General features: G+C 44.0%; 2 protein-coding genes and 3 pseudogenes across 2 annotated transcripts; 1 reads left to right on the top strand and 4 right to left on the bottom strand.

The window, feature by feature from the left end:
- Positions 1-34248: 34248 nt before the first annotated feature.
- ITGA1 (integrin subunit alpha 1) lies at positions 34249-125685 on the bottom strand. Its single transcript, XM_066613849.1, has 30 exons — positions 125424-125685; positions 98170-98290; positions 97771-97883; positions 94507-94595; positions 92379-92493; positions 83897-84024; positions 81386-81534; positions 80531-80681; positions 77946-78111; positions 70425-70498; positions 68571-68715; positions 67440-67582; positions 66285-66428; positions 64983-65240; positions 63949-64079; positions 62704-62864; positions 62306-62442; positions 60284-60394; positions 58579-58664; positions 57835-57970; positions 56881-56961; positions 51657-51733; positions 48859-48948; positions 48193-48295; positions 44715-44828; positions 43728-43832; positions 41997-42101; positions 40864-40956; positions 39438-39554; positions 34249-35726 (listed from the first exon to the last, which is right to left on the bottom strand). Exons 1-30 carry the CDS (start codon positions 125488-125490, stop codon positions 35682-35684), a joined length of 3555 nt encoding a protein of 1184 aa, XP_066469946.1. The 5' UTR covers positions 125491-125685; the 3' UTR covers positions 34249-35681.
- LOC136643461 (5S ribosomal RNA) lies at positions 42237-42356 on the top strand (annotated as a pseudogene).
- LOC136643487 (5S ribosomal RNA) lies at positions 71050-71167 on the bottom strand (annotated as a pseudogene).
- Positions 91565-91681, bottom strand: LOC136642947 (5S ribosomal RNA; annotated as a pseudogene).
- On the bottom strand, positions 114611-118651 carry PELO (pelota mRNA surveillance and ribosome rescue factor). Its single transcript, XM_066613851.1, has 2 exons — positions 117499-118651; positions 114611-115411 (listed from the first exon to the last, which is right to left on the bottom strand). Exons 1-2 carry the CDS (start codon positions 118222-118224, stop codon positions 114980-114982), a joined length of 1158 nt encoding a protein of 385 aa, XP_066469948.1. The 5' UTR covers positions 118225-118651; the 3' UTR covers positions 114611-114979.
- Positions 125686-144179: the final 18494 nt, after the last annotated feature.

Genomic DNA, 144179 nt, shown 5'->3' with positions numbered 1-144179 from the left:
GCAAAGTTCCAGCAACTTTGAGCGTGCTGAACAATCACGGAAGCATCTGAGAGATAAGAAGTATCCAAAACTAAGGAAAAATAGGCAAATACACAGGGAACTTGTGGCTACATCCAGTTATGGAAAAGGCTTCAGGAGTCAACCTCGAGGCAAAATCCGGAGCCGGAGTCCCTGAGGCAGTTCATGGCTGAACACAGTCACATTCTGGCAACTCCTGCGACGCCGCTGGAACCAACCGTATTGGCCTCTGCCTTTCCATTGGACCATTTCAGCGATGTGGAGAGGGGGATTTGCTGCATGGGTAACAGCCTATCCTCCATACCTACTTTACCCAGGCTTCGTGCACTGGAGAGGACACTCTGTTCCAGAGCCACCATTCAGAGCGTGACACCACAGTCTTCCGAGACTGAAGGATGCCAACAATTCACTATGAATACTACAGAGGAAATACTTGAACACAAGGACATCCACTTTTCCCTTTATCAGAGGAACTCTACAGTTTCAAGCATTTTATATGTTCATCCAGTAAGAGTCTGTTTTCTTTCTGAACAGATAGGAGAAACTGAATGCTAGGAAATACAACTGTACTTCTTTAGCTTATCTGTAAGCTGTAACATAGCAGTTTCAGTTTTAATAACACGGCATGCATCATCTCAAAAGCAACCTAATAGTTCCTGTTCTGCCTGCATGTCACAGACATATCAACTATCCCTACTTTATACAGATTAGCAGCCCAATCCAATGCTACTCTAGTGCCGGCACATTTGCAGTACCCAGTGAGTAAGAAGTAACACCGCAATTAAACCCCTGGTGGAGACAAGGTAAGTGCCAAGTCGTGTGTGAGCATGGGGTGGGTGGCAGGAGGGCATGGGGGAAGTATTTCCTGGGCACTGGGAGAGCTTGGGGAGGGCAGAATGGGATGGTGGGACAGGCCCAGGAGGTAACTTTCACCAAATCCTCCTGGGTTCAAAAGCCCAATATGGGGCTTCTCAGTCTGTGTCAGCTAAACAGCTGGCACAACTTCAGGAAGTCCCCTGGAGCAGGCTGGGGCATTACTCGAACGTCACTCTGAGGAAACTCAGAGGAAACTGAGGAAACTTTACTGAGTGTGTGGTTGGTCTGTGGAACTCCTTGCCACAGGATGTGGTGATGGCATCTGGCCTGGATGCCTTTAAAAGGGGATTGGACAAGTTTCAGGAGGAAAAAAACATTATGGGTTACAAGCCATGATGTGCATGTGCAACCTCCTGATTTTAGAAATGGGCTATGTCAGAATGCCAGATGCAAGGGAGGGCACCAGAATGAGGTCTCTTGTTATCTGGTGTGCTCCCTGGGGCATTTGGTGAGCCGCTGTGAGATACAGGAAGCTGGACTAGATGGGCCTATGGCCTGATCCAGTGGGGCTGTTCTTATGAAACCTCCAGCCTGCTCAAATCCAGCATGGGATACAGAAGCTGCTGTTTGGTGTGGTACTTCTGTACAGGATAGTATTATTATTATTAACTTTATTTATATCCCACCTTTCTCCCCACAGGGACCCAAGGTGGCTTACAATAATGGTTAAAAACATTAATTAAAAACATAATTTAAAAACAAGATAAAACATATTTGCAGAACAAGTCTTAAAAACAGCAGTCAGATAAAGGTGTATTGGGCCCTGTGGCACCGACTGGACGTACTTGGTGCTAACTGCCATACAGTGGTCAATGCCAGTTGTAAAAGGTGCTCTGATAGTGCACTAGTTGGGAGAGGGAAATGGATTAGGCTCTCAGTGTGGTATCTGACACAATGTAGCCATTCATTGCACATACTGCTAGAGTTCCTATATTGATTGATTGATTGATTGATGATGATGATGATGATGATGATGATATTTTCACACAGTCAGGTAGGTGTTATTGACTGGTTTGTTTTATCCAGATATCAGTTGTTGTTTTTGTTGTTATACTGTATTTATATACTACCTTTCTCACAGACTCTAGGCAGTTCACATAGGTAAGCTATCATCAAACTAATTTTTACAAATGGAGTTTTTACAATCACAGTATTTTTCAATGAGAAATTCAGTTATGTAGATGTATCCCTGCACAGTGTGGTTTTATCCATTTCCCCCCTTTTTTAATATACACATATGCAGATATGCACAGTAACAATCTACAGCCTTGTTAATAGATGAGTAAATCCAGCTTGCATTAAATCATAAACATATCCCTGGCTGCCACCACAACTTGTGCTGAGATAGCTAGGAGGTCTTTCAGGACAGGGAAGCATTTTTAAGATTCATGATGAAAACAGGTGAGATAGTAAGTCTGAAGAAAAAGGCATTCTTTTCCAGCAGCCAATCTCTCTGCTTCACTCTATCTGGGCGTAGAATATAGCCATTGTCTATGTTACTGACAGCAAAGAAAACAGAACATGTACATTTATTTTGGATCATTCTTGGGCCTCAGAGAAAAATATATTAATAAAGCTAAACATATCTTAAAGCAATTCTTGAAAGAACAGAAGTAATTGTAGTACTGTAAATACACTTAACAAAAATACTTCCTATATTATTAGTGACTAGGCTAGTACTATGCAGGAGAGAGTACAAGCAAATATAATATTCTAGATCAGTGGTTCTCAAACATGTAGCACCAGGACCTACTTTTTAGATTGAGAATCTGTCAGGACCCCCCAGAAGTGATGTCATGACTGGAAGTAACATCATTAAGCAGGAAAATTTTTAACAATCCTACCCACACTTACCCAGGAGTAAGTCGCATTTACTATCATTGTTAAAAGCATATACATAGTAGCCTGTCGAGTATAGATCTGTAACATTTCCCCAAATGCAGTCAGGTACCTTGGTAGCATCGCGTAATATATTAAAAATAAAATATTGATATGAATTGGGACCCACCTGAAATTGGCTCATAGTGGGTCCCAACCCACAGTTTGAGAAACACTGTAGATATTTTCAAATATATTCTCTTGTCACAAGCCACAACCACCTACACATCTTTTACTGATATTTCAAACACAAGGGCTTGATGGCTCTAAAGTTCTTGAAAAGTATTTCAGGAAAAATATTTCAGGAATTGAGAGGCACTGAAAGTCAGGAACTGATTCCTGACTCGCTGTAGCACAAGGACAGCTGGTCAGAGAAAGATTGTTTCTTTAAAAGTGCAATCCTAATTACTGTAGGTTACACAGTACATACATGTAACATCCACAGTTTATATGTTGATAAATTCAAGCTACATTCAATGGCCAAGAAAGATGTCACCACCAAAAAAGGGGGGAGGAGGAATTTTATACACCCAGTAATGTTTCCTGCACATGAAGCATTCCAATCTGTTTTGGGAAACGGAGATATTTTAATCAGGCAACAGACTGTTTACAAATAAGGGGCTCCTGGACTGTACACTGCACAGATTATTCCAAAGCAAATCAAGGCTCTGGTGTTTGTGACGGGTTTGACTGAAGATGCAAATTCTTCATTACTGCCTGAGCTACCAACCATGACATTCAAGTGCTTACTCACTCTTGCTTGCTACTGAACTAATGCAGTCCTTCCCCCAGTTTTCTGGGATTTCTCTCATTTCTTGCTACAGAACCACAGTGGGGACAAAATACTAAGGCCACCCTACTCCTGTCATAGCTTCAGCTAGTATCACTGCCCCCCCCCGTGTGTTTACTAAAGTAAAACTAAAATCAGAAGCCTTGTTTATATGTTTATTATTATGTCAAGTTTGACCCTTTACAAAGCCAACTGGAAATAAGAACCAGTGAACATGGACAGAGAGACAACCAGGAAGCATCTCTTTTTAAAAACTGTCCCCATTTTGATTCAGTTTATGATTTTTATAAACAATTTGATTAAGTGAACCTGAATGTAGCGACAATGTTGTATTCTGATCTATAGTATGTACATAACAATACTAGAAATCTGAAATGAACTGATCTCTATACATTATTTTAAACTCTGAAAATCCACTGAACATACAGAAAGTGTCCTCTGCAAACCAGAAAATGGAATATTTTGTTTTCTCTTTTAAATAGACAAATTTGGATCTTTTTCTTTCTCTCTTTTTCTTTTGAATTAAATTACAGTTCTTCGGGGGGAAAAATTATTCAAATATCTATACCCAAAAAAGAAATAAATGACTACATTTGCTTCCAACATATTTTTAGCCTACCAAAAAATAAAGCTTCCTTGTTTTGTATTGATGTATTTTGCATTTCTTTTTATAGAATGACAGTCACTACAAGTTCCTACACTTCAAGAACTAGAAGGCTGGAAGATTTTAACATTAGTATGACTTTAAGTCAGACTGCCAACCAGCCAGCATGTTTAAAAGTAAAGCTGGGGGTGGTTGCATTATACGTTAACATGACATCACTGTGAAGAAGTCTAATATGATACTATGTTGTGATCGATCAAGACAGAACATTACTTAGTTCCAACCATACAAACAGCACTGTAATGTACTGTTTATTTATCTGAATTTACAGCCCAACTTTTTCTTGGTACTTGAGTCAAGTGCAAAACCTTTTGGAAACCAAAGTACAGATTTTATGTTCCAGGGAAAGTTTCAATGTTAAATTAAAATCCTAATGAACATATATACCTGTACCAGTTTATGAATCCTAGCCATAAAAAATAAAATAATGAAAAAAATATTTTTTCCAGACTTGCAGAAAATTTCAGATTCACACGAGCACACATGTCTGTCAAATACAGGGGTATACTAAATAGTTGTACACACACACACAGCAGCGCACAAAGAAAGCTACTTGCAGATTATTTGCACATGCTGGTAATTCAGAAAGAGCATGGGAAACATAGTCAAATTTTAACTGTTCTGGTTTTATTTCTTTGTGAAGCTATGCCCTGCTTGTGAACCCCCCTAAGGTTTCTGGCTGGCTCTGCTGGCAGTCAGAACACTGTGCTTAGAAACAAATTATTGGTCTGATCCAGCAGGTGCTTTCAGTGTTAAATTATTAGAAAATAAAGTACAGTATTAAATTTAAGGACCAGTTCTAACCAGGGGAAACACCAGTGTACCGCCATGCATGTCAGCTCACAGGTAGCCCTGCTGGAGCAGAACCCTTTCCACCAGCAGGATAGACTCCAGAGTAGCAACTAGAAAGCCATGCAATCAGGCAATGTTAGCACTGCACTGATTGACTGCGTCCCCCAACCTGCTTCTGTTAGCGTTTGCCCTGCACAACACTAAGCAAGTTGGAGGGCTGCAATCAACACAATGCTTATAGGACAGCACAGGAGACAAAGACAGAAGGGCTGCAAACAGAGAGAGATTAGTCAATTGCGCAATGGCGGGAATTTGTGAACCATTTCTTGTTAGCACCACCTTGATTGCAGCCCTCCAACCTGCTTCCTGCTAGCATCACACAGGGCAAACACTAACAGGAAGGGGGTTGGAAGGCCGCAAACAACGCAACGCTGACAGGAAGCGGACATCAAAGGAGTCAGAGATATTAGAGACAGCAACAGAAAGGCTACAAATGGAGACAGATAAGTCATTTGTGTGATGGGAAATTTGTAAAATGCGGATAAGTGAAACTGTGATTACAGGACCCACATATATGGGGGGATGCCCAAGGGATGTCTTCGTATTCGTGAGGGTTTCATTCCCAGAACTCATATGGATGACAAAAATCGCATTAAAGCAAATTCATTTAAAAAACAATGTCCTTTAGCTCAGTGATTTAAAAATAGCCTTGCTGACCTTTGTAATGCATCAAGCAGACAATCAGAGCCCAATCCTAAGCTCTGCACACTGGCTCACTGTGGGGCTAGCCCAACGCTGGCCGGCGCTGGGCTAGAGCTGGGTGATTGCCGAAGCTCCACCGCTCAGTGGTCACATGGACCACGGAGCAGCGGAGAGGTATATAGAGGTTTAGGGGAAGGCATTCTGGGGCAGGGGAAGGCAGAGAAGTCAAGCTGGCACGGAGGCTGGATGCAGCCTCTGCGCTCCAGCACACCTCCGTGCCCTGGTGCGGCTTGCTCCCGAGGAGGCGCAAACATGCTTTACACAAGGTTAGAATTGTACCCTTAATTAATTTGCTTGGTAATACAAAGCCAGCTTTAAAATCAAGTGCAACTTTATTTTCTTCACTCTCTCTGTATAACAAACTAAATTATTTGAGGATTAAACACGGATCTGTTAAGTGTTTTGCATATATGAGCTCTTAAACAGTTTGTGAAAATGTCCTCAAACAAAACATGCTAGTCCAAAGCTGCATGAACAACCTCAACTGGAACGCAGACTGTGTCCTGTCTGCATTTCAACATGGTTACCATGGAAATGGTGACAAGCCTACACAGAGCCTAACAAAGGAAACTTTCAAATGACTAAGTGAAAATGACAGCAGTGAATTTTGTGTGTTCAAAACTTTTTGTAGTCCTCATGGGTTGGTCTAGCCTTTGGAAAAAATATATAAATAAACCAGCCATATAATGTATCTATTGTCACCGGAGCAAATTATATTATATTAAATTCAGCTGTTTTGAAATCCTTTGCTAATCTAGCCAGATTTAGATGTCTGCTATTAAAATTGTGATTAAATAAGCTGAGTTTTAGAAGTTTAAAGATAATTGTCTCCATGCTAAGGAAGTGTATCTTCTATACTTTTTTTGTAAAATATATTGCATGCTCATGGTCTGGGTCCTCTGATGTTCCTTTGCTCATTTTGCTATGTTCACTTAGTCTCACTAAAGGTGATCACTGGCCATAAGGTAAGAGGCAGGAAAGAATGCTCCAGGAACTCTGGACTGGCTATAAGGTATTGGGTTGTGTTTCTTATAGCATTTACAGATGGGTCCTCTCTATCTGCCGATTTGGGACAAGTGGATTTGACCCACCACAGGTCCTGGATGACTCAGTGACTCTCCTGGACGCAACTGCGTCTTTCATGGGCCTCAGAAAGACCCCTGGCGGTGTTTAAAGGACATGAAAACCTGAAGAGTCCATTAAAGAAGAGTCCTTTTTGAGGCCCACAGAAGCTGTGCACAGAACCCCTAGCGGACCGGAATCCATGGATTTAATTAGCCACAGGTTTCAGTCTCTGCAAGGTGTCCAGGAAAACACACCAAGGTCTTACCTGTATTTATTTATAGAAACTTCTATGTATCCTTTTGCCCTCATAAGAGCCATCGGGCAGTATACCAAGCCTTCTGAGTTCATGGCTTTTTTTAACATCTTTTTTATATCTTTTAGTATTTTTACAGGCCTGATTCCTCTATGATTTGCTGCGTTTTGCTCTTTTTATCTGACTTTTTATCTGACTACTGTTTTTATGGGTATCTGTTAATGTGTTTTAATATGTTTTTATTTGCGGTTAAATTATGTTTTTAATCTAAAAGCAGATTAAAAACATAATTTAACCGCAAATAAAAACATATTAAATTAAATTAAATTAAAATGTTGTAAGCCGCCCTGGGTCCCTTCGGGGAGAAGGGCAGGATATAAATAAAGTTTATTATTATTATTATTATTATTATTATTATTATTATTATTATTATTATTATTATATCACTAAAAAAACAACCTAAAAATACTATAATAAACTAAAATGTCATCATAAAAAGATAACCAATATGAACACAATACATTATAAAAATAATATACCACCACAGGCAAAGGCCCATCAGATAAAAGCAACAATAGAAGATATTAGAACAAACAAGCTCATTGAAATAAATACATTTTGACCTTCTTTTAAAAAATTCCAAGGAGAGTGCCATAGTTTGGGTGTCACTACTGAAGAAGTCCTGCCCCTTTCATGCCTCACTGAGAAGGGAGACCCAAAGCAAGGCCTCAGATGTGCCTTGAAGCATGAGGACAAATGAGAGGAGATTGTTCTTTGGGTATCCACGTCCTAGTTACAGACATAAGTTTCAGATCTGATGACTGACACTAGATATTGGGCAAGGAACTCAGACATAAACTGATAACAGAAAGGAACACCTGGATACTTCAGAAACATCAGAGGTAATATGGCTGCTGCTGTAGCCATACCTCCACTGCTCCAATGGTTGCTGTTAAGGTTTTTCAAGTAGTGCAGTAATACATTTTCAGCTATGGAAACAGAATTCTGCCACTTATAGGTCCTTGCCTGTTTTTTCCCATTGTCCTCTTGAGGAATGGTTATTCTATTTAGGATAAAGCAGTTGCCTATTGTGTAACCAAAATTATGATGTCTTTCCCCCATTCCTTTGCTCCACAATGGATACAAAAAATACACAATTGATCAAAATTATGAAAGATTTCTATTAGGTATTATTGGTAGGATGCTTAGTTAATATGTCCTAATGTTTAGAGTTATCAGATAACATTTTAAACTCCAAGCAGCTAGAAATGGAAAGTAGGATACTGAGTGATCCACTGAAAGTGGTTAGGACTGGTTGATGTATCTGCATCTGATTATCCTCAGAGTCAGGGCAGTAATAACCAACTTGATTACTATGTTGAAACTCAGACAAGTGGATCTCTGATCTGACCTACTTGGGGCCAAGCACACTTGCCAATAACTGAGTGTTTTTGCTTCTCATTCATTCTTTTAAAAACAACTTCTTGGGTGCTAATTGACGGGTACATAATGGCCCTAAAACACAGAGAGGGATAGGAGGGGATTTAGCACTCAGTTCCCACCATAGTTACAGTTGCCATTGTGTGTTGTGTCTCCATACTACTTATAATTTTAAATGAGTCTACTGACTTTCATCAAAGCTTTTTGTTTCCTATAAACAGCACAGTGGCAAGAGCGAAATGTTTAAACACCCGTAACCTGCTGAAGTTTCAGGTGATTTCACATGCCTGTGATATTTGCTCTTAAAATAAAAAAAAAGGACCTAACAAAGGCTTTTATCAGCACACATAATTTGTGCCTTAGGTTATAACAATTATGTTAGCTATGCTACGTAGTCACAGTACACAGGGTGAAAGTTGTGAATCTCAAGCTACTGTTACATAAAGTGCAGTATGTTACAAGAATTCTTAATCTAGTTATATCAATTTTGTTGTTGTTCAGTTCTTCTGTCTTGAAGGTTAGCATGAGTTGACAGATATTTGTCCCCTTCACCTGGGTAAGGTAAGACGCTCCGCAATGGGGCTACTCGACTCTGCACCAGCTAATTAGCCAGTGAAGAGTTACAACACTGTGTTGGGCTGGAAGGCTTGAAGCGGGGCTATGGATCTGGTGGAGCAAAGCTCCCCCAGTCCCGCCCCACTCCCCTGCCTTCTGCCCACCCCGGAACGCCTCCCCCCATGCCCCCACATACCTCTCTGCCATCTGGTGTTCACCTGGAGCTCTGGGCAGCATTTGCCCATCCTCCGCCTGGCACTGGCTCAGCGCAGGCCACGCTGAGCCAGTGGGTGGTAAGTATTGCAGGTGTGCCTTAAGGCACGTTTGCAACACTGCGTGCCAGAACCGAGCCGGCACAAACCAGTCTGGATCAGGCCCTTAGTCAGTAGATAGAGAAGCTGAAGAAACATTCACTTCAGCAGTTATTGAAACTAATTGCTTTAGTGCTCCTCACAAATCTCATATGGAAATAATTACGGATTGCACTCTGAATAATTTAGTGCAGAAACACTTATATACAAGCATTCTCTTTTCTTATGGCTCTCTATTAGGGCAGTCTTATGATATAACTAAATTTTACCTACTGTTTTGACACCACTGGTATCCAGTCCCTCTAGTTCAAGTGCCTTTACAGCCTGAATTGGTGCTTTTGTTTAAGACCCAATCACTTTCACCAAGAGAAAAATGGACAGATTACTTAAAACTGCTGAGTTAATATTTCATAGGCTGATGCTTCATCATTTCAAGAACAACAACATTTACAGTGCTGTTTGCATGCCACAATTCTCCCAAAAGGTTAATGTCTTTGAATCTGATTTCATTCCCTCCAGCACTACATTCCACAATGTTTCTCATAGTTACCGAGAGAACAAGTTGGAACTTCTCACAGGTAAATGCTTTTGTTTTCCATCCAACTCTACAGTAAATGCAATGAAATACACAGACGTTTGCAATCTGAAAATGTTGGAGGAAAATGTTGTGACAAATGTCACAGCCAGCTGTTCCCATACATATATAGGTAAGGGCTGCTAGCCAATTCAAAAACACGAAGCAGTTCAGATTTCCACACCTTGGCTCAAGGATAAAGGTGAAGTATAAGGCAGGAGTGCAAGTTTAGTGGCATTAGAAGTATTTAAGTTATATAATGGTAAAGTGGAAAAAAATATGCTGCTTTCTGAAACACAGGATTATATCATTATGGCTGCACTGACAGTCCCCCATGTTCGAGATCTAGAGTTCAAAGTTGAGAAAAAAGTGGTTTCCTTAAGGACATTTAATGAGTTCATGGCTAAGGTTAAACCAGTCATAATGTTTCCATAGCTTAACAACTGGAAACAGACTATGTGACCTCCTTCTATGCAGGGGCAGATCCAAGGGGGCCCATGGGTATGTGCCCCCCAAACTGTCTGCCAGCAGAGAAGGGCGCTCACCAGGCAGGGGAGCAAAATCAGGTACCAGGGAAATGCCCAATGGGTGGACACAGGGGAGATTGGCTGGAATGGGAGTTCAGGTCTACCCAGTCGGTTGATCTGGGCTCCAAGTCCAGGCAGGTCTATCCACCCAGCAAACCTTGGCCACAGAGGTCATAAGCTAAATCAGGAGTCCAGGTCTAGCCCGCAGGTAGATTTGGGCTCCAAGTTCAGACAGAAGAGCAGGTCTACCCGCCCAGCAAACCTCAGCCATGGAGACTATTAAGTTCAACCCAGAGTCCAGGTCTACGTGCCTAGATAACCTGGGCTCTGGAGTTGGTAGTTCTCATGGCCCTACCCAAACATAAACACTGGATTTGCCCCTGCATCTATGTGACTGTGGTTGAAATCTGATGCACACTTTCCTGAGAGTAAGTCCTATTGAACACAATAGGACTCACTTCTGAGTAGACATGCATAGGATTGTGCCCTTATTTTTCACATTTTTATGCTGCCTTTCTTCCAAGAGCCACCTGAGCTCAGGTGGTATACATAGTTCCTTTTTTCCTTTTTTCCTTACAATAACCCTATGAGGTAGGTTAGGCTGCCAGGTCACCCAGGAAACTTCATGGCTTATTTGAACCTGCATCTTCTAGGTCTAAGTCCAACTCCAGAACCATCCTTCTTCCATCTCTTCCCTCTGGAGTGCAAATTCCTATCCTGTTTCCCCAAAAATAAGACGAACCCCGAAAATAAGACGTAGTGTGCTTTTTGAGGATTGCTGAAATATGACCTAGCCAGAAAATAAGACCTAGTTGTGATCAGGGCCAGGACGGGTGGTGGGGTGGGGGTGGAAGGGGTCCTCAGGCAGGACAGGTGGACAACATGACCAGGAACGCCACCTAGAAAGCACCTGCTGGGCAGAGGACGCTGAGGAGGAGCTGAGGTGGGAAGCAGCATGTGAGGCAACCCTGAGGCTCTGAGGCTCTCCACACTTTCCAGGGAGTAAGTCCCATTAACTATAAAGGGACTGACTTCTGAAAAAAATAAGACCTACCCTGAAAATAAGACCTAGTGTGTTTTTTTGAGCCAAAAAACATATAAGACAGTGTCTTATTTTCAGGGAAACACGGTATCATTGGCCTGTTATTAAGCACTGTCAACAGTGATAATAGCCGTTTAAATTTAATCAGGATTCCCACTTATGCAAGCATTTATATGAGCCATCACGTACTTGGTAAAGGTTTCACTTTAGACATGTACTGGGGTGCACACCTACTTGGCAACAAGTTCCACTGAACAGTGGGACATATTCTGAACAAACATGCATGCACTGCATGTGTCCTTAAGAAAACCACTACCAATTCTCATTCAGCTTCACCCACTAAATTTGCAATATGGCCTGTTAATGGATAATAATACTGGTCTATCTTGCACAGTTCCTGCAAGAGTTCCTGAGATAAAATACTTTCAACTTTTGAAATTTGTTACATAGAAGTTAGATGGTATCATGACCATTTTAAGTACATTTTGTGTTTATAAGAACTCATTTACATATTTGTCTTTATATTAGTCACAACACAGTAATAAAAAAATTCTTGCATTTCTTCAAACGAGAGAGACCAATGAACCAAGGTTACAAGATTTTTCAGTCCCATTCAAAGGAAAGTAAGCATTTTATCCCACTGCCAGGAATAGGGGCTTAAAGAGATGCTTTAAAAGGGTTGGTCCATCCATGAGACTGTCTGAAGCTGCTGCTTCAGGCAGCAAATTGTGTGGCACTTACCACCATCTGTCCATTCACCTACATGACTCAGAGCCCAATCCTATGCATGCCTACTCAGAAGTAAGTCTCATTATAGTCAATGGGGGTTACTCCTAAGTAAGCGTAAACAGGATTGAAATCTCAATCTCTTCCCATTTCCTGGATTGGGAGTGGGGACAGAGCAGTGGAGGAGAGGAGAGTGATCACCAACATGGATCTCCTCTCCTTCACACATCCTCTTCTGTTCCATTCCCATCTTTCTTTTCCAATCCAATGAGTGGAAGGAGCAAAGTCTGGAGCATCACCTGGGAAGCAGAGGCAGTGGTTGGCATGCTGCCTCAGGCACAGGGACATCTTGGGCTAGCCCTAGTTATGCTCCTATGAAGCATGTGCAAGGTTACCCTGCAATAACATATTGGAACTACTTCTGAGTAAACATGCATAGAACTGGATAGCACCTTTGGCTAATCCAGCAGTTCCAACCTACATGATTCCTTGGAGTTTGGTCTTCTAGAACAGGGGTCTCCAAACTTTTTGGCCAGAGGGCCGCATCAAATGTCTGGCACGGTTTTGAGGGTCAAAAAAAAGTTTAAATATAAAATTGATATAAATAAATTAGAAATGGAACTTAGATATGTGAATAAATGAATGAATGGGCTCATTCATTCAACCTCTCTGGCCCTTAGAACACCCTCCAGATGCAACCAGAGCATAGTTCCAGTCATGTTCAGCAAAATGGGCCAGGGGTTTTCAGGGGACAAGAGGCTGGCCGTGGGCTGGATAGAGGCTTGTCGTGGGCCGCATCTGGCCCTCGGGCAGAGGTTTGGAGACCCCTGTTATAGAACAACAAGAAGTCTTGGCACCTTGAAGATGAACACGCTTATTAGAGTAGCAGGAGCCCCATCCAGTGCCTGTCTCCTCAGAAGTAAGCCTTGTTATAGTCAATGGAGCTTACTCCCAGGGAAGTGTGGATAAGATTGCAGCCTCAGAGCCCCATCCTATGTCTGTCTACTCAGAACCAAGTCCCATTATAGTCAATGGAGCTTACTCCCAGGGAACAGTGGATAGGACTGTAGCCTCAGAGCCCCATCCTATGTATATCTACTCAGAAGCAAGTCCCATTATAGTCAATGGAGCTTACTCCCAAGAAAGTGTGGCTAGAATTGCAGCCTCAGAGCCCCATCCTATGCCTGTCTACTCAGAAGCAAGTCCCATCCCTACAGGGATTTAAATAGCCTGTATTATTATTATAATTACAGTCAATGAAGCTTACTCCCAGTGAATTGTGGATAGGATTGCAGCCTCAGAGCTCCATCCTATGCCTGTCTACTCAGAAGCAAGTCTCATTATAGTCAGGGAAGTGTGGATAGGATTGCAGCCTTGGAGTCCCATCCTATGCCTGTCTACTCAGAAGTCAGTGCCATGATAGTCAATGGGGCTTACTCCCAGGAGAGTGTGGATAGGATGGCAGCCTCAGAGCCCATCCTATGCCTGTCTACTCAGAAGCCAGCGCCATGAGAGTCAATGGGGCTTCTTCCCAGGGCAGTGAGGACAGGACTGCAGCCTCAGAGCCCAGCCTGTGCCCGTCTCCTCAGAAGCCAGTCCCCTGAGAGTCAGTGGGGCTTCCTCCCAGCCCCAGGAAAGTGTGGCTAGGACTGCAGCCAGAGTCTGCTGCTCTGTCCGCCGGGGCACCGCACCCCGCGACGACGCTCAGGAGCTTTCCGGGGACGAAGAAGCGCCCCCGAGAAAGGGAGGCCAGCGCTTCAGCCCCTTACCTGGAGTGAGGAGCAGCAGAGCGCAGCAGAGCAGGCTTCCTCGCCCTCGCGCGCCCATGGCTCCGGCAGGAGGGTCCCAGCCAGCCAGCAGCGGCGCTCCAGGGGTCTGGCGACGAGCGCGCAAGGTGCAGCGCAGAGCGAAGGGGCTGCCACCGCGCGCTCCGGCTGCCCAGGCACGAGTGAGCGCTCAGGGAGGCTGGGCAGGCGTGCTCGCCTTCAGGAGCTCCACCCACGCGCGGAGACCTGAGGTCCGGCGGGAAGAGGCGGCAAAGAGGAGAGGCGGCGAGCTGCTGCTGCCCGCGCACCTCTCTCGCCCCCTGGCGAGCACACCTGGGCACGAGGGAGGGACACGCGTGGGCATCGTGTACTGAGAAGCCTGCCTGACGCCGGTAGGCGAGGGGGCCTGGCAAAACTGAGTACCTTGCACCCCCTCTGGCTACGCCACTGCTGTGTGCCACTTAGGGTGCCATTTTCTACCAGTACCTTTTTCAACCAGTGTGCCACAGCACATTGTACCCTGGTGCACAAGTACCATGCCACGAGTACTTAGGACAACATGGTACCACGAGTACCTTTTTCAACCAGTGTGCCACAGCACATTTTACCCTGGTGCACAAGTATCATGCCATGAGTACTTAGGGCAACATGGTACCATGAGTGCCATTTTCAACCAGTGTGCCACAGCACATTTTACCCTGGTTCACAAGTACCATGCCATGAGTACTTAGGACAACATGGTACCATGAGTGCTATTTTCAACCAGTGTGCGACGGCACATTGGTGTGCCACAAATGGTCCACAGGTGTGCCACAGGAAATTGGGAGAGGGTCATTTATTAGTAGGGCCATTGGGGGATGTGAGTCCCCACTGGCAGCACAGCATGCCTTGTCAGTTGTCAGAAAACTAATGGTGTGCCTTGAGCATTTTCAGGCCTTGTTAGTGTGCTGTGGGGTGAAAAAGGTTGAAAATCACTAACTTAGGGTAACCAGATGCCAAGGAGCGGAGATCTTCTGTGCCTGAGAACTGCGGTCGTGTCAGAACAAGGGTATCTGGGAACCAGGCTTGCCTAGATTCAAATTTAGCCTTAACCGCGAGCCACCTTAAAGTACTTTTCTCACAGCCGGCCCCATCTGCAATATTGGGACAAGAAACCAGGGCTGCTTTCAGGGATGCTATAAGACTCCCTTGAGAGAATGGACGTGAAATCCATGGAACAGTTAAAAGCAACGTTGTCGTTTCAAAATGCACAGAAGGAATTTTTTTTCCACTGATGCAGCTATTCTCATTCCTATATAATAAACTCATCTGCCAATATACAACTATTCATTTATGTTGGCTTTTTTTGGGTAAATTATTTGTACACTGTCCTTCAGTCAATGATTCGTAGGGCAGAGTAAACACGATCATAATAAACAACAGAACACGCAGCAATTACAAGTCAAAGTGTTAAAATCTAAAAATGTGTCAGATGTCTACCCAAAGGATATTAGATGTGTATAGTCCTGAAAAAATAAAAAGTTCTTTCTGGGCGGGGGTGGGGGGGAGGGCAGACTAGTGAGTTCATTGCGGAGATGAGCTTCAAACTGAGATAGTTCTGATTCAGAGCTCAGTCTCTTAACCAGTGTGTTGCAGTGTTCCTGAAAAAGGCAGAAATATGAACGACAGCTACAGTGACCATAGGAAGTGTACCATGAAGCACTCATGCTGTCCATCCCTGTGGACTGTGAACATGTCAGCAGCCTGATATTAGTGTCAGGAGGATATGGGCTGATTCAAATTATACTTTACAGTTACAGTATATACCAAACTTCAGTACTTCCCAAACGTTTTAGCACTGGGACCCACTTTTAAAAATGTCAGTTTATTGTGACCCACTCTAGAGTGTAAATTATGTAAATTTATTCAAAATTTGAAATGTGAATTAATTTTTTTCCAGCCCCCAACACAGTGTCAGAGAGATGATGTGGCCCTCCTGCCAAAAGGTTTGAGCACCTCTGCACTAGACCAAAAATAATCTAGACAAATTTTGTATTGGCAACCTTCAGTCTCGAAAGACTATGGTATCGCGCTCTGAAAGGTGGTTCTGGCACAGCGTCTAGTGTGGCTGAAAAGGCCAATCCGGGAGTGACAATCCCTTCCACACCGGGAGCAAGTGCAGTCTGTCCCTGGTCTGTCTCCCTGGCTATGGGCCTTCCTTCTTTGCCTCTTAGCCTCAGACTGTTGGCAAAGTGTCTCTTCAAACTGGGAAAGGCCATGCTGCACAGCCTGCCTCCAAGCGGGCCGCTCAGAGGCCAGGGTTTTCCACTTGTTGAGGTCCATCCCTAAGGCCTTCAGATCCCTCTTGCAGATGTCCTTGTATCGCAGCTGTGGTCTACCTGTAGGGCGCTTTCCTTGCACGAGTTCTCCATAGAGGAGATCCTTTGGGATCCGGCCATCATCCATTCTCACGACATGACCAAGCCAACGCAGGCGTCTCTGTTTCAGCAGTGAATACATGCTAGGGATTCCAGCACGTTCCAGGACTGTGTTGTTTGGAACTTTGTCCTGCCAGGTGATGCCGAGGATGCGTCGGAGGCAGCGCATGTGGAAAGCGCTCAGTTTCCTCTCCTGTTGTGAGCGAAGAGTCCATGACTCGCTGCAGTACAGAAGTGTACTCAGGACGCAAGCTCTGTAGACCTGGATCTTGGTATGTTCCGTCAGCTTCTTGTTGGACCAGACTCTCTTTGTGAGTCTGGAAAACGTGGTAGCTGCTTTACCGATGCGCTTGTTTAGCTCGGTATCGAGAGAATGTGTGTCGGAGATCGTTGAGCCAAGGTACACAAAGTCATGGACAACCTCCAGTTCATGCTCAGAGATTGTAATGCAGGGAGGTGAGTCCACATCCTGAACCCTGACCTGTGTTTTCTTCAGGCTGATTGTCAGACCAAAATCTTGGCAGGCCTTGCTAAGACGATCCATGAGCTGCTGGAGATCTTTGGCAGAGTGGGTAGTGACAGCTGCATCGTCGGCAAAGAGGAAGTCACGCAGACATTTCAGCTGGACTTTGGATTTTGCTCTCAGTCTGGAGAGGTTGAAGAGCTTTCCGTCTGATCTGGTCCGGAGATAGATGCCTTCTGTTGCAGTTCCAAAGGCCTGCTTCAGCAGGACAGCGAAGAAAATCCCAAACAAGGTTGGTGCAAGAACACAGCCCTGCTTCACTCCGCTTCGGATGTCTAAAGGGTCTGATGTGGAGCCATCGAAGACAACAGTGCCCTTCATGTCCTTGTGGAAAGATCTGATGATGCTGAGGAGCCTGGGTGGACATCCAATCTTGGGGAGAATCTTGAAGAGGCCGTCTCTGCTGACCAGGTCGAAAGCCTTTGTGAGATCTATGAAGGCTATAAAGAGTGGCTGTCGTTGTTCCCTGCATTTCTCCTGCAGTTGTCTAAGGGAGAATACCATATCAGTGGTGGACCTGTTGGCTCGGAATCCACACTGCGATTCTGGATAGACGCTCTCTGCAAGTACCTGGAGCCTCTTTAGTACAACTCGGGCAAACAGCTTTCCTACAACGCTAAGGAGAGAGATGCCGCGGTAGTTGTTGCAGTCACCCCTGTCACCTTTGTTCTTGTACAGCGTGATGATGTTTGCATCCCTCATGTCTTGAGGTACTCCACCTTCTCTCCAGCAGAGACAGAGGATTTCATGCAGCTCAGTGACTATGATCTCTTTGCAGCATTTTAGGACTTCAGCAGGGATGCTGTCTTTTCCAGGTGCCTTGCCAAAGGCAAGGGAGTCCAGGGCCACATGAAGTTCTTCTAGGGTTGGTTCACTGTCAAGCTCTTCCAGCACAGGCAGGCACTCAATGTTGTTCAGTGCTTCTTCGGTGACTACATTTTCTCTGGAATATAGCTCAGAGTAGTGCTGCACCCAGCGTTCCATCTGCTGCGCCCGATCCTGGATGACCTCGCCTGTGGCAGACTTCAGAGGGGCAATTTTCTTCTGTGTTGGACCTAGGGCCTGCTTGATACCATCATACATCCCCTTGATGTTGCCCGTGTCAGCTGCTATCTGTATCTCGGAACAGAGCTGGAGCCAGTAGTCGTTAGCACATCTCCTGGCAGTCTGTTGGACTTTGCTGCGAGCAGTTCGGAGGACCTGCAGGTTGCGCTCACTGGGACAGGCCTTGTATGCTGCTTGAGCTCTCCTCTTTTCCTCAATGACTGGTGTCAACTCCTCAGAGTGGGCTTCAAACCAGTCTGCCGCCTTGTTGGTCTTCTTGCCGAATATGGACAAGGCGGTGTTGTAAACGGTATTCTTGAAATGTTCCCATCTGTTGGATGCGTTTGCGTCGGCCGGGCCTGGAAGAGATTCCTCAAGCGCTTGTGCAAATTCCTGGGGGCTGGGGGCTAAGAATAGGCCCTCAGTTTGGCTGTACTTGTCGTAAGAGGCGACTAAACAGCCACCGGGTAGATGGGACTCGTCAGCCTAGGAAGGCAGCTCATCTAAGAGAAGGAAACTCTGACCTCAAACCTCCACTGCCTTGTGGCTACATCCAGTTCTGGAAAAGGCTTCAGGAGTCAACCTCGAGGCAAAATCAGGAGCCGGAGTCCCTTAGGCAGTTCATGGCTGAACACAGTCACGTTCTGGCAACTCCTGCGACGCCGCTGGAACCAACCGTATTGGCTTCTGCCTTTCCATTGGACCATTCCAGCGACGTGGAGAGGGGGGATTTGCTGCATGGGTAACAGCCTATCCTCCATACCTTCTTTACCCAGGCTTCGCGCACTGGAGAGGACACTCCAACTTCGCCATACGGCGTCGGCACAACACGGGAAGCAGCAGTTTACCGGTTATAAGTCTTTGCTCGATTGGCGTAGAGCATGACGCCAGGGGCTGCTTCCGACGGTGGGAGAGATCATTGCATCTCATTGGGCAGCTACCGCCCGCCTTAAGCTGGGCAGTCCCCAGCCAGTAAGGTGTTGCCTCGCCACGGTCCGTTAACCTCATGGGGTGCGTGGGGTTTAGGGTGAAAACCGATAAGCGGATCGACAACTCTGCACCATGCAACAGAAAACAGAAAACTACTGCCCTAAAGCTGGGCACCTGGAACGTTAGGACAATGACACCTGGCTTCTCTGATGACCTGCAAGAAATAGACGACGCACGCAAAACAGCTGTCATCGACATGGAGCTGAGCAGACTGCAGATGGACATCGTCGCCCTTCAAGAGACTAGGCTGCCAGATTCCGGATCTGTCAAGGAGAGAAATTTCTCATTTTTCTGGCAGGGAAAACCACCAAACGAAACCAGGGAACATGGCGTTGGCTTTGCGGTCAGAAATACCCTGCTGAAATCCATCATCCCACCTACTGTGGGAAGTGAAAGAATTTTGTCCCTGCAGCTCCAGTCATCAGCAGGACCTATCACTCTCATCAGTGCTTATGCACCGACTCTGTCGTCTCCAGCAGAAGCCAAAGACAAATTCTATGATGACCTGGCCACCACTGTCAAGAAAATCCCTGTAAAAGAGCCATTGTTCATCCTCGGCGATTTCAATGCTAGAGTTGGTGCTGATAACAGTTCATGGCCCACTTGCTTAGGTCAGTTTGGCACTGGGAGGATGAACGAAAATGGCCAACGCCTGCTAGAGTTTTGCTGTCATCACGGTCTCTGTGTCAGCAACACATTCTTCAACACAAAGCCCCAACATAGAGTCTCTTGGAGACATCCAAGATCAAAGCACTGGCACCAGCTCGACCTGATCCTCACCAGACGCTCCAGCCTTCCCAGCATCAAGATCACACGCAGTTATCATGGTGCTGCCTGCGACACTGACCACTCCCTGGTGTGCAGCAGAGTGAAACTGCAAACAAAGCGACTGTATCACACGAAAAAGGAAGGAAGACCTCGCATTGATACCAGCAAGACCCGGGATCAGAGAAAAGTGGAGGAATTTGCACAAGCGCTTGAGGAATCTAGACAAATAATTCTTAATTAATAATTGGGGTCCTATACTCCCTGAGGCTGCTAGAGACCTGACATATATAGTATGTGTTTGTTGACGTTTGCTAGACTATCCCTAGAAATAGAGTTCAAGGACTGATCCCCCAAACCTTTACAGTCATTCCAGGGTACCCAGAAGACTGAACTAGAGACCAAGACGTGCAGTTAGCGACTTCCAGGCCAGAACAAAAGGCTGAAACTGGGTTCACACATGATCTATAGCACACTAGAGAAAAATGGGGAAATATGACATTTTAATTTGGGAGTATGAAGATACCCCCATACCACAGGATAGCAAAGTTTTGTTTTTTTAATGTTTCAAAAAATTTTCACGACCCACCAAAAATTGGCTCATGACCCACTGGTGGGTCCCAACCCACAGTTTGGGAAACACTGTCCTCAACTGTACTGCTTCAATGTGCAAATGTTTATAATGTTTCCTCACCAGTAGAGAAACTACCAAGCAGGGACAGTGCCTGGGATTCATCATCAATCTAGAAAAGAGCTTGCTTCAACCCAAGCTTCCAGATTCTGGCTATGCTGGTAGATTCCTGCATGATGGTTATTCCATTGCAGATCTCTTAGGCTCTTCCTCCTATGTTTTCAAGATCTCATCAAGAAGAAGGTTGATGTCCCAAACATTGTACTAAACTCTTTCAGGGGCACCTAAAGGAGGAGCACCTAGGATCCTGAATGTCAACATAAAGGTTGGAGAAATTAGTTGTTCAGGCATCTGGAGCTAAGCCAGGTCATCCAGAAGCATCAACGGGCTGGAGTTCTGGGTTCTGAGTAGATATTTAAAGATTGGGCTGTCAGTTGCATTGGTACTCAAGTTTCATTAAATATACTTGATGAGCTATAGGAGGGGTGTCCAAAGTTTTTGGCAGGAGGGCCACATCATCTCTCTGACACTGTGTCAGGGCCAGGGGAAAAAAAGAATTAATTTACATTTAAAATTTGAATACATTTACATAAGTTTACGTAAAGGAATATATTAAAGATGAACTTATATGAATGAATGAAGGTCTTGTAATAGCTCAAGGCCTATAAAAGGCCTTGCACAAAGCAAGGCTGGCCTTTCCTTTGCTGCCACTACTGCATCACAGACATGAAACAGCAAGCAGTGGAGGGAGCCTTCATCCCACAGCTCATGCAAGAGGTCAAACAGTTGCCCTCACACTGAGAGCAGTTGCGAAGGGGCCAGTGTGGGCTCCAACAAATCTCCAGAGGGCCAGAGGCTCATTGGAGACTGGTGGCTCCCCAAGGGCCACATTGAGAGGCCTCAACGGCTGCAAGTGGCCCCAGGACCGGGGTTTGGGCACCCCTGAGCTATAGGAATAAGCAAATCTAACTTCGGATATTAGGAACAGGTTTTTCCAAGGCAGGAGTAAATTCAATAAACTCCATTAAGTTAAATATTTGATGTGTAATGATGTGTAAGGACTTGCCTTCTATTTATGACTACTATGTATCTGTATGTGTTTCCTGCAGTCACTCACAATCACAATGTCTAGCTTTATCAGCCACTCCCAAGTAGTCACTTATTAATGCTTGTTTACAGTCATTCAACCGGCACTTATGGTTTGAAAACAAAGCAAAACAATCACATAATGTCCCTCTAGATCAGGGGTGCTCAAACTTTCAACTTTAGGGATGCTGGACCTTTAACAAGTGTATAGAAGAGAGAATTTCAGCATGTACAGCTTGTCATCTGTGGGATGACAAGTTGCACCTGCTGCAATTCTCTCTTCTATACACTTGTTAAAGGTCCAGCATCCCTAAAGTTGAAAGTTTGAGCAACCCTGCTCTAGATGAACAACAGCTAAGAATTTTAAATGGTCAAATTCAGAGATCTAGCAAAAATTGAACAAAAATCTAGCACTTCTGAGTGCTCTAGTACAGTGGTTCTCAAACTTTGCACCAGGACCCATTCTGGATTCTGAACTTCTTTTAGGACCCACCAGAAGTTATGTCATTAACCTGAAAGTGATGTCATGGCCGGAAATGATGTCATCAAGCAGGTAATTTTTTAACCCCACATACAACAAAATCAAATTAAAACTTTACAATAAGCATATTGTAAAAGATTTATTTAAAACAGAAGATTTAAAGATTTATTTAAAACAAAGAAGAACCCTCCTAACTCTCCCAAGCAGTTGCTGATCTATTTTAAAAAAATTCCCCAAACATCCCAAAGGCTGCAATCCTATCCATACTTACCCTGGAGTAAGCCCCGTTGACTATCATTGTTAGAAGCATAAACATATAGTAGTTGTTAAAAATACAGATCTGTAACATTTCCCCAAATGCAGTCACATATCATGGTAGAACCAACCCTAATATATTAAAAATAAAATACTCATTGAAATGAATGGGGACCCACCTGAAATTGGGTCGCAACCCACCTATTGGATCCCGACCCACAGTTTGAGAAACACTGCTCTAGTTGCTTAGTAAAGGGATTTGCATATACAGGTGGATTATCCTTATCAGGGCATCTAAAATCCACACTATGCTGAAACTCAGACATTTCTGTCCAAGGCTTTTTAAAAAACTCTCCGTAGTATGAACACTAGAAGGTGCTGTGCTAATTCCAATATGCAGTGCAGGTATAGGCTGTACCTATACAGACACCTGTATGGGTAACAGTGAAAAGAGCAAAAGGAAACATTTCTGGTTATATTTATGCAATCACCACAGATACCCGCCAACAAGTCGGCCCCACAGATAAGACGAGGGCAGGTTTGAGCCAAAAATCATGGAATTTTCTATGACCCTTGGATAAATCGGGGGTTAAACTTAGGGGAGTGTCTGAATATAGTTTTGTCTGATTTTACCCAAGGCCAGATCCTGAAAAATAACCTACCACTAATTGTTACCTAAGAACTGTAGTCTCTAATTTATTAAAAACATAGTAAAAGATCTTAAGATACATTTTTATTCTTTTTAAATTCTGGTCTTCACCACCGTTTTGTAAACACTATCAGAGTAAGTGCACTGTAAACAACATACCAGTAGAACAGTGGTTCCCAACCTGGTATTCACGTACTCCCAGGGACACTCAACAGGACCTTTAGAAGTACTTGAAAAAGAATGGAACAATGGCAAAAAAGGCAGGTTGTGCTCCAGAATGCCTTGAAAGGACCAGCAAGGCAGGAAGGGAGGTAGCTAGTTGGCTGTGAAAGCCCCACCAATAGTTAGTTTTTGGTCATCAATTCATGTATGAACCAGTGATTGAAAACCAGTACAGTAAAAAAGCTGAAACATAATATGGAAAGTGATCAGTCACCCAGAATTTCTCAGCACACTTCTGGTGCAAAACAGTGCAAAGGCAGAGTCTTCTGTTCTTCAAACAGATAAAAAGAGAAAACACTGTGATAAATACATGAAGTCTGGGCTTTCATATAGAGGGGATGAGGGCTTGTATTATTAATCACAAACATTTTGCTAATATGAAGGGTACAATTTATGGAAATGGGCTGCCAAGGGATATGCAAATGAAAAAGGTTGGGAACCACTGCAGGAGATCCATGAATCAAATCCACCTTTAAGGTGTCTGGTGTGTTAAGCCAGAATCTCTACGTACAACATACAACCCATAACACATAACTGGGAGTGTGCAATTCAATTCACAGCAGAGAGATGCAGCTGCATATATTTGCAACCTTTTTACTCAGAAGTAGACCCACTGCTTTCCATGGGTGTTATTCTTAAGTAATGGTGCACTGAATTGTAGCCTGGAACTTTGCTTCAAATGGAAAGGAGGATCCCATCCTGGTGTTGAAAAAAACAGATCTCTGCTAAATGCAAAACAGAACTAGGCTGCAAAAAGCATTTGCAAAATGGAACAGAGGAGAATAAAACGTTAACTTTGGCTAGAATTTCCCTGGAAAGTTACTACAGAAACAAATCACCTTTAGCAAAGAACCAAAACCAAATGACCTTTAGCTTTAGCAAGAACCAAAACTTTTCAGAGTTGAAAGGCTCTGCCCTCTGATTGATCCGGAGATAAGGAGAAATGATAATTGGAGCTGGATTACTTGGCAAAAATGTTACCTATAGTGGAGTGTATTCCAAAATCCAGATGAATCTGAAATCCAGGCACCTTTCCATCCCAAACAGCCTGTATAAGGAGTACTCAACCTGTATACAATGAGGCGAATGGCAACAGAATTTAAAGGAAAACATAAAGTACACATACAGTTCACTTGTTGTTTGCTTTTTAAACTCTCTAAAATGCAACAAGTGACAATTATCCGGTTGCTAACAAATGAACTTCAGGTTAAAAGCAAGCACAGCATGCCCCTAAACTTGTCTGGGAGAAAAGAAATGCTCTCAAGTAATCTAAAAATAACAGTGTGTAAATTTCATAATCATTTCCTCCTTTCCACAAACTGGTGATAGCATTCTGATAAAAGTAGCCTACGGATATGAGTTGGCCTATTTTTCTTTATTTCTTTCATAAATACAGTATGCAATAGCTTCTCCCACAGAGACAGCCTGGGGCAAGCCTCTTCTTGACTTTTCAGTCATGACAAAGCCCTAAGTCACAGTTGTACCAGCTGCCCCCAGACCCCATTGCAGAGGGAGGGAAGCTAACCATGGTCTCAGTTCTCTCCAACTTTCCAGCTCTGAGGCAGCCATGCCAACAGGGTGTGTGCTGCACCCTGCAGGAGAAAGGGCAGTTACACCATGAACACATCATATACACTATGTCATACTTGCTTCAAGAGATAGTGGCTGAGAAAAATATCAACTGTTACATCTTTGTGAGATTCTAGGAAATCTGGGGGCAATAAACACCTATTTAGCAGATATTTGCCACATATCTGTTTCACATCATAGGCTTTTTGCCAGAAATTTCTAACTGACCTTACATTTCAACAGTCAAAGAACTAGATCCAATGGGTACAAACTGTAAGAGAAGAGATTCTGATTGAAAAAATTCCTGATAAGGGTGGCTCAGCGGTGGAACAGATTGACAAGGGAGGTGGTGGACTCTCCCTCACTGGAGATCTTCAAGTAGTGGCTTGAGAAGCACATGCTGGAGAGGCTCTAGGACAGTGGTTCTCAAACTGGCGGGTCGTGACCCACCAGTTAGTGTAAAGATTCCCCCGTCCCTTTAAGGGGAAGGGGAAGGGGAGAGGTAGGGAAGCCATCCCCAGGATTGCGTCTGGGGGGGCGGGGCTTGTCACTTTCAGAAGGTAGGGCTACAGCAGGTGCAGGGAGCCCTGCACAGCGCTTCCTGAGGCTTGGAACGTTCGGAGAAAGCAGGCGCAAAGCACTTCCATTTTGCAAGAGGCGCTTCGCACCCGCTTTCAGGGAAAGTTCCAAGCTTCGGGAGCATTGTGCTGGGCTGCACAGGGCTCCCTGCAGCCTGCTGCAGCCCTGCCTTCTAAAAGGAAGTGACAAGCACCCCTCCTCGCCCCCCCCCCCTTAGCAGCTCGATCCTGGGGATCGCGTTGCTGCCCTAGCCCCTCCCCCACAAAGACTTACTGAGGGAGTAAAGCTCCCTCAAAGTTTGAGTACCACTGCTCTAGGAGGATTTCCTGCTATAGGCGGGGGTTGGACTAGATGACCTTTTTAGGTCCCTTACAATTCTATGATTCTGTGAAAGATGATTGTGTGATGAGACCATGAGGCTAGCAGTGGCTTTTAAGAGCCAGCCTTAGCTTGGAGAACCCACAACTTCAGTCAGTTCGTGTAGCCCAAACCTCTGCAGCCCACCTATGCTGTCCTGTTAAAATAATATAATGAATATAATAATGATTACACACACACAGAAAGAGAGAGAGAGAGAGAGAGAGAGAATACTATATAAAGAAATATACAAAAATGTTTAACAAAACATTTGGAACTTCAGCTCTCCTAATAATAAACGTTTTATCTGGTTGAATATTGAGCAATTTAGAAATAAATACACAGTTTTCCACCCTGAGTATAAAAACAAATCTCTGGGTTGCATCTTTCTTTCAAACAGTGTGTTCTAGAAAGAGAACGCAAAGATAGGTGAGACTGGTTTTCAGTAAATCCCATGGAGTCTGATGGGTAATTGGGATGTAAGGTAATTGGGTTGCTATCTGGGAACAGTTGAATGGGAGTCTAAAACATTTCTCCTGCCTTAAACATTGTGATTACTTAGGTCAGGGTCAGCAGTCAAATTCTTCTCTCCCTCCCTCTCCCAAACTGTGTACATGACGGTAGCTCACTTACAGCCCAATCCTATCCACACTTTCCTGGGAGTAAACCACTTTGACTCTAATGGGACTTATTTCTGAGTAGACATGCCTAGGATTGGGCTGTTAGCGTACTTCACCTCCTTGCATTAATTGATATGAAGTAAAGTATAAAAGGCTCCGATTGGCAAGACATTTGAAGGTTGCGCATGTTGGAGCATGTACAGCATGCCAGAAACTGGCTTCTACAGTGTTGCTGAGTGCATCTCTTTCCTTTTCCAGTATAAGCAAATCCTTGTCAAGCAACCCCATGGGATAAAGTCAAATATTGCACTAAGGGGTCACAACCAGTAGTGTAGCTAGATGCGGTGCAAAGCACTAAGTTTTGAAGGTGCCTGAACACACTGTGCAAGAGGCCCCTTCCCTTTGGAGTCATTCAGGGTGTTGGGAGCTAAACAGTCACCCCAGAATGGCTCCAAAGGAGAGGGGGAAGGGCCGCTTGCATGACATGTTCAGTTGCCTGCAAAACGTAGTGCTTTGCACTCCCTCTAGCTACAACACTGGACACAATTGCAGTGTGGAAAAGAGCTGTTGCATGCACATACAGACCTTGACAATATGGAAAGCACAGCATTGTTCCTGGCAATATGCAAGTTCTTCCTGTACTTCCCCTCTCTCCACCATAATAATTATGGCATTTTAAGAATGGTAAATGTTCAAGGTTACTCACTGGTTTTCAACAAATGTTGTTCCACGTCTTATAGATAAACACAAAACAATGTATTGATTCCAAACCAATTTAGAGATCTTCACCAAATCATTAACTTTAGTTCAATTGCAGTGACAGAAACTTGTAGTATGCAATAGCAACAGTTAAGTCCTATCAAAACACTTTTAGTTAGGAATTTTTAGTACACACTGAACCGATTGCCGTGTACTATAGGTCTTATCAAATGTTTTGCTTCAGTTTAGACAAGGAATTTCTGTCTTAAAAATTACATGAACTATCTCAGCACGCAAAGCCAAAATAATTTGTGGCATATCTTTAATATTTTGAAAAGCAGTTCTTTACACACAGCACACACACCCCCCCCCTTTAAAAAAAGACCATACTTCAGCTTGACATTGAAAGGTCTTGATCCGTTGATTTTAGTGTTTATTAAAAAGCACATGACAATGCAAAGGAAATTATTATCATTCAGAAAGTGGGCTACACCAATTAAAAAAATGAAAAAATGAAATGGAATGAAAAAAAGAATGGAAGCCTATAAACAATGTTCTTACCAAAAAAAAAAAAAAAATACTCTACAGCCTGATGCTAACCATGGCTACGCAGCCCTTTTCATCAGCGGAACATAGTTTTGATTTCTGAAATAGCACTGTATGCGCCACTGGCAGCCATTTTGGAGTTACTACCACAAACTGTGGCAGAGCTGAGGTCTGCTGTTGCAGCCGGTTACTTCTACCACTGAAGGTAAGCTGATGCTGGGGGTGGGGATAAGTGTAACAGGGCAGGGCATGGGTGGATCTAGGGAGCACTGGCATGTGCTAGTATCCTAACCCTTCCCTCTCCCTTACCTCCCTCTCCCTTTACCTCCAGTGCTCCTTATCATTGGGGCACTGGAAGTAAAGGAACAAATGTTCCCTGCCCCTCAAGGTGACCTCTGGACTGTCCCCCCACTGGATACAGCATGCACTCCATTGGCATGGCTGTACTGGTTTGGGGGAAGGGAGAATTCAGTTAAGACTGGGCTGCTGATTATAATGTATTATCACATTGTCATATGAAATAAATATCCTTGCACTTTTTGTAGATTTCCATTATATTCTTCCTATGTGTGTTAAGAGCCTGCTTTTTCCAGAGTTCAGGTATCTCTTTTTGCAGACATTGAAGTTACTTGTATTTTTTTTTTTTTTCTGGAATTAAAACAAATGTTCCTACCCTCTCATTATCAGGCTTATCCATCACAGAAAACATGGTGAATTGTACATCCTGACGAAGCATGATGTTACTACTAAGATACAGTGATACAAGAGGTCTCCTTATCTGAGACAGCCATCACCAGTTGTGCTCAATTATCAAATTGTTCATCCTGGAAAGTAACAAGTGTCACAATTTTTGCCTTCTGAGGAATGTTTGTTGCTAATAGCCTGGAAGAAGTCAATGAGTCATTCTGATGAGGGCCAGGAAACAAGTTCATGCATAAAAAAGTCCTGCAACAAATAACCCTTAATCTGGAGAGTTACAGACTGCATGTAGCAACAGTGATTTGCTATTTTTAGAGTAACATTTCTATATTGTGCATTTATTTATTTATTTCCAACTTTTTTATACTGCCTTTCCTCCTAGGAGCTCAGGGTGATGTACATAGTTCTCTCCTTTTGTCCTCACAAAAAACAGTGGGGTCGGACAAACTGAGAGGTAGAGATTAACTCAAGGTTGCCCAGGAAGCTCTGTGGTTGAGCAGGGATTTTAATCTGAATTTTCCAGGTCTAACACCAGCACTAACTATCTTGGATTTCTAACCCAAATCTTGACAAACCCCTGAAACACTACAGCATTTATTATATTGCTGCATATTCAGACATTTTTATCCAATGCAGTTTTTCCATCATGGGGAAATCTCTGTTACAAAGATTTTGTTGCCAGGAAAAGTCATTTTGTCTCCCAGACTCTTTTGTTGTGATTGTAAATGCTGATGAATAGTACCCTTGTATCATGAACAGCCTCAGTACAGAACTTGTGAATGCCATCACTAAAACAAATGCTTGATAAAAAGAGGCATGGTGTCTTGTTTTGCTCACAGGCTACTCTCCATAATGATGTGCTCCATGCAGAGTAAAAAACTAATATACAAAAACATCACACTGTTTTAAAGTCCAGTTCATGCTGTCTCTGTGCCTTTGGCATGCAGGTTGTAAATTTAACAGGATGTTAAATTTTTTTTTCCCCGGAAGATTCTTGGAATTCCTAACCTTATCCGTCTTTCTTCCATATTAATAGAGCTAGGTCTTCATCTTCCCTCCACCTATGCCTGGTTGTTAACATTTACATTTTGGCTCAAAATTCACTTAACTCCATCCCCTGATTCTCTTATTTTGGTTCTATTAAAAGATTCCTATGTTTCCTCCTGGTTTCGATCAGTGGAAGCAAAACTATCTTCCATTAACCTTTCCATCGAGGCATTAGCAGATTTAAGCTTACAACAAGCCTACAGTATTATTAGGGAGAACCTTTTTTTGACAGAATTCAATTTCCTCAAAAGCACCCTTAATCCCATTTGTTCTCCTCTTTTCTTTGGCCTATCTCCTCAATATGCTTTGACCTCAAATTATTTTTTCACTCTCACTAATCCACAGTTGAAAAGAGCCTTTTTGTTAGCCCGTTTTAACATATTCCCTTCCGCAGTACATTTTGGTCGTTTTTTGCGTATCCCTCGAGACAAACGTCTTTGTTTATTTTGTAAGGAAGTTCCAGACACCCTGTCTCATATATTATTTTTTGTCCTTATCATTCTTCTCTATGGCAATTATATTTAGCCACCTGGTTTTCCCATTATCCTCCTTCATGTGAATCTACTCTCTCAAAGTTTATGGAAGATGCTATTGGATCCCTGACATTTGCTGTTGCCAGATACTTGGCTTTTGTTCTATCAAAAACTCCTGCCTTTAGACAAGTTAATTTGTCTTTGTAAAATGTGTGATCTGTTTTATTTTTCTTACTTACTTTGGGTATTTCCAGAACGCCTTACAGTTGATCCCAAGCCGTGATTCCTTAGTCATAGTATTGGTTGGCTGAATAGTTTACTCTTTGTGGATAGATTTCTCCTTGATGTGTGTCGCTTGTGCTGCATGCTTTTTGGTCTCATTGTTTTGTAGAATGTGTTACAGATGTATTTATGCCATTAAAGGTTTACTACTACTACTACTACTACTACTACTACTACTACTACTACTACTACTACTAACAGGATGTGGACGTGATTCCTGAGTTTATGTCCTCCTCTACCATGGGCAGCAGAACATCTAGTAACTACAGTGTATGCATACGTAAGTGCAGTAGGTCTCATGTGTAGATTCAGAGCAGAGAAGATGTGGATGGATCATGCAAGTACAGCCTACTTGTGTAAGTGTTTAAAGATGTGGGATGCTGTTTGTATTTAGTATGCAGAATTAGCAAAATTATTAAGAGACTGAGCAGAGGGCAAGGAAATCCCTACGTCATTCAAATCTCATCTCTATCATGAACTAGCAGTGCAACCCTATGCTTGTTTACTCAGAAGTAAACAAACAAGTTTACTCAGAAAGGATCCCATGAGGCTTACTGCCAGGTAAATGTGCATAGGATTGCAGCCACCTCCTATATACTCTCTCATAGACTCATCTCGTTGAGCCAAGGTACACAAAGTCATGGACAACCTCCAGTTCATGCTCAGAGATTGTAATGCAGGGAGGTGAGTCCACATCCTGAACCATGACCTGTGTTTTCTTCAGGCTGATTGTCAGTCCAAAATCTTGGCAGGCCTTGCTAAAACGATCCACGATCTCCGACACTCATTCTCTCGATGCCGAGCTAAACAGGCGCATCGGTAAAGCAGCTACCACGTTTTCCAGACTCACAAAGAGAGTCTGGTCCAACAAGAAGCTGACGGAACATACCAAGATCCAGGTCTACAGAGCTTGCGTCCTGAGTACACTTCTGTACTGCAGCGAGTCATGGACTCTTCGCCCACAACAGGAGAGGAAACTGAGCGCTTTCCACATGCACTGCCTCCGACGCATCCTCGGCATCACCTGGCAGGACAAAGTTCCAAACAACACAGTCCTGGAACGTGCTGGAATCCCTAGCATGTATTCGCTGCTGAAACAGAGATGCCTGCGTTGGCTTGGTCATGTCGTGAGAATGGATGATGGCCGGATCCCAAAGGATCTCCTCTATGGAGAACTCGTGCAAGGAAAGCGCCCTACAGGTAGACCACAGCTGCGATACAAGGACATCTGCAAGAGGGATCTGAAGGCCTTAGGGATGGACCTCAACAAGTGGGAAACCCTGGCCTCTGAGCGGCCCGCTTGGAGGCAGGCTGTGCAGCATGGCCTTTCCCAGTTTGAAGAGACACTTTGCCAACAGTCTGAGGCTAAGAGGCAAAGAAGGAAGGCCCATAGCCAGGGAGACAGACCAGGGACAGACTGCACTTGCTCCTGGTGTGGAAGGGATTGTCACTCCCGGATTGGCCTTTTCAGCCACACTAGACGCTGTGCCAGAACCACCTTTCAGAGCGCGATACCATAGTCTTTCGAGACTGAAGGTTGCCAATACACTAGACTCATCTCTCATAGATGCCCCCCCCCATATGAGGACAACGTTGTCTTCCTTACAGGGTTATTGTGTAGATTATTTAATTTTTAAAAAACATTTATTCCCCTTTTCTCTAGGCTGCTCAGAGTAGTATATACGAGTCTCCTATTTCTTTTAAACCTCACAACAATCCGATGAAATGGGTTAGGTTCAGCGACAGTAATGGGCCAAAGTCACCCAGTGACAGCTTCAAGGTTCAGTGAGATTAGTACAAGTCCTTTTCTGACACACTGATCAGAAAAAGGTGGGTTGGGACCTACCAGTGGGTTGTGAAACTGACAAGCTGATCGCTGACAAGGAAAATGTATTGAGCCCTATGGAAACCGAAACACAGTGGAATATGCGTGTTTATTTGTGAGTAGGTGAATGTGCCTTGGTCCACTTTGAGGGGCAGGTTGAGGAGAACACAAAGCCACCAGAACAGTCCCTATCAAATAAGTGTGGAGCTCATCAAACATTGTAGAGGGCAGCCTCCCCCCCCCCCCCGCCGCCAACCATAGTAAAAGGGAGAAAAACAGAGACTTGAATGACTAGTAAAATGAATTTATCTTAAAAACTTCATAGAGCTAGGTGGGATTCAACAGAGTGCTGTTTTAAAAAGTAGGTCATGATGCTAAAAAGTTTGGGAACCATAAGAACAGCCCCACTAGATCAGGCCAAAGGCCCATCTAGACCAGCTTCGTGTATATCACAGTGGCCCACCAGATGCCTCAGGGAGCACACAAGACAACAAGAGACTTGCATCCTGGTGTCCTCCCTTGCATCTGGCATTCTGAGATAAAAACCTCTATACCAGTAAAAACCGCTATACATACCAGATCTCAATTATTGCTGGGGTTACTGAGAGTATTTTGAACATTCAAAGTGCTAGAATACTAGTGATACTAGTATATAAATACTGTTAATACATGTTGAGGAGGATGAATGAGATCAAGGTTTTCTCCCACATCCCTCTAGGCATCCAACCTACACATTAGGTCACAGTGTGAACCACAAAAGGATTTCTTAAGAACTGCCCTCAGACAGAATCTTAACTCTTCAGAGATCTCAAGCTGTGAGTCATTATTCCTCATAGAGTTAGAATTATGGGACTGTCCATGGTTTCTGCGAACGTCTGTTTACTAAACAAAGGGCTGCGTTAACACCCGTAGACAGGATTGTGCAAGTATATTAGTAACACACTCACACATAAGTATAGAGTGCCTACAGATACAAATATGGCTTGAGGGTGGTTTTCCCTCCTGGTTTTGAATGGGAAGCACAATGTACAGTTTGCCTGTTTGAATGTAGAGATATACAGAAACTGTGGTTTCCGTGATTAACAGAACGAGGTCTGATTGACACATGCAGGTGAATGAGGCGGCAGAAACACCAAAGTGGCTTGATGGACTGCCCCACAGCAGATGTGGGATGCTGTTTAGTAATGTTTCCCTACATTATAAAATCCCTACAACTGAAGCACTCTCTCTCTCTCTCTCTCTCTCTCTCTTCTCCCATGGTCTGTCCTCAACTCACCCCTGGCCCAGTCCGATCCTTGCCCCAGTCCTCCCCTGAACAGCAGGGAGGCATGTGCAGGGTCTCCAGCCATTTGTGCTGGCAATCCCAAAGTGCACAGCAGAGGTGCTCAATTAGCAGTGCCCCAGAGGCATTTACAAAGGTGGTACATGAGTTCCACCATCGTAAATGATCAATAGGTTTTTGCCATAACTGTAGTCTTCATGCTTATGATTCTAAAAACACTCAATTTAAAGTAATTAACATCAATGGAGGATCCTTCTATTTTGTGGTTAAAGTTCCAATGGAACTCATTAAGTACAACAGATTTCTAAATTCTCTTGCTTTCTGTGGGACCTGAGCCCAACCAATGTGGTATGCGAAATGTGTAGTTCACCCTGCATGCATAAGTTTCTTTCATTTCACATACTTTGCAGCCATATCAGGGACTGTGGTTGGTGTGTGGGGAAGGTGAATCTAAGCCCTTTCTTTGTTCAGCAGTCACAACCAAAATGGCACCCTGTAGTCCTTATGAAAATTGTGTCCTGGGAGCTACTATTAGCCCTGGTACAGTGAGCTGGGGGGAAGCCAAGGGACGCTTCCCTCAAGAGCACACTTTTCACAAGCTCTATAGTGTGAGGCAAAAAGGTGAAATATTCTTCCCTGAATGCCACAGTCCCTATCTATTTATTTATTGTAAACATTTTATACGCTGCACTTTTCCTTAGGAAGTCCTGAAGGTCCCTAGCAGCACATACTAAAAAGCTACTGAAAATGCAGCAATAATAGTACTAAAAGCAGATCTAAAGCAGCAGATAGAATCAAACTAGTGTCACAATCAAGAAGGGGAGGGCAGATGAAATGAAAAGATTTTCAGCTGGCACCAAAACTGAATTAGCGCACCAATCTCACCTCCTGCTGCGTTAACAGGGGTTGTTTTATAATTCCAGAACACCACAAAGGAAGTGATTGACATGTCATCTCCAGATTGACTTCTGTCAGCAGCAGGGCACACAAAAGACCCCCCTCCCCCGAAGATCTCAGAGGACAGAAGGTTTCATGTGACCAGAGGCGGTTCTCTGATCAGCACCCCCCAAAAGCCTACACGCTCAGGACCAAATTGCACATCTCATGTAGCATGTATTTTGGCATTTAGTGGTGGGCCATTGTGATCAGAGTATCAGTGATGCAAAAAGGATTTTAAAAATTCAGTTTATTTCAGTGCATTCCTATATACAGTGTACTCAGCAGTGTTTTGGACACTCACCACAGCTCCTTCAGTACAGGCTTAAATAATTCTTCAGCTCATAACTAGCAAAAAATAAGGTGTGGGTTTTAACACTAAGGGTTTGTCAATATTACAGGCTACTTCAGTGCACTGTGGGTTCTCTTCCGATTCTCAGTGTTTGTGATGCATTTATCTTTGGGTGTTTATTCTTAGTGCAGGCCAAATTCTGATCCATTCTGTGCTTCTTGCACCATTTGCATGTGTCCTTTGAGCTGTGCTTGGGTAACTGGACTTTTAAAAGTATGGGAGGAGAATCTCAGCAGGGGGAAGAATGGCAGGGAAGTGGGAGGATTCTAAAAGGAGGGACAGAATGGAGCAAGGGAGAAGGCAAAAACAGGGAGGAGATGGATCCAGGGAGAAGAATGGGATGGTGAGACCCCATCCCCAGGAGCCCCTTGGACAGGTGAACTGATCTTCATGGGCAGGGAGCATCCCAGCCTGAGCCTTCCTCCTTTGACCAGGAGTGGGGGAGAAAGAGTTCCTTGGGACATACTGGCCAGGGCTGAAATAACCACCCAGATACCCACAAACATATCCAGTCTGCCTGGTCTAGAGAGAGTTCACCTGAGGAAGCAATACCCACCAATGCCTCCCAGCCAACCAAAGGAATTCAGCAGACAATATAAGGAAAGGAGGAGCCCTGGTGGCACAAGGTGTAATAAAAAAAGTCCAGGCAGCTTAAGTCCGGTGTCCGGTGTCATGGTTTTGGGTCTGGGGACTTCCCTGCACCAAATATGTCATACCTTGATTCCCTACAATGTGAACCAGCCCACTTGCAAGGAGACTTTTAGGGCAGGGGCGACCACAGGAACATACTTCCATGTACATCTGCTGTGATCACAGCCTTGGAGTTCTTCCCCAAAAGTAAATAAGGCACTTGAAAGTATTAGCAGGAATCCAAAGAGCTACTTAGGCAAGCTCATCCATTTGTGATTAACTGCGGGGATTCTGGATGTGGGATCTATAGATTGCTTTAGGATTCTCCTTAGTTTCAAAAGCATTAGAAATAGAATTGGCATTAGAAACAGAACTCTGGAGTCCACTCGGGTGCACAGGGCCCAGAAGTCCACTGGGGTACATGGCTTACATGTGGTGGCACAGATCTTTGAATCATGGGCTGTCTTCAAGGGCAAAAGGAAAACGTTTTTGTCCTTGGCATTATCCCCTCTAGCTTCGATTTGCTTGTTTTTGGTGTTTTAGCACTAAGCACATTAGTTGCTCTATAGTGGTGTGTGAGAAAACTCCATTGCCATCTAGATGACAGTCAGGGCAGGATGACAGGAAGACCTGAGGACAGTTCATTGTAAAATTGCTACAGTTAGATTCTTGTGTATTTCTCCTTATTTCTCCATTTTCTTCCTTAATGGTCTGTTGAAAAACCCAGCCTGCAGAAGAAGAGGGGAAAAAGAAACCTTGATTCCACTTTGAAATTGCAGAGGAGCGTGCAATTGTTGCACTATATTCTCATATATTGTTTTTGCAAAAAAGATGAATGGTTCAATCCTATGGTGCTGTCATGTCTGTTCTGCAACTTGCCTCTGATGCCAAGGGAACTGGTATGTCTTGCATCAGCACCAGTGAGCTGCAGAACCTCTGCTGGAGCATATAGGCTGGGACCAGGGCCATTTGGAAAGGATCTAGGCAGAATGGGGTGGGGAGCAGACTGGGCCAAGGGCGGTTCAGGGGGGATCATAGTGACACTAGTGCATGCTCAGATCCTATCTCCCCCCTTCCTGCATGGATCTGCCCCCTGACTCTCCTTGGACGTACACTAGCTAAACAGCTGGTGTAGGTCCAAGGTGGCCTAAGGAGAGTAAGTTAGTGTTTTTTTACTTACCTCCCCTAGAACATAAGAACAGCCCCATTGGATCAGGCCATAGGCCCATCTAGTCCAGCTTCCTGTATCTCACAGCGGCCCACCAAATGCCTCAGGGAGCACACCAGATAACAAGAGACCTCATTCTGGTGCCCTCCCCTGCATCTGGCATTCTGACATAGCCCATTTCTAAAAACAGGAGGTTGCACATGCACATCATGGCTTGTAACCCGTAAAGGATTTTTCCTCCAGAAACTTGTCCAATCCCCTTTTAAAGGCGTCCAGGCCAGACGCCATCACCACATCCTGTGGCAAGGAGTTCCACAGATCATCCACACGCTGAGGAAAGAAATATTTTCATTTGTCTGTTCTAACTCTCCCAACACTCCCAACACTAGGCTGTCAGGGGACACCCTCCCCATAGTCAATAACATGGATCATGAACTTTGTTGGCAGCACTGCATGGTCTGGGTTTGTGAAGGATAGAGTTGGGCTCTAAATTCATTAGGGATATATCTATATCAAAAACTTACAGCACAATCCTCTGCAAGTCTACTCAGAAGTAAGCCTCACCATGTTCAGTGGGGCTTACTCCCAGGAAAGCAGGCATAGAATTGCAGGCTAATAGCTGTCTGACTTCTTACAAAGGAACTGCAAATTGTCCTTCTATGGATTTGCCAGTTCTATGGAAATTTTGTTACAGATCTGTAGGTCCTATAACAGGAGGCTAGAAAGCACTGCTAGAACAGTTCAGCTTTTTAGGGTGGATATCCCTGAAATGCTTCTACCACTTAAATTAAAACATTGATGTAGCTTGAGGATAGATGGGAGGATGAGAAGGAAAGATGTTCAAGAGAGGCATTTTCTTCAAAATTCAATTACTTGAACAGTTATATTGTTACAGGATTAAAGTCCTGATACTTCAGTCATGCTGATAACATGCAGTTTAATTAACACTAATTTACTGTGTAACTCCCAAAATATTGATACTTGATGCACATTAAATCCTGTATTGTAGATCACTTTTTTGTGTAGCTAACACTAGTGTCCTCCTTTACCTTATACAATGCTGCCCACTTGTGGTCAAATGCCTAATAACGCATGAGATATTAACAACAATGGACAGAAGTAGGAGATCACTTTATGCACTGTACGGAAACTGGATGAGATGTGGACTTACTGACCCATGTGGGCATCATACCTGTATCAGTATTTCTGAGCACAGAATTTTAGTATTAAGGGCAATTCTCAAGAGAACAAATACTAAACTATTTGTACTACTGTAATAGTGCAAGGCTCAAATAGTGCAAGACGCCCTATTCAGAAATAGCCAGACTTTTCAAGGAAGTGCAAGCTTTGTGTTATGTTTGGAGGCATATAAATTAGACACATTAGACATTAGACAAAACTTCACATATAGGCTGATGGGTTCTGAGCTGTCTGTGACAGATCAGGAGAGAGATCTTGGGGTGGTGGTGGGCAGCTCAATGAAAGTGTCGACCCAATGTGCGGCGGCAGTGAAGAAGGCCAATTCTATGCTTGGGATCATTAGGAAGGGTATTGAGAACAAAACAGCTAATATTATAATGCCGTTGTACAAATCTATGGTAAGGCCACACCTGGAGTATTGTGTCCAGTTCTGGTCGCCACATCTCAAAAAAGACATAGTGGAAATGGAAAAGGTGCAAAAGAGAGCGACTAAGATGATTACGGGGCTGGGGCACTTTCCTTATGAGGAAAGATTATGGCGTTTGGGCCTCTTCAGCCTAGAAAAGAGACGCCTGAGGGGGGACATGATTGAGACATACAAAATTATGCAGGGGATGGACAGAGTGGATAGGGAGATGCTCTTTACACTCTCACATAATACCAGAACCAGGGGACATCCACTAAAATTGAGTGTTGGGCGGGTTAGGACAGACAAAAGAAAATATTTCTTTACTCAGCGTGTGGTCGGTCTGTGGAACTCCTTGCCGCAGGATGTGGTGCTGGCGTCTAGCCTAGACGCCTTTAAAAGGGGATTGGACAAGTTTCTGGAGGAAAAATCCATTACGGGGTACAAGCCATGATACGTATGCGCAACCTCCTGTTTTTAGAAATGGGTTATGTCAGAATGCCAGATGCAAGGGAGGGCACCAGGATGAGGTCTCTTGTTATCTGGTGTGCTCCCTGGGGCATTTGGTGGGCCGCTGTGAGATACAGGAAGCTGGACTAGATGGGCCTATGGCCTGATCCAGTGGGGCTGTTCTTATGTTCTTATGACACTTTGGCTTATATACTAACATTGCACTCCATCATCAAAAGAAGAATTACTTCCTCGGCAGATCCTTTTGTGAGCGCAACACTTCTGTGTATGGAAGGAGCTCCTGTTCATGGAGCACCAGGTTACTTAGGGCCCAATCCTGAACTCCCTCAGCATTAGCGCTGAGCTCCAGTGCCAGTACTGGGTGTCACAAACATGCCATAAGGCACACCTGCGGCACATGGAAAGGAAGGACCACTGGCGCTGGGCCAGCACTTGTCAGTGCCGAGCCCCAGTGCCACATGGAGGGCTGGCTGGTGCTCCAGCAGCACTGGCCAGTGGTAAGTAGTTTCAGGGCAGGGCATGGGAGAAACCAGGTGGGGGAAGGGCAGAGTGGGGGAAGAACTGGGGTGGGAGGGGGTGGGACTGGCGGAGGCATGCGCTGCCAATTCCTAAACTCCATGTCAGGCCGCAAAGTGCAACACTGAGTCTCTCAAGAAACCCCATTGCGGGGCTTGGGGCTTCCCCTGAGAAGACTCCCTGAGACTTTCAGGAGTCTGCTGGATTCGGCACTAGCTGCTCCAGTGGGTGCCAGGAAGCATAGAATTGAGCTGTGGCACCCCATACATACATCATATTCTTGTTTTGCTCTTTCAGATATTCAAAAGTTTGAAGTTTTTGAGAGAACAAGTTTAGAAAAATCATTTTGCATATTCGAATTCCGCGGTGTTGAAAATCTACAAATATTTACAATAGGGGTGGACTTATCTCAACTTCTTTGGCAATCAAAGATGTGCCACTAGATTTGTATCCATTAAAACTGAACCCCTTAACCACTGTAAATTTTGGTAAATATCTGTACAATGAGATTTTGACTGCAAAGAGCAATCAGGTTTTTCTTTACAGGATATTTTCTCCATCCTGAATCGTACTGATTGTTTAAGACGGCTGGTTTGCATAGGAGGAAAAAAAGAAGTTTTTAAACATGAACATTTTATAAAAACAGAAAAAACAACAACAGGAGTGCACAAACCGTACCTTCCACAGCGCAAATATAAGGAGTGTAAGGATCAAAAGTCCAGCAAAAACACTCAGTAGAATAACCCATAATGGCACACGACCAGGAAGATGCTCTATCGAAACTTTAATAGTAGTCTGAAAATTTAAAAAAAAACACACACACAATTTGAAAAAGTAGCCATGTCAACATGCAGTCTGATTGCAGCTGCAGTCACTGAGACTTTTAGAAGCATAATTCAGTACAGTCTACAGTAAGGTTTCACACTAAGTGGGACTGATTTTCATTATATTTGATTTTTTTAAAGATCAGTCAAGCTAAGCAGGGTCAGGCCTGGTTAGTACTTGGATGGGAGACTGCCTGGGAATACCGGATACTGTAGGCTTATACCATAGTCTTTCCAAACTGAAGGTTGCCAACCAACCAACCAGTCAAAGAGTTGCTTCTGATGTCAACATTTTCTTTTGCAGGACTGAATATAAAGTCACTCCTCTAACAACAAAAGAGTTGTACTAGTAGACTTGCAGAAAAACCCTAGGCAGACTTACGTGAAAATAAGCCCTATTGAACACAGGGGGGCTTACTTCTGTGTGAACATGCATGGAATTGTGCTTACGCTTATGACTACATATGAGAAAGGCATAAAAGGGCTCAGCCCATCATTAACTGCTTAGACTAGGTCATCCATTGCCAGGTGCCTTAAGAACTGCAACAGCAACTGGCATATCATCAAGATTAGAACTTTAAGCACCCCTTCCTCAGCATGCTTGTGTGACATCAGTTTGGTGGGACTTGCCAGAGCCACCTCGAGATTGCCTGGTGCATGAGGGGATGTGTCAGTTGCTGCTCCCTTACCTGGTGATGTGCCAGCCTCTGCTCCTTTCACTCCCTGGATTGGAAAAGGAAGAGGAGTATGGATGGAACAAAAGAGGAAGTGTTGAGCAGCCCATGACTCTCCTCTCCTCCATACTTCGTCTTCCACTCTTCTTCCTTTTCCAATCCTTTCCACTCCCTGGTTGAAGGAACAGTGGAAGTTGGTAGACAGATGGACATGGGCAGCCCCTGTCAGTCTTCTGCTTGAGTTGGCTGCCTCAGTTGCCCTCCTGGATGGGCCAGCCCTGGGTCTTATTGCCTAGTAGATGTGTTTACTAGGTAGCTCAACTGTTGGTTGATACTCTGTGGTATTCTAGCTTAACTGTTCTATGGTGCGATAATAATATTATGAGAATTATTGTTTCTTAAGCACCTAAGATAAAAGGTGAGGCACACAACAGGATTAATAATGTCAAGTTCCTACCCACAAGCCTATAGTCTAAATCGTGAGACATATATGGAAAAGCAAGCATGTGGAGAGGGAGCAAAGGAAAGAAAATGGAGGAAGAGAGGTGCTGTGATGTGTACAAAGTGCTAAGGTGCGATGTTGCAAAAGAGTCTAATGGGACTTACCTCTCCTTTTTCATACTCTTTTCTCAAGATCAGTGATGAGTTTTCATTCCTAAGCAGTGCTCTGACAGTGAGATCTGCACTGCGAATACCTGCCTGGAATAAAAGAGACATGATATTAATCAGACTCAGGCCCAAATTCTAACCAACTTCCCAGCATTGATATAGATGTGCCAATGGGGTATGTGCTGCATCCTGCTGTTGGGTGGCAATCGAGGAGGTCTCCTCAAGGTAAGAGAATGTTTGTTCCCTTACCTCAGAGCTGCACTGTCCTCACCTCGATGCTGGAAAGTTGGTTAGGATTGAGCCCTCCGTTTAATAAAGCCTCAAATTCCAAAGGCTTTAGCAAAGCTCACAAAAAGCCAGCATCACCAATAAGAAACATGCAATCGAAACATGTAGCAGCATGAACAGGGCCAACTCACCCACGACGTGGACTGAAAGGCTAACATTGAGTTGGAGGGGTGCCCTGCACACTATACCTGCCTGCTGCTCCCCTCCAGCCTCCTGCTCACCTAGTCAATGGTCCCCAACCCTCTTCCCACTCATGGCAATTGAGCGGGAAGAGGATTGGGCCAGTAGCAACCTATTTCTTCCTGCAGTGCCATTGAAGGAAAAAGGAAAAAGATATGCTCTTTGCCACCACAGCCTCACTCTCCTGGCTCCTAGTTTCCTTTGCCACATGAGTAGAAAAGGTTACACTGAAGCACTGCCAACCCATCATGCAGCCATTTGGTGCAGGTTACACTAGCAGCAGATTGCAAGGGTGCAGTGGATCCTTTCCATTGTATATCTTTCATTTTCTCCTTATCAGCAACATCTTAAGTATAGTAATAGATACGAGTAAATATCTCCGCTTGTGGTTGCTATACAGTGCATCCCTGGCATCTGTGGTTCTGGTATTTGCTGATTTGACTCACCATGGATGCTGCAGATACCCAGAGAAAGCCACTTCTGGTTTGCCCATCAGATCAGAAGTGGCATGGATTTGCATGCCTGTGAATTCGTGTATCTGCGAGGGGTTCAGGAATGGATCCCCCACAGAGTTGCACTGTGGATCTCTGCTTGTACATATACAACAGAACAAATGCCACAGTGGCATCTTATCACTGTGATGAAAGCAGTGGCTCCCTTACCTTTATAAAGGTCCATTTCCAGAGGCGGAGAGAAATGTTCACTTGAGTTAGATTGGATGGGGCCAGTGTACAGTTAATAGATGCACAGTCGTATGAATTACAGTCCTGTTTGAAGGATCATAGAGAAAAATTATTAAAGAAACATGGGTAACCCGTGACTATTCAGATGTCTTCAAATATCCTAACAGCGGTCTTCTTTACCCCCTTGAAAAAAAATTTCTTGCATCTAAGTAAGAAATCCCTTGCAGCAACTGTTACCCTGTACATCCCCGATCTTGTCTGATCTTGGAAGCTAAGCAGGGTCAGGCCTGGTTAGTACTTGGATGGGAGACCGCCTGGGAATACCGGGTGCTGTAGGCTTATACCATAGTCTTTCGAGACTGAAGGTTGCCAACCAAGTAAGAAATCCCAAAAGTTCTGCCAACAGAACAAATCTAGATTTATGTACTTGTTCGGCACCATTTATTTATTTATTTATTTATTTATTTATTTATTTATATTCCGCTTTTCTCCCCGAAGGGCACCCAAGGCGGCTAACAATCAGGTTAAAAATACAAAACAGCAGATAATGATTAAAAATACAAAACAGTTAAAACAATTAAAACAAGATAAAATACATGGATAAAATACATAGCACGCAGTAAAAGACAAATTTATAGCAACAGCCCTTATGGTGCCTCGAAGGCTTTCCTGAATAAAAAAGTCTTCAGGCCCCACCGGAATGCTAATAATGAGGAAGCAGCTCTCAATTCAAAGGGGAGGAAATTCCATAGTGTAGGTGCCACCACCGAAAAGGCCCTTTTTCTGGCCGCCATTCCCTTTACCACTCTCAATGACAGCACAACCAACAGGGCCCCTTCTGATGACCTTAGAGAATGGACCAGATTATATGGAAGAAGGCGGTCTCTCAAATACGCTGGTCCCAAGCCGTTTAGGGCTTTAAAGGTCATAACCAGCACTTTGAATTCAGCCCGGAAATGAATGGCCAGCCAGTGCAGCCGCCGGAGTAGCAGCACGACAGGGTTAAACCACCAACCCCCAGCAACTACCCGAGCCACCGCATTCGGCACTAGCTGTAGCTTCCGGACCGTCTTCAGGGGCAGCCCCACGTAGAGCACATTACAATAATCTAATCTTGATGTCACTATGGCAAGGACCACCATGGCCAGATCAGCCTGAGACAGGTACGGCCGCAGCTGGCGCACCAGCCAAAGCTGGGCAAAGGCACCCCTGGCCACAGCTGACACCTGGATATCCAGGAGGAGCTGCAAGTCCAGGAGAACCCCCAAGCTGCGAACCTTTGTATATACCTTTGTACACAATATTTTCACCAATGACTAAAGGCCCAATCCTATCCAACCTTCTAGCACTGATGCAACCTTGCCAATGGAGCATGCACTGCATCCTGCAGAGGGGTGGCAGTCTTGTTCCCTTACCTTAGGACTGTATTGCTGTTGCATCAGTGCTAGAAAGTTGGATAGGATTGGACCCTAAGATAACTATATTCACAGCGCAACCCTATGCATGCCTATTTAGAAGTAAGTCTCATTATAAACAATTGGGCTTACTCCCAGGTAAGTGTGGATAGAATTGTAACCTCAGTCAAACTTTTAAGTCACTTCTGCCCAAATTGTGTACACCTGTGGGCTGGGCAGAAATGGGTTAATATAGTTTATGTAATAACATTCAGTTCAAGCCATGCTGAGCAAATGGAAGTTTAAACAGACTCACAAAAACTGCGTCTTTCAGATTCTCTCTTATTTTCCGCATCTGATATGGAGGGCTAGCATCAATCCTTAGTGGGTCAATGGAATGGCTGGTACTGCAGTTTGCATTCTGTTAGGGAAAACACATGCACACACAGCTGAAATGTTCAGTAGGGTCTTTGGACTAATTTGTTTTGACAGATAACATTGTGTTACATCTTCCAGTTGGCATATTTCTGCTGGTCAAATATCCCTTCTGGAATGCAAGGCCTGAGCTGTGCCTAAAGAAGCTCTTTTGATCCTGGTCTAGAACTGAGGGATCAGACCAAATATTTACATAAATATAAGTGTGGTGAAACAGGAGGTGTGTTATATAGAGTTATACAGCTGAGAAGAACACCAGTGGCGAACCTGGGGCAGGGCGGGGGGGAATGCCCTGGGTGCTGCACTTGCCGCATGTTTGCTGCATCCCCGCCACTGTTGCCTCTGCCTACCATACCACCCTGCCTGCCCATCCAAGCTGTTCCATGGGCAGGCGAGGCTCTCTGTGGCACTCAGCAGAGGGCGAGAAGCCTTCTGAAGCTTCTTGCACCATTTTAAGCAATACTTCTGGTGTCATCAGGAAACCGGAAGTATTGTTTAAAACAGCGGGAGAAGCTTCAGAAGTCTTTTCGACTGCTGTGGAGCATTGCATGAGGTTCCGTGAGCCTCTGTGAGTATCCTGGGGATGAAGGGCAGTGTGCTGGCGGGGGGTGGGGGTGGCATGTCGCAGACCTGCACCGGGTCGCAATTAGGGCAGGTTCACTATTGAGGAAACACAATGAGTTAACTAGCCAAAACTTCTGACCCAAGGCAGGTTATTCTGCTTTGAAAACCTTCTGACACTTGTTCATTCTTATCTTGAAAATTGCAAGGAAAGCAAGGTGGAATTGATTGCCATTCAAAATGTGAAACCCACATTATGATAATCACATCAAAGTTAAACTTTAAAAAAAAATTATGTCCAACTTACCTTTGAGGATGATATTCTGGTTAGGTAGAGAATAGGTTTTTTGGCTAAAGTCAAGTTAGGGAATGAAATTTGCAATGTAAGTTGTGGCACTGGAAAAAGTTCATGTTTTTCAATCTGGGAACAAGAAGAATGAAATGTATTCACAGTTTTTTTGTTTTGTTTTGTTGTTGATTAGACAATATCTTCTTTCTTTTCTGAACTGCCCCTTCATTCATCACCGAGACATTTATCAATATTAACAGGAAATGCAATCCTATTCCTCAGTAGAGTAGACCCCCATTTTGGTGAATGGTCATGCTTTCTATTAGTTGGTAGTTCATGAAATAACCATAGAATACTGTAGCCTTTCCATTAACTATGGCTTTGCATTTGCCCCAGGGTTGTTCATAGTTTTTGCTATTCCAAAACCTTAAAACATCTCAAATTACATTATATCCAGGAGGAGAATACAGCCGATGTTTCAATCAAAATGTAATAAGTTGTCATAAGTAAGGCTGCAATCCTAACCCCTTATGTCAGTGTTTTCCAGCACTGACATAAGGGCAATGAAGCTCCGAGGTAAGGGAACAAACATTCCCTTACTTTGAGGAGGCCTCTGTAAGTGACACCCAACTGCAGGATGCAGCACATGTCCCGTTGGTACCGCTATGCCAGTGCTGGAAAGCACTGACATAAGGGGTTAGGATTGCGCCCTAAATGAATTAACTAAGAAAAACATGCCTGGGTGTGAGGCAGCCACTTCTGGGGGCTTGGCAACCCAGAACTTTGCCAATGACATGACAAGCCCCTTTGCTTAGACTCTAGACTTTGGGGTGTATGTGTGTGTTTCCTTTTGGTGATAAATACCCATGGAAGCTGCATTTTCTTATGCCAAAGTAGGATGCTTAGATAACCACCTAGCCATCCTCCTTTATAATACATACATACATAGATGGTCCATCCTCATCAGCAATCTTTCCAATGTGGCCCACACTCGCTGCATGGTATAACCACTCCTTTAGAATTCCTCCTTTATAATACTATGGAATTTCTCTTCAAGAGGAAATAAGGCATATTTACTCAGCCTAGAGAACTCACAGCTCAATGACAGCATATGTGCTTTACATGTAGAAGCCTCCAGGTTCTATCCCCAGTACCTCTATTTAATAAATGGATCTCAAGTAGTAGAGCTAAAAAAGACCTTAGGTTGCAACCTTGGAGAGCCACTGCCTGAGTACATAAGAACATAAGAACAGCCCCACTGGATCAGGCCATAGGCCCATCTAGTCCAGCTTCCTGTATCTCACAGTGGCCCACCAAATGCCCCAGGGAGCACACCAGATAACAAGAGACCTCATCCTGGTGCCCTCCCTTGCATCTGGCCTTCTGACATAGCCCATTTCTAAAATCAGGAGGTTGCGCATACACATCATGGCTTGTAACCTGTAATGGATTTTTCCTCCAGAAACGTGTCCAATTCCCTTTTAAAGGCGTCCAGGCCAGATGCCGTCACCACATCCTGTGGCAAGGAGTTCCACAGACCAACCACACGCTGAGTAAAGAAATATTTTCTCTTGTCTGTTCTAACTCTCCCAACCTCAATTAGTGGATGTCCCCTGGTTCTGGTGTTATGTGAGAGTGTAAAGAGCATCTCCCTATCCACTCTGTCCATCCCCTGCATAATTTTGTATGTCTCAATCATGTCCCCCCTCAGGCGTCTCTTTTCTAGGCTGAAGAAGTCCAAATGCCGTAGCCTTTCCTCATAAGGAAGGTGCCCCAGCCCTGTAATCATCTTAGTAGCTCTCTTTTGCACCTTTTCCATTTCCACTATGTCTTTTTTGAGATGCGGCAACTAGAACTGGACACAATACTCCAGGTGTGGCCTTACCCAGGGCTTTTTTTGTAATGGAACGCACTGGAACGGCTTTCTGCCACCTTTTTTCCCACCTCCCTGCCCCCACCTTTTTTCCCTGCCTGCACTGCCCCGCCCCACACTGCTGGCTAGGGAGGGATTCGAACCTCCAACCTTGTGTTCCACAGCCCAGCACTCTCTCCATTGGGCTATAGGAAAGCCTATTGTTAAAGTGTTCAGAACTAATATATAAGGTCTTGAGCCCAGCTGGTGGCCATCAGCGCCTCAAGTATTAGTTCCAAACACTTTGAGCCTAAGAGCTCTTATGGCTCAATTGCTAAAGTGCTGGTCTGTGGAGCCAGAGGCTAGGGGTTCAAATCCCTATGAGGAATAATTTTTTTTTTTTTAGGTGGGGAGGTGCTCCATGGCTGCAAAATATAAAGGTTGGTTGCCAGTTGCCAAAAGGGGGGCCAGTTGAGGCTGCAAAACTCCTCAAAGTTCAGTCCCAGGCAGGCTCTTTTTTGACCTTATTTTTTTTTTTTTTTTTTTTTTAGTCCCAGGTAGGACTTAACCCACAGCCTCCAGCAGGGGGCTCACTCCAGCTTAACTGTGGAGTTGTATCTTATTACTTATTTCTCAGATTAAAATAGTTTAAAAATAAATAAATAAAAGTTGTGAGTTCCTGCACCTTTTTTTTTTTTTTTTTTACAAAAAAAAAGCACTGGCCTTACCATAGATTTGTACAACGGCATTATAATATTAGCCGTTTTGTTCTCAGTATTTCTCGAGTAGAAATACCAATGGTTTGAGCTTCCTATGTACATATTCTTTCTATAACTTTTAAAACTCAGTTGGTTTACATTGCCTTTCAATAGACCATTGGACATAGTACTTCCTTTCTGCAAAGGTGTCTGGTTTCAAGAACCTTTTCAGCAATAGCACACATTCTCTGCATCCAGAGAAGTTCAAACAGAGTTCTCCTCATTCACCAGGACTTTCTTGCCATCCTTTCTGCACAGCATTCCCTAGACAACAGAATACCCATCCTTGAGATTCAAAGGGACTGTTCTGAATAGTGTGGGATGGTGGGGGGGGGGGGCCAGGGGATTAGTGGAAATGGAGAAGCACCTATAAGCAGAACTTTTTCCTCTTGTGCAAAGCATCTCCAGTAGTAGTGTAGCTGGGAGGAACAAAACAGTAAGTCCTGCAGGTGCCACAATATCCACTTGCCATTGTAGCCATTTTGGACAGTGATGGCAACGTACAGGTGCTCGCCAAACCAAGTGGCATCTCCTGTGCTTTGCAGTCACTGCCCAGTATGGCTTCAATGGTGAGTGGGAAGGGCCACTTATACTGCACTTTGCTGTGCCTACAGTACTTACCATTTTGCCCCCCCCAGCTACACCACTGATCTTTGACTCACTGCAAGATAAAGAACCATCATTGTATAAAAACAACCTATATTTTCTAACAGTGGCTGTGCCTTTATTGCAATTGGGACAGCAACCGACCATTTGGAAAGACACTTAAAAATGACATTGACCGAAAAGCTGGAGTTGTAAAATTTAAACTGTAACCAGGACATAGGTAATAGGCTGTTACATTAGAGAAACACAAACCAGGGAATTGTGGAAACTTTTATCTTACCAAATAGTTTATATTAACTTCATCCCCGATGTTCTCAGTGGAGTTAATAATATCAGGAAATGTAATGTTTTCAGCAATGACAATATGACGTGAAATGGGATCCCTTAAAATAAATATAAGAATAATACATTTAGCTATCGGCAGCCCAATCCTAGGCGTGTCTATTCAGAAGTAAGTCCTGTTAGAGTCAATGGGGCTTACTCTCAGGAAAGTGTCCTGATTGAGCTGTTAGTTTCCAAAACTCAACCATTCTTACAACAATCTTTTAAGCAGCTCAGTATTATTATTCCATGCTTTAAAAGAGCTGAGAAATAGTATGCAATAATGGAGCAAAGCAATGTTTGAACTATCAGAAGAATACACATTTTAAATTATTGTATTAACCCTAGGCTGCAATCCTCTGCACCCTTACTTGAGAGCATTTCCCTTTTGGGGTGTGGCTGCACCAGTGGGTGTGGGGGAATAGACAGTATGGGGCTCATATTGTATTGAAGTAGATAAAATTGGTTTAAAGCTCAGTACTCCAGCTTAATTAGACAAGTACACTTTTTTGTGTATGTGACCTTGTTTTGGCTTTCTATCAGATCAAAAGGATAAGCATAGACTGTCTCTAAAAGTCTGGTAGATACACTGCAAGATAGAGAAATAAGGGAGAAGCACCTGTACCTTGTAAATATCAGCCCACTTTCATAAACTACTGGTATTACTATGCTTCCCTTGTTGTCTGAAACTGTTGCATCATGTTCTTCACCATCACTAAAACAAGAAATTATTCAGATCAGATTACAAAAATTTATTTATTTATATGATCTATATGTTCATTTTCCCTCTGAATAATGGAGTGCTCAAGGCAATGTAAAACATAGAGAAACATGGATTAAAAAAAAGTAAAATGCCCCAAACAGGAACAAAGTATAAAGTGTAATAATGATAAAATTCACAACATATAGTGCAGTGAAAAATTAAAACAAAATAGAACAACAAAACTATATTACAACTAATTAAGAAGGAAAGGCCAGTTGAGAAACAAAGGTCTTCAGCCTTGCAATTTATATAAGGGACAAGGTTTGCTAGATTGTTTTGTCTGCTATTGTGAACTTAAAACATGTCAATCATTTAGCATTATGAGAGATCTGAACATAAAATGGATGCATAGTGGTGTCCAGCAAATAGAGATACTGTATATCAGGACAAACTTCAAATCCAAATTTGTAAAGAAATGTACGTGAAGACAAATGGCTGTAGACCCGAAATAGTTATACTACCCACAAAGGAACACTCCTATCATCTGTGCAATTCCTATTAACAGCTAATATGGCATCCATTTCTATAGTGCTGACTCTAGATGTGGGGTGGGTATTCAACATTAAAATCAGCTTAACTTTGATGCCAAAACCTTTATAAATGAACCTGTTTCTGTAATCCACTTCACTGGCTGTTGTCTATACCTGAGGTATTCAATCTGTGTGTTGGGCTTCCCTAGGGAGGCGTGGCCAGTTCCCAGGGGCATTGGGGGAGAGAGGTGGCTGCAGCAGCTAAGCTCAGCTGCACCTGCTGCCTCCCTACTTGCTGCTTTTCCTTGGCTGTGAACGAGGTGGGTGGGGCAGTGTGAGGTGGGCGGCGTGCGGAACATGGTGGGGGGAGGTGGGAGAGAAGGCTGGCTGGGCAGCGGCAGAGGTGCTGCATCTCATCAGCACAGGGTGCGCTCCTGGCAGGCTTCAAGCTGGGAGGGAAGAGTCAGTACCGGCAGCTCAGCGCTTTCCTCCGCCTGGGAAGGAGGGAGCCCAGCCTGCTCTTAGGAGGGTGTCCAAATGCCTCAGTCTGCATCCCTCTGTCTTGCCTGGGGGAATAGGGTGGCATCTGCATGCTGGGTATATGTGTGTGAGCAGCTCCCATCTACTTTGGGGTTAGTTGTAATCTTGCTCTGTGTGGCTGCAATCCTTTCCACACTTTCCTGGGAGTAAGCCCCATTGACTCAAATGGGACTTACTTCTGAGTAGACCCACATAGGCTTATCATCTGTGTCAGCTTAACCAAGGATCCTCACCTTTGTCTTTTTCCTCCCCCTTTAAAAAAGAAAAAAAAGCCACTCTTGATAGCTTTGTCTCCAAAAACTGATTAAAATAATAAAAATACCTATTCCTTTTCAGTAATCCCCCTTTTTCCTCCTGCCTCCGGGGGGGGGGGGGTCCTTCCCATGTTGGCTGCTATTATAAGACAAAAGGCACCCTTAGCTAGGGTGAGAGCAAGCCCCATTTATTCAAATAGGGTTTACTTCTGAGTAGACCTACATAGGCTAGGGGGTCTGTGTCAGGTTAACCAAGGATTTCTTTTCTCTTTCTCTTTTTCCTCCCCCTTCAAAAAAGAAAAAAAGCCACTGTTGATGTCTTTGTCCCCAAAAATTGATTAAAAAATAAAAATACCCATTCCTTTTCAGCCATCCGCTTTTTCCTCCTGCCTCCTGGGGGGGGGGGGGGGAGGTACTTCCCATGGTGGCTGCTATTATAAGACAAAAGGTACAAGCCTAGCTCGGTCTACTCAGAAGTAAGTCCTATTGTGTTCAATGGGACTTACTCCCAGGAAAGTGTGGTTAGGATTTCAGCCTCAGAGTGCTGGCAGCTGTTTTCTTGTTTTTAGTGTATAATTATAACACCTTCATCTGCATTTTGGGGGTAACTGAAGTGAGGTGATGTAAGGGGGAGCCATGGCCAATGGCCAAAAGGATCAGGGGAGCTGCAGGCCAGAAAAGTTCAAGAACCACTAGTCTATGCAATTGATGGTTACTGTCCATTTCTAAATACAACTATCATTTTCTCTCACAAGGTGCGATCCAAGCCCTGAAATGCAATCCAAGCCCATAAAGCACTTTCACACTACTGAGTAAGCAGGGAGGCTGGCCCGAGCCCCACAGGCCAGCAGAAAATGTAACCTTGTGCTGGCCAAGCCAGGCTGGTGCGGGTGTCTGGGGGGGCGGTGGTAGGGTGGGAGGTAGGTAGGGAGTAGGGTGTAGGGTACATAGGGAGGTAGGTAGGGAGTAGGGTAGGGTGGGAGGTAGGTAGGAGGTAGGTATTTTGGGGTGGGCCAGTGGGCAGGTGACAAGTAGGTGGGGGGCACTTGTGTTGGATCCTAACCCTGGTTCCAGGTGACCCAGAACAGCCCCAGGCCACTTGGATTTGTGCCCTGTTTTGAGGTGGCACAGATCAAGTAGCCCCATTGGGGCTGCTGCAGCACGATATGGGGTAGGGGGAAGCAATTCCCCTTGGCCCAGGCTCTGGATGCAGGGCAGGCCTGCCAGCCTGCCTGCTCCAGGACAAGTTAGGATTGGGCTGATTCACAAATGCACATGCAAACACACATGCAACATCTGTGATAAAGACAGTTATCTTATTTGTTAATATAGGAAGCAGAACCAGGTAAAGAAAAAATAAAATAAAAGATGCATACCAATAGTGGCCAGAACTCACCTTGTTACAGAAAAGTGAATAGTAGTATTTTCCAGGAGATAGGACATATTGAACTGGAATACTATATCAAAGGAAATCTAAATGAAATACATTATTTGAAAATGCATCAGAACAACAGAATGCTTACACTTAATTAAATAAAACACTGAACATGTGAATAATGCAAATCAGACACAATTTATCATGACACACTCACATATTAGTCAAGAGAGAGCCCACTGTTACCCTGCACACGCCTGATCTCTGTCTGGTCTTGGAAGCTAAGCAGGGTCAGGCCTGGTTAGTACTTGGATGGGAGATCGCCTGGGAATACCAGGTGCTGTAGGCTTATACCATAGTCTTTCGAGACTGAAGGTTGCCAACCAGTTCATTGGGCACCAGAAAGGGGGGGGGGGACACAGAGCAGGAAGAAGTCCTTGCAGATCAGGAAAACCCTGCTTTTTCCCAGCGTGAACTTAGGGCAGTTAACCTGGCAGCAGATAGCCATACGCACAAGCCATCACCCCTCAGAGGTGGAGATTTGACAAAAAGGAAGCAAGCATCTGTCAGAACCTGTAGCGTCAGCAGTCAGCATTTCCCATTACTGGGATATAGAACTGTTTTTAGGAGGGACCCAGATATTTTCAACATGAATACTCCCCCAAATCACTATAAAATGTATTGGTTTTAATTTAAGTAAAAAATGGTGTCCGTGAAGATTTTGCAATAGAGGTTGCAAATCTTAAAAAGTCTTTTGATATGATGAATCAGCCAGGGTTTGTGGTGGTGCAATATTCACACTATTCAGGGCCCCACTCCACTAGTGCCCGTAGGGTGAAATTCTGTCACCACATGATGGATGGGGAGAATCTTTGGTGAAGGCAGGGCTGGCCCAGCCATAAGGCAGGCTCAGGCTTCAGCAGCAGGCTGGAGGAAGCAATAGACTGAGGGATGCTCTGCACCATGAATTGGCCTGCTGCCTCCCTCTGGTCTGCCACCCACCCAGTTGCTTCACCCTGTACTCCAATCCTCTTCTTGCTTGCTGAGAGTGAGTGAGAGAATTGGGAGACCCACAACACACCTCCTCCTCCAGTACCACAGCTACAAGCAATTGCAGTGCTGAAGAATAAAGCAGTAGGGCATCGTGACAATTCTGTTTAGACCAGGGGTGCTCAATAGGTGGATCGTGATCTACCGGTAGATCGCAAGGCAAAATGAGTAGATCACGGAGTGTCGACCACCCCCTTCAGGTGCCTCTGGGAGGAAACGCCGGGAGTAAGGCCCATTGTACTCAATGGGGCTTACTCCCAGGTAAGTGTGGCTAGGATTGCAGCCTCACAGCCTAATCCTAGTCATGTCTAGTCAGGAGTAAGTCCTGTTATACTCAGTGGGGCTCAAGGTACACCAACATACATTGTACACATAAATGTTATATGTTATGATGGCGCGAACATTGTAAAAAAAACTCTGGTAGATCTCCGGGCCTTGCTGGGTTTCAAAGTAGCTCTCGAGCCAAAAAAGTGTGAGCACCCCTGGTTTAGACACTCCCCTTCCACAAGAACAATTCGAACGGGTTGCTCTACCTCCACTTTCTTCTTACCCACCCAGCTATAGCCAGAGAGGCATGAAGGAGGCAGAGCACTTTTATCTATGCAAGTTCCACTTGCTCTCACCCAGTCACAGCTTCAAGTAAACAGGCTGGGCAGAGCATGTTTGGAGTGGAAGAAGATTCTGCTCCCAGCATACTCTGCCCAGATGGTTAGTTTGAATGTACCCAAGCAGAAACAAGCAGGAGACTGTACAGGCAAAAGTAAGGAGGAGAAGTTGAGAAGAGCGGGTGTGTGTCTGTGTGTGTGTGTGTGTGTGTGTGTGTGTGTGTGTGTGTGTGTGCGCTCTGTCATTGCTGAACTGCATTTCCTCCTCTCCACCCATCTGGCTAAGTCTCTGAACACCCAGACAGGAGAGGAGGAAGCAGCAGTGGTAGGGTACACACATGTAGCCCCCCCCCAAAGGAGACCCCCTCCAAAAGCAGGGAAGCACCTCAAATGCTACTTAAACTGAGGGTGAGATAATGTGCATGCTAGTGGGTACAGTGGATCTAGGCTGTTTATTTTGCATTTTTCAAAAAAAATAAAAATAAATTTGGCTAGATGACTGCACATTCCACCAGCACTGAGTTCTACACTAGTAACATGCATTGATTTTACAACAGTACAGCTGTCCTAACCTCCACCAGAGTATCCTGGAAATTATAATTTAGTGAGAGTGCTGGCAATACTTGAGTAGGTCCTTACTCATGGTCCTAAAGGCAATACTTGAGTAGGTCCTTACTCATGGACCTAAAGTCCTTTCAATCGGAGAGGGAATGACTATTAAACTAGTTTAAACCTTAAGCAGAGATGTGTCCTGTCCATTTTTCAGCAGAGGGAGCAAATTTTAGCATCCAAAAATGCAAAGAGGCAGTTCAGTTTATGCTCTGAAGTAACAATATCTGCTTTATTTGCTGTTGCTGCTCTGTGTGTGTGTGCGTGCGTGTGTGTGTGTGTGTGAGAGAGAGAATATGAATGCAAGTGAATGACAAAGAATGTCTTTAGTGCAGTCTTTCAGTGGGATGCTAAATGTCTCATCTTGAAACATCTGTTCTAACTTATAAATAGTCTCTTGCTTCCAGTTTTAAGTAGTTTGCACGTAGACATTTGCTTTCAATTAGCAAAGGATAATTTGGGCTACTAAAAGGTATTTCATGAACAATGCAGAGAGACACCACAACTGTTTAAGCATGTAACATTTCCGTCTCCTGGTACATTTCTCATGTGATATGCATACAGAAAGAAGGAGTTGTGGGAAAGTTTGCTTTAAGCCAATTTATTGTCAAGAGAACTGAGCCAGGTCACAGAATGAGGATATGGGAATCTACTGAAATTCCACATAAGCTAATTCCTAATTCATGAAAAGCCTCAGTTAGTGTGGAATTTCACTTTAGAAACCGAGCAACAAGCTTTACAGTTAATGTAAAGGCTGAGAACAAAATGTGAAGTTTTTGAGGTTATAAGAGCGGCTGCTGTTAGCTTCAGGGTCTTTCTAGATAATCAGGATGAAGACAGACATAACATTTTAACAGTGATCCCAGTGGGTCCTTGACCTCTGATGTGATCCTGGCTTCCCATTGCTCTTAAAATGTTGTGTCTGTCTTCAGTCTCAGTTCACAACACAACATTTCAAATTGTTTCTCTTTTATGTTGTGGGATTTAGATATCTTCCCTTAAGGAAGCACGTTTGTTCTGGGGTATCACATGTTCCCAGTATTCAGGCTTCAATGTATTTTTGCTGAAAGCAGAGCTGGGTGCCTTCTGCAATTCTGTACAAGTACAGAGGAAAACAGGGCATGTAGCATTTGGCGTAAAATTTAGCTTCCTAAAAATTCTCAGCTTTCCGTTTTGTAAGCCTTGAGATCATCTTTGTATACTGAAGGGCTTTTCTAAGCTCTTATGGTAGCGATTATAGGCTTTAAAATGTGAGCTCCTCAGTTGGATTGCTAGGAGTTGAGGTGCTAAGTTTAAATACCCTAGATGGAGTAAATCATGTGAAATAACCTAAAAGATGTACATTTTTTCATTTGCATAATTGACACACATTGCAACATTTGTATGCACATTTTTATTTGAACGAGTTAAATAGGTTGGAGAAATGTTTAGTGCAAAATTCTCATGAGTTAGCTGAGGAATTTTGATTTTTTTTTAAAGCACAATAATTAATTATGGTTATTACTATTAAATAATATGTATATACCGCTTTTCAATAAAGAAGTTCACAAAGTGGTTTACAGAGAAAATTAAATAACTAAATGGCTCCCAGTTTGGAAAGGGTTCACAATATAAAATGATGCAAAAGAACACCGGCAAACAGCCACTAGAAAAGATGCTGTGCTAGGGTGAAGAGGGATAGTCTCCCCCTGCTAAAAATAAGGGGAGCATCACTTGAAAAAGTGCCACTTTACCCAGTTAGCAGGGTATCACAAAGAGTACACAAAGATCAAACTTAATGTTACCAAGAATGCATAAACTAGTTCAGGATTTTTTCTTTTCTTTTTTAAATAGTACAAAGGGGGCAGAGAGTGAACAATAGCACAATAGGGGTTGGAAAATGGCAGAATCAGGGTTAGAACTGTAGTTCTAAAGTTCTAATGCAGGGGTCAGCATCTTTTTCTTTAAAGGGGCTGGACATCTTTAAAGGGGCTGGTGGTAACATCTTCACCTTACCACTGAACTTCTGGATTGCTGAGCACTTGAAAGTGGCCCATGTGGAGCTTGACTTGGGAGGCAAAACCTCCCACCCAATTTACCATTGGGTAAATTGCCAGCCCCTGTTCTAAAGCTCCCTGCCTCACCATGGTCCCCATACCACTAGCCTGTAAATTAGGGTGCATATTTCTAAGATTTGTAATGACATCTCCCAGTGATAGAGGAAGTCATGGATCCAGATATCTTTGGTATAAACCAGCTCATCCTGCAGATATACATGGTGGGAGACAGCTGCTTCTGACCCGATTCCAAGGAGATTAATTCATGGTTCTCTGACTTCTGCAACTGGACCCTTTCTGACTCTAGGATTAACAATAAATAAACACACTGGCTACAGAATGCTCCCTGCAGGTACTTTGACCACTCTACAGACTGCTGTTTATGTTCCCAAGCTCTTCAGCATGGTGCTGGGATTCACAAGATTCCAATTCTGGCACAGTCAGAGCTCCAAAGTCATATCCAAGACAAACATCACAAAATATTTGCTCAGTGCTGTAGCAGAGGCACTTCCTGTATCCCAGCCATATAACTCACAGTTCAGAAACACCACACATACCAACCAGGAGGAAAGCAATACTGCTAGATACTAGATTCTCACGGTCAATATATGCAACAGGATTAATAAGTGTAGCTTTTCTTCCTATCTTCTCAGGCTTAAATGATCATTATAATCCATTATAGTGATATGAAAACACACAATAAACTGGATTAATTGAGTTGGACTGCAAAAGTGTGACCCAGCATCTGTCCACTGGGTCACACTTTTGTCCCAGCAAAGTGACATATTGGTTATTAATATCTCTGAGGATATTAAGTAACTTTCGAAGTATTATTGCATGAAGGGACCAGAGGGCCAAACATCCTTAAAAAAAGGGGGGGGGAGGGAAATTTCTGACACTATAAACATATAATTAAGCAAAGCAGTTTTACTCACAACATCTTACCTTCTCTCCAGGTCTCAGGAAGGGGTAGCCCACTCTACAGGTGATATTTTGCTCAGATTCACAGCTATCTTTTTGTATTTTCTGGATATAAAATGATAAAAATAACACTTTACTCTCAATGTGTAGCTTGTTTTGAGAATTAAAAAAAAATTACTTAAAGCAGTAAGACCTGACACAAGATCCAATTATTATCATGCACTCATAGTAAATTTATATTCTCTTCTTCCTCTAAAGACCCATTGTGGTGCATGCAAGATCATCTACCCTGAAAGGTAGGGTAGACTGAGATACTGACCAACATGTCTTCGGCCACTTAAGTTGACCTGTGTGTAGAGAAAAGGTCAACATCCACCTAGGACAGGGGTGCCCAAACATTTTGGCAGGAGGGCCACATCATCTCTCTGACACTGTGTCAGGTGCCAGGAAAAAAAAGAATTAATTTACATTTACAATTTGAATAAATTTACATAAATGAATTTATTAGAGATGGAACTTATATGAATGAATGAAGGTCTTGCAGTAGCTCAAGGCCTATAAAAGGCCTTGCACAAGGCAAGGCCAGCCTTTCCTACGCTGCCACTGCTGCATCACAGATGTGAAACTGCAGGTAGTGGAGGGAGCCGTCGTCCCACAGCTCACATGAGATGTTGAACAGTCGTCCTCACGCTGAGAGCAGTTGCGTCAGGCCAGCACAGGCTTCAGCAAGTCTCCAGAGGCCAGAGGCTCATTGGAGACTGGGGGCTCCCCGCAGGCTGGATTGGGAGCCCCCGAGGACCGCAAGTGGCCCCCGGGTTGGGGTTTGGGCACCCCTGACCTAGGATGAAGAGAAATAATCTCACCCATGGGAATCCCAGCAACTAAACTATAATTGATACCCATAAACACTGAACCTGAGCAAATGAACATGGTCTGCTATCTCCAATCAACTTGCTGACAATTGGTAAGTAACTGTACCTCAATCCCAACGAAAATAATATTTGGAGAATGCTGAATGAGGACTCTAGTATTGTAAGCACTGTCCTTTTTGTTCCACACAAACAGATGCATTGTAAATTTTTCATTGTTTGATTTGACCGTGAATGGAGAAAAACTGTAAAAATGCAAAAGAAAATAATTTTAGATAATAACTCTTTTAAAAAATAGCTCTGGCTTATCTTATTACATAGATTTCATGGATATTGAATGGTACATGATGGAGGAAACATCTGGTACATAACACAGGCCAACACACATTTTGCTTCCTTAAATGTTACACCAATTCCTGGATATATTTGGGGTGCTGATTCAAAAAATGGCATCCATTTGCCCTGTCACATCTAGTTTTGGAGACACGGCATAGCCTATACCATGGCTTCCTCATGAGGAAGCTGCTTGAACCATTCACTAATGAGGCTATACTATATCTCCAAAACTAGATGTGGTAGGGCAAAATGGATGCCATTTTTGGAATCAGCACCCCAAATTCATATCAAACCACCATAACATTTGGGAAAAACTTTTCCAACCCTCAATTTTGCAGGCCTGTGTAATTTATGTAGTAGCTGATAAGGAGATTCTGATAGGTTTTGGAGATTTGTCCTGGTTCTTGGGTTTGCAGGCACTAATTATTATTATATAATCAATTATAGTAAACACATTTTTAAAAAAAATTAAGACAGGAATTTAGATACATGATAATGCAATTTCACGTCATGTTACCTGTTTCCTGATATGCTTGTGTTGGCAGTCAGCTGTAAGTCGGTAATACATTTTTCCTTGTTTCCACAATCTTTTGTGAAAGGGATCTGCAAGGCATTTTTTAATCTATAAAAGAAGGGCTACACATCATGCAACCATCAACCTCTTCTTTCTTGAACCCTTGGTTTGCATTATCGAGGGATCTATTCACTACCCATAAACTTATTGTAACATGTTTTCCATACAAACTTATAGCCTTATTGCCAATAACTCCAGCTGATACAAATATATCTTGGAAGGAAATAGAGGTAGAACAAGAGGAGAATGAGGTGGTAACAGGAGAGACTGATTAGATAATGGACATGCTGGGATCATAAAGTAAGCTGGGGGAAAGAGCTACAGTTGTGTGCTGCCTTCTGAGATGGCCAACTGGATATTTAATGGTAGGAGAGTGGCACTGGAGAGTGGCACTCTCAGGTTTATAAAGAACTGACACACAGCTCTATATAAGAACAGCCCCGCTGAATCAGGCCATAGGCCCATCTAGTCCAGCTTCCTGTATCTCACAGCGCCCCACCAAATGCCCCAGGGAGCACACCAGATAACAAGAGACCTCATCCTGGTACCCTCCCTTGCATCTGGCATTCTGACATAGCCCATTTCTAAAATCAGGAGGTTGCACATACACATCATGGCTTGTAAACCCATGATGGATTTTTCCTCCAGAAATTTGTCCAATTCCCTTTTAAAGGGGAAATGTTCTACAAGTGGTTTATACAGGACACAAAAAGGCCCTTAATGCTTTTTTGCGTGCCTGGTCAAGTTGAAATGTACTTACAAAGCATGTTCGCCCATTACCATGTAATGTTAGCACTCCAGTGATCAGTGGACCGGGAAGGCATGCTGCTGGCATCTTTATTTTAACATGTGAATGGATAAGCAAATGTGGGAAGTGTGTTTAAATATGATCAGGCACATGCAGAAGGATGGTATGCGTCAGTATGTGGGAAGTGTGTTTAAATATGACCAGGCACATGCAGAAGGAAGGTATGGGTCAGTATCTTGTCTAAATGGGGTTGCCAACTCAGATTGAAGCTATTCCTGGAAATGTTTTGTTTATTTGTTCTTTCACCTGATGTAAAGAAAGAAATTGCTGGAGGCAGATTCCTGGAAATTTGAGGTCAGTTCTGGAGGGTTTGCAATCCTAAATATAAATCGGGTCCCAAGTTATACAGAATGAAATGGTAGAATTCTGGACTGTACAACTTCAGACTGCAGAGTGGAGGGATACATATTTTTGATCCCCAAGTAAAAAGACTCCCTGCATGTTGGGAGCTAGAATATTGGTATGATGGCTATGTTGGAACACGTGTAGGAAGTGTTTAAAAAGGGGAAGAGTCAAAAATATGTTCTCCTTATCTAGAAGGTGTCACTTGAAATGGTACAATCCTGAATTCTCCCACTTCACTCTATGTAACATGTAGTCTGGATCTTAGTCAGGACCCTTGAACTACCATGTTCTACTCAATCTGAACTACAAACCAATGCAATGAACTTCAGTTTGCTTGCGAAAGCTGGAACCCTGAATAGCTTGCTTATCTTTTGGCCTCCCTTCCTGTTGTGAACTGAACAGTGGAGCTTTGTGCTGAACTCTGCGAGACTGACTTTTATCCTAAATACTTAACAGTGGTCTAAGTATCACACTTTCCATGTCGTCAGAACTTACATATTCAGATATTGAGTTTGGCAGAGTGCTATCAAGAATGGGGCCATTCTCTGGATCAGAGAAGTTGAACTCCAACAAAACCTTTACAGAATCACGAAAGTCAGGCTTGCCCTAGAAGCAAAGCAGAGCAAAGCAATCATTGCAACTTTTTCTGTTCTAATAGCACAGATGTCTACAAAAACATGTATTAGAAACCCTGATTGGCTCTTGTTTATATGGATTTCCTATACTCTTTTGGCAATCTACATTGACCAACTAGCACAATTTTCTAAGTCCATAACCTTTAGAGCAGTGGTTCCCAAACTGGTAGGCTGTGATCCACCAGCCTGAGAAACACCATCCCTTTCCCTTTAAGGGGAAGGGAAGTGGAGAAGGCAGTGACACGATCCCCAGGACTGCGCTGCTGTTGGGGATAGAGGGTTCATTTTCTAAAACTTACTGTGGGTCCTGGAGGACCTCTGGGGGTTCCCCATGCCTTCAAATGGCTGAAAATACTGAAAAAATAGTGACTTACGGTTTTCGTCGGATCCTGCAGGATCCTGGGGATTGTGCCCCTGCCTTCTCCCCACCTCCACAAAGACTTCTGAGGAGAAGTTTGGGACCACTACCTTAGAGCCTTACTAAGCCACATATTAATGATTTATCCTTTTCTCTTATAATCTCCACTTTGTATTTCTTTTGCTTACCCTGAAGTGACAGGCTATATGCCATAGCCCAGTGTTCACTGAATGCACCCCCTCAGTTATTTCCATTCATATTCCACCTCGCATGCGGCCTGCACTAGGTCACAAAATCTGGTGGGATTTTAGAAGTTTGGAACCTGGAATATGGTGTGCCTGCTCTGATAAGAATGAAAGATAGTTCCCAGCACTTGAGGATCACGGCTGACACTCAGTCATCGAATAATGGATTTGTGTTGGTAAGATCCAAAGAGGCCCATTCATGCCCAGGAAGGCTTTGGGGGGCTGATCGTCCCTTATGGTGGGAGTTCTTTGTGCCTAATGTAACGCTGCTCCAGAGGGTCCCACAGTCTTCAGAGATAGCTTCATGGGGTGATGGAAAAGATTTGTGGTAGGAGAGAAAGTGGCTGAAAAGACACTGATGGTTGCCTTTGGACCCCAGCTGCTGCTGATGAGTAGTACCTGTAACCCCACAGCCAACTATAAAGTAAGAATCCGGCATATTTAAATTACTGCTTTCATACAAACTATTGTATGCCCCAAGCAGCAGCAGCAACTGACAAAATTATAAATCAATAAGGGGGTGGCACAGCTTGGAGTGCTGCCCCAAGCCAACACTTCAGGTGCCATCTGTGCCATGGTGCTGTAGAAAAGTTCCTTACCATGCTTCTCAGCAGTGGTTTTGTAGGGGGTGCAGCAAGGGGTAGAGGCCACACCAGGTGGGGAGTGACACCACTACTCGCCAACATTTTTAAAATCTTTGCATTTTCAAATAATAACATCATGTTATATATCAAACGATGTGTAATTTCATGCAGAATGCAATGAAGTAAACTACGTTGAAATACCTCTATTGTATCCAAATTTCTAGCCAAAAACCCAGCAGGGATGGAGCAATGGTATATCGCCATGCCCACCACCTGGGACATTGCCCCACCCACTGCATGGGAGGAGGTCCACCATGGGGGTGACGGGCTGGCCCCTGCACCAGGTGCTGCAAACTCTAGTGATGCCACTGAGACTTCAGGTTTTATTTAAAGGGGTGACACATACTGTCCCTGTAAGTAAAGTCAGAAGTCCTGCACTTCTGGCTTTAAGGAAGCTAAATGAAGAGCAAGTCGAGGAGGCAGATTGATCTGCTTTTCACTTGAGCAAGCTATTTGGATGCTGGATTCTACATGAAGCAGTACAGCATACAGTATGCCTTTGAATGCAGTATACCCAGCATTACCCTTGAATGCAGGAACAAGTTAGATTGACATTTATGCAATAAAAAGTAATTAGAAATATCAGTTCTAATATCAGGGGGTGGGAAGAAAGCCACTTTATATGATTTACTTGCCAACATGTAGAAGTTATGCTTAATGCATTCTGACCCTTTGACTGTGATATTTGTTTGGATCTTCCGTTCTTGGTTTTCTGTGAAAAGGCTCCGAGACAACTTTCTTTGGGCATCAAGTGTAAGCCAGTATTGGATATCTAGGAAGAAAACAGGAACAGTCCATTTTATTTCTAGTTCTTTATGAAGTCTGCCTCTTTCCCTACCATTTTCTTTGATGGTTTCTGGCGACTTTCAGGTATTCTAAAGAAGGGGTAGCAAGAGAAGCACAAGTAATGCCTCTGTCCAAGGTAACTGCTATCGTCCAAGAAACTGCTGAAAAGCAAGTGTTTTGCTCCAGTTTATGAATGCAGATAATACACAGACAAAAATCTTAATAAATCTGGATATTGTCTACTTACCTGTATCATTCATTATATCTTCTTTTGATTTTAATTGAACTTTGAAACAAATTGTGGCATTGATAGATACAGTTTGTTTTTGTGTGCCATTTATCTTCTGGATGTTAATTGTGCTGGGTGTGAATTTCATGGAAGCATTTACTTCAGCAACATCTCGAGCCCTAAAAATATTCACATGAGTGGAAAAAAAAATTAGACAATAGTAATTAACTTTTATCATTTTACAACGTAGTGGCTTGAGTCCAAAGAACATATGACTTTGTTGACATCCTGATAAATTTTGAACCCGTGTTTCTTGAAGAACAGTCAATGTAAAATCAGTAGCATAGCTGGGGGCTGGGTGATGCAATGAGTCCCCCCATGTCATCACATCACCCCCACACCTGCACAGTTATCTCCACCTTCACACATGCATGGCCCTGGCCTCAAAAACTGCTCTATTTGAAGTCATATGGGGACAAGGGTGGGCAGACAAGTGGGCAGATTTTGCAATGTTTGCCATACAACCAGAGTATGCACTGTCACTCCCTCTCCCAAGCAGAGACAGTGGGAAACTACCACTCCACCATGGGGGTGGGCAATGGACCCTATTGGCCCTGGCTTAGCTACATCACTGCATAAAATGAAACAGCAGGATTTAAGATGCTGTTTGTGATGAAGCAGGAGGATGCAGTGTTCAAATGGGAAAACTAAAATTTCACATTGGACTTGCCTAAGCTCTTGGGCATCCTCAAAGTAGACTTCAAGATCCTGACCAGTATATCTGTTGGAGTAGGTCAGGAAAGGAGGATACAGGGAGGAAGAGAGACCAGGAGGCAACAATAACCTTCCATTAGTTGTACATGTACTACTGGTCATACTTCACAATATGGCAAATGCTACTTGGCCTTGAAGATTATTCTACCTGTCCTGCTGCTGTGATGGGGATGATGCTACCCGGTTCTTCCTGGCCCAACCCAACTGAAGCAGAGATGGTTGGAGCAGGTCGGGAAAGGAGGATGCAGGGAAGAAGAGAGACCAGAAGGAAATAGTAACTTCTGTTGCTGTAAAAATAAATGTGTGTTGATCTGCCCAGGCCCATATATAGCACCCATTCCTACAGTCAGTTAGACTTGCAAAGTAAAATAAAAAATAAAAAATGTTGTGTTACTGTTTTATTAAGTTACTCTTCAAGTCAGATTTTTATTTCGTGAGACTATTATAGGTAATAGACTCTAAATTGTCCCTTAAAGTGAATGTACATACCAAAAGAGGGCTGCCCCACCAAGACCTCCAATGGTGACATCTGTCAATCCATCTCCATTTAAATCCATTTCACCATGTATAGCTTGGCCAAAAAATTTCATCTTTTCCCCATCTCCACCTGAAGCAATGCGCTGTAAAAAGCACAATATCTTTATTATGGTCAACTAATATAAGAAGAGCCCTGCTAGATCAGGCCAAGGGCCGATCTAGCTTAGCTTCCTGTGTCTCAGGGAGCGCTCAAGACAACATGATTGCCACTCCTTGTGCCTGGCATTTAGAGACAGGCTATCTCTAAAACCTGGACTGTAGGTACCACTCATCTCAATAATTTTACTTAAATACTCTTGGAGTAGTTTAAATAAAATAAAAGTAACAATCATCACCAGTGAATTCAGAATCACTCCTGAAGATACTGGTGGTGGTTGGCAACCTTCAGTCTTGAAAGACTATGGTATAAGTATGGTATGGTATGGTATATGGTATGCATCTAATTTTCAGATCCTCAAACATCAATTTAAAAAAAAAAATCAAAATATATAAAATACAATAAATACCTCAAACGTGATGAATGTTTGCTTTCATATGTGAACATAGTCAATAGCAGATTGACATCCATCAAATTTTGGACCTTTACTAATGTATAAATTAACCTCAAAATTCAACTCCAGACAGAGTGACTTTAATTCTATCTTTTGTTTTGAAATTAAATACAGTGGGCCCTCCAAATCCATGGGTCCTGTATAAGTGATTTTAACCACCTACGTACTGAAAATGTATTCAGAAAAAAAATAATTCCACATACTCTGTTTATATTCTGCTCCTGCCATTTTACAGATCTCTCTCCAGCTTTCGCATTTCATTTACACAATTTTACACCATTTATGCAATTTTACACCATTTTATCTGCAAACTTGAGCATCCATGTTTTTTGGTATCTGCGTGGAATCCAGAACCAAACCGCCACGGATATAGTAGGTCCCTGGTCAAGGATTCTTGTCCTTGTTCCTGAACAATAATATTAGATTATTCCTTACCTGTGCATACTCTTTCTTTATCGTGTTTCCATGACCGTGGTAAACATACACAGCTCCTCGATGGTCATCTTCTAGAGGAGCACCAATGACTATATCATTATACCCATCCAGGTTGAGGTCCTTTACCGGGGCAATTGAGGTGCCAAAACGAGCCCCACAAGGCTCATTCTTGTTGTGCTTCGTACAGGCCCTGTGCTTCAACAGCGAACAGCATGTCTGCTTTACAGGTTCAAGAGTCATCTGATATTCAAATGTTTTCTGTGAAAAAAAGGAAATGTCAAACAATGGATTTCTATCTATTTTAGATTACAAGTGCTCAGGGAGAGCTCAAACCAATCCACCTCCTAAAATGGCACCATATTCCGCCACCCTCCCAAAATTCCACTGTCCACTCCCACAGCATGTATACACAGAGGTAAACAACCCCCATGTACCAGCAACTCCTGTTCCAACACACACTCCAGCAACCCTTACTAGTGTGCAAACCAGCATCCCCTCCCCCCATGCCAGGACAGATTTCACTGCACCATCCTCCTCCTCCTCCTTTGCTACTCCTAAGTGGCTGGGTGGGGAGAACCTTAGGAGAGTTCAGGAAAAGGATTATACCCAGTGGTTTTCAAACTCTCTGGGAGTTTGCAGGGGAGTGGGGAAGGCAGAGGGGTTTTCACTTCAAAAGTGAAAGCTCAGCAATTGTGCTCCACCTCTGCAAAATTGGAAATGGAGTGCGATTGCTCCGCTTTTATTTTTAAAAGGCTGGGGAGCGCTGCAGACACTCGCACAGGGCTCCCTGCACCCCCATGATGCTGCTGCAGGAACTGGTAAGTTCATGCCAGTCCCTGCAGCCCCCTGAGTGATGCGATGCTGGGGACAGCATTGCTACCTCCCCCCTACCCTGCCTCTTAAGGGGGCAGAGTTCAGGGCCCTCAGGCTGGGGCGTCTTGACACCCTAGTTTGAGAAGTCCTGGATTATGGAGATGGCAGAGATGAAGGAGGAGGTAAGCCTCCCTAACCTCTTATCACTTGCCACATGTTATCACAAGGAGAACATGCATGAATAAGATGGTGCAGTGGCTGGTCAGGCAGTGGGCTAGGGGAGGTACTAGGTGGGTGAAGGGCATCCCCCTCATTTGCTGTCTGCCCTGGTCCACTACTCCAAGCAAATGCTTCAGCCATTTACTGAATGCTCCTGACTCCAGCAGCACAAGCTGTAAATCCTTTGGTAGTTTTTCTCGGTTGACGCTAACCTAGAGTTTGAATTCCATCCCAGATCATCTCTATTGGTTACTCTTCCAGCATCATTACCTTGTTTAAGGTATAAACATACACCTTGCCTTGTTCTTCTTTTTCAGTCCCCATGTACATTGGTGCTCCCACTAGAAGAACATCAGTAAATGTGTCTTTGTCGATGTCAATAGTTGTGATAACGCTGCCAAAATAGGATCCAATCTGCAAACGGACAATATATTATCCAATCACACATTTGCAATAGTTGTGTACCGAAGCTTCTCTACTTAAAAACTGGTTAAGCTCCAGAGATAATACCATGTTCTGTTTCTAAGAGCAGAGACTAGTGAACATGTGAAAAATAATTAAGAAGTATTTACAGGTCATCTACAGTATAGTACTCTTAACTGTGTGGTCTTACCTTGAGAAGTGGGCTAACAGGGCTTATTGGGACTGACTGGAATAAGCTGGCTGGAATAATATCCATCTATGGACATTAGCCAGGCAAGTTGTATCTTGAAAGTTCTTAAGGGTCCAACCCTATCCAACTTTCCAGCACCGATTTAGCCACAATGTAGCCCTCAGGTAAGGGAACAAATGTTCCCTTACCTTGAGGAGGCCTCTGTGACTGTCCCCCGCCCCCACCATAGGATACAACATATGCCTTGTTGGCACGGCTGCATCAGTGCTGGAAAGTTGGATAGGATTGGGCTCTAAGTTGACTGTTCTTAAGTAGGGGAGCTTCTGTATTATAGAATTCAGTTTGGTGATAGTATATGTATCCATGCTGTAATTATGAGCCTTCAGCTGCAGTGATTTGCTGCTGCCGAAAGCTTTCCATACTAATCCAGCCTGACACCTCCCTCTCTATTTTGCTAGGCAAAGTTTTTTTTAAAAAGGAAGGAAGTAGAAGGGAGGGCTGGCACCTGTGCTCCTGGAATTTGAAAAGGAAGAGAAGAATGGAGCAGAAGAGGAAGTGTGGAGGAGAGGAAAGCATCAGCCTAGAACTTGGAAAACAACATTCCACCCCCACTCTCATTTCCTCTTCCTCTGCAGTCCCAAATTCCTGTTTAAATCCAGAAAACGTAGGAGTTGCAACTGTGGAGGAAGCTGAGGCAGGTAGCAGTGATAGCCGCAGCAATCTTCTGCCTAAGGCAACAGCCTCAGCCTACCTCATGGATGTGCCGGGCATAGCACACCATAGCTGTGTTTCAATAGCAACATAACACTTACTTGTTCTCCACTTAGTCGCTGAAGTATTTCTATATTCCCATCACTCATTCTATAAATGATTACTTGACCTGTGTGATTATAGCGAGGTTGGCCAGCAATGTATAGCACATCTCCAGGGACTGAGGCTGAATTTACCATATAACCTATAATAAAATAATTGGAGATACAGTATTCATTCAAATTGGGTTTTTTTGCAACTTCTTGTGCTCTTTACAACAAATCTTGCATAAATTTCTTTCTCCTAGATCAAGGTGGATAAATTGTCCATTTCATAGGATTATACCTGAACTTAAAGCAGAGGAGACAAGCATAGCTGCCATATTTTTTTCATCACATTTGCATATGCACTCTGTCCCATCAAATCCATGGTAGGATACATGAGTTTCAGCTTATTTTACTCTCACAACAAACCTATGAGGTAATTTAGGGTGATGGATAGCAGCAATACATATGAACTACCCTAGGGTAGTATAATCTAACAAGTGATAGAAACGATTCTCTCACCAGCTAGGAAGTGCGACTTGTAACAAGACTAGGATACAGTGGCATAGCTAAGGAGGTGCAGGAGGTAGCAATTGCATGGGCAACAAGCTTGGGGGGAGGGCAACAACCTGAGCTTGACACGAGTGGCCAAGATTGTGAAAACCTTGGTATTTTCAAAAAATACCATCATGTTATATACCATTTGATGTGGAATTTAATGCAGAATGCAATGAATGCAATGAAACAAACCATGTCAATTTGATAATGTTCTATCAACCATTAGAGCAAAATAACCAGAAAATAAAAACACAACTGCTTATATAACAAAAACTGGATTTTCTTAACTCAAAACTGACCAATGAGACTGACTGTTCCGAGAGCCAATTAGGTGTTATTATGATACAGCAGGGTGTTCATATGGGAGGAGCCTAGGGGGAGTTGGCAGAGCAAGTGGGCTGTGAGCGGCTGAGGAAGAGGTAGATTTTTCCCCATTTTCACTTTTTACAAAGCCTGAGTGTGACGTCACTTCTGGGGCATCATTTTGAGCTTGGCACCAGGCTAGACGATCATTATCTATGCCACTGCTAGGAGAGGAGGTAGGTAGCAAAAAAAATAAAAAATAAAATTCAGCTGGAATATTTCACTCACCTAAATAAGCTGCAAGAGGCTCATTTCTTTCAAAAGATTTATGATAAAACGTGTCATTTCTTGGAGTTAGGATTGCACTGCTATTTAGCATGACAACTGTTCCGTTCCAGTCATATGCTCCAACAGCTCCAAGCATTATCCAGTCCTTGCGTATTGGTAGAAAATAATTCTTAGGATGAACCATGCAAACTACTTTTAAACACAATATTCTGTTCTGACCCCAACATTTCATTTTTCACCTGCTGTGGTTCAGTAAAAATACACACTTTTTTTTTCCTTTGTTGGGAGAAGCTGCCACTCCCAGATGCTCCTGTGGCTTTAAGAGTTGCAGTGCACAAAAGGGATCATAAGAAAAGTTCCAGTTACCTTTTCCCAGGACACCAAAGTAATAAGTTGCTCTGTTTCTTATGAGCTGTATGAACTAACAAGCAGGCACACATTTTGGTGTGCTGGAGATGAGAAACTCTGAAATTCATGCACCTAACCTCCTTTTGCCAGGGCATGGCAACCATATGGCCAAAGTCTAGTCCAGCGATTTTCAACCAGTGTGCTGTGAGTGGCCCGCAGATGTGCCACAGGAAATTGGAGGAGGATCATTTTATTAATATGAGCCCTACTCCCCACCAACAGCATAGTATGCTTTGTCAATTGTCAAAAATCTTATGGGGCGCCTTGACAATTTTAGCAGCTTGACAGTGTGCCAGTAGATGAAAAAGGTTGAAAATTGCTCCTCAAGGCAATGAAAGTTTGAGGTCTCTCCCAACTATGTGTTGAATAACCATTCATATATAGTATTTATGACATCGGGCTTATCTGAAGCCTTCCTCTGGTTGTTAGTTTGGAGAATGACACTTCTACAAAGCTTAATGCACTCCCTGGATCATTTATACATAATGTAAACCTGGAGAAATTATACTTCAGAAATAATTTTTTAAGGCTCTGGCATAGGAACACTAATGATCAAGATACTTTCTTCAAATGGTAGCTGCATTTTTGCATCAGACCCTGACACCAGGGTTGGTCCAAGGTGACCCACCATCTGTTGCTGCCCCCACCCTGCCACTACACACCAATCCAACCCCTTCTACTTCACAATGCTCCTTCCTGCATGATATCTTTCATCAAAACAGGAAGCATAGGACACATTGGAAGCATTTTTTTTTTGGGTGTGTAGTGACAATCCACTTCCCTACCTCTTTCCTTCCTTGCACAGTCTTTTTGAACAAATCAGGAAGTGCACATTGTTTAAAGGGATTGTGCACAGAAGGAGCAAACAGCTCCATGTGTGGAAGGTTAAAGGGAAGGCGAAGGGGACCTTAAGTCTGTTTGCTGTCAACTGCTGGTCATTTTCCCTGGGCCGTTCACACACCATGTCAGTGCTCAGTGGCAGGAATCGAGTGAGCAAAGTAAATCAATGTACATCCATGAAGTAGATTTTAAAAAACAACAGAATTTATATCTAAAACATGTCATATTGTTTATTTTATTTGCTTTGTTAACATATTTATATCGTTCTTCCTCCAAAGAGCAAGGATGGTGGACCTGGTTCCTTCCCTCTTCTGGTTCTTGCTACAGCCCTGTGGGGTAAGTTAGCCTGAAAGATTGTGACTGGCCCAAGATCACCCAGGAAGCTTCATGACTGAGGAAGACTTTGAACCTAGATCTTTCAGGTCTCCCAAACCACTACATCATCCTTTCTGTCAAAGCACTGTAATAATAATAATAATAATAATAATAATAATAATAATAATAATAATTATTATTATTATTATTATTATTATTATTATTATTATTATTATTATTATTATTATTATTATTATTATTATATGTTCTACTTCAATTCAGTTAGATTACCTTGGAATAATGGGCACTGAATCCAGCTTGAGACATTTCCATTTCAAAAGAAGAGGCCTGCTGGTCTGTTGTAGCTGTAAAATAGGATATGTTTAATGTTTCAGTAGCATGGACAAAATACTATCAATGTATGGAATAAACTACATACTTTGAGACTGGACTGAAATGAGACAGTTTATGCAAGTCACAAATGTCCTAGTTTGGATAGCAGTGACAGCCAAATCCTATGCAAGCCTACTGAGGAGTTAGCCCCATTGTGTTCCCAGGAAATGTGTGTATAGGACTGCAGCCAGAGTGAGTTAACTATACTAGGTATCTTCTAGTAGCAGAAGTTTGGAAGTAATGTTGTCTAGCTCTGTCAAACAGCAAGCTGGAAATTTTTGAAAACAGTTTGTCAGTTACACCTCAGTCTGGGCAGACAATGAATCCATTCTTAAGCTGTTAAGTGGCACTGTAATTCAAAATGCATGTTAGCTGGTTCACCTGTGGCGCACATCAAAACTTATATTGATCAAACAACATATACTTGAATTAAAGTGGGAGAAAGGGGGAATTGGCCCCCATAGCTTTTGTGGTGGTCTTCTGAATGGTTGGGAACCTTCAGTCTCGAAAGACTATGGTATAAGCCTACAGCACCCGGTATTCCCATGTGGTCTCCCATCCAAGTACTAACCAGGCCTGACCCTGCTTAGCTTCTGAGATCAGATGAGATCAGGCATGTGCAGGGTAACATATTCAGAAGGTTAAAAGGGGGAAATAATTTGACTAAAATTGAGGGGAGGTAGAGGGATGGCCTTATGGATTTCACTCAGGTCTTCTGACCATTTCCATCATCATTTCCAGCACTGAGGAAGAGATGATGTACAGAAGTCCCTTTTGAAATCTTATCACTATCCTTTTTTCTCCTTTCTTGAAATTGCTTAGCTGTTTCACCTGACCAGGAACCTCCAAATTTATTATGAAACCTTTTCATTAGGCAATACTTGGTGGCAAATTAACTTACAGCAAAATCTTATGCTTGTCTACTGAGAAGTAAGTCTTATTGTGTTCAGTGGGGCTTACTCCCAGGAAAGTGCGCATTGGTTTAGGGAAGTGTAAGCCAGAAACTTTTGCAGGTCAATATTACTGTGACATTTTACCCAAAGAGGACTTTCCAAACTAACTTTGACATTTTCCTTCAGATAAAATTCAGTAGAATCTCTCAGACATTTGTTTTTTTTTATCTACTTCCTAATGAAAAATGGAGATACCAAAGTTTTATTTTTTCTAATTTTTTCAAGAAGTAGTCTCACCGATCATATTAATTATACTGTACATTTTTAACTACGTCATAGTTAGGACATGAACAGTATATATTATTGTACATAGCATTTTAAAATTTTTGCATTTGCATTTTTGTATGATTTTCCAGACAAAATAAAAATAAAAATATTTAAAGCTGGGGCTCCAAAGCACCCAATTAGGCTTGAATGTTTTATTTAAGATGGAGAGAGACATAATCATTTTTGATAGAGATGGAAGTGGTATGACACACATCTTGCTGCTTAGAATGTACACACTATTTTCTTTTTCCCTTGAACAGGAGCTCTACATTTCTGGAGCACAACATTTCTTTGCAACCCCTAGTTCCCCTTACTGGAGATAGCAGTGGAATTAGTTCCAAAGAAGCAATAACATCTGCTTCAAACCATTTTCAAGACCCTGAAAATATTATTTGTCTCTAGCATGGTGTCTCCAGTGCAATATTCTGGTAACATGCAATTGCAGTGCAGTTCAAGAGTTGTTCTTTTTGAAACAACAGAGAGGTGCCAGTTGTCTTTTTTTCCCTGTCTTTACAAGCTTCAAAGCAAAACTATAATTCTTAAAAGAACAAACAGGTTTTCAAGGTATCAACAGAGATGTGCACTTTGTTCTTTCAGGATTTTAGTTTGAAAGTTGTTTGTGCTAGGTCATTCAGCAGCTTAGCATCTCAGATTTCACATAAGAATGTAAGAGGATAATGCAGTTAGATTTCTTGGGAACATTTTTTCCAGCAGGTCGTAAATGGTGTGAATGCACACCACATGTATTTTACTCAACCTATTATCTATGAACTGAATTGCCAGGCAACTCAATAGGCACTTGGGCTTGCACCAGCCCAGCATGCTGAAGACTGGAGCTGGGATCATCTGCTGAAAGCTAACCAGCCGTTTGCTGTTAGGCTTCTGCTCATTGAGCTAAAGTCATCTTACAAACTGTAGACAATGGCAGATACAATACTGGAACCAGTCATTAGAGGGAGGTATAATCACAGGTTTTAATTCAATGTATTTTCAGAGCCAAAAGTACATTGGTTTGCTCAAATTTTGGCTAAGTTTTCATGAGCAACCTTGTCTTGACTGTACTGTTTCAGCCTGCAGGTAGAGACTCAAATGATCCTCCATACAAAATCAACAAACCATCACCCATCCATTCAGAAAACAAATCCCTTCACATTGAAACATGGATGTCAGGATGAAGGCTACCTTCATCCCTAACATGCTCAGTTTTTCTCTTTTGCAGGGCACCACTTCATCATGTGACACTCTCCCTTCCCACAGTCTGCAGCGGTAAAGTCAAGAAAAAGGCCTAGTTATGTCCATGAGAAGTAGACCTTCGCTGTAGTTTAGACTGCCTAAACATAACATTGTCTTCAGAAATTTTGTTTTATAACAGCAATACTGACCAGTATCAGGAAAGACTGATCTGATCTGAAATGATCACTAGTGAACCAAACACTACGGACTGGACTGGACTGAAATACTGGACCGATCATTTTACTGTAAGAGGAGTGATGAGAAATTGACCCAGAACAGTTAAGAATTATAAAAACTTTTCACCTCCCTGATCAATTTTTCCTTTTGTTGTACAATTTGATTGTGTTAAGACTGATTCAGAGGTGGAAAAATAATTCCATTCAGAATTGCTCAGCCATTTTTAAGAATGCAGCTGCCTAAAACAGTAAGACTATCAGAGACCTTAGAGTCACAGTTTCCAAACTGCACCCTGGGGTGCTGAACATAAGAAGAGCCCCACTGGATCAGGCCAAAGGCCCTTCTAGTTCAGCTTCCTGTATCTCACAGTGGCCCATTGGATGCCTCAGGGAGCACACAAGACAACAAGAGACCTGTATCCTGGTGCCCTCCCTTGCATCTGGCCTTCCAAGTTAGCCTACTTCTAAAATCAGGAACTTGCTCATACCCATCATGGATTGTAATGCTTTCCTCCAGAAATTTGTCCAATCTCCTTTTAAAGACATCCAGGCCAGATGCCATCACCTCATCCTGTGGCAAGGAGTTCCACAGACTAATTACATGCTGGGTAAACAAATGTTTTCTGTCTGTCCTAACTCTTCCAACACTCAATTTTAGTGGATGTCACCTGGTTCTGATGTTGTGTGAGAGGGAAAAGAACAGACCTCTTTCCAGTAGGGGGTAAACTGCAGCTGCAGTGAACTCACAGGGACACTGTCAGATGCTTTAAATTTCCAAGGGAAACAGCAATAGAATGGCAGGGGTGCCATGGGAAAAATACTTAGAACTGTATGAGCGCCATGGAAGTTTGGGAACCCATTCTTTGAGAAAGATTGTAGTGGTTTCTCTGAGATTTTCATGGCAAGTAATCACATTTGCTGAAGAGACAAGTCATGTCAACTTTAAAATCCAGCTTTCCCTCTTCACTATTGTGAGAGGCTACCATGGAAATGCAAAGATCTCTCTCAAATGGCACACATTATTTTCCCTCTTGCACACATTCAGCTTTGCTGGGCTGCAGTCAAAGTTTATAAGCAAGGAAATGAATTCTCTTCATGAGCCAAGAAGGAAAACGTATAACCCTTAATTGAAACAAGCTGCAATATTGACATGTTATCCTGTCTGTATCTTTTACAAATGCAATGATTCTAATGAGATTCCTATTAATCACTTGTGAACAATGGAATGCTAATTTGTATCATTGCATAAATGAATCCTTATATTTATGCTTTCTCTTGGCCCTGGAGCAAATGTTATCCAGAAACAAACCTAGTGTGATTATTTGAAAGACTGAGATGTTTAAGTATGGAATACACACAGATGCTTTCCCTGCTAGAAAAAAAGTAATGAATTACTTTATTAATTTAATTAAATTTTTACAAATCATTAATTTGTATTTTAATTATTTAAATTAATTAAATAATTAATTTGTAATTAATTTGCAAATTACTCTTACTACTGTCTAACATCCTTGAAAGGTTAATAGCGCATTGAGGGTGACAGATAAACAGAAGTGACATTGCACCATTGTTCCTACCCAGGCAGTTCCTGGGCAAAACTGCAGTGGCGAAACCATGACAAGAACACAGACCGGGACGTTTGGTTGGTAGCGAAAGTGTCAGGGCTGGAGGCAATAGCAGGCTCTGAACAGTAAAGAGCCTCTGCAGAGTAAGCCTTGGAGCACTGATAAAGAACTGATAAGTTCAAAAATCCTTGAACTTTTTGTTGAAAAGCGGTATATAAATACTGTTGTTGTTGTTGATAAATCTTGCCCTTTTCTCAATGGCTTTACTCACTAGATGAACCATTGGTCTGACTTAACACAACAATTGTATTTTCTCATATTCTTGAGCATTGGATGTTGTTTATAGAATACTGTTGGTAGATTCTGTCATTTGCCCAGTCATCCCCCGGGGGGGGGGCAGCTCCATCTCCAGGGGGTTCTGAAAGGCCATGGGCTCAGATGATTAAAAAAAAAAGACATATGGATAGCAGGCCTAAGGATTTAATAGGCAACTGGACTGGGTTAACAAAAAAGAGTGGGGTCTCGGGGCCTCTCTGTTGGACTAGTTCACTCTTATCTTGGCCAGCAGGGGAACTGTGCCCAAGAACTAAGTAGATGTTCCCTTGCAGGGAATCAGTTGGGGAAAAGAATCTTCTGGGGTACTACAATGCCCAGGCTGCTTGCTGGCTTATCATATCTCCTAGATTTGTAGTTGGGTGGGGCTGTGAGGTCCTCTGGGGTTGCCTGTCCCTGACTAGAGAGCAACTTAGCATGGCAGTGTTTCCCAATTCCCCTGGCAATGCCTCACCCCAGGGCACCAAGGCCTCCGGGTGAGATGGTTGGCCTGTGATCACCTTATCCTGGCCATCTTTCCTTGCCCTCTCCTTCAGGTTCACTCTCAGGACCTCCCTATTTTTCTTCCAGGTGTTTTGCTCCTCTCCTTCCTGCCTCCTCCTGCTTCCTCCTCACCCACCTTTTCCTCTGCCTACTCCCTTCTTTATTTTTCACCTGCCTCCCTTCTTCCTGGTTCTTCCTCCTCATCCCTCATCTCTCTCTACCTGCATCTCCTGTCCTTTGCTTGCTCCACCTTGTCTCCCTTCTCTTTCACTTTCTTCCTCCCCATCTCCCTTCACTTCCTTTTTGCCGGTTTTTGCCTTTTTGCCTTTTGCTGGTTTTTAAGCAGTTGACAAGGTCCTTGAAGGCAGATACCGCTGCCCGAACGGCCCCTCCTAACCGAGGAGTTAAGTCAGATAGAGGTTAAAAGAGAAGATGTTTCAGACCTCATTGATAAATTAAAGATCAATAAGTCACCGGGCCCTGATGGCATCCACCCAAGGGTTATTAAGGAATTGAAGAATGAAGTTGCAGATCTCTTGACTAAGGTATGCAACTTGTCCCTCAGAACGGCCACGGTGCCAGAAGATTGGAGGATAGCAAATGTCACGCCTATTTTTACAAAGGGAAAGAGGGGGGACCCGGGAAACTATAGGCCGGTCAGCCTAACATCCATACCGGGTAAGATGGTGGAATGCCTCATCAAAGATAGGATCTCAAAACACATAGACGGACAGGCCTTGCTGAGGGAGAGTCAGCATGGCTTCTGTAAGGGTAAGTCTTGCCTCACAAACCTTATAGAATTCTTTGAAAAGGTCAACAGGCATGTGGATGCGGGAGAACCCGTGGACATTATATATCTGGACTTTCAGAAGGCGTTTGACACGGTCCCTCACCAAAGGCTACTGAAAAAACTCCACAGTCAGGGAATTAGAGGACAGGTCCTCTCCTGGATTGAGAACTGGTTGGAGGCCAGGAAGCAGAGAGTGGGTGTCAATGGGCAATTTTCACAATGGAGAGAGGTGAAAAGCGGTGTGCCCCAAGGATCTGTCCTGGGACCGGTGCTTTTCAACCTCTTCATAAATGACCTGGAGACAGGATTGAGCAGTGAAGTGGCTAAGTTTGCAGATGACACCAAACTTTTCCGAGTGGTAAAGACCAGAAGTGCTTGTGAGGAGCTCCAGAAGGATCTCTCCAGACTGGCAGAATGGGCAGCAAAATGGCAGATGCGCTTCAATGTCAGTAAGTGTAAAGTCATGCACATTGGGGCAAAAAATCAAAACTTTAGATATAGGCTGATGGGTTCTGAGCTGTCTGTGACAGATCAGGAGAGAGATCTTGGGGTGGTGGTGGACAGGTCGATGAAAGTGTCGACCCAATGTGCGGCGGCAGTGAAGAAGGCCAATTCTATGCTTGGGATCATTAGGAAGGGTATTGAGAACAAAACGGTTAGTATTATAATGCCGTTGTACAAATCGATGGTAAGGCCACACCTGGAGTATTGTGTCCAGTTCTGGTCGCCGCATCTCAAAAAAGACATAGTGGAAATGGAAAAGGTGCAAAAGAGAGCGACTAAGATGATTACGGGGCTGGGGCACCTTCCTTATGAGGAAAGGCTACGGCGTTTGGGCCTCTTCAGCCTAGAAAAGAGACGCTTGAGGGGGGACATGATTGAGACATACAAAATTATGCAGGGGATGGACAGAGTGGATAGGGAGATGCTCTTTACACTCTCACATAATACCAGAACCAGGGGACATCCACTCAAATTGAGTGTTGGGCGGGTTAGGACAGACAAAAGAAAATATTTCTTTACTCAGCGCGTGGTCGGTCTGTGGAACTCCTTGCCGCAGGATGTGGTGCTGGCGTCTAGCCTAGACGCCTTTAAAAGGGGATTGGATGAGTTTCTGGAGGAAAAATCCATTATGGGGTACAAGCCATGATGTGTATGCGCAACCTCCTGATTTTAGGAATGGGTTAAGTCAGAATGCCAGATGTAGGGGAGAGCACCAGGATGAGGTCTCTTGTTATCTGGTGCGCTCCCTGGGGCATTTGGTGGGCCGCTGTGAGATACAGGAAGCTGGACTAGATGGGCCTATGGCCTGATCCAGTGGGGCTGTTCTTATGTTCTTATGTAAGGGCCTGCCTCTGGCCCTTCAGCAGTTCCTTGTCTGCAGTTCCAGGTTGTCCAAAACATCACTGACTGGCATGCCAATCCTGGCTAATAGCATGTGACTCATCTTTGGCATGATGGGGAGACACAAAGCATCAACCATTGCAGACAGGTTTAAGAAGGGGAACCCCCAAATTTCCCTATCTTGGTTAAGGTGCATAATGGAAGAATTCATTGATATGCAAAACTTTCTCTAAGAATTAAGAAAACTGGAAAGTAAAAATGGAAACTAATCATACCTTCGAGGGCAAATATTCTTTCTCCCAGAGCTTCAACAATCGTAACCAGAGCTAATTCATCTGAGACATTGAAGAAATGCTTCTCAGTTGGTTCACTTGCAATTGATTTGATTTCTTCAACAAATTTTTCAGTGCTTAGATTCCCTCTGCTGTAGTGGCCAAGAATCTATGGTGTTAAAAACAAAACAAAGCATGGAAGATATATTTGTGTGAGTATTCTGGAAAGACATTTTTCCATAGATCAGAGCTGAGAGGGTGGAAAATGTGCCAGGAAAAGGCAGGCACCATTGCCCTGGGAAGTCGTCCATGAAGAATACACAACACAAACTGATTCCAATCAGATGGACCAACTTGCTGAGATCAAGCCAGAGCTTTCAAGTTTCCATTCAGCCTGTGAAGATCAGAAGTTGACTCGGTGACAACCCTCTGGAAATGTCCTACCAAGCATGCAGTGAACAGAAATATGGATCAGCTTTCACAGATCACAGGAAGATGTGTCAAACATGCAGAATGCCACACATGCAAGCTAACTATAACTTTTAATTATCACGCCACTAACAGTTGTAACTGTGGGAAACAATGTGATTGCCCTAGAAATAATCTATAGAATGCATGTGAAAATATACTGTATAGATGCTTCATTGTGTGCACTGAGACTGAGAGCAGCCTGAGGTTAAACATACGTATCATCTTCCCCAATAGGAGTTTAATTTTGCCTAAATGGGAGATTTCCCTGACATATGTGCTAACCCCAGAGTTGTTTATAGTCTGTGTGCCATAGACGTATTTGAAAATGGTGTTACAGTATTAATTTTACTCAGAAGTAAGCCCACTGTGTCCGGGAAGACTTAGGGCCTGATCCTTTTGGGCCAGCACCAGCCCTAAACCGGCGTCGAGTGTTGCGAATCTGCTATAAATCATGCCTACGGCACTCACCGTTGGGCAGGCGCTGGCTCACTGTGAGCTTGTGCCAAGCCACACCGGGTGGAGGCCAGTCGCACACCGCCTGGAGCTCCAGAGTGCCTGGCAGCGGAGTGGTAAGTCAGGGCAGGGTGAAGTGTTCTGGAGCAGGGGGAGGGCAGGGGGAAGATGAGGTGGGAGTGGGGTGGGAGGGAGCAGAGATGGTGGCAGGCTCTGCCACCATATCCTAAACCCCCTCCCTCCCCCCCAATAGCAGGTGCAGCTCCGAGGAGACCCTGTGGAGTTGCCACTACAAGCGGTAAGGGAACAGGAGTTCCCTTACCCTTAGGGGAACTGGCGTTGCTTCCCTGCCCCATTGGATGCAGCAGTCGCCATTTTGGCACTGCTGCAGCCCTGGGCACTGGGAAGCATAGGACTGGCTGCCCAACTGTAATCCTATCTCACCCATCAGAACAAACACCTCTAGCATAATCTGTAGTTCTTAAAAGCCTCTGATCCTATGCCATATGGTTACATCAAGGCTAAACAATCAGCAGTGAGTTGCCTGATCTTGCAGCAACAACATTCCCAAAAACATTCTTTGCTGTCAGAGGTCAAAGGGAAATCAGAGCAGACGGAAATCAGAGCAGAGGTCAAAGGGAAATCAGCCTTGCAAATAATGCTTTAAAAATGAAAGTAGTCGGTAAATTGCATTTTAGATAAAACCTGGAACAAATAGAAAGCTGTCCAACATTCCATAGTCAATGGGGGCACAACGAACCTGCTCAGTCTGCATCAGGGTGTGTCTCCCCCCCCCCATTCTTTTCAAATGTATTTATTACTGCACACTTAGTGAGCTCTTTGAATATGTAGAAACCACTATCTTCCTCTGTTTATGACGTCTTATGAATGTAGGAGGTTGCCCTATACTAGCTTATTATTGTCATCCTGGAATGGCAACAACCCTCCAACGTCTCAGACAGGAATATTTCTCTGTCTAAGCTGGACACTGAACCTGGGAACTTCTGTATAAAAGGCCCCTGCTCTTCCTGCTCCTCCCTAGCTCATTTTGCCTACAAACTGATAGCAACACAACTACTCAAATTTACTATTAATACGCAGATGGTTGCAACCCAGAGCCGCCTTCAGACGTTTATCCACACATTCCCTGGCTGCATATGGGGCAGAGGGTAGGAAGATAAGTCCCATCCCTGCTCTGACATGTTTACAAAGCCCCTTACCACCTCACATGTTCAGTTTCTGTCTACAGTAACAAATGCTATAGGGAGAATTTCTCCCTGTATTTGCCAGGGTAGTGCTCATTCGTAGCTACAAACGCAGAATGCTGAGGGTAGGACTTTACTAGGGCATCAGCATGGCAGTGGGGTTTACTGGTCTCCCACCATGTGATTTGGGAATGCATGGATACCCATATGAAGGGGACCCAGAATGTTATTTGCAGACGTCTTTGAGGATAGGAAGATAAGATGCTCTCATAAATGTGGTCCCTGGGCATGGTCTAAAGGCACATGGTACAATAACTTTGCTGAAGTTAAGCAGGTCTGCATCTGATCAGTGCCTGGATGGGAGGCCTCCTAAGAATGATGCCTTGATGTCTATGGAAGACCGGCAGACTATAAATGAAACAGATATGATTTAGGTTTTTCTGTTAGCTCTTCACTTACAGCAATAGAAAATCTCTGAATAGTTTCATTTTCACAATTTTCAATCACATCGTTTAAACGAAAGTTGTCATGAGATTCTCCATCAGTCACAACCACCATCACTTTCTGTACACCTCTTCGTGCCCCACAAGCTTCTGTAAAAGCTTCCTTCCTAAAGTGACAGAAAAAGAGAGAGAAGCGAAACAAGAAGCAGCTGAAAACATCTGTGAACTAAGGTGTGTCGCCAATAACAGCAAAAATCATGTATTAGTAATTAGCAAAAACAATACTTAACATTTAACATTCTGTTTAATAACGAATGTGGCATACATTAACTATTCAGTGAAGCTTAGTACGACTTATGTACCACCAACAAAATTCTATCGGTTGTATCTCAAGTTTAATTAGTTATGACTAAGGACAAAGGTTAGTCACGACTAGCGAAATTTAGGATAGCACCCTATGTGGTATATAGGTGATCAGGAAGCAGATCATGGCGGCTCGTGTCAGCAGTGGTCTGGGAGGGAGGCAGTACCCAATGGCAGACTCGGCATAAAACACATCCCAAATCCACTGCCCCCCTTGGACCCCTCACAATCTGCCACTGATGCAGCCTTGTTCAGCTCATCCTCATAGATGGGCAGGCAGAGTGTGGATTGATGACAAGAGACACCAATTTTCTTGGGAAAATCCAAGATAGTGGCTCCCAGAAATTGTCAAGTATAACACCTTTACAGCCCAATCCTATCCACACCTTCCTGGGAGTAAGCCCCATTGACTCTAATGGGACTTACTTCTGCGTAGACATGCATAGGATGGAGCTGTTACTCTGCCACTGATTTCATAATTTATAATTGATATAATTGATAAACCTACCTTGCTGTATCAATTCCAAGGGCTGTCATAGTTTGGCGTCCTCCTCTCTGGACAATTTTCTGTGCTGCATCAAGCACTTCCTCTGTCGTTGTGTATGTGTTGAGGTTAAACTCGTGGGTTACATTTTCTCCATACTGAACAATTCCAACCTGAAATACAGCATTTTCTGATTATAATCCTTTCAAAACGGATGTTGTTGAGCAATTAGAGGGCAGGATTTAAAAAACAAAGTTTCTTTGGCAAGTGGTGTTGTCACCCCCCCCCCCCGCTGTGCACGACACCATCGTTTTATATATCAATTGATGTGAGTGATTTTAAAAAAAGAAGATGCTTGTGGTGATTTAAAAACAGCCTTGCTGACCTTTGCGATGTATGATAAGAGACACTAAGAAGACAATCCATCAATCAGTTGTCCTCCAAGAGCTTACAAAGGCACTTCACTCAGCCCCTCCCTTCACCAATGCAAAATGATCACCTTTCTTTCACATGCTCAGGGGGAAGGGAGGGGTCTCCTGGAGAGAGAAGGATTGATGGATTGTCAGTCAGGGCCCCCCCCCCTCTCTCTCTCTCTCTCTCTCTCATTAAGGAGGCTATTGTTAAAGGACTGTTCAGTTTTTAAAACTGATTTTAAAGGGGTGCATTTTCCCCTTCTCCAGGGATCAGCACATTCCTTCTCATTTGCAGGGGGCATTCATGTTGAGTCAAATCCGTGTATAAAAAATCTGTGTATAAATAGGCTGGTCCTGTATTCTGTCCTTATGGGAGCAATCCTAACCAACTTTCCAGCACTGACCTAGCCACATGCAACCCCAAGGTAAGGTAACAAACACGCCCTAACCTTGAGGAGGCCCCCTTGACTGCTTCCCCACTGCAGGATGCAGTGCACGCCACATTGGCACAGCCATGTCAGTGCTGGAAAGTTGGTTAGGATTGCGTCCTTTACCACATACAAATACATCTCTCTTCCCTCTTCAATGCTAACCACGTGCATAATGTCTGCACAAAATTTATCATGGTACTCTTTATCAGCGTCTGCAAAACAGCTTCTTCAAACCCTGATTTTAAATTCTGGTTTTACTTCTATGAAATGCATTCAATTAATTTATTACTTGTCTTCCATACAGGCCATGCAGAAAGGGAGTCATAATTAAAATAATTGAATAAGTGTGTTAGGAAAGACCTCAGGAGTAATAGGCACAAGTTCTGCTAAAATAAATGAGAACAGTTTTCAAATGCTGGGCTATGTTCCTAGTGGATGACTGTATATAAGATGAAAGACTGGTGCCCACAAGCATCTAACTCAGAACAGCTGCTTGTCTGTGGGTGGATGTGCACATATATGCATGTAGGGCTACTTTTGGGGTTCGGCACATGGCAAGCAAGCCATCTGACAGCTGCTGCACACAAGGCAAACCAGAAGCCAGTTTCGTGATGAAAACTGAGTGAATGCTGTTTATAATGACATGTTCAATTCATCACATCCACACATGGTGGGAAGCCACTATTGGCAACAGCTGCCCACTACAAGAGCTATATGTATGTGCACTCGTCACAGACTGCACATGAGAGTCGCTTATTTTTCTGCCAATTTCCCTAGCAAAAATGGTATGAAACAAAAAAGAGAAGTGACTTTTCCAAAAGAGATCCTTTTTCTTTGCTCTAGTGTCATGGGAGATGCTTGATGAAAGTTGATCACTCAGCTTTTCAGTAGCATTTTTCAAGTTTATATTTCACTTTGATATTTAGAGTGCAGTTCAGCTCTGTTCAGAGAGATAACACACCCTGATCAAGTGCATTTATCTCTAACTTGTCTATTACTAAACACCTGGTAACATTCACAGTCCAGTTCTACTTAATGCCCCACATAGCAATGCAGCTACATCAACAGAGCATCCACTGTATTCTGAGGGGGAGATCTGGCCTTCGGAGGCCTTCTTGCCAGCCTGATGGGTTTACTTGCACTTGTGCCAGCTGTATAGCTGGTGCAAGTCCACATGGATATGCAAAGGCAGATCGGACACAGGAAGGAGGCTAGGATTCAGCGGATGCCGCCACCACCAAACCCAGCCTTTCCTAGATTCGATTTATCCTCCTCCACATCCCCATCACCCCCCTGTTCTGCCCAACCCCCTCCTGGCCTGTCCCACTCTCTCCCCACCACTTTCTTACCCGCTATGTAGTCTTACTGGAGGCAGCAAGCATCCCCAGTCTGTTGGACCTGGCCACAGGTCCAGCAAGCATCCCCTACTTGGACCTGGCCAGAGCAGCTAGGCTGCTTTCTCTGGTGTATCACATTTACAACAGCCAGAAGGCACATGCATTCCAGCAGCATAACTAAAGAATAGGATTGGGCTGTCAGAGAATGAAGACGGATAATACCTTTACAGTTTTAATCTTGGTGTATTTTTTTATAGGAGGACCCGTCTGAATGTTTAGCAGCCCAATTATACAGTACACTCCCCTTCCCCGCACTACAAACAAAATGAAAAAGCTAATTCTTCTTCACCATACCTGTGTTTGCTGGGGACCGATGTTCATTTTTTCAAGCAGACTGTTCAAAAAGTCTGTGACACTGTGCCATGGATAAATACTATTGGATCCATCCAGAACGATGACAATATCCAGCTGATTCTTGCATTCTGCAACATGAGTTGCATAATTTAATAAGGAAGCGTCCAATAATTCTTCATGATATTAATAGCATAAATATAACATTTTTGAGCTACAACTGATACCATAGTGCTTTCTGTGAAAAAAGCGTCTCTTCAATGTCACAAGAAATTCTGTCCAGGAGAGTATTCTAAAATCAAAGCTCTGTTTCCTATGCTTGTCTACCTAGAAATAAGCTCCATGGAATTCAATGGGACTTGTTTGCAGATGAGTTTGTATAGGATTACAGCTTTTAGTGTAGTGCAATGTTGATACTGTGAATGTTTGACAGTTCATTTTGCCATCCTGATACCATCACCTTCTCTGAAGTAACAGTTGGGAGGAAGGAGCTGTTCAGTTGCTGTACTTGGAGTTAATGCAAACAGCAGCTTGGCAATCCTGTTAGCAGACAAGAGAGTGGGACTGATAGGGTCAAAGGAAAAACGAATATCCATTTGCTCTGATTCATAGGTTCCATTTTGATGCATGCCCAGGGTGATCAGACAATCTCTTTTTCCAGGACTTGTCCTCTTTTTTAGCCTTGTGTCCTGGAAAAGAACTTAAATGTCCTCCTTTTCCCTGTGAGTGGGCCCCTGCAGGCAGTGCATAGTCTTCTTGTAATTAATAAATTATATATAATAAATTATATGTAATATAGTTTTAAATTTAATAATGTGTTTAACTACATGGTATCAATATACAAGTGTTTTTGGCTTTATTTTGTCATATCCTACATTTTTCTTGGATGTCCTATATTTTGGGGTGCCTTGCCCTCTTTTGTGGTTATGATATCTGGTTACCCTGTGCATGCCACCATAATAAACACCACTCACAAACTTGGACAATAAAATAGTTAATACAGGGTTGGGTAGGCTTCATAAAGGTATGGTTAATTTAAAAGGCAACATGTGAAAGGGCATCCTGTGTTGTCTGGACTCTGGGGATGATGGGGTGGAATGGTAACAACTTTGTTAAGGTTTCTGTCTGATATAAATGCAGACTCACTATCAGAGGTGATGTTATATGCCAATGCATGTGTCACAAGAACTGGCACACTGCAGATGGGAAGAGGGAGTGTGAGAGGAACCATGGCTACATGATTAGGAACATAATGTTTGCATGCTAATCCAGGCCACATGCTTTATGAATGCAAAAGTGTTTTTAAGATTAAAGAATATCCTCAATTGTAATTTCTAATAATTAAAAATAAAATATGAGGTTTAAAGAGTCTGTACTGGATTAGCCATAAAGATCTGAAATATTTGCCATAAAGATCTTTCCTAAAGACTGGTTCATCCATTGCTTTTTAGTCATCTTGGCTATTCTAGTGCGTGTGCTTTCACAAACACATGACCTGTGGTTACTGCCTGGCAAATTTGTCTCATTTCAGAAGCTGAGAGGGAAGAAAATTATGCCTCCTAGAAATTATAGCCAATATCCATAAACAGGCTCTCATATTACACTGGCATATGCAGAAATGGATGGGATGGCTCACATGTGTAATAAAAAAGTGTAAAATCTGACCTGAGCCCAAGGGGAAAAATCTGTTTCAGGCACAGGGAGAATGACTGGCAAAGTAAAGAAAGATGGTCAGTCTGGTATTACTTAGACTTGTCCTCAGCTAGGGAGCAAAAAAATGAAGGGAAAAGGAACAAATAAAACCACATGTGACAGGATGCCCTCAAAAAGGGATCACTGGGAAGTAAAATAATTCACAAAAGTTTTTTACAGACGGCTTCACTGGTTTTTAGCTCTAGTGAGAAGTACAAAGGATGGAACACTTTGGCTCCTGGACTGCAAAACTAGGACAAGGTGGGCCTCTGTTTTGGATCTTGTCTTGCAGACCAGCAAAGCACATGATGAGAAAGGTCAGGGAGAAGCCTGGAAATTGTCCAAATCTCCCTCTGATGTTTAAGTAGGTAGATTAACTGCCCACTTCTACTCCCCCCCCCCCGCACACTGAAGCATGCAACTGCACCATGGAAAATATTTTTGCCTTATCTCTGCGTAGGTCCTTTGATGTCCTATGGGTCTCCTTGAGCCTATGCCAGTTATATGGCTGGCATACGTCCAAGGATAATCAGAGGGCAAGGCAAACTAAAAAGTGGGGGATAAGATCTAATTCATGTGACTGCCACCAGATCCACCCTCTTCGTCATCGGACATGCCCCCAGGTGCTGCCCCAAAATTTCCTGTTACTCCTGCTCCCTGCTTGCTGTCTACCCCTACCACCAATGTACCTTTGCCAACAGTGGTTGGGTGTTCTGATGGCACATGCATGCAGTCACCAGCCATTCATGCTGGCGCCCTATTGCGTGCTCTGTTGCTGCTTCTGTACCATCAATGGAGACAGCCTTTTGCTGATGGAACACTAATTCCAGTGGCATCACCAGGGGGTTGTGGCCCACACCGGGTGACACGGGAGAGGTGACACCACTACTGGCCAAAATTCAATGGGTAATTTAATGCAGAATGCAATAAACTGCACTGAAGTAGCTGCATTCTATCAAAAGTTATAGCCAAATGACCAGAAAAGGACAACTTCCTTATGTAGCAAAAAGTGAATTTCTAAAACCTTAACTGACCAATGAGACCGATTGTTCTGTGAGCTAATGAGGTATTATTCTAACACTACATGGGGGCCAAGAATAGGCCCTCAGTTTGGCTGTACTTGTCGTAAGAGGCGACTAAACAGCCACCGGGTAGATGGGACTCGTCAGCCTAGGAAGGCAGCTCATCTAAGAGAAGGAAACTCTGATCCCAAACCTCCACTGCCTTGTGGCTACATCCAGTTCTGGAAAAGGCTTCAGGAGTCAACCTCGAGGCAAAATCAGGAGCCGGAGTCCCTTAGGCAGTTCATGGCTGAACACAGTCACGTTCTGGCAACTCCTGCGACGCCGCTGGAACCAACCGTATTGGCTTCTGCCTTTCCATTGGACCATTCCAGCGACGTGGAGAGGGGGGATTTGCTGCATGGGTAACAGCCTATCCTCCATACCTTCTTTACCCAGGCTTCGCGCACTGGAGAGGACACTCCAACTTCGCCATACGGCGTCGGCACAACACGGGAAGCAGCAGTTTACCGGTTATAAGTCTTCGCTCGATTGGTGTAGAGCATGACGCCAGGGGCTGCTTCCGACGGTGGGAGAGATCATTGCATCTCATTGGGCAGCTACCGCCCGCCTTAAGCTGGGCAGTCCCCAGCCAGTAAGGTGTTGCCTCGCCACGGTCCGTTAACCTCATGGGGTGCGTGGGGTTTAGGGTGAAAACCGACAAGCGGATCGACAACTCTGCACCATGCAACAGAAAACAGAAAACTACTGCCCTAAAGCTGGGCACCTGGAACGTTAGGACAATGACACCTGGCTTCTCTGATGACCTGCAAGAAATAGACGACGCACGCAAAACAGCTGTCATCGACATGGAGCTGAGCAGACTGCAGATGGACATCGTCGCCCTTCAAGAGACTAGGCTGCCAGATTCCGGATCTGTCAAGGAGAGAAATTTCTCATTTTTCTGGCAGGGAAAACCACCAAACGAAACCAGGGAACATGGTGTTGGCTTTGCGGTCAGAAATACCCTGCTGAAATCCATCATCCCACCTACTGTGGGAAGTGAAAGAATTTTGTCCCTGCAGCTCCAGTCATCAGCAGGACCTATCACTCTCATCAGTGCTTATGCACCGACTCTGTCGTCTCCAGCAGAAGCCAAAGACAAATTCTATGATGACCTGGCCACCACTGTCAAGAAAATCCCTGTAAAAGAGCCATTGTTCATCCTCGGCGATTTCAATGCTAGAGTTGGTGCTGATAACAGTTCATGGCCCACTTGCTTAGGTCAGTTTGGCACTGGGAGGATGAACGAAAATGGCCAACGCCTGCTAGAGTTTTGCTGTCATCACGGTCTCTGTGTCAGCAACACATTCTTCAACACAAAGCCCCAACATAGAGTCTCTTGGAGACATCCAAGATCAAAGCACTGGCACCAGCTCGACCTGATCCTCACCAGACGCTCCAGCCTTCCCAGCATCAAGATCACACGCAGTTATCATGGTGCTGCCTGCGACACTGACCACTCCCTGGTGTGCAGCAGAGTGAAACTGCAAACAAAGCGACTGTATCACACGAAAAAGGAAGGAAGACCTCGCATTGATACCAGCAAGACCCGGGATCAGAGAAAAGTGGAGGAATTTGCACAAGCGCTTGAGGAATCTCTTCCAGGCCCGGCCGATGCAAACGCATCCAACAGATGGGAACATTTCAAGAATACCGTTTACAACACCGCCTTGTCCATATTCGGCAAGAAGACCAACAAGGCGGCAGACTGGTTTGAAGCCCACTCTGAGGAGTTGACACCAGTCATTGAGGAAAAGAGGAGAGCTCAAGCAGCATACAAGGTCTGTCCCAGTGAGCGCAACCTGCAGGTCCTCCGAACTGCTCGCAGCAAAGTCCAACAGACTGCCAGGAGATGTGCTAACGACTACTGGCTCCAGCTCTGTTCCGAGATACAGATAGCAGCTGACACGGGCAACATCAAGGGGATGTATGATGGTATCAAGCAGGCCCTAGGTCCAACACAGAAGAAAATTGCCCCTCTGAAGTCTGCCACAGGCGAGGTCATCCAGGATCGGGCGCAGCAGATGGAACGCTGGGTGCAGCACTACTCTGAGCTATATTCCAGAGAAAATGTAGTCACCGAAGAAGCACTGAACAACATTGAGTGCCTGCCTGTGCTGGAAGAGCTTGACAGTGAACCAACCCTAGAAGAACTTCACGTGGCCCTGGACTCCCTTGCCTTTGGCAAGGCACCTGGAAAAGACAGCATCCCTGCTGAAGTCCTAAAATGCTGCAAAGAGATCATCGTCACTGAGCTGCATGAAATCCTCTGTCTCTGCTGGAGAGAAGGTGGAGTACCTCAAGACATGAGGGATGCAAACATCATCACGCTGTACAAGAACAAAGGTGACAGGGGTGACTGCAACAACTACCGCGGCATCTCTCTCCTTAGCGTTGTAGGAAAGCTGTTTGCCCGAGTTGTACTAAAGAGGCTCCAGGTACTTGCAGAGAGCGTCTATCCAGAATCGCAGTGTGGATTCCGAGCCAACAGGTCCACCACTGATATGGTATTCTCCCTTAGACAACTGCAGGAGAAATGCAGGGAACAACGACAGCCACTCTTTATAGCCTTCATAGATCTCACAAAGGCTTTCGACCTGGTCAGCAGAGACGGCCTCTTCAAGATTCTCCCCAAGATTGGATGTCCACCCAGGCTCCTCAGCATCATCAGATCCTTCCACAAGGACATGAAGGGCACTGTTGTCTTCGATGGCTCCACATCAGACCCTTTTGACATCCGAAGCGGAGTGAAGCAGGGCTGTGTTCTTGCACCAACCTTGTTTGGGATTTTCTTCGCTGTCCTGCTGAAGCAGGCCTTTGGAACTGCAACAGAAGGCATCTATCTCCGGACCAGATCAGACGGAAAGCTCTTCAACCTCTCCAGACTGAGAGCAAAATCCAAAGTCCAGCTGAAATGTCTGCGTGACTTCCTCTTTGCCGACGATGCAGCTGTCACTACCCACTCTGCCAAAGATCTCCAGCAGCTCATGGATCGTTTTAGCAAGGCCTGCCAAGATTTTGGACTGACAATCAGCCTGAAGAAAACACAGGTCATGGTTCAGGATGTGGACTCACCTCCCTGCATTACAATCTCTGAGCATGAACTGGAGGTTGTCCATGACTTTGTGTACCTTGGCTCAACGATCTCCGACACTCATTCTCTCGATGCCGAGCTAAACAGGCGCATCGGTAAAGCAGCTACCACGTTTTCCAGACTCACAAAGAGAGTCTGGTCCAACAAGAAGCTGACGGAACATACCAAGATCCAGGTCTACAGAGCTTGCGTCCTGAGTACACTTCTGTACTGCAGCGAGTCATGGACTCTTCGCCCACAACAGGAGAGGAAACTGAGCGCTTTCCACATGCGCTGCCTCCGACGCATCCTCGGCATCACCTGGCAGGACAAAGTTCCAAACAACACAGTCCTGGAACGTGCTGGAATCCCTAGCATGTATTCACTGCTGAAACAGAGACGCCTGCGTTGGCTTGGTCATGTCGTGAGAATGGATGATGGCCGGATCCCAAAGGATCTCCTCTATGGAGAACTCGTGCAAGGAAAGCGCCCTACAGGTAGACCACAGCTGCGATACAAGGACATCTGCAAGAGGGATCTGAAGGCCTTAGGGATGGACCTCAACAAGTGGGAAACCCTGGCCTCTGAGCGGCCCGCTTGGAGGCAGGCTGTGCAGCATGGCCTTTCCCAGTTTGAAGAGACACTTTGCCAACAGTCTGAGGCTAAGAGGCAAAGAAGGAAGGCCCATAGCCAGGGAGACAGACCAGGGACAGACTGCACTTGCTCCCGGTGTGGAAGGGATTGTCACTCCCGGATTGGCCTTTTCAGCCACACTAGATGCTGTGCCAGAACCACCTTTCAGAGCGCGATACCATAGTCTTTCGAGACTGAAGGTTGCCAATACTTATACATGGAACCAATAAGGTGTTAGTACAAGTCAGCTCTCATTTCCATTTATCAGAGCTAATACTAGAATTCTTATTCAGTTGTGTAAATGTCATCAAGTTGTTTTTGTTCGTTATTGATTTGTTGAGTAACCTGTAACATTATATATTAAAATAAAATAAAGTAAGTCAGTAAGGGCACAATCCTAACCAGGTCTACTCAGAAATAAGTCCTATTTTGTTCAATGGGGCTTACTCTCAGGAAAGTGTGGTTAGGATTGCAGCCTAAATTAATGAGGGCTGCACGAACCCTAAAGATGCCACTGCATTTCAGCTGTGCATACGATACTGTTATTCATTCTATATGGTTTGGTATGGAATGAGGTCCATCATGGGGGTGACGCAGTGAGCTCTTGCACCAGGTGACACCTCTAGTGACACCTCTGCCTAGTTCTGTCAGCAGAAGGAGCCCATAGGATTGGGCCCTGAGGCTGCAATTCTATGCACACTTTCCTGAGAGTAAGCCCCACTGAATACACTGTGATTTTCTTCTTGGTAAACGTGCATAGGATTGTGCTATAAGGCTTCTACAGTGCAGTGGCAATCAGGTCATATCTTGACAAACACTGGAGAGGATTTCCCTCTAGCCATAACCTTTCAATCTACAAATCTGATGAATGTTCATAGTATTATATGTGCATTATGAAACTCCCAGGCAAGCCCACATGTCACCTTCAGCTGTTGGCATAGATGGCAACTGTGTCCTATGATTGGGGATGCCAATGTACACCCTCAACTCCTCAACTGCATAGCATCTAGCTGGAGAGGTTTTCTGTCTCCAAAACTTGAATAGGACCTCTATCTGGGAGCTCTCAGTTATTGAAGTGAAGGTTACAAGAGTAGTGCATGAGGACATTTTAAACCAGTGGTTCTCAAACTGGTGGGTTGAGACCCACCAGCTTGTGTGTCACTGCCGTTGGTTGGTTGGCAACCTTCAGTCTCGAAAGACTATGGAATAAGCCTACAGCACCCGGTATTCCCAGGCGGTCTCCCATCCAAGTACTAACCAGGCCTGACCCTGCTTAGCTTCCAAGATCAGATGAGATTGGGCATGTGCAGGGTAACAGTTGCTGCCACTAGCCTCTTAAAGAGAGGCAGTTTTGTCATTCCCAGGATTACATTGCTAATGGGGGCAAAGGGGGGGGTGCTTTTACTTACAGATGGCTGCTGCAATGTCCAGGAGTTGCAAGGAGCTCCATGCAGCCATCCGCAGGGCTCCCCGAGTCTTAGAATGTTTTGCAATTGCAAACTGGAAGTGGTTTGTGATCACTTCTTTTCAACATTCTAAGACTTGGGGAGCCCTGCAGAGGGCGGCGTGGGGCTCCCCACAACTCCTGCAGCTTGCTGTACCCCTCAGTAAGTAAAAAACAACCCCCTTTGCCCCTGCTAGCGACACAATCCTGGGGATCACGTTGCTGCCTTCACCCCCTCCCTGCAAAGACTTACTTCAGGAAGTTTACTCCTGAGAAGTTTGAGAACCCCCGTTCATTTTCTTGCTCTAAAGAAACTCTTAGCTCATTGTGACTGTGTGAAAGGTTATTTTTAGCCTACTTGCTCGTGACATAGCATCCCAAACTCTGTTTATGCTAAAATGAATTCCAGAGGTAGCAAGCAGCTAAGTTATACGCGGACAATGATAACATTTACTTAACTTGGTAATGCTGGTAGCTTTGGAAAATAGTTTTTGCTCCTGGTTTGCCTTCGTGTATATATTTCTCTCTCTTGGTACGCTACTCACAACACATACAAGAACAGCCTCCTTAAAAACATACCGTGCACAGATGGAGCAATGGAGTTTACAACTTGAAACGTAGAGCTTACGTTGGAACAGATGCCGGTCGTGTAGTGCAAGCGCCCACACTTGTACGCATAAAGAGGCCCACATGCCTTCAAGAAGAAGAAAAGGTTACAATATCAATATTGTAAGCTATCTGGAAATAAGCTATCTGGAAATTTTTAATACTTCTTGCTATTTCTACATTGGCTCCAAAGCTGCTTGCTGAAGTAAAACATGACAGTGTAAAACGTGGGATGTCAATGTAAGGGGACGCTATTATGACAAGGGATTATCATAAACTGAATTACAGCAAGGGTTGCCAACCAGCAGCCCAAAAGCCAGCTGTAGCCCCAATAACATTTTCCTGTCCGACCTCATATCAACCCTACCACATTTTTATCAAGACAGGGTGAAACAAACTTTTTACTTCACATACTCTTTATGGGTCCCTTTAGGGAGAAGGGCAGGATATAAATAAAGTTTATTATTACTCCTCTCTTTGCACATGACTGGGGACACACGAGTCTACACAAGTCTGCTGGTGTGGTGTGGTTTTGCCCAAAGTGGAACTGACCATTGTGCAGAGGTCATTAGAACAGGGCAATAAAGAGAAAAGAAGGAAACAAAGGAAAGTGGCTTGAAAGGGAGATATCACATTGCCAGAAAATAAGGTTGGGGCAGACAAAAGGGGATCATTTTCCAGAAGTCAAAAATGACTTTGTGGTGAACATAAGGAGCCAAGATGTGTGAAGAATGATTGAGAGGAAGTTCAAAAATAGATGACGCGGGCAGTGTGTACAATAAGAACTGCAGTGACCTTGTCTGACCAGTGAACATTGTTGACCTGGTGCTTGAAGGCCTATATTCATGCCTTAATTTAAACAGGGTTTAAGTTTTAACTCAAGTTGTTGCAACCTATTGAATTAGACTCCATAATAACATCTGTCTCTGTTCAAGGAGAGTTGTTCAATGTAAAATTTTGTGCAACACAAGGTTCTTTTTCTGGATATTGTATGTGATATAGACATAGTAAGTAAATGTACATACTTGTATGGAATGCTGTGGTCAAGAATATGTGGTCCTAAGTGCAAAACCCTAACTTAGGTGGTGCCAGCTTTAATATGGCATATAATCACTCTAAAGCAGCTATTTTCAACCTTTTTCATCTCACAGCGCACTGACAAGAAGCTAAAACTGGCAAGGCACACCATCAGTTTTACACAATTGACGACACACCAGGTGGGGGATTATAACCCCTGCTAATTGGGTAAGAGGCACTTTTTCAAGTGGGTGCTCCTTTTTTTAGCAGGGGGAGAGTAACTGGCCCACCTCACCCCAGCACTGTCTGTTCTAGTGGCTGTCTGCTGGTATTCATTTGTATCTTTTTAGATTGTGAGCCCTTTTGGGACAGGGAGCCATTTAGTTATGTTATTTGATTTTTCTCTGTAAACCGCTTTGTGAACTTTTAGTTGAAAAGCGGTATATAAATACTGTTAATAATAATAATAATAATATTCCCATTTGCCCTATTAATAAATACAATAGGGCTAATAATTTAGTAGGGCAGCCCTCCTCCAAACTCTCACAGCACACCTGCAGACCATGTGTGGCATACCAAAGTACCATGGCATGCTGTTTGAAAATCGCTGCTCTAAAGAAAGGGAGGCATGTGTGACAATCATGTAAGGACCTGAACAATCAGATGATCAGTCATCAATCAGATATCGCGAGCCCATCCAGGGATGTAAGCCCTCCATGTGAGATTGCACCATGCTAACCTTACTCCCTGCTGATGATGCACATGCATAACCACCCTTTGCACGTTCAGTTTTTGTCTGCAGTGACAAGTTCTGAATGACGAGTGAGTTCTCCTCCTACCTTGTCGCTGCATACAAAGATGACTGCCTGGAGGGTCAGAGTAGGATTAGCGTGACAACACAATCCCAGGTGCCCTCTGCCCAGGCCTGCAAAGGTAGCATTTACATAGGGGTAAAGTGGTCTCCCGAAATATGAAAGTTGGTTATTGGTGTATTGGAACGGGGGCAGGTTTAGTCTGTATTGCATTAACAGAAATACAAATAATAAGCACATTATTTACACTGATGTAAAATGAATTTGCTCACCAAAAAACCCCCTTTTGGATTGGTGACTAAAGTTGTTCCAAGTGTCATGTTCTCCTTTACCTCGGCAACATTAGGAATGGATGTGTCCGCTATAAATAGAACAACATTTGAAGAATGTGGAAATGTGAAAACTAAATGTCAAATCGAGCAGTTAGTTTCTCTAACCTAAAACAGCCGCCCTCTTATATAAAACACAGATCATTTCTGGCTCCCTCCCCCTCCCTGTTTCCCCTTGATTAGGATTCTGATGAACATGTCAAAAGCCTGGCTTTTATCCCAGAAACTTCGTCTGGGACATTGTTTCTCATCCCTTTCTTGAACCTCAAAGAGGATGTCAAAACAGCAGGAGATAAGCATTGGCATAAAACTTTCTAGGAAGAAACATGTTCAACTTCTGTATGATTTCTTTGCTGTATGGGCAATTCATTTAATTAAAATGAAGAGATTGGAGGCTTATGTGGTATTCCAGTAGGAAGTTGGAAGAATTATGGGAAAGTATATGTATTAGAACTCACCCCCCCATTAGTTAACACACTCACAAATGTATTAGAACTCACTCTCCCCCCCCCCCCATTAGTTAAGTTGGAGACCTGCATAGGCACAGGCAAATCACCCAAACAGGCTTGTGAAGAGGGCAGGAGGGCCTGTGCTGGTGGGCAGTGGTGGAATGTCACCTGGAGATTTGGAGAAAAAACTTGGATTTTGGAGGAAAAACTGCATTCTTAATTAAGCCAAACATGAGGAAAATGGGCAGGATGAACTCATGCTTCATGCATTGGGGAATTCTGCAGACAAACAACTAAAGTGGATGGTTACGTACAGGCACAGATTAAAGGCATGTGGCTTTTGGGAAAAGGACAAAGTGGAATGTGAGCAAAGCTTCAGTTTCATGTCAGCGGAGGAAGAGAAAGGCTAAGCAGAAAGAACAGAGAGCGAGCCAATCTCTGGAACTGTGAAGTCCCAGGAGAGAAATTGTCATTTGATAATATAAACTGAAGTTTTTGAAGACTTAAAAAAATAAATGAATATGAACATGGGCCACATTATCTGAATTTGGGATTCCCACATTTCTGATCATGAATAAATGAAGTTGATAGAGTTGGGAGCAGAGGGCAGTGCAGCCCTCTAATGGAAGACAATTCTTATGCTGGGCGTTGTTGGGGTATCTCCAGTAATATGATATGCCAATTTTCAGGTGCTATGCCATTTTCTCCAGGTTATATGCCAATTTTCCCTAGCTGCAGTTGGGGAATAGCTGACCCAGTTCTGGAGATTATGATAACAAACAAGACTACAATGGAAAGGAGGAATTTGCAAGTCTTGTTGCATGAGTAGAACGCTTGTTCTCTAGATCAGCACTACTTAATGTTGTCCTCCGCTGTATCACTTCTCATGGTCTACCTATTAGAAGTACCACCAGAAGTTACTGGCAATGATGTCATTACCAGTTACTTCTGGATTAGGAGGCCAGATGCAATTGCAACAAACACTGGTAAGAGACTCAGAGCTTCTTCGAGTGCATGAAAAGTACAGGCTGGAGTTCTTCCTGTTGAGCCAACCCTCCTATTGCTGCTTGTCACATTGCACTGTTGGTTTTGCTGCCAGATGGTGGGGATCTGTGGGTCCTGCGAGTACCACCAGACATCACCTCAGGTACCACCGGTGGTACAAGTACTACAGATTGAGAAACACTGCTCTAGATTCCATTCAGAAAAAGAAAACCTGAAGACATGTACAAAGAAGAAAAGATGGCAGGGAAATTTGGGCCAAAATATCAGAGGAGCACAAGAAAACCCCTGCTGAATTAGGCCAAAGGCCTATCTAATCACATTTCCTTTTCTGCAAAGTGCCCAAACTGATTCTTTTGGGAAGCCCACAAGCAGGTGATAAAGACATACCCATCTCTTGCTCCCTTCTACTGCCTATTGCCTCTAAGCTGAAGGTAATGCATAGCCATCCTGACTGATACATGCATCATACACTCATTGTGACTGTCTGTATATGTGATAGAAAGCCTTATGTCCATTGATGGTGCTGTATAAGTAACAGCCTATTCCTATTGAAATCCCCTTCCCCTCGCTGATGCAGTGGGGCCAGCTCAGCTTGTGCTGTAGCCTGCAGGGGAATTTTGTAGCCTGGAGGACTCCTCAAGGTAAGGGAACATTTGTTTCCTTGCCCCAGGGAAAGCTCCAGCCATGGCAATGGGTCTACACAGACCTGTGCCTGCTAAATAGCTGGCCCAAGTCTGAGTGGATCTGTATCAGTGGCTCTGACCTGGGAAGGAGGATAGGATAGAGCATGCACTGTCATCACTGATTCCACCCACTTCCTGGACCTGATCCGCCAATCTCCCACCCTTCCACAAATGCAGAGACACAATAGGATTGTGCCATAAGTAAATAAATGACTAGAAGCTATGTATGGAAAGACGTCCTCCCAAAATCTATCTAATCAGTGAGTGATTTAAAGTGAGTGGCCATCACCCTATCATGTGGTAGCAAATTCCATGAATCATGCGTTGTGTAAAGAAGCAATTCCTTTTGTCCCACCTACATAGAGAAAACACTAGCACTGGCAAAGTGACAGCTGGTTTGATGGGTATATATCACACAACACCAACTGGAACCAGGGGACATCCAGTAAAATTGAGTGTTGCCAGAGTTAGAACAGATAAAAGAAAATATTTGTTTACCCAGCAGGTAATTAGTCTGTGCAACTCCTTGCCACAGGATGTGACGATGGCACCTGGCCTAGATACCTTTAAAAGGAAATTGGACAGATTTCTGCATATGTTCATCACAGGTTACAAGCCATGATGGGTATGGGCAACCTCCTGATTTTAGGAGTAGGTTACCTCAAAATGCCAGATGAAAAGGATTGGCACCAGGCTGCAGGTCTCTTGCTGCCCCTGAGGCATCTGGTGGGCCACTGTGAGATACAGGAAGTTGGACTAGATGGGTCTTTGGCCTGATACAGCAGGGCTCTTGTTTTTATGTATACTTCTGAAAAGCTTTCGCTCACTGTTTATAATCAGCATAGACTTTGTGAGAGGATGATTCTGGACTGACTCAGGAAGAATTTTCTGACATGACAACAGAACTGTAAAAAAATATACACGTTGCCTTAACCATCTCTATGTGTTGGACCTACTCTGAATTTTAAGGCTGCAGTGCTAAACACACTTTCCTGGGAATAAGTCCTATTGAATTTAATAGGATTTACTTTTGCATAGGCATTTGTAGGATTGCACTGTTAGTTTCTTACCTGGTAAGTTCAGTTTTACACATGGTAAACCATTGCCCTGTCCTACAGGGCATTTATAGACATCACCAGTTCTCTTCTGGGGCTGACCAGCTAAGGGTGAACCAATAAGCACCCTGAAACGTGAAAGAAAGCACAGTCATCTTCTGTACACAACATACCAGTTTCCCTGTTTTTGGAAGTTAAAATAACCTCCTGTTTTGAAGTTTTTGGAGGTTAAAATAAGTTTATTTTAATTCATTAAAATAAATAATTAATTAAAAATAAATTAGTTTAATAAAATGTCCGCTGCATAAAACAAAGATAACAGAGGGTAACAGACATATCAAGAACAGGAGATGGGGAAAGGCTTTTGCTGTTTATGTGTTTGAGAGGGGGCAGAATGCATAAAAATAAACGCACCATTTTCCTTCCTCATTTTCAAATTGCTGAACAGTATAGCCAAACATATCCTCCACTGGGCCACTGAAGGTCATTGTATCTTTCACATCCACATTGAATGTCACAGTGAGGTGCAGCAGAGCTGTTGAAAGAGCCAGAAATGACAAGCATGAATTACTGTGTCAGGATGGACGCAGGACAATTAGGGGCATTTCTGATCAGTAATTAATGGTGCCATCTTATCAGGCCCTTTATGACTTGTAACTTTATCCTAGTTACAGTGGTGTTGCACAGAGTGGGCCACAGGCAGCTGGCAGTGGTCTGCTCCAGAATCTGGCTCAGCATGGGACTGAAGGTAGGGTGGATGGAATGGAATGGGGGAGTGGATGGGATGGAGTGGAGACCGAGGAGGTAAGGAGATACATTGGGGTACAGTTGATTAAGAACATATTGAACTCCTTTTGGGTGAATGAAATATTTTTCCTTACTTCTTCCAAGCCTCTTGGCCATCGCCCCCCTCTCCACATAGCATTCAGTGCAGCCTGTTCTGGTATGATTGCATGCTATGGTGGGGGAAAGGATAGGATTGGGCTGTACAGTGGATTAATTGCCCAGGAGATGCATGCCACTATGCATAAAGCTTACTACATAAGGCTGCAATTCTATGCACACTGATGTGTTATTCTGGCCATAGGTTGCTGCAGAGTCAGTTTGCTATAGGGGTTAGAATGTTGGACTGGAACTGAAACCTGGATTCAAATTTCCACTCAGGCATAAAACACTGTAGAACTAGAGGTGCCTCTGGTGAGTAAGATAGGTTTACATCCTAAGTCTTACAGAACACAGGGCCCAATCCTATCCAGCTTTCCAGCACCGGTGCAACCCCTCGGTCAGGGAACAAACATTCCCTTATCTTGAGGAGGCCTCTATATGTGCCTCCCCACCACAGGATGCAGTGCACACCCCATTGGTATGGCTGCACCGGCACTGGAAAATTGGATAGGACTGGCCCACAATGCATTCACTTCTGAGTAAGGTAAATAACACATTTTCAAACACCTCTCTGTTATAACCTTGGCCAGGCATTATTTTCCAGCCTACCAAGCCTTACAGGGTTGTTGTGATAATAAAATGGGAGGCTGGAACTATGTAAACTGAACATCCTGAACACATTCTGAACATATTCCGATGAAGAGCAGAATAAAAATGTAACAGTTACATAAAGGAAGGCCTAACCTAGCATCCAGAAGTAAAGCAATGCAGCTGGAGAAGAACAGAATGAACTCCTCTTGGGTGAACAAACAGGAATGGAATCTGGAAAATTCAGACTCTGGTTTTGGAGTGATCCTGCTTAGGCTTTCATGCAGCCTGTTCTAGACAAGTTCATGAACTGAACATAATGTGCAACTCTGTGAACGGAAGTATAGACTCCGCTTGTACTTCTGGTTTTTCCTTCTGTGCACGGCCTTGTTGATCTGCACCCTTCTGAGTAATAATCTCTTGAAGTGGATGTGCTCCACAGTTCATGCTAAAGGAATCTATGCAACAGGAATGCAATTTAATGCAATCATTAGTTTCAGGAAACTCTGGTTTATTTACTAGGAATTTATGGTCGATCAGACAGGGGAACATGCATTCTGCTGGTGGAAGTGCTGCTGTGACAGTGGAAGTGTTACTGAGACAGCACGTGTAACAAGGCCACTTGCACACACGGTTGGTGGATGACACACGTGAGCCAATGGAGGATCCACCCACTGCCAGGGGGAAGAACAGGGAGTGTCTGGGTGGGGAGAGGTGTGGGCCAGAGGCAGAATGTGGGAGGGACAGGTGAATTTCGGCAACACCAGCATGCACCAGGATCGTATCTTCATTTCTTCCCCTATTTCTCCCTCTTACTCTCCTTGGTTCTGCACCAACAAAATGGCTACTACAGATATGAGGAGATCCATTGGGGATGTGGAGGCTTACCCCCATGTAAGTTCCCATATCTCAAGGAGGCCTCTGGGACTGCCCCCTTACAAGATACAGTGTTTGCTCAGTTAGCATGGCTGCATCGGAGGAGGAGGTTAGGATTAGGTATTACGAGGGGTATATCTTGAGTGGAGACTGACACATGCCCTGGCGCCACACCAGGGGGCACATGACTGCCCCCAAGCAGGGTGCCAGTGGCTTCACTGCACTCATCCTGGCTTCTATGAAGGCTCCAGAAACCAGGAGGAGGCGCACAAAGTCCCACCCTCAGGGAGAATGTTACTTATTGTTCTCCCTGAGGGTGAAGCATGGCTGGCTTCACATTGCCCTGTCCTGGCTTCTGTGAAGGCTGGGAATCTTCAAAGAAGCTTGGATGAGGCACATGAAGCCCCATCCTTGGGGAGAAGCCGGGTAGAGATGTCGTGATGTTGTGTGATGTCATTACATCACTGGACGCTAGGCACTGGTGTGAAGCATTACATCTCTGGGTACTACTCATCATGGTGTGTACACTTGTTTCTGGCAAAACCTGTTAGGGCACAGAGATGACCGTTCAACCAAAAACACTTTGTACACACAACACAGAAGCAATGCCTTTCTCAAGCTACTTGCAACTCTTTCACAACTGTTGTTTCCTCCAAACTTACGAGACCAGTGTTTCTCAACCACTAGTACTTGTACCACTAGTGGTACTTGAGGTGATGTCCAGTGGTACTCGCGGGACACCCAGGCCCCTGCTACGTGGCAGCGAGACCAGCAATGCAATATGATGAGCAGCAGTAGGAGGAACAGCTGGGCAGGCAAAGCTACAGTGTGTGCTTTTCACATGCTCAAACAACCCTCCCATCTGCCCTGATCCTCTTACTGGTGTTTGTCACATTGTGTCCGGCCTTCCAAAACTGGCAATGGCATAATCACCAGTTACTTCTGGTGGTACTTTCAATAGGTGAACCATGTGAAGTGGCACAGCAGGAGAACAACATTGAGAAACATTGACAAACAAGAAGGGGACCACTTCAATAGAAAAAGAGGAAGGTCATTCTGGTGACATTCCACAAATTAGCCACGCAACATTCAACATTAGATTCAACATTAAGCACTGAAGCAACCCTCCTGGGACCACTCTGAAAAGGCAAGCAAAACTTACTACAGCATGCCTGTATTATTTTTTTATTTGGAAAAGAAATGTAGTAGCAATTATATGTACTATGTAGCTTACCCAAAAATAATAATGTTCAATAGCCTACCATTTGAACAGGGACCTGCATCAGCTGTTCAAACATTTTCAAAGTAACCATCTGAACTTAAAGAGGCAACTTGAGCTTTCCTCTGTGTAGCTAAGGGCAATCTGCAACCTGAATTTTAAACTGGTTTGGAACAGGTTTCACTATCGTGCTTTCCATCAAAGATCTGTGGGAATTACAACTTTGTGAAGTTGTTAGAATTTTTTATTAGCGCCTTAGCTGCTTTGTAGACCCTGACTTGGTATTTTATTGGGAACTCCAGCAATTAAACAGAACTTTAATCAGTTTAAATGTGTAGCAGCCACGTGCCACCTTTGAGTATTCATTTTCTGGGGTGGGAGTAGTGATTCTCTCCCTCAGTTGTCAGGCCATGAAGTAACTTTTTGAAAGCAGTTACTCCCGAAGTAGTAACATCACATTACCATCACCTGGAAAGCAGTAAAAACCATATTGTAATGGGAAACGGAGGTCTGCGAGTGCATGGCAAGGGACAGGGACAACAAAGAAGGTGAAAACTAATTGCAACACATGCATTTTGAACTCCTTAAAAATCACACAATACCCTCAGTAATAAAATTAATTATCAACCGTCTTGAACAAAGAATGGAAGTAGAAAGATTTAAAAAGATATAGGAGACTCAAAATAAAGTCATGTGAGCCAATGAAGGATGCATACAATAGGAACAGATCTGATTCTCATCCTGAATTAGGAATATTTATTTTTATTACTTTTGCCCAATGGAGACTACATTGTTCTGTTAGACAGTTAGCATAATGTTTCAGCAAAGAGCATCCAACAAACCATCTTAACTAAACATCACATAAACTCAGTTTTTTTAATGATTTGCAGCCTAATTTTTTTTTTCCTCCCTAGAAATACAGAAAGCTTTTTAGACACTGAAGTAGCAGACTTTGCTTCTTAACTGGAATAGGTTTACAGCTGCAGAATCACATAATACTTTGGGCAACTGTCTGATGCAGCTTCCACTCCATGTAGGGTAAATTGGGGAAAATGAAACAAGCAAAACTTAGCAATGGATTGGTTATTTTCTAGAACTGCATGAATTCCAGAGATTGCAGACATAAGGTTGTATCATCATAGCAGGTTATAGGAGCATCAGGTATTATTGGAAGGCCTTTTCCTGAAAGGAGCATTACACTTGCAAAAAGACCCCTCATTCCACCCCCCAAAATAACCTAAACAGGCTGGAAGAATTCCATGAAAAGCAGTACAGAGATTCATCGTCAAGGAAACTGTTAGGAAAATCCAATCTGAACTCAAGGTTGTGCATAATAAAACTGTTACCCTGATAGTAAGACACTCAGAACATAATACTGTACAGGGGGGCCCCATATCTGCAGATCCTGTATCTATGGATTGGATCTGGGGGCCCCCCCAGCACACGACCACCTGCACGCACTCTCTCTGGGCTTCCCTGGGTCTCACAATGCCTTATAAGGCATTGAAAACATCATTTCCGGTTTCTTCATGAAACCAGAATCATGTTATTTCAGCTGCTGAGCTCAGCCTGAGCCTGGCAGAGGCCCTTGCCTCTGGGGACAGAGCAGCCCCCAGACTGCGGGGATGGGCGTTTGCGTTTTCGCCTATCTGTGGGGGGATTCCAGAATGAAACCCCCGCAGATATGCGGGCACACCTGTATATACTGAACATTAAAAAAAGTTGTGCTGAGATTAACCCCTGCTAATTGGGTAAGAGGCACTTTTTCAAGTGGGTGCTCCTTTTTTTTAGCAGGGGGAGAGTAACTGGCCCATCTCACCCCAGCAGTGTCTGTTCTGATGGCTGTCTGCTGGTATGCTTTTGCATCTTTTTAGATTGTGAGCCCTTTTGGGACAGGGAGCCATTTAGTTATTTGATTTTTCTCTGTAAACCGCTTTGTGAACTTTTAGTTGAAAAGCGGTATATAAATACTGTTAATAAATAATAATAATAATAATACATTTAGCCAAGTAATGTGGCTACTTTGGTAGTAGCTTCCTCCAATTCCAGATGGGATCTTTTCCACTTTTACCAGGAAATTACAGGTATCAATTGAATCAACAACCTTCTGCACCACAAAGCAGGTGCTTAACCACTGAGCTACAGCCCTAATCATAGGGAAACCAATATAAAGAGAGCTTTATCAGCAGTAGAGAGTTGTGCTATTGCCTTTATACAAATCCACGATGCATTCCACAGCAGAACCTCCACTGTGTCCCACTTCCTTGAGCAGCAAGAGGTCCCGGGGGCACAGCACTGTTTGGATTTCATTCCTCTGGAGGAGAAACCACAGGAACGGTGCTTTGCAATATTTAGTGTCTTTATAATATTTGCTTTATTGACCAACATACAAGCTTGAGGATTTAGATAATATGGAACCCTGCAAGCAAACAAGCTACATCCAGGCCCACTGAAAGGTGGCACTGGCACTGGGGCAAGATGCATCATTGGAGCCCCCCTTCCTAAATGTTTGTACAAATCAGATGGTACTACATTGTTTTAACAAGTTTTAAATTGACAATTTAACTTATACTGTATATTAATTTATATTAAATATGCCATCTAACAACAAAAATACTGGCCTTCAGCTCTAGGCTATCTGAAAGAGTGTACTCTCTCATACAAGCTTGTTTGAGAGGGCCTTCTCTCATCTCCAACTCCTTTTGACATTCTTATTTTGAGTAGTGCTTCTGTTTCTTTTCTTCTAACTCTTCTACCTCAGCAAAGCCATTTCCTTTTTTTCTTCTAATAATAATGCAGGGGCATCCAAGGACTGGCTTTCACAATCGCCCTCATTACTATGTGATGATTTTGAAACAAAGCCCTGGAGAGAGAAAATCGCCTGGCCTTTTCTTTTCTTTTTTCCCCTCTTCTATTTTCTCTTCTGTGCGCCAGACTTATATTCCTACCCCATACTGTTAATTTCACCTTCAAAAAAATGCCAGAACACATGTAGACTTGATCCAGTACCATATGTTCTAGACACACACTAAACTAGAAGGAAGGGTGGAGTTTACTACTGGGGCCTTGGAGGAATTCTGTGAACTGAACTGGGTGACTTACTGCTGGGGCTGACTAGTTATGGTCTGAAGATGTAACTGTAAGTTTCACTTTCCCATGAAAGGACAAGGCATCCCAAAATGTAGGACATCCAAGAAAAATGTAGGACATGGAAAAAATAAAAGCTAAAAACACTCCTGTATATGGATTTCATGTGGTTAATTTAAACACTATACTACTTATTGTTACATTTAAAACTATATTACATGGAATTTATTAATTCCAAGAAAGCTTTGTGCTGCTTGCTCACAGGGGAAAGGAGGACATTTAAGTTCTTTTCCAGGACATGAGGCTGAAAAAGAGGACATGTCCTGGAAAAAGAGGGTGTCTGGTCACCTTGTGCTTATGAAGAAGACCTAAGCTGCATTTTGACTGCGCTTTAATCCACTTTCAATGCACTTCTATTCCCCCAGTGCATTTGGGGGTGGGGGTGGCTGTAGTTTTTTCAGGAATCTGAGAACTACCCTTAACAAACTACAGTCTCCAGAATGCATGGGGTTAATAGAAGTGCATTGAAAGCAGATTAAAGCTGTAGTGGAAATGCAGCCCTGGGTAGGCTGAGTTTGAGGTACCCATATTTATTTTGTAATAAATTTGTTTCGTACTGTACAGCTTGTTTTGTCATGTCCCGGCCCCCCTGGAAGCCCAGGTCCTGGGGATTTTGCACCCCTGCCTCTTCTTCTCCTCAGTCCTGGCTACATCCATGTTCTAAGTATGTCGGCATCTGTTAACTGCCAATTCTTCCTCTTGCAGTTTCAGATCAAATCCTATCTCCCTCCCTCTGCCTCTACCCAAATCTGACTCAAACTGCTCTTTCTCTTATGCACCGACTATGCAAAGGGAGAGAAGTGTAAGGGTCAAATACTATCCAGCTTTCCAGCCCTGGTGTAGTCGTGCCAATGGGGTGTGTGTTGCATCTTGTGGTGGGAGGTAGTTATGGAGGCCTCCACAAGGTAAGGGAACCTTTGCTCCCTCGCCTTGGGGCTGCACTGCAGATACAGTGGTGCTGGAAAGTTGGATAGGATTGGGCCCTAAGTCACCTGACACACCCCATTTCCAGACCCTCCCCAGATCATTTTACCAATGGGGGCCTCCTTAATTTTCTTAACAAAAGTGTGGGGCCCATCCTCCCCTTGAATTCCAGCCTACTTGATTGTCAGCTTAACAGAACAGTTGTCCAGCTAGAATTCTAAGTTGTAAGAACAGTTGCTCCAATATTAAAATTATCACTCTCAAAAGTCATCTCCTTATCCTGTAACAATATTGCAGAACTGGCAAAGGTTCAGAGAAGAGCCAGCAATATGATCAAGGGGAGAAGGGGTTGGGGTTGGATCATTTTCCTAATGAGCAAAGATTGAAGTGCTTGGAAGTTTTCAGTTTAGAAAAGACAGCTAAGGGGTGACATGATGCAGGCTCAACAAATTATGCAGAAAGTAGATAGAGGCAGATTTTTGTTCTCTCTCACAATACTACAACTTAGGATCATCCACTGAAAATGACATTATTTGGCACAAGATTCACAACAGGCAAAACAAAGCACACACTTCTTCGTGCAACACCTAATTAAGTTACTGAATTCTCAGGGCAGCATAATAGACTTTACCTTAGATGGTTTTAAAGAGTGATTAACCAAGTCAAGGAAAAAAAAAATCTGTCAATGGTTGCAAGTCATGATGATGATATGAATCTAGCAAGTTCATTTGCTGGGGAGCTGCCTTCATGTGTTTGTGGACCCAACAATAGCATCTCAGGCTGCAATCCTAACCACACTTTCCTGAGAGTAAGCCCCATTCAACAAAATAGGACTTACTTCTGAGTAGGCCTGATCAGGATTGTGCCCTCAGTCACTGAACCAGTTACTTTTGGTCTCATCCAGCAGAGCTCTTCTTATGTTCCCATATTTAGCAAGAAACTTCTTCCAGCACACAATGTAACACAATGTAACCCAGTGTGGTCACCTAATACAGATTGCAACAGTGGCAGATTACAAGGGATGGGGGGGTGACAGATTTTGGGTATCTTTCACCCCAAGTCTGCTGCCGCTGCCATCATCTCCCTCTGATCTGCTGCCAATGCAAACCACATTATCTTCTTCCTACTCAACTCAAGCAAGAAGCAGATCATTCCCCTCTTTACCATGCTCCATGAATGCACCCGCAAGGAACGTGGTAAGGGTTTTTTTTTGTGTGTGTGTGTGTGTTTTAAATAGCACTGAGGCAGCGGATCTGAGATATTCTGGAACATGCCACCCCTGTGCAAACTTGACCACAGTGATTAGGAGGTGTGATGAAGTGCAGTCATGCTCTTTGGCATGTCTTGTTCTGTTCAATAGGACTTGCAGGGACGGTGTTTCTTATCGATTAAGTTCCAAGGAGAAGAGTGCATCTGGTAACAAGTTGTGGGTAACTAAGTGATTTAGTGATTCACAGTGCATTCTATGAGTGCATAATCAAAGTTTTCAGTGCCTTTTTTTGGAGTTTTGGCTGATAAAATAACTGAATAATTGCTTATAAAAGCCTGCCTGCATCCATTAGAGCTTTTATGATCCCTTGGAAACCAGCAAAAGAACAAACAGATAGTTTCAAGTTATTGACAGTAAAGGAAGGTGTGGGAGGAGGCACTTGGTAAGTTTTGCTATGAACAAGAAATTCATATCACTGTTATTTATTGATTAAAATTGTTTATACCCTGTTTTTCTATTCAAATAAAAGTGTCTTGGAGCCCAATCCTATCCAATTTTCCAACGCTGGTGCAACTGTGTCAATGCGGCATGCACTGCATCTTGTGGTAGGGCAGCAGTCAGAGGCCTGCTTAAGGTATGGGTACATTTGTGCCCTTTCGCATTGCGGCTGCACTGGTGCTAGAAAAATGGATAGAATTGGGCCCTTCAACAGTTTTGTTCTTGTTAACAGGTTTAACTGGAAACCATACCTAGCCCAAGCTGATCCAGAGCAGTGCCAAATTCCTCCACCCATGCATGCATCACTCTCTTCGCAACCTCACCTTGTGAAGGTGTTATTCTATTCACCTCCTTATTCCAGCACTGTTTCCTTTAAATTGGTTGAGCAGGAAGGATCTTGGAAGTGGACCTCTATGCTCCCAACATCCACTTACCCCAGTGATTTTCAGCTTCTCTCGTCACATGAATCTCTGTTGTCTTCTCTGTGGTCTTTACCTGTTGTGATGTCACTTCTGACTTCTGGGAGACTCTTCTGGGATCTGCAGCTCTGTTGCCAGGGGAACTGGCTGTCTACAGGTAGTTGCCCAGTAACAGAGCCACAGAACCCAGAAGAGATTTTCAGCTATTTTCACTGTGCTTCACAGGCCCACCTGTGGACCTTTTGCGGCACACCAATGTGCCACGGCACACCTGTGGAAAATTGCCGGCCTACCCACACGGCCAGTTTAAAGAAACTGCCAGAGCAGTAGCAGCCCATGGACGTGACAGCAGTGGCTACCAAACCGCACCCCCCCCCCGCCAAACTCTGGAAGCCTGTAAAAGATAATAAAGGGTCTTTCACAAAATTAACACTATGTGCAAAGAAAACACTTCCAAATTTGAAGAAACTAGTGATGGGCCTTTTTTCGGGGACAGGGGGAAGCAGTGCAGAGGTGGCAGCAGGGGCAAGAACAGGTTTGAGCCAGCAACTCAGATAATGTCTCAGAGTAAACTCTTTCACTTTTCCCCCAATAACTTCCATTCACTCCTAAGGCAGACAAAATTCTTTACCTGGGGGCAACACTGTCATGAACAAAGCATGCCTTCAATGTCTGGTTGGCAACCTTCAGTCTCGAAAGACTATGGTATAAGCCTACAGCACCCGGTATTCCCAGGCAGTCTCCCATCCAAGTACTAACCAGGCCTTACCCTGCTTAGCTTTTGAGATCAGACAAGATTGAGCATGTGCAGGGTAAAACATTGGATGAATCACCCCTCATTTCCACCTTGTATGTTTGTGTGTGCATGCGCATGGAAGTGTACAAAGACGCATTGTACCTCAAGGGTCTTTGCAATATATTCACCCTTCTGCCACACCCACACATTGCCTGTCATAATGACAAGCAATTAGGTCCAGGCTAAAGAACACTGCAGTGTGCCCAGTGTGGGACTGCTGCTTTTAAAGGCATTAAAGGCTGCAACCAGTGCATAATGTGAGATTGTTGGCTGGAGCATGCTCATTGGCAGCCCTGGAGATCTTTGGATTGGGCTCCTTGTCCTATTCATGTTAGCTGGACTGCCATATTTAAAAGCCACTACTGGAGTTCCTATTAATTTCTAAGTTGGCCGAACACCAGTTCTTCATTAAGCCCTTAGACAAAGCTTTCAATCTTTTCAGCAAAGAATCTAAATCTGCCTATTTATTCCTAGGACATAAAAGAACTCTTGTTTAACTTTGCTGTCAGCTTTCCTCCCCTTAATCTTTAATCTTCGCAAAACAAGATGCTGACTTTCTGAACAACTGCCAACAAACAACAACAAAAATAGGAATTGAAAGGAGAGCATATACAGCAGAACAAGTCAGAACTAAAGTTCCTGAAAAGGGCTCCAAATTTAATAATCATGACTTGTATTTAGATCGCGTATAACTGCAAAGCTTTGTTCAGCATCATCAAACAAAGGCTTTCTTTACTGGAGGGTCCAGCTATTTGCAATGGTTGCAGCTATGTTAGAGTGATAATACAGTACTAACAGCACAATCATATGCATGCCTACTCAGAAGTCTCATTGAGTTCAATGGTATTGTTCTTAAGTAAGTGTGTATAGGATTGCAGTCTAAATTGAGGCTTTTTTCCCTTTCTAAACAGACAAAACTGTGTCATAGGCAGGGAAAACTCTTGGCTGAAGGCAGAATGCTAGAAAATTGAACTTGCTCAGCTACTTGACTATCCAAATAAGCCCAATAAGAAAATGGCTTTTTAACTTTACTTAGCTCAAAACTTTAGGTCTTAAGGGTGGAGGCTGCATCAATATTTATAATCACTGAAAAGGTAGCCACAAGATCTGAAGTAACCAGTTGCACATTCTGAATGGATACTAAAACCACAAGGTGGCTATCAGAATAGGATGGAGACTAAGAAAAACGAGAAAAAGAAAAGTTAAATGAACTTCTTAGACTGAACATTTTGTTCTGAAAGAAGAGTTCAAATGGGAAGAAACAAGATACACTTAGGAAAAGAAGGGGGCCAATTACTAAGGGAAAGTTCCCAAGGTTTTAAGTTAATATGGGGGCTATAAATATAGGTAACCAGTGGTTACTTAGAATTTGTGCCTCCTCTGCATACTGAGCATCTTGCTAGTTTGGAAGAGATTGATACACACTCTAAAGGTGTCAGACTGGCCATCAGATTACTTGAGGTTTGTGGCTGGTTTAAGGAAATAAGAGTTCAAATGTCTTTCGTTTGTATAACTTTGTGTGCACCGATTATGGTTTGTAAAAACATACAATAAACCTATTGAAACTTGGGTTGGTAGTCATGTCACTGTGCAGTCTTCAAATGCTTTTGGCAAGAAGGAGGAATTTTACCGGGACTCCTGTTCTCTGACAAGAGTGAAATAAGACATTTTCTTCAATACATGGTTGCACCTCCTTTTCCTCCTACCCTCAGAGTGAGAGGAGGAGAAGCCACCATATGCAATCAACAATTCTCCCTCCCCACTTGGTGGTAAGCTAGCAGGGGTCTAAAGTGCCATAAGGACTCAAGTGTAGGGTTTTGCTCCATAGGCCCTGCAACCTGGAGTCTGCACTGTCCTTATGTAACTAAAACTGCAATCCTAACCACACTTTCCCGAGAGTAAGCCCCGTTGAACAAAATAGGACTTACTTCTGAGTAGACCTGATTATGATTGTGCCCTAATACAAGTTGGCATTATAAGAAGGTATAACCTAAGAATCTTGTTTTTCCTCATTCTTTCATAGCAACATGGCAGAGACCAAAATAGGCCTAGTGATATCTAGATTTAGTCCATACCTGTCAACTCTAAAGGGCTATACCACACATTATACAGCATCAGCATTACATAGCCAAACACTCACATACATCTGTTAGCTATCATTACAACGAATACATAAAGAGACAACCTGAGAATGTTCTGAACATCCAATGGTTCAAAGTCACCAAATGAGGCCTAAACTGAATTTTGAGAAATACAATCTTTGAGATGATATTTTGAATATAAGGAAACCTAAAGATGCTTCAGGAACCCATGCTTAATATTTCATCTTATCATTTATAGTACAATATGGAAGAAGAGGAAAAAAGAGAGCTGGTAATGGCAACAAGCATTTAACTCAGGAGACTCTCATCCTCCCCTGCAAACAAGCTTATACTGTATAGCATTTTGCAATAACTATATTTCATCGAGCACTGAATAAACCTAAATGTGAATTCACTCAATTTTTCAAAAAGCATTACTTTGGGGAGTAAAGTTTTATTACATCAACTGACTATAATAGGAGGCTTTGTTCATTAGCCCTTTTGCAAACTGAACACTATTCTTCCTCCAGTAGACTATGGAACTGCATTAGATGAGTAAAGCCAGAAGACTTGGCAGTCTTAAACTACCTTTAATAAACAGCTCCTTATGCAAGATGTCAGGTAAGAGGCTAAGCAACCCATTTTTCATCTTCCCAGTACTAAAATGCATTTCAACAAGCTTAGCACATTAACAGAACTAATGCAATCTTCATAAAACCTGAACAATTGGGTTTTCTCTGCGGAAATTTCAGTTAAAAGAGCACAACATTCGTTCACTGTTCATTACCTGCTGTAATCCTCAAGAGTCAGTTATAACACAGTAGAAAACCAGTTAATTACCCAATTGTTTTCAAAGATAATTTATCAGAACTGGAAGTATAAAATTTCATATGGAGAAAGAAGAAAAAGTTGCATTCTGTCACATTAACAAACTGACTAGCTTTAGTTCTAAAAGCAACACAACATATTTGAGAAAATATACTTTGAAACGTTGCTTAGCTCTGTGATTGAAGATATTCAGCATTATTGTACTAACCAGGCAAGCTTTCTGATGTTTTGACACTATTGTCCGACTTTGTGTATGTGAAAGAAATCAGTTTATGGATAAGAGAAATGGGAACAATAGACCATCCATAGGGCAAGCTCTTGTGAACCCAATTAAGGCCCAGTCCTATACTGCCCACCTACTCTAAGGAACAGCAGGCCTGAAATGGCTGCTGCTGTGTCCTGGAGAAGCAGCCAGAGGTTTCCTCAGAGTAAGGGAACTGATGGTCCCTTACCCCATGTAGTGCCTCCACTCCCCCTCACTCGCAGTCCCTATGGATCTACTCAGATCTGAACCAGCAAAATTGCTGTAGCCCATGTTGGGCTTTTCAGACTTGGGAGGGAAGGACAGGATCCACGGCAGCCTGAACCACCCCATGGTCTGCCTTTCCCCCTGCCTAGAAAACCCCGTCCTCACAGTTTACATATCACCTGCTGCTACTCTTCATCATCCTGCCAGTGAGGGGGCCCAGCGTGGACAGGTGCGGGCCTCCCAGTCACTGTAACATGCCGCATGTTTGCAACAGCCATTGCCTGGGCAGTGCAAACAAGCAGCACTGCCTGTGTGAAGGTTTGGGCTGCCTGTGAAAACACCAATACCTGGAAAAGTGACATTTTTAATTAGAATCTAAACTGAGGAAGATACTGATGTGACCATAAAATTTGCAACTTCTATACTAAACATTAGTTGATTCCAATAAAGGTACAGTACAGTGCAGAAATATGCAAATTAATCCAGAGGCACTGAGGTGTAATTACATGTTAATCAGGGACATACAGAAAATTAGCTGCCTCAATACTTCTGGTAATCTTCTAGAAGCAAAGTTCAGTAAAAGAGATCGGCACCCTAGTCTGAAAATATTAAGTGCACACACAGTACCTACCAGCTTTGAATTTGTGGAATCACACCACTTGTGTGTAGGAGCAGAAAAGATTCTTATCTATATTCGTAGATTGCTCATTAGGAACAAAGATGTCTTTTTCCTACTCACCACCCTCCCGCAAATGCATTAAGAACATAAGAACAGCCCTACTGGATCAGGTCATAGACCCATCTAGTCCAGCTTCCTGTATCTCACAGTGGCCCACCAAATGCCCCAGGGAGCACAGCAGATAACAAGAGACCTGCATCCTGGTGCCATCCCTTGCATCTGGCATTCTGACATAGCCCATTTCTAAAATCAGGAGGTTGCACATACACACATACCTATAATGGATTTTTCTTCCAGAAATTTGTCCAATTCCCTTTTAAAGGCATCTAGGCCAGATGTTGTCACCACATCCTGAGGCAAGGAGTTCCACAGACCAATCACACGCTGAGTAAATAAATATTTTCTTTTGTCTGTCCTAACTCTCCCAACACGCAATTTTAGTGACTGTCCCCTGGTTCTGGCATTATATGAAAGTGTAAGGAGCATCTCTCTATCCACTCTATCCTTCCCGTGCATAATTTTGTATGTCTCAATCATGTCCCCCCTCAGGTGCCTGTTTTCTAGGCTGAAGAGGCCCAACCGCCATAGCCTTTCCTCATAAGGAAGGTAACCCAGCCCAGTAACCATCTTAGTCACTCTCTTTTGCAACTTTTCCATTTCCACTATTTCCTTTTTGAAATGTGGCGACCAGAACTCGACGCAATACTCCAGGTGTGGGCTTACCATTGATTTGTACAACGGCATTATAATATTAGCTGTTTCGTTCTCAATACGTTTTCTAATGATCCCAAGCATAGAAATGGCCATCTTCACTGCCGCCGCACATTGTGCCGACCCTTTCATTGACCTGTCCACCACCACCCCAAGATCTCTCTTCTGATCTGTCACAGACAGCTCAGAACCCATTAGCCTATATGTGAAGTTTCAATTTTTTGCCCCAATGTGCATGACTTTACACTTACATTGAAACGCATCTGTCATTTTGCTGCCCATTCTGCCAGTTTGGAGAGATCCTTCTGAAACTCCTCACAATTGCATCATTGCTTAATTAAGCAATTGCACATTGCTTAATTTTGTTCAGTTGTCTGCTTGCTTTATCAGTTCCTATTTCCTAATAAGATAAACCAGTAATCTTCAACATTTTTCATGCCACAACCCAATTAATAAAGAACGAGAAAACCAAGGACACAATGCTGATCCTGCCCCTCCCCCCAAAATCCAATCTACCCACCCCTGCCTGCCCCATTTCCCTCTACCTCCTCAGTCTTCACAACACTGTAAGATAACAGTTTAATAAGGGCTGGCCTTAGGGCAAGACAGAGAGAAAAGGTTGCGCAAGATTATATCAAGAACTCAAGTTTTCATAAGGAAGTACCATTACTGAAATGGATCAAAGCCTTCTTTTGCACAGGCTTGAAAGGTTTCTGCAGCTCCTCAAATGAGCCTTCGTGACCCCATTAATTTGTGACCCACAGGTTGAAGAACACTGAGATAAACTATTAAGCCACCTGAGCAAGATTAACAAAATTTTCAAAAATAAAGTCCTGTTGCCAACATGTTATTGAAATGCAACAGTTTGCTTGAAGTGATACTATTCTCTAACAACTGCATTATAGGAAGGCCATGAGAAAAACGGACATTGTTACAATTAAATATGTTCAGAACTATGGTATCCAATGTGGACAGCTCAAAGGTGGGTCACACATAACTTCCTCCACCTATTAACAAATGCCCATAAGAAGGCTTCCACAATTTTGGTCACTGCTATGGTGAGTAGATCTTGTGGAGTGTGGTGAGCTTCAGCTGTGTGCAGAAAAGGCACCCTGGATGTCTTTGCTGCACGCAGTCAAATTCCTCTCCGTAAGAGACGAGAGTGCTGGGAGTGGGCTGTAGCCTGCACTCTACTGAAGTGTCAATAGGGCATGGATAGGAAGCCGTTCCAAGCTTCCCTCCCTTGCACCAGAGCAGGAAAAGGAAACACTGTGGGGGTGGGGGGGAAGAGCTGCTTTGTGAACATGATTACAATTGTGGCTTGATGAGCAAAGCCTGCCAACAATTGTGGAATGCTGTTCATGAAAAACATTGCACATATGCACAAGTTTACATTCATGTCATGTTATTGCAAATTTATCCCTACTTACTAATTAAATTTACCACTAGTCTTATAATGTACATTCTGCAAAGGCTAGAGGATGTGGAATATTATTGCAAAATGAAGTCAGTACTAAAGAACATCTTCTTTCATAGTTTGGTTTATTTTATTTTTTGTGCACATTCGACAAAATACCAGTACTGTTTGCTGATTAGCCGTGGTGTTCAATTTGAAGCGCAGCTGCAGAGACAAAGTTGACTTCAATGTCAGTTAAGTTTTACTAGGAGATTACGACAGCCATAATTTTCAGCACCATAGCAAAAGAAATATATAAATAATGTGCTGCAGTGAGACTGCCTTAGAAACCCACACCATGAGGCAATTCAAAACAGTGTTCTCAAAGAATTATCTGTAAGGCAAATGACAGAGGCTTATAATATTGGAGAGAAGGGATTCAAGCTGTTGTAGAAGTCTTACTACATGATAGAAAAAGGGTATATGAGGACCCCATCGTCAATCTTCTTCAGAACTAGATTCATCCTCCTGGTCAGACAGCTCAGCAACAGGAAAACGCAGAATGGCGGCTACTCCAGTCAGCTGCCCAAGTTGCTCTCCAGACACATGAAGGCTAGAGAAGATGCGAACAGTACCCATGTTTTCACGCACACCATCCACTAGCCGTACATACCGACTGCGAGTTGCTACATCTTGATGCCTAAAAAGTTCATCACTGATCAATAAAATATCAACGGCCATGGCTTCATTGGCCTTTTCCACATGCTTGAGACCATAAAAAGCTCGGTCAGGCTCATTTTGTAGCATCTTGTAGAAATCATCTAAGGCTTTGACCTCACCAGCTGCTTTAGTATCGGCAAGTCGACTAGTCACAGCTGGGTCACACAGAGCTTCTTTCAAGGCATATTTATGTCCAGAGGAAGAGTGTACCTAGGGTAAGACAAATTACATAAAAAATATGCTGACCGCTTCTGATAATGATTTGCTTTCTATTAGAAAATTTATCAAAATCCTGAACTCTGAGTTCCTTGAAAGAGACAACCCCCAATAACCGATCTCTTCTACCTAAAAGGTTTAAATGGAAGACAAATATGATGACTAATGGAAGAAAAAAACCAATCTGAAAGAAAAAACCAGTCTGAAAAATAGTTACGGTACTCTCCATATGAAATGCAAGAGCTAGCAAATGTAAAGATGCACCCTCACTGGCTGCTCACCATCCTTAGGCCCAGGCATCTTTCATATATTATATTATAACCCTGCTAACTGGTTAATAGGCACTTTTTCAAGTGGGTGCTCCTCTTTTATTTAGCAGGGGGAGAGTAACTGGCCCGCCTACCTCAGCAGTGTCTTTTCTGGTGGCTGACTGTTGATGTTGCATCTTTTTAGATTGTGAGCCCTTTTAGGACAGGGAGCCATTAGTTATTTGATTTTTTCTGTAAACCAGTTTGTGAATTTTTTGTTGAAAAATAGTATAATAATACTAATACTAATAAATATTCAATTTGGCACCTGATAGCTGGGAACATATAAGAAGCTGTCATGGATAAATAAATGAAAGTATATTATGGAATATGAATGGAGTCTAACTAAATAAATATATTGAACATTACTTCAAAGATAGATACACCCTATTGACATTTGGGGTTAAATATTAAAAAATTTCATTCACATAACTAGTTTAAGAATCTTAAATCCTGAGAAAGCTATATGCTTTAAACCCTGAGAAAGCTATATGTTCAGCCTGCTTTCTATTTTTCCCCCCTTCAAAAATGCACTAATCATTTGTAGATCAATCATGACTTTATGTGCCACAAAATTCAGAAGATTTGGAGCTCTGCTAAGAGCAATATTTAGTCAAGCATGTTGCAAAGTTATATTAAGATTAGTTTATTACTTCTTAAGTCACAAGCTTTAGTACTCTTAAGAGACTGTATGCAATCTGAATGATAGTGATATCACATACAATATTATATGGTTGAACCTGACCGCACTAGAAAATGATACTTAACTTTTCATTTGGATTTATACACTTAATAAAATGTTCAGTTTAAATAAATGTTGAAGAGTGTTACACTTTGCACCCTTAGTGATTCACTAACAGGATGCTAGGTTCATACAGATAATCCAGTTTCTTCAACCAGTCTAGACTATTTTATACTTATATTTTACCACTGAAGAACGATACCTCAGTGACACTGATAGAGAAGGTTCAATTTCTTATGCCTCCAAGGAGCACAGGAGCAAGCTGGCAAAAATGGCTCTCTGCCTGACAACTTGAAGAGCCATTGTCAGTAGAACTGAGCATAATGGGACTGTGAGCCAATTCCCTGATGCTGTGTAAGTTAGTTTACAGTAGGCCTAATCCCATCCAACACGGATACAGTTGTGCCAATGGGGCATGTGCTGCATGCTGTGGTGAAGGAAAGCAGTCACAGAGGCCTCCTCAAGGTAAGAGAACATTTGTTTGCTTACCTTTGTGCTGCATTACAGCTGCATCAGAACTGAAAAGCTGGACAGGACTGGGCCCTGAGTTTACCGAACATTAATACCTTTCCTGCTAGTTTACCTTATTTTTCTACTTGATGTATGAATCAATTCTAACCAATCCCACACAAAGGCAAGTGCCACTGAATTTAATGGTGCTTGCTTCAAAATAATCATGCATAGATTGAAGCGTTCCATGGTGAGCCTTTCAAAGAAAGAGACCTGTCCATCCAGTATGATTTTGTCCACCCAAACAGGCCATAATTTTAAAAAAAGGGGAGAGGAAGGTTCAATTTATATATCCTATGTAACTCCATCCTATAATGCAGGAGTGGGCAAACTTCCAACTTTAGGGCTTCTGGGCTTTAACAATTGTATAACAATTGTCATCGCACAGTTGACAAGCTGCACCTGCTGAAATTCTCTCTCCTACACAATTGTTAAAGGTCCAGGAGCCCTAAAGTTGGAAGTCTGCCCACCCCGATGATTACTCTTTCCATGTTCTGCCTAGAACTTTGAGTTCTCTTTACCTGCAAGAACTTGGAGCGATTCTCTAGCAGAAGCTTGTTGTCTGTCTTGACAGCTTGCTGGAACATGTAGTCGCAGAACTGCTCCCTCACGAAGCCTGGGCTGGCCACAAGGACGCATTTCACGATCTCAAAGTTGATGTGGCGCTGAATTGCCTGCATCACCTGCTCATAGAATCTCTCCAGAGCTCGGTCGTGCTGAGTGCAGTTCCCTCTGCGCTTCCGAGGGATGTTCACTTCGATCTTGGCCCGGGTGATGGTCATGCTGGGGGTGACCAGACAGACATGGGCCAGCCCTTCCTGCATCACAACAGCAGCCACGTCGGCACTCCAAGCCGGGTCGCAGGCCTGCTCGATCCTCTCCAGCACCACGCTGTCCCACTGCTTCTTGGCCAGGGTGAACTGTCGGTTGGGCTCCAGCTCAATGGTGTGGTAAGCCCCCATCTTGACATACTCGTTCTCCTGGATGTTGGTGCCCTTGACCCTCAGCTGGCAGGCCTGGGAGTCAAAGTCGATGGTCTCCACACAGAGCGTGAGGGTGGTGCGGATGCGGTTGCTGCCCACGCTGCCTGTGGAGGACTCGGTCTGCACCTTGCGGATAGTGGAGGCCCGCAGGCTGTCGCCCACCTGCAGGAGGTTGTAGGTGTGCCATATATCCTCGGGGTCCTCGGGGATCAGCGTCACCTGCCCGGCGTTGTCCTTCTCAATGTCCTTCCGCACCAGCTTCATCCTGGCCCAGCCTGGCCCCTGCCACTGCAGCAGGGCACTCCTCCCCCTCCTCCCTCACAGGCCTCCACCCTCCAAGAAGGGCAGGTGGGCACCTCCAAGGACCAAACTCAGGCCTGGGGGGGAAGGAGACACACCAGGCCTATGAGACAGGAGGGGGGTATGAGAGAAGAGCAGCCACCCGGCCCTCACCTGGGGCCGGAAGGAACGCGGGGGGGAAACCGGAAGTCCTCGTCAGCCAATCAGGAGAACGAAACGCTCCCTGGTACCCAGCACAGCCAACCTCTCCATCCCCTTTCGAGCGTAGCGACCAACAGCCGCCCCTCCACGCCGCTCCGAAACGCGCATGCGCAAGCCGATAAAAGGGAGCAGTGCGCTCGCGCGTCACTCTGTCCTCGCCTGCCGTTACGGAGCGTACGCAGTGCGCATGCGTACCGTAGCAACACGGTGATGCGTCAGCCTGAATGGGAGGGGTGGGAGGCTCCGAGCGCTTAAACGCAAGCAGCGCGAGAGCATGACGCATGCGCATAAGGGAGGCGTCGGCGTTGGGCAGAAATCTGGGCTCTAGGGAGTTGAGGGGCGCATGCGCAGTATGGATGAGAGCGGGAGGGCGAGACATCATTTCCCTCACACAGCATCAGGTCCAGGGGGCCTCCACTGAAACTGTGTGGGGAGAGTCAGGACAGAGGAACGGACTGGCCCAGCGTGTTAGTGGCCTGTGGAACTCCCTGCCACAGGACGTGGTGATGGCACCTGGCCCAGAGGACATCACACACAACCCCAGCACCAGGGGCCTCCACTGAGGGAATGGAGTGTGGGGAGAGTCAGGACTAAAGGAAATATTTCTGTACCCAGCGCATAGTCTGTGGGACTCCCTGCCGCGTGATTCGGTTACGGCATCTGTGGGACTCCCTGCCGCGTGATGCGGTGACGGCATCTGGGCAGAAATGGCTTTACCCAATGTTGAAATATTTCTTTATCCTTGCATGTCATTGGTCTGTGGAACTCCTTGCCACAGGATGTGGATGTGGTGATGGCGTCTGGCCTGGGTGCCTTTAAAAGGGGATTGGACAGATTCCTGGAAGAAAAATCCCTCATGGGTTACAAGCCACGATGGGCATATGCAACCTCCTGATTTTGGAATTGGGCTACCTCAGAGTGCCAGGTGCAAGGGAGGGCACCAGGATGCAGGCCTCTTGTTGTCTTCGGTGCTCCCTGAGGCATCTGGTGGGGCCACTGTGGGATACAGGAGGCTGGACTAGAAGGGCCCTGGGCCGGATCCAGTGGGGCTCTTCTTAGATTCTAACCCAGGTCAGGGCCTCTGAGAGGAATTTTATCAGGGGGTACAAAGGTTTTTTTGGACCCCTTCCCAAAGGGGGGGGCAGAGTGGAGGAGGGTGGCAACAGCCAGAATAGTCTCAGGAGCCCAGGTCTGCTGGACTTCCTTTTTCGGAGCCCAGGTTTACCAGCCCACACAGCATCAGAAGGTAGATACAGTAATGGGAAATACCAAACACATTCTTTAAAATCTTTTAAATATAGAAAGTCATTGCAGAAAATTAGCACCGCTGTATTTAGGCTCACATTAGAGTGGAAAAGTGTCCTTTCTGTATCAAAACTTCCTTCTGCAGCTCTGTCCCTGAGCTCCTGTTCACTCCTTCATGATAGGCGGATCCACTAGCTAAAGAGCTACTGTAGCAGGCCAGTTTTCTCCCAGATTTGACACTGTTGAGGAGTGTTGTGTATGCATTCCTCAGCAGGGTGCATATGGTTTAAGGTAGCAACCACTACTATGCCCACAGTAGCGCCCCCAGCATCCCACAAAGGCAGGTGAGATCAGAAAACTTAAGATCCTAGAAAGGTTCTGGCCCCCCCTTCTTTGGCTCCTGGGCCCCCTTTTTGACCCTGGGCCCAGATACAATTTACCCCCTTTACCCCCCTCTCATGGGCCCTGACTGGGGTGGAATTTCCAGGTCCTGACACAAAGATCACTTCTTTTTCACAGTCCTTGGGGACTGTGAAAAAGTTCCCATGTGAAAAATCACATGGCGTGCAATGGTGATGCTCCAGTTTAAGTGGAAGAGCAGCTGTTTTGTACATCCTTCTCTTCAGTGTGCTGTAAAGCAGAACTGTGAAAGAGGAAAGAACCACTGCAGAGTTGCCAAATGAATTTCTGCATCATTATCATGCAGGAACTGCGAAATCAATAGGGGCTGGCTGAGCAAGTTTCCTAGACACCCTGACTCTCAAGGGAGTTCAAGTGAACTCAAATGACTGGGAAAACAAGCATCTGCCAATTTGTTGGGAGTACATTTTTGAAATTTAGTTTTCATCTGGCCTTTGCTCCAAAGAGCTGAGGGTGGTGTCAACTGATTCTCTGTTCTCCCTCTCCCCAACACAGCAACCCTGTGAAGTTGGTTAGTCTGAGACAGAATGACAGCCCAGTCCTATCCAGGACTAGACTACCAGCTGCAGCGAGTTGCAACACTGGAACACATTTTCATTGTTGCAGAATGGCAGCCAGAAGTGTGCAGAGAACTCACTGGCTGTTGCCTGTTCCTGCCATGCCTGCCAAAGCAAGTCAGGCAGTGGTGGAAGTGGAGGTTGGCAGTGAGGAGGGAGGAACAGGGGTGAGGAGACTGCAGGATGAATGGATCCATGATATATCCTACCCCTTGTTTCATAGCCTCTCCTCCCCTTCTTGAATTTGGCTCAGGCCCCATTGTGGAGTGGGAGGCTTACAGAAGTGTAAGAGAAATGTTAAACACAAGCAACCACTCTTTATAACTAAATACGTCAAAGCTTTCCCCTTATCCAGCTTATTTCATACACACTGTTTGGCAAAAAAAAAAAAAAAGTGTTCAGATTAGCTACTCTTAAGCACATAGCCACTTTGAATGCCCACTTGGAAGATAAAGTGGGAAATAAATAAATAATCGAAATTCCATCCTGCCAAGGTAGCAACACCACTGGACCACTCACTGCATGCTGTGGGAAGGGGCAGTCATGGATGTCTCCTTGAGATTGTCTCCGGTGCCTTGGGGTAAGCCTCTGCTACCCTACTGGGTCTACATGGACCTACATGAGCGATTTTGCTGGCACAAGTTCAAGTGGACCCTGGTAGCTGGTCAAGGCCAGGAAGAGGGATAGGGTATCGGTGAAACTATCACCAATAACTGTTCCCACCCTTGACATACCTCAACACTATCCACCCCATTCCATCTGCCCCCCAACCGGTGCCAGGGCTTTCACGGAGGCCGCTATCATCTGGCTACTGCCGCTGACCATTTGCGGTGGTGGCCAAGCTATGGCCGAAAAGCATGCTTGCGGCACTGGAACTGACATAGACTGCAATTCTATGCACACTTCCCTGAGACTAAGGGCACAATCTTATCCTGCGCTGGAAGAGGCAAGCCAAGAGGCTTGCGCTGTATTCAGCGCAGGATTGCGGCCACAAGCAGCTCAGCCAGAGGCGAAACATTTCCCCTTACCTCCGGGTAAGGGCTGCTGGCACCTATGGGTCTCTTCAGACTTGTGCCACCCCTTGAGGCCTCTCTGTTCTCCCCAAGAACGGGGGTTGGGATCTGGCATAACTGCCAGATCCCAGCCCCACTTCCTGCTCCCCACCTGCCTGCCCCCAGGGCCACCCTCACCCAGGAATGCTTCCCCCGCCTATCTTTCGTCCTTGTGTCGGCACATCAAGCTGATGCAAGGTGCTGGAAGGAAGCTGGTGCGGAGGATTCCATCAGCCTCTGCAGGCTGGAGCTTCTCAGAGCGTCGGCCCAGCTTCCCCCTGAGGATGCGCAAACGTGCCTTATGCGGCCCTCTTGGGCTGGCGCAAGAGACTTGTGCCAACCCAAGTCAAGGGCAGGATTGCGCCCTAAGTCTCATTGAATATAATATAACTTTGTTCTAAGTAGGAGTACGTAGGATTTGTGCTGTAGGCTGTCTTTGAAAATAGAAAGGGTATTTATTCAAATGTGTTGGAATGCTTGATGTCAAACATCAGTATGACAGATGGCTAACTGTAAATGTAATGATCTCTCTTTAAAGTCAGATCCATCAAAACTGTAAAGCAATTGTGAAATTTTCCCTGTTACAAAATAGCAAGACATTGCTGGATTATTTCTGTCACATAGGGACAGAAGTACTTGCTAAATAGTAGAAAAAAATGGGGGAAAGGCTTTCTTAAAAACAGATGGTAGAAGTTTTTCAAAAGTAGTCAGTTGTATGCAAATCAAATATCTATTCAATGTTTCTTAAAGTAGTAAGTCATTTTACTGACAGCACACAACATCAACTATTTCAGTTCAAAGAAAAATATTGGGCATGTAGGTGACAACCCAAGCGTAAACTGTGCTGGTGCAACCAGGCTGCATGGCCTGCGCTTTATCCTGTGTGGCTTAGGAGGTGGCTGGAGGTTGTCTTGAGTTGATGTGTAACCTGCATAAAACTCCAGCCATTTCTATGGGGCTTCTCAGATCCACACCAGCTATATAGCTGGTGGAATCTGGGAAACCTGTGTAGGACTGCCCAGCCCAGGGACAGTGGTTAGGATATGGCATGTGTCACCACCACCGGTCCCATCCCCATTCCACCTTCTCACCCAGGAGTGGCCCCTCCCTGCCTGCAAAACGCCTCCTGCCACCTCCCATCTTCTGCACCACCTTGCACAGGGTCAGGATCTGGCACTGCAGAGCCAGTGTGGGTCTTTGCACTGACTCAGGCAGCTCTTTAGTAGGCACAAACATGCCTTTCAGCATCTTTACAACACTCTGAGCTGGCACAGGGACAACTGCACCAGCTCAGCAGCCGGTTAGGATTGTGCCTCTAAGAACGTGAACTAAGAAAGAAGCCAAGTAACTGATTTTCCCTGTCCTATTTTTTTTCTCCCTAGAAGAACTTCTGTGTTTCAGAGCAGAATGTGAACTCTAAAACAGTTTCATTTATGTCAGCGGCATACCCTTTCCTGTTCCATCATATTTGAAAATCACTAAAATTGAAAGTTTATAGTTTGCTTTGCAGCCTCTCTAGAAGCTATAGTGGACAATACATGACAGTCCTGTTCTAGACTTTATTGTTTTTTCAAAGAGAGAAAGGAAAAATTGGAAGTTAGATGTATTAAACCTATAGCGCAATCCTCAGTCATCTTTATGCACAATGAGAATTAAGTATGTTTAGAAGTATTTTAACTAATGGTTTTAGAGATGGTGTATAATCAAGTAATTTTATCAGGTGTTCTGTTTCTGTGTAATCAGTAAGGACGTCCAAGGAAGTGATGATGTTTGTTCTGTATTTTCTTTACATCGCACTGAGATAACATCAGTATGTTCAAACTATATCAGTTTCTACATAGAAAAGAGATTTACGGCTCAATCCTATCCTGCGCTGGAACAGGCAAGCCAAGAGACTTGCACTGTATCCAGCGCAGGATAGTGGCCATAAGCGGACCAGCCAGAGGCAAGGGGAAACTTTTCCCCTTACTTCCGGGTAAGGGCTACTGGCCCCTATGGGTCTCCTCGGACTTGTGCCACCTCTTGATGTGGCGCAAGTCTGAGGAGAGCGGAGCAACTTGAAGCCACTCTGTTCTCCCCGGGAATGGGGGTTGGAATCTGGCATAACTGCCGGATCCCAGCCCCGCCTCCCACTCCCCCAGCCCAGGAACGCCTCCCTCCCACCTCCCCCCACCTACCTTTGCTGCTTGCGTAGGCTCCCTCGCAACCAGCAAAGGCAATGTCAAGCTCAATTATCAGTGATCTGACTCAGTGTCAGAGAACTTCATTTGATAACTTTGTATACAAGAAACAAATGCCAGAACAGAGTTTCTGTATTTCCATACGTTATATCAAATGCAATTATCTTCAAAGGAGTCAATTAAAAATTCAGCTACCAGTCATCAGGTGATGAAGTTGTATGATGCATATGAGGGTGTGCACATGTGCAAACCCTTGCTTAAGTTGGTTATGACAAAAGTTTGCATATGGACATGGCCTGATACTATACAGAGACTGTCCTGAATGCTTGCCTGCCCTTGTGTTTAAATGCTGAGCTCAGGGTCATTCCCCACAGTAAATTAATCTAACACTTGTGGCTGGTATGAATTCTTATGATGGGTGCAAAAGAAGCCCAGAAATAGAAAACTAAAATAGGTTTGTAGGTAGGTAGGCAGGCTGCATACAGGTAGACAGGTAGGCTGCTCAACGGATATTATTATGCTATATTAGATTATAAGTGTGGAAGTTGCAATAATATGACGTATGCGTGCAAAGTGCTACCATTGCTTAGTAAATCTGGATCACTATAATCAGGCGTGAAAGTGTTCATGTTGAAGAACAACCTATGAGCAAAAGCAAAAGTTGCAAACTTACATGACTTACCCTATATAGTTGTCTCAATCAATAAAACTGTGTTGAAAGTGATTTGTGAACTGCAGTCAAACATCACAGAAGACATCAACAACATAAAAACGTCTTCCTTTTCCCTTTGGATGATTTCTATAAGGTTTCCGTATACTTTCAGCCTCTGTCAACAGTACACTCCCCCCTTTTTTTCTCGCCTACATACTTCCAGACAACTGCGCCTCTGAGACTCACAAAGCATTGGGCAATTATCATTGTTCGCATTTCCCCTCTCCCACCCCCATTTCCATTTCCTCGAGTTCCACTACAGAAATCGTTTTCTTTTAGAAAAATCTAAACTTCCCTAAATCTGTGTTGCTTTCAGTAATCCTCAAGAACATGAAACCCTTAAATAGAAGTAATACCACATGTTTCGTTTGCAATGTTGGATCCAGAGAGCAAGTCACCTTCCTTATCTCTGCTGCAATTAGCAGTTTGCATAGGCTGTGAAAATTATGGGAAAAATACTGAAGGTATATAAAATCAGAAAGCTTGCATGAATGCACAATCTCAACCTATTTATTCTTTTCTTTAGCCATCTGTTAGTTTCATGATCTTGCATTTTCCACTCTGTTACCTCCCTAGTTTTCAGTTGAACATCACAGCTCATGTCACAGAGAACGTGAGACGCTGGCTGTAAAGTTGACTTTAAACTCTCAGGGATTGGCTCCAAAGGAGGCAGACTGAAAGCAGTGGGAATAATGAATTGCTCAATTCTGGGGAGCTTCAAAAGGAGAGAGAGAGCCTCTCTCCTTCCAAGTCTGGCAGATGTGAAAACTTCAGAAATAAGAAGAGATGTTCTCACCTGTCAGTACCAAGAATGGAACAGCGACACCTGGAACACTGCTGAGACTGAGGGAGCAGAAGCCCATGGCTGAAGTACAAAAAAGAACCCGTGCAGGAAAAAATGTACAGATGAGAAGCACCAGTGGCTCTCTTGGTCACAAAGCCCTGCTAACTTCACAGCACTGCTCCTCTGGCTGCTTCTGGTCCTCTTCTGCATTTCCAGCAGCCGAGCCAGGCATTTCCTGTTTGTTGTTCAAATCCTTTAAGTTCCCCCCCCCCCCACAAATCAAGATGAATTGTGGCCCCTCTCCCTAGCTCCCACTCCCTGTTCTATCCCAAGTGGGCGCTGAGCCTTTGAAACCCCCACGTGGCAAGATCCCAGAGCGGAGAGACATGTACAAATAAAGTCAGATCTTTAACAGCTAGTGTTTAGGCTGAAAGCGGCAGGCTGCAAAGCAAACCTTAAAGGGACATCTGCAGGCTTATAATTAATGGGTGGCTCCAGCTACCAGCCAAACTTTACCAAATACTGTCAGTGAGAAGGCAGGTTTTTGGAACAGCACTTTGATGCTGTATTTCCCCCTTCCTCTTATTAAATTGTGCTCTTCAAGGCTTTCTTTCTCATAAGATACAAAGCAAAAGTCTATGTAAGAAATGTGCATTAAATCCAGATTTCAAGGCACTTCCAAATTGAGGCTGCCCTTTGTTGATCTAATTTTACTCCACTTACATCACTTCTTAAAAATGTGTTTGTTCTGCACTGTAACATATATACCAATACAACACTTTGTAGAGGGAAAAAGGTCCTTATCTGCTTAATATGTCCCAAGAATCCAATTTTTTTGTGGCCAGTGTGCAAATGCTTTCCTGATCTGTGTATGTAGGATTAATAATTTAGGTTAGTGTTGATTAATAAACATTTATGTTTTTCAAAGCACAAAGTCTTTTACATAAGAACTGCCTTGCTGGTACAGGCTAAGTGTCCATCTAGTCCAGCTTCCAGTATCTCACAGTGGCCCAACCAATTGCCCAACCAATTTGGGAGTACACAGGCAATTAAATGCTTGTATCCTGTTGCTACTCCTTTACACCTGTCATTGAGATAGGCTACCACTACAACCTGGAAGTTGCATACATCATGACTTGTAACCCATGATTGGCCTTTCGTCCATAAATCTATACCAGTGGTTCTAAGAAGTTTAGCACCAGGATCCACTTTTTAGAAAGAGAATCTGTCAGGATGCACAGGAAGTGATGTCATGACTGGAAGTGACATCATCAAGCAGGATAATTTAACAATCCTGGGCTGCAATCCTACCCACACTTACCCAGGAGTAAGTCCCATTTACTGTCATTGTTAAAAGAATATACATAGTAGCTTGTTAAAAGTACAGGTCTGTGACATTTCCCCAAATGCAGTCACATACCATGGTAGCAGCAAGTCTAATATATTAAAAATAAAATATTGAAATGAATGGGGACCCACCTGAAATTGGCTCACCACCCACCTAGTGGGTCCCGACCCACAGTTTGAGAAACACTGATCTATATAATCACCTTTTAAAGGTATCTAGGCCAAGTGACATAACAACATCTTGTGGCAAGGAGTTCCACAGTTTAATTACATGCTGGGTAAAGAAATATCTAGTCTGTTCTAACTCTCCTGGCCCTCGGTTTTAGTGGATGTCCCCTGGTTCAGGTGTTGTGTGAGAGGGAAAATAACTTACATTCTATCCATTCCATGCATAATTTTATGTCTTAATCATGTCCCCCCAAAGCGCCTTCTTTCTAGACTGAAGAGCCCCAAGCATGGTAGCCTTTCCTCATAAGGAACATAACATAACATAAGAACATAAGAACAGCCCCACTGGATCAGGTCATAGGCCCATCTAGTCCAGCTTCCTGTATCTCACAGCGGCCCACCAAATGCCCCAGGGAGCACACCAGATAACAAGAGACCTCATCCTGGTGCCCTCCCTTGCATCTGGCATTCTGACATAACCCATTTCTAAAATCAGGAGGTTGCGCATACACATCATGGCTTGTACCCCATAATGGATTTTTCCTCCAGAAACTTGTCCAATCCCCTTTTAAAGGCGTCCAGACCAGTCGCCATCACCACATCCTGTGGCAAGGAGTTCCACAGACCGACCACACGCTGAGTAAAGAAATATTTTCTTTTCTTTGTCCTAACCCGCCCAACACTCAATTTTAATGGGTGTCCCCTGGTTCTGGTATTATGTGAGAGTGTAAAGAGCATCTCCCTATCCACTCTGTCCATCCCCTGCATAATTTTGTATGTCTCAATCATGTCCCCCCTCAGGCGTCTCTTTTCTAGGCTGAAGAGGCCCAAACGCCGTAGCCTTTCCTCATAAGGAAGGTGCCCCAGCCCCGAAATCATCTTAGTCGCTCTCTTTTGCACCTTTTCCATTTCCACTATGTCTTTTTTGAGATACGGCGACCAGAACTGGACACAATACTCCAGGTGTGGCCTTACCATAGATTTGTACAACGGCATTATAATACTAGCCGTTTTGTTCTCAATACCCTTCCTAATGATCCCAAGCATAGAATTGGCCTTCTTCACTGCCGCCGCACATTGGGTCGACACTTTCATCGACCTGTCCACCACCACCCCAAGATCTCTCTCCTGATCTGTCACAGACAGCTCAGAAGCCATCAGCCTATATCTAAAGTTTTGATTTTTTGCCCCAATGTGCATGACTTTACACTTACTTACATTGAAGCGCATCTGCCATTTTGCTGCCCATTCTGCCAGTCTGGAGAGATCCTTCTGGAGCTCCTCACAATCACTTCTGGTCTTCACCACTCAGAAAGGTTTGGTGTCGTCTGCAAACTTAGCCACTTCACTGCTCAACCCTGTCTCCAGGTCATTTATGAAGATGTTGAAGAGCACTGGTCCCAGGACAGATCCTTGGGGCACACCGCTTTTCACCTCTCTCCATTGTGAAAATTGCCCATTGACGCCCACTCTCTGTTTCCTGGTCTTCAACCAGTTCTCAGTCCATGAAAGGACCTGTCCTCTAATTCCCTGACTGTGGAGTTTTTTCAGTAGCCTTTGTTGAGGGACCGTGTCAAACGCCTTCTGAAAGTCCAGAAATATAATGTCCACGGGTTCTCCCACATCCACATGCCTGTTGACCTTTTCAAAGAATTCTATAAGGTTCGTGAGGCAAGACTTACCCTTACAGAAGCCATGCTGACTCTCCCTCAGCAAGGCCTGTTCGTCTATGTGTTTTGAGATCCTATCTTTGACGAGGCATTCCACTATCTTACCCGGTATGGATGTTAGGCTGACCGGCCTATAGTTTCCCGGGTCCCCCCTCTTTCCCTTTTTAAAAATAGGCGTGACCAGTGCTTTTTTTGTGCAGGAAAAAGGTGCAGGAACTCACAACTTGTTAATCTTTTATTTATTTATTTATTTTTAAACCATTTTTTATTGGAGAAATAAAATCTTTTTTATGTGCTTCCCCCCTAAAGATGAACTTACTTCTGAGTAGACATGCATAGGATTGGGCTGTCAATCTCCACATCCCCTTCCCCCTAGCTACTTTTTCTACACATGGGGAAAAATACTGTACAGGTGCACTTGTAGCGTGTAGTATGTAGTGTGTCACTACTTCGAGGAGAGGAAGCAGTGAATGGATTCTGAAAAATGGCTTACATGAGTTCCATGTAGTAAAATTACTCTAAGCAACTGTGGGAGTAAGAACAAAAAAGGAATTCTTACACGAGAGGGGTCCTTAGGTGTACATAGAAACAGCTACATTTGCAAACAAGCGATTAAATATGGTTTAATTCAGGTATCAGAATACTCTGTGTCTTTGGGAAGGTGCTTGGCATGCAGTTGTATGTTCTCTGCTGCCCTGAGCAGCTGCTGTGCATTGCTGGAGAGGAGCTGCAAACGCTGGCTGGCGGAGGGCATGCTTGTGGAGGAAGGATGAGGAGGATCTCTGGCAAGGCTGGACAGCATGTTGTACACATGTAGAATCCCTTTTCACCTATCCTTAGCATGTGAAAACGGGTGCAGATATATATCTCTGCCAGGATTAAGAGTCCAATCCTAGGTATGTTTACTCTGAAGTAAGTCTTGTTCTAGTCAATGAAGCTTACTCCCAGGAAAGTGCCTAGGATTGCAGCCTAAGAACCCAATCCTATGCATGTCTACTCAGAAGTCCACTTTAGTGAATGGGGCTTACTGCGGATAGGATGGCAGCCTCAGGGCCCAATCCTGTGCCTGTCTCCTCAGAAGTCAGCCCCATTAGAGTCAATGGGGCTTCCTCCCAGGAAAGTGTGGAGAGGACTGCAGCCTCAGAGCCAAAGCCTATGGCTGTCTCCTCAGAAGTCAGTCCCACTAGAGGCAGTGGGGCTTCCTCCCAGGAAAGCGTGGAGAGGACTGCAGCCTCAGAGCCCCTCCTCTGCCTGTCTACTCAGGCTGCAAGGCTATGACACTTTCCCAGGAGTAAGCCCCATTGAACACAATGGAACTTACTTCTGAGTAGACATGCATAGGCTTGACTCTCAGGCTACAAGGCTATGCACCCTTTCCCAGGAGCAAGCCCCACTGAGCACAATGAGACTTACTTCTGAGTAGACATGCCTAGGCTCATGCTGCATATTGGCACGGGGGCTGCACCAGCCAGCTTCCTTCCCCTCCTCCTCCACCAAGCCAGTACCTGGGCATTCCATGGGTGCCGCAGCCCATCTCCCTGGCTGGCTGGCTGGCTGGCTGTTCATCCTCCTCCTCAGCGTCGATGCGTGTCCCCCGTGCCCTCCACTGGCTTGGAAGCTGCGCAGGGAAGCAGAACGCGAGGGAGGGGAGGCGGGCTGGGCTCAGGCAAGAGCTTGGGGATGGGGCAGGAGGGGGTCGTTTTGCGGTCAGGCAGGGGCCAGCCGCCCGCCCACCCTGCACCCCCCAGCACCTACCCAGCGAATGCCTCTGTTTTGCTTCCCCCCCCCAGAATGCCTCTGAAGCGGAGGGGCCCCTGCAGAAAGGTGCCGGAACTCCGTCCCCCCGCGTTCCATTAGAAAAAAAGCCCTGGGCTTGACATTTGCTATCCTCCAATCCTCTGGCACTGTGGCCGTTTTGAGGGACAAGTTGCATATTTTAGTCAAGAGATCTGCAACTTCATTCTTCAATTCCATTCTTCAACTTCAATTCAAGGAAGGTGCCCCAGTCCATTAATAATTTTTGTCACTCTCTTCTGCACTCTCTTCTTCTTTTTTTTATTCTTCAAACAATTCTTAGGCATGTTAGTTTCTTTCAGGGTCAGTTATCCAACTGTGAACTGGGAGTAACAAAGATGGGTTTTTTTTTGAAGGCAAGACAAAGAGCTATATAATTAATTATATATGTAGGTCCCTGTTTGGCACATATTTTTTCATGGGGGGCATGTTTTGAATTATCGGAAGGCTGGAGAACTAACAACCCTCTTACACCAGGGGCGAGCAGCTGAGATTCATAAAGGGAGGGCTGTGACAGATCTGTTGGTGTTCCTATGGCTATGTGGGGTTATATAGGCCTTTGTGAATCACCTGGGATGAAATAATCAGAGGTGCTTTATCTGCGTGCGTCCATTCACCTTTCCTTGGAATTATGGAGGCCAAATGAAGTCCTTTCAAACCATAGTGCACTCTGGAGTGCTGGTTGTTTATCTCTAAAATTATTCTGGTCATTGTAAAGAATGGATACTGAGGCAGATAAATAATATTGTCGTGTGTTTCGCGATCATACTGACTTTGAATAGGTCTGTTATGGTTTTGCCAAAAGTGTTCCATGGATTTTAACAAAAAGGATGTTAATGGTCTTTGATAAAAGCTCTGTCCTGTCTTGGATGTTATACTTCATAAGTTGGAAGACCACACCCTCTGCCTAGTGGAATGGGGGAGAGAAAACAGTCTGGAGCCACTTTTTTGAATTGTGAAATGGAGAGAACGGTAAAAGGAGGAGGAAAATCCCTGTGTGCCTATTTGGGTGCCATAACACAGTTATACCACATGAAGACACCAGTGGATCAAACCAGGCCCTTACAGTGGCATACCTGATGGGCAGCGTCCTACAGTGCTTGCAGTCTAGAAGCCCATGACTTACGGAACAAAAATAGACTAGTAAGCCTATCTCTTCCAACATAAGAAGAGATCTGTATCCCTTCCTGTATCCCATCTGTGATGGAGATAATGGAGAGGAATCTGAGAAGACAGAGAGAAAGGGCACTTCCTGGCAACCAACTAGAATGACTCAGCTCTTCAGGTGTCACAGAATACACCTGATATCAAGGATTTGATCAAGAGTTAAGATTGGTGGTTTGGATCACTGAGCAAGTTGATCTGGGTAGTAATCCGTTCAGAGCAGCAAGGGGAATTCTTTGCTGAACTGACAACAGATGTGAGGAATGGATGCTTGTGAATTGGATGGAGATTCTGGCAAAGTGCATTTCAATGGGACACAATTTGATTGGAAGTTTCTTATGATCTTAAGGGAAATGTGCCTAGACAGCTCTGCCATGGGGCACGAATCATACAGACATCTGATATTTCACTAAGATTGGAGGTCCTTGACAGGAGAAAAAAAAGACATAACTGTTCCTTTTGAAAAGGAGAGCCAGAGGGGATAATTCATGAGCCCAGAGGGAGTAATTATTTACCCTGTAAGGGGAAAAGTATGTTTTGATATTGTTGTTGTTTTTAGAATTAAGTGTTTTGATTTTTCCAACAGTAGGGTTGGAATGCTTAGAAATAAATGCCTTATGAGTTTTAGCTGCCAAATATTTTGGATATTTGGGGGCAGAAGAAAAAAAACAAATAAAAATACAAATTGGTTGCTGTATGAACAAAACAATTGAGAATCTAATGGCAAGGGTGAATCTGAAGTCTTGCCCTAACCATATTTGTGACTCCATTCATCTTAGAAATTTGGCTATGGAATAGGGACCAAGAAATATAAAGGGCTGTGTGTTGGCTGAAAGGGAAGTGGATCTTTCTGGTAATTCGATGCATGGTTAGTGGATCTGCTCGGTGCTGTAAAAGTGCCTATTTGCTTCTTATATGAATTGCTTGTATATTTGTAAATGTAATTAATATTACAAAGAAATGGGACATCCCCAGTGGTCTCTAAGTCAATGGAAACTATCCTCTGTTGGGCCATCCCTGGACTTCTTATAGTCTGGAAAAGTGAAGAATTATATGACAATCAGTTTCTCAGTATCACACATACTGCAATTTTATACAAACTTACCTGGGAGTCAGCTCCACTGAACATAGTGGGACTTACTTCTGAGTAAACATATATAGGATTGCTTTATTGGAGAATAAATAGGAAGAGTAAAGACTGAACCCAGGCTGCCTTTAGTACAAGAGAACACTGGCTGTGTGTTGATGTCTTTCACAATGCAAAGCAAAAGTTGACCATGTTCAGTGTTTCAGATCTGCTTCAAAGATCTTCTAAGGTTCCTTCTTAGAAATGTACCAGATCTGATGGTGCAGAAACCTTCATATCTGTGCATTTGACTCACAAGCAATGTCCAAGTTTGGTGTGGTTTACATGCTTCCTTCAGGGTGTAAGCTCTCTGGCATGGAATTTTCTCCTCTCTTCTGTGAAATGTTACTAAACCATTCTTCTTTTTTTAAAAACTACTTTCCTTCCTACAGTTCTATCTTTGATCTTACAACCAAGTCACTGTGTCATTGTTTGCAAAACAGTGGGTGCTCAGATCACAGCTTGTTGCACCGTCCCCAAAGAATAAAGCTCTCAGACCGGACTCATCTCAAGCATTTGGAGATTCTGTGCTTATTTTGACTTTTGACCCACACCCTTCAGAGCTGGAGCCAGGATTTTGGTGAATAATCAGAAGTTCGTGGAATTTTCCTCTGTTCCTCTGAGGGTAATAAAGTACGGCTGCTAATGACTGCAAGCTCCAGGAAAAATGTGGTTTCTATTCCTATCTTGGATTTTATGGGAACTCATTGACAGCACAGTCTTGTGCATGTTTGCTCAAAAGTAAGTCCTATTATGTTCAGTGCTCGCAAGCACACATAGGCTTGCAGCTTGAATATGTCAGTGGTATGGAAGTGGCAACTTCCAGGAAAACTGAAAATGTTTCCACTGAATTTCATCCCTCACTGTACTCCAAATGCAAGCTCTATGTTTGTACCTTCCTGCACCAGTCAAAGACAGTGGGGACATTTCCTTAGAGCAGACTAACCAACATGCAGGTTGCACAATGGCATATGTCTCACAGTGGGAGGAGAACTTGGTTGTGAGTGGTCAACTTCAATTGTTCTTTAAATACTTGTGTGTAGGCGGCCAAGCAGAGCCGTCAGCTGTGGCATTCAAGTTTCCTTAGTGTGCTTGTTAGGAATGCTAATATTAGTTATCTGAAAATGAGCAGGTAGGGTTGAGCAATCCACACCTGTTATTATTTGCACTCTGCTCTGCTACAGTCATTTGAAAGAATGCCAAGGGCAAGAATGGCAACATAAAAACAGCAATAAGTTGCCCAAGAATGGCAGAACTGAAAGGAAGCACACTGTAACCTCTGCCATTGGCCAAAGGACTTAAGGGCTGCAGAGGTGTGTATGTGTATGTGACAGTATTATTGCAGTCTCTTGCAAGCCATCTTCAAGATCGCTGAATCAATAGTGAGGGTATAAATAAGGGGCGGGGCCTCTCTGTACAACAGACAAGAATTAAGCCGCAACCAGATGCATAATGCCACATTGGTGTCAAAAAGTGAGGAGCACATAGGTATGAAGGTCAGGGTTTTCTAAAATGAAGAAATAAACTCACAAAATGGCATGGGCTTTAGTGGGGCTGGCTCAAGATCTCCAGGTGCCTGAGTTGGATTAGACTGGAAAAGGAAGAGGGGTGATGGAATAGAAGAGGAAGTGTGGAGGAGATGGTCCAGTGCTTTAGCTAGCATACTACTCTCTTCTCCGCCAAACTTTATCTGCCGTTCCATCCACATCTTCCTTTTCCAGCCCTGGGAGTGGACTGTCCTCCCCAGTCCCCAACCCAAACCTCACCTTAACTTCCCCCAAACCATTCACATCCCCACTTTACGTGCACCAGCACAGCATTTGGCAACTTCTGGCATGGGGCCTCTGACAATTTGAGTTGGCGGCCCCATAGACAGTGAGAGTGGTGAACTGTTTATGACACCATAAGAGGACTTAGGTGGCAGATTGAGAGATCTGCTCTTGTAAGCCCTGCATAAGATTGGACTAAAAGTCCAATAATTTTGCCACTTGTCCATCATGCAACATGGTGATGCCTATTCCCATATCTCAGTCAGCCTTCAGGATGGGCTTGCCCATGTTGGGTGGATAATTGTTTCATTCCTCATTAATTATATTACAGACAATAAGTTTGTGCTTCCTTAATTTCTCATAGCTGACGTGCCTTGTTTTGTTTTAAGAAAAAAAATTAGCAACACATTAAATGACATCTGAAAGATTTTACTTTAATGTGTGAGTAAGAAATACTCCTTCAGAGAAGTTCACTTCTTGTAGCCTTTGTGAGTCACCAGTCTGAGAATGCCTCTTAATTTTAAGAGAACTCTAGGCTGCCACAGCTGGCACAACCAGCAGTGGGCTTCCTTGTTTCCAGGGATCACTTAATTGGTAGGGAGAGGGTAGGAGGAGTTGTTCTTCACTTCCTCCCCACCAGTCAATCACATTCTTCCAGGCAGCTTCAGGACAAAGTGGAGCTGGGCACCTGCTGTCCTGCAAATCATTCACAGTAAGCTGGGGGTGGGGGAAGAAGCCTATTTCCTCTGCTTTCCTGGGCTCTTTGTGCACCAGCCTGGTAAGCTGAGGACTGGGAGTGGTGGTGAGGAAGGAGAGACAAACTCTTGGGCAGCATGTACGAGTTGGTCAGATTCAGCGAGGCGCCTTAGAAAACAAAAACAAAGTTTTTCATTTAGGATGTGACTTGGCTCAGGACGCATCACATGATTGTGCAAAAGATTATTATTCCGATGCTAGAGATATCTTGGAAGGAAATCCATGTGTTTGGTATATGCATGCAGGAAATATCAGAGAGGCAGATACGATTCACTCTGACTTTGTGAAGGAAGTCCAAAGTTTTGCCGTGATCTCGAATCAAACTGCAAGTAGTAGCAAACAGCAGTTAGCCATTCAAGCCGGTCCCCTCCTTTTTCCTGTAAGGCAGGATGCAATACTTAGTTTGTTGAAATTGATTCCCAACATGAAGCCACTGCTGCTGTTGCAAGAATCCAGTTCCCTGACACTGCAATGGCACAGCATGGCAATCTGCAGTTTAGGGGGCTCGGTTCATCCCTCAGTGGCTTTCCATGTGCCACTGGGGTCTTTCCACACAGCCTCCAATCCCAAGACTGGAACTTTGCATTTTTCAGCATCAGCAGCAGGCTCTATGGCAAAATTCTACACTACAAACAGCTTTCCAGTTTTATGTATCCTATTGCTTTCAGATGGTAGGAAAGTTCCAACTCTTATCTCAGGTTATGGAGCTTCAGGAGTGAGCTCAGCCCAAAAGACAAGCTAAGATAAGATTATTGTTTTTGGATTTTTGCAGGCAGTTTGTAACAATCAATATTTTTATTGCATAGTTAAGCATCGGAGCAGGTCCAACTTTTCAGCTGTTCTCAAAGCACAATATTGTGGTCCGGGCCCGAGCTTGGCTCTCAGAGGAAACGGCTGGAGCTATGAGCAAGGAGATGGCTCTGCCAAAAACTCTGTTGCTATCCACACCAAAGAGCCATTTTGCCTGTCTCTTGGCTCCTTGGGGAGCGTGTGAGTGGGTGGACTTCACTGTGCAGGATCTAAGTGCAAGCAGACTGTATCTCCCTTCCTGTCACCAGCTGCATCTTGCAGGTTGAAGTTATTTGCCTTTTTGGACGTTGCAAACCACCTGGGAGGCTCACACGCAAATGGCCCAGCCAGAGCATGTAAAACCTAATGAGGTCAGTGGGACTGTTCATGAAGAAGTATGCCTAGAAGCATCTTCTTGAGGAAAGATGACCACGGCCTGTGATAAGAACTAGTTGCCAAGCAGGAGTTTACAGGCAAGGATATTTATGCACACTACTGAAGGATTTGTTCTTTCTTGTTGCTGCAGTTCGTACTGACTCACATTCAAGTGGCTTTTTCTAATTATCCAGTGGTTTGCCTAAGGGCCAAATGAAATGTGACATTAATAATATCAGGCAAGCACACCAGCAGCCCTACTCTTTTTTTTAATAAAGAACTTACAAACAGAGCCTACTCCATTGGGGGGGGGGGAGGTGGCTGTAACACTTTGCTCCCCTTGTGATCCTGATCCAGATTTCCTGCCACCACCACAGGTGCTATTTGTTGGGGAAGGGGAGGAAGCAAAGGAATCATCCTCCATTCTTCCTATGGTAAAAGGATATCTCTCACCACCCAGACTAGTTGCTACCAATAAAACACGCACAGAGGAGCGGAAGCTTGGTTATGGTTTCATAAGAAATACTTTACTCACAGTTCATAGTTGCATATGTACATCCTCTGATTAGGATCGGAGGCTCAAACACATCAGGAACAGGAAACTTGTTTCCTTTGTCCAAGTGTGGTGAGGATGGCCCATGAGCAAGGAGTTCCAGCTGGACACACTTCTCCTAAGATGTCTGGAGACAAAGAGAGAAAGTGAGAAGGAGGGGGGGGGAAGGAAATAGTTGAGGCCCACACGTCCTGCAAGAACCACAAAGAGAACAGGTAGATGGTTTCAGGTGACTGGACAGTGCACTGTCCTCCAGAGTCCTTCAGGTAGCATTGCACCCAAACACGTTTACAGGGGAAAACAGCATCTCCAATTTTCTCTGCAAAGGTATTGTCTGTCTACAGCCCATACTTATTTTCCATTTCTAGTGGATGAAAAAATCAATGACCTGTTAAGAGACCCTTTTTTGTCTAGTTGGTTTTTAAACATTGATTCCAAATTGAATTCGTTAGATCTTTAATTGGAATCTTTAGTGGGCCTTGATGTTAACAGGGCCTATAAGCTAATCCAATCTAGGCTTTGGGAAGCTGAATTTACTTCTCTTTCCGTGGATCTTAACCCAGTTTGTTCCCCTCTTTTTTTTGGTCTCTATCCTTTACCAGGTCAGCTTTTGAAATATTTTGATACCCTAATAAATCCTTCCCTTAGAAGGGCTTTTATGCTTGCGCGTTTTAACATTTTTCCTTCCTCGTACCATCTTGGCAGATTTTCTCACACTCCTCGGTACAGCAGATTGTGCTCCTTCTGTCACCTCGAGCCGGACACATTGGAGCATATCCTGATTCATTGCCCAGCGCATTGTCCACTTCGAAAGTTGTTTTTGGATTCCTTTTTACGACATCCTACTCTTCCATTTGTTGATCCCTGTTTCGCTTTGCTAAGCGATAACCAGGCAGATATTACCTTAGCAGTTGCCAGTTTTTTATCCCAAATTATTAAAATATCTTCCATTTCCTAAATCAATTTCTATTTCCCCTCTCCATCATGTATATCCCTTCAGTGGTCGATTATTCTTTAGTGATTGTTGTAATTTTATATGCCAATAAAGGTATTATTGTATTGTATTGTATTGGATAAAAAAATCTAGTGGGCAAAGACTTCAAAAGAAAGTTGAAAAAAGAAATACTAGTTATAGCACCCAATTTCCTAGGAGCGCAAAAAAACAAAAACAAAAATATGAGCAGTATACTTCACCATGTGGCGCAGTGTCCATGAACAGAGCAACTCTGTTAACAGAGCCCCATTTTCTTCCTTCCTTCCTTGGTACGCATGCACAGTGAGGGTGCCAAGTAAACAAGAGATCTGTTTGTGCTGCCCATATCTCAGTGCAACCCATCCTCTTCACTATGTCTAGGAGCACAGGTCACTGGGTGTTATCCCCTTATTACCTGTTATCCCCTTAGGTCATTCCTCGATGTGTGAGTGCTGTGCAAGATTGATATCAGGGTTCAGAATAACTTGGCATTTGCTAAAACCCACACTGCAACAAGAGCCCAGTGCCTACTCCGAGATAGTAAGCAAGCTGCTGCCACCTGTTTACTGCCTTCTCCAAGTGTGAAATCAGTGACAAGAGAGAGGAGAAGGAGCAACAGCCTCAACTCAGCTTGCCCTCTCCCTCAGCAGTTTTCAACTGGTGCACCATGGCACACTGGTGTGCTGTGAAAGGTCCGCAGGTGTGCCATGAGAATTTGGAACACAGTGTTGAAAATTGCTGAAAAAAGTCTTCTGGGTTCTGTGGCTGTGTTTCTAGGGCAATTGCTTGTGGTAATGAATTATCTGTCCCTCTGCTGACAAAGGAAGCGGGACAGACAATTTGTAACTACAGACAGTCGCCCTAGAAACAGAGCCCCAGAACCTGGAAGAGTCTCCTAGAAGCTGGAAGTGACATTACAACAGGCCATAGAAGACCATAAAAACTATAGAGGTTGGTATGCCGTGATAAGAAAAACATTGCTACTCTGGGTGGTAGTGTGATTGGGCCAAAGGGAGAGGAAAAGGCAAGCCACCATTGGGAGGAGGGAACTGAGGGCATCTTGCCCAAAGTCTCCCCAAAACCTTCGAGCTGGTATTGACACTGGAAGGATGAGAAGTCTTGCCTTGCTATGATTTTTTTTCCCCAGTCTTAATGCTTGATGTTGAAATCAGGTTGCATCCTAGATTGATCTCCACATCTTCCATGTCCCATTAACTTTAAACAGCTATCACACTTCATTGAAGGGTTGTGTCAAATCATGTATTAAGGAAAAAAATATATTCATTTTCAATGTACCACTTGAGAATTATGGAATCCCAAATAGTTTACCTGAGATTTTATTATCTATTACAAGAAGATTTTTTGAAAAGCATATATTTATGCAGGCTAATGGAAACAGTAGAATGTCTTAAGAGAAGAACGCCTGTTGGCAAAAATGATAAATTAGATTGGGCTTTGTGTAAAACTTGATACTGGTACGCAGTGCATTATCTGCAATGCTTAAGCGCCCTGGGCTTTATTTTTACACAGCATCTTGCTGCCTGGTAGTTAGGTTTAATTGACATTTAGGTTCTCACTATGCTTTAGTAATTTTGTTACTTTCCTGTCCTTAGAGTTGATCCATTTGGCTCGGGAGTTAATTTGGAAATTTAATTTCCTTGGGAAACATTCTATTCCCACTGAGCCTAACAGTTTAAACAAGAGCACTAATGGAATAAGGGGTTGTTCCTTCAAGCATACCTATATCACAGATTTAAATTGATTTGAGAATCAATCTCTTTTCCCAGATAACCCTGGAAACTATAGCTCTGGGATTTCCAAGGGCTAGAGATTTCTAACAAAATTCTCACCATACTGCAATTCTCGGGACTCTTTGTATGAAGTCCTGGCAGCTTGATTGACGTATCTAGGAAGTGGTTTGACGTCTGTGTCGATATATACCAATATATTGGTATGAAACCAATTCAATTGTGGAAAACCTAAAAGCAAAACCTAAGAAAGGAGAAGACGAACCAGATAACAGACTATCAGCACAATCCTAGAAGGCACTTGGGCCAGCACAAGTCTCCTTGGGAATCAGCAAGGCTGGCGCACGGAGGCATGCCAGTCTGTGGAGTCTGGAATAAGCCGACAGAGGCTCTGAGTTTTGCATCGGCCGAGCTCGGCTGATGCAAGACTCTGGGGTGGGCAGGGAGGAGGTGTGGAGGAGGTGGGAGGGAGGCATTCCAGGGTTGGGGGGAGAGCGGGTGGTGGGTGGCCCCGGGGATGCGCGGGTGGGGAGCAGGAGGTGCGGCTGGGATCTGGCATTTATGCCGGATCCCAACCCCTGTCCCCGGGAAGCTTGGAGTGACTTCATACCACTTTGCTCTTCTTGGACTTGCACCACCTCCGGAGGTGGCACAAGTTCAAGGAGACTCATAGGGGCCAGGGTGCCTTACCCAGGGATAAGGAGAAAAGTTTCCCCTTACCTCTAGCTGAGCCACTTTGGGCCCCTATCCTGCACTGGATACAGTTCAAGCCTCTTATCTTGCCTGTTCTAGCACAGAATAGGATTGTGCCCTGTTTTATTATTCCTTATATGTATTATTAAGGATATATGTATGCATTATTAAGGTATACTATATGTATTATTAAGGGTGTGTTTTCACTGTCCATGGGCTTCGGATGGCACCAGGTCAGGTAGGCTGACTTGGGGAATTGTTTGTGGGCAGGGAGCGGGAGGGCAGGGGGAGTATCTGGGTAGAGAGGGGGAGGAACAGGTAGTATGTCAAGGGCAGGAGGGGTTGATCTGGTGGCAGTGACTTTTATTTGATCCTATCCCCCATTTTGCAACCTGGGTCTCCTCAGGCTTGCACCAGCAAAATGGCTGGTGCAGATCCAAGGAAACCCATAGACGATTGGCCAACCTACCAGAAAATAAATAAAAAAATTACTTACCTCCTGCAAACTGTCTGATTGCCCCTCCCCACCATAGCATTCAGCACATGCTCCATTGATACAGCTGCATGCTGTAACGTGGCAGGAGTTAGTAATGGGCTGTAAGAAGATGCAGAAGTGGAGTGATATACGCAGATATAATGCCTAACAAGGACTCATTGAAACATACTGTTATAAAACTAAAGTGCATGTAAAAGCAAAACCTAAGAAAGGAGAAGAAGAACCAGACTGTTTTATTATTGCTTATATGTAGAAAGAAAGGGACTCCCCCAGAGAACCATTAAAAAACTGCAGTAGCTGAACATTTCACAAAATAAATATCACTTTGGATCTTTCAGGTTCTGTATGATGACTTTGTGAACTCTGTGTCGTTAAGAAGTGGGTACCACCATCCCCCAAAATCATTGGTAACTGAAAGAGAGCCATTTTCAGTGTACTCCTGTATACATTTTATCAACTCAAGTTAGGAAAATATCACTGGAAGTGACCCTAAGTTCCTGATCGATGTGAGAATGTCATTCCCTTGCCTGCTTGAGCATGCTAGGCTTTTGGGTATCTTTGTTTTGCTTAAAAACAAAATACCAGTAGCCATGTCATTTAAGAGGGCAATAGAAAGCACTCCTTGAGTGGAAATGTTCATTTAGCTCTTCAGTACATCACCCTGTCTCATTTTGCGACATAACTACCAGTTTCACTAAACAACACCCATTCTCTCCTATGAGGCAGGGGTAATTATCTGCAGGGGTAATTTTGATGGTATTTCATTCTTGGTACAGTTATTTAGATTTATTTAGAGTTATTTGGAATGCAATTAAAGTAGCTATTCAGCAAACAAATTGGATCCAGCAAAGACTAAATAGCAGAAATATCTAGTTTTCTATTCAATAAAGTCTACAAAACTAAAAGCCCTGCTGAGAGCTAAAATAGCAATATTAATACTCTGAGTCACAGCTTACAAACACCATGAGACCCTTTACTTTTGTAAGGCTTCAATCATCAACATACTTCCCTTGGAATAAGTACCTTTGAACTCAGTGGACCTTGCTTCTGAGTTGACATGTGTACGATTATGAGTAGAGGTGTTTGTTTCTGGTGAGTAAGATCGGTTTACAGCCTAAGTCTCACTGAACACAATGGGCTGAGGAAAATAAACAACTCCTTTTTCAAACACCTCTAGCAATGAGTTAATGATAAACATCACGTGTCTGTAACTGCCCAAACCACAATGCGGACAGCCATTTTGAACCTCACCTATTAGCAATGGACAGATAGCCAAGATGCGCAGCCTAGGAAAGTCAATGGTTCTGACTAAATGTGGAAAAATAGTGGCAGGGCCAACTGTTCTGCATTTGGAGCTGAGCCAAAAGTTGTTTGTGGACATTTTCTTGAAAATGTTGGTGGGATTGGCAGGGGAAGGTTTTTGCTGGAACTATCATCTGTGCTTATGCTCCAATAATCACTGGCGTACCTGGGAGAGGCTAGGGTTGCAAATGCCCCAGGTGGCACAGGGGAAGGGGCACTACCGCACTGCCATTCACTCCCCTGTGCTGCCCCCCCCCCCAGGGTATGGAGGCCCTGTGCTTGAGGCCACTGAAGGGCAGAGAGAGGGGTTGTGCATGACCTCCTCCAGCCTTCCAAAGGCCTTCTGAGGCCTCAGGAATGGCTAAAACCCCACTTCCAATTTACCGGCAAAAACAGAAAGAGATGTTTTAGGCCCTTGGAAGGCCATTTGAGGGCTGGGGAGGCCCTCCCTGGCCCCCAAAGGCCTTCTAAGGGCCTAAAACTTTCCGGTTTTTGCTCGAAAATTGGAAGTAGGTTTTTAGGTTTTCCAGAAGCCTCAGAGGGCCAGAGGAGGCTGCGTGTGGCCTCTCCTGGCCCTCCGGTGGTGCCCCAGATGTGACGGGATGGCAGCAAAATTGGGGAGGGGCAGTCAGCGAACCTGGCCCCCGGCAGCACAAGGACCAGGTTCGCAAGTGCCAACCAGGGCCTCCAAGTGGAATTTTATCAAGTGGTACAAAGTTTTGTTTGGGCCCCTTCCCAAAGAGGAGAGGATGAAAGGGGAGAGCGGGGGAGGCTGGTGACAAGGGTGGGTGGAACACAGGCGGGGAGGGGGCAAAACAGGGCAGGGGGAGGGTGGTGACAGCTGGAAAAAGAGCCAGGTCTACTGGGCTTCCCAATGCAGAGCCAGGTCTACCTTCCTGTGCAGTGTTGGCAGCTAGAAACAGTAATATGGAAAAATCAAATGCACACCCAAGTCTGTCTAAAATCTTGTAAATATAGAAAATCTCTGCAGAAAGTTGGCATCATTGTATTTAGGCTCAAACTACAATGGAAAGTGTCTTGTTTGCACCAAAACTTAGTTCTGCAGCAGCTGTCAGCCAGCAGCTTTCCCTGAGCTCCTATACACGCCTTCATGGTCAGTGGCCAGTTTCCTCCCAGATCTGACACTGTGTCCAGAAGTGTCCTGTATGCATTCCTTGGACCAGTGCATACTGCTTTCGGTAGAAGCAACAGTCACGCACCAAGCATCCCATGCAGGCAGTGAGTTCAGGTGAGGCAGGAAAATATAAGATCCCAGGAAATTTCTGGGCTCCTTCTTTGGTTCCTGGGCCCCCTTTTTGACCCTAGGCCCAGGTACAAATTACCCCCTTTATCCCCCTCTCCTAGGCCCTGGTGCCAACTTTGTGATTATGCTCCTGAGTTCTGGTTGCTAGTGGATGCCATGTTTTTTTCCACACAAACTTTCCAAGTGAAGGTAGGAAGCACTGCCCTTACTCTATTGACTTCATAATGATTCCACATGGTATTGTCATGAAGCCAAATCAAAACTATATTGCAAATGGCAGCTTCAAGGGCAAATAGCTTTGGTGGTGATTTTTGGCAAAAAATAGTGGAGGGGCAAAAAACAATCTCTCATCACACCCATGGTTCTCATTTGGGTCAGGCTGACTTCTGTAAAGACAAATGAGATGGTGAACACTGTGCCCAGGATTCAAACATTCCATGAAAGTAACACCATGTTCTTGTCTAGTTCAGTTACCCATATTGTAACATGAAACGGAATGAGTTTTTAAAATTCCTTTTGGTGCTTTGCAAGACTTAACCTTAGTCTGCAGCTTTGACCTTTTCTACCAACCATACTTTGATTGACCTTTCCTTCCCCTGTTCCTTCTTTTAGTTTCAGCAACTACACAAGAGAAAAATAAAAAGCCAAGCAGACACAAAATATTAGATGGAAGTTCAGTAGCAGGACAATGCTCTTTTCACCTACAGAACAAACTAGTCAACATATACCATTTATGAACCCATTTTAATTTTTGTTGAAACATTTTCATCCAAAAGATTAT

Source organism: Tiliqua scincoides, chromosome 2 (assembly GCF_035046505.1).
Source record: "Tiliqua scincoides isolate rTilSci1 chromosome 2, rTilSci1.hap2, whole genome shotgun sequence".
Classification (NCBI taxonomy): Eukaryota; Metazoa; Chordata; class Lepidosauria; order Squamata; family Scincidae; genus Tiliqua; species Tiliqua scincoides.
This window is presented reverse-complemented; position numbering and strand designations above follow the sequence as displayed.

Coding starts and splice junctions, on each gene's coding strand:
- ITGA1 (XM_066613849.1), bottom strand. CDS start 125,490: ATGGGCTTCTGCTCCCTCAGTCTCAGCAGTGTTCCAGGTGTCGCTGTT. Junction 97,884..98,169: donor GAAAATGAGGAAGGAAAATG/GTGCGTTTATTT, acceptor TTCACGTTTCAG/GGTGCTTATTGGTTCACCCT. Junction 94,596..97,770: donor TGTAAAACTGAACTTACCAG/GTAAGAAACTAA, acceptor TTCTATTTATAG/CGGACACATCCATTCCTAAT.
- PELO (XM_066613851.1), bottom strand. CDS start 118,224: ATGAAGCTGGTGCGGAAGGACATTGAGAAGGACAACGCCGGGCAGGTG. Junction 115,412..117,498: donor ATCGCTCCAAGTTCTTGCAG/GTAAAGAGAACT, acceptor GTCTTACCCTAG/GTACACTCTTCCTCTGGACA.